This window comes from Podarcis liolepis (genome assembly GCF_965112155.1).
Source record: "Podarcis liolepis genome assembly, chromosome: 18".
Lineage (NCBI taxonomy): Eukaryota > Metazoa > Chordata > Lepidosauria > Squamata > Lacertidae > Podarcis > Podarcis liolepis.
The window spans coordinates 6,571,673-6,695,463 of record NC_139572.1 but is presented as its reverse complement, the minus strand read 5'-3'; the positions used below and the strand labels follow the sequence as shown (position 1 = coordinate 6,695,463).

Here is a 123,791-nt window from a genome sequence, read left to right as displayed (position 1 = left end):
TGAACAGCAGCATATATTTACAACAACAACAAAAAAATCAATAACCAGAATAAAATAAATAAATAAAGATTGTTAAATTTATATCCTACCCTCCCTCCCTTCCCAAATGTTTTTTTTTTTCCAGGAGGGAAGTCTCCATACTTAATTATGCAACGTTACTTTATTCCCAACAATCCAGTATTTCTTTTGCGTACATTTCTGATGGAGAAAGAGAACCGCGATGCGTTTTAAAAACCAATAAAGATTAAAACGCAAAAGAAACTGGGGGGGGGGGGACACACCACAAAATGTTTTTAAGAGACGCAGAACTACACTTCCCAGAGTGGTTTAACAACAAACCCCCTCTTCCCAGGGAAACCTGGGGAATTGTAGCTCCGGGAGAGGAATAAAGGGGGGTCGGGCACGATTCCCTAACAACTCTCTGCGCTCTTAAGGAAACCTACCCTTGCCAGGATTTTGAATGCTATTTCAAGCGGGATTGTAGTACTTTGAACTGTCTGGGGTTTTGAACTGTCTGGGAATTGGTCCTTTCGGTGCCAATTGCCTTGGCGTCTTTTGCGCACACAAATGGGGCCAGGGCCCTCGCCCCCCCCTCCTCCTCCAATTTGTCACCATCTGCTTTGGCAAACCTTCTTGGGTGACAGATTGCATCTCTCCCTCCCGCCCCCCGGAGGCGTCCCTATCCGGGCTCCTTAGCCTGCTGTGAGCGCCGGCATTAGCAGAGTCTCGCAGGTTATAATCCGCGCAAAAGACAGATTAGAAGCCAGCCCGTGTGTCTCCAATCCAGCATCAAGTTGCGCTAACTTCGCGCCACCGTGGCCAAGCGGCTTAGTGTGACGAGCGCCAGGAAAGCTCCTTTAAGACCTGGGGTGGGTGAGTGCAAAGATATTGGCCCTGGCATGACGCCCAGCCCAATAATAAATGCAAAACGCAGGTTTTGCAAGTTCTGATCTATATATATAAGATGCATATAGAACGCAGGAAGATGCTTCCTGAATATGGCGAAGGACCCATATAGTCCAGCAGTTCTCTCCTTCTCCGGTTTATTTATATACATAAAGGTAAAGGGACCCCTGACCGTTAGGTCCAGTCGTGGCCGACTCTGGGGTTGCGGCGCTCATCTCGCTTTACTGGCCGAGGGAGCCGGCGTACAGCTTCCGGGTCATGTGGCCAGCAGGACTGAGCCACTTCTGGCGAACCAGAGCAGCGCACGGAAACGCCGTTTACCTTCCCGCCGGAGCGGTACCTATTTATCTACTTGCACTTTGACGTGCTTTCGAACGGCTAGGTTGGCAGCAGCAGGGACCAAGCAACGGGAGCTCACCCCATCGCAAGGATTCGAACCGCCGACCTTCTGATCGGCAAGTTCTAGGCTCAGTGGTTTAATCCACAGCGCCACCTGCGCCCCATTATTTATATATATAATTTTTATTAAATTTTCTATTTCACAATTCAAAATACAGTCATACCTCATGTTACGTTTGCTTCGTGTTACGTTTTTTCAAGTTGCTTCCCACGGCGACCCGGAAGTACGGGAAAGGGTTACTTCCGGGTTTCGCTGCTTGTTCATGCAGAGAAGTGCTAAATCGCGCTTCGCGCAGAAGCGCCAGATCGCGCCATGCACCTACGCAGATACGGCGCTTCAGGTTGCGGGCTTTTCATGTTGTGAACGGGCCTCCGGAACGGATCCTGTTCACAGACAGAGGTACCACTGTACTTGTTTAAACATCCTTAGAATATCAACGACTTCCCGTCTTCTCTTTCCGATTCATTTTGCATATCATGAATCCTTGTGTATTTTCCAAAAACTAAATAAACCATCCCGTATTCCATCATTGCATCCATCAAATCTTATTTACACTGTTGAATTTATCTTAATGCTGCCCACCTTTTCAGGTGTACGCAGTCCCCCCCCCCCCGCCCAAATATATTCAATAAACGTTTTCCAACCTTCTCTAAACGTATGTTCTTCTTGGTCTCTTATTCTGTATGTTAAGTCTGCAAGCTGCGCATATTCCATCTGTTTAAGTTGCCATTCTTCTTTGGTTGGGACCTCGCTCGTTTTCCATTTTGGGGCTAACAAAACACGGGCCGCAGTAGTGGCATACGTAAATAACCCTTTTTGACACCTGGGAATTTCCATCTTAATTATCCCCAACCAAAAGGACTCTGGTGTGTTTTTTTAAAAAGTACTTTTGAACATGTTTTTCAATTCATTATCTATCATTTTCCAATATTCTTATACCCTTTTACAGGCCCACCACATATGAAATAACGTTCCCTCAGCCTGTTTCCATCTCCAGCACTTACCTGATTCAGTCTTATACATCTTAGCAGGCCTACTCGGAGTTAAATACCATCTGTGAATAATTTTCAAGTCCTTCTCCTTCAGAGAATAACATGCTGCAAACTTCAGATGGCTCTTCCAAAGTTTCCCCAGAGATCAAAATCTATATTATGTCCTATATCAGGGGTCTGCAACCCGCGGCTCCGGAGCTGCACGTGGCTCTTTTACACCTTTGCCGCAGCTCCGGGGTGGATACTAGCGAGGGGAGGAGGCGCATTGTGCGCCCCGACACTCCCCACTGTGGCGGGCGCTGTACTGGCTGTGACGTCGCATGGGGGCGGTGCGTGCGTTAGTCACACACCGTCCCGACATCACCTTCCCCCCCGCCCGCCACATTGTAAGGGACATGTACGCTGGTCACTGCATTGAAAGGGGGCATGTACGCTGGTCACTGTTTTGAAGGGGAGTGAAGAACACACACACACAAAAAGGTAACTTGTTAATTTAACGTTTATTTCTATGAGGAGGAGTAACTCTGAGGGGTCAAACAAAGAAATAATAAAAAAGTGACAAAAAAGTTATTTTTATAATGACGAGTTTTGCGGCTCCCAGTTTTTTTCCCTTCGGAAACGGGTCCAAGTGGCTCTTTTTGTCTTAAAGGTTGCAGACCCCTGGCCTATATCTATTGCCCAACGTGTCACAGAAGCTCCGACAAGCTCGTCTTTTGTTTCCCAATATAATAACAGATTGTACATTTTAGATTTAAAAAAACGTGCCTCATTTCCAACGCTGAGGTTAAGGTGGCTTGAGTGATGCTGCTCTGTTGACGTCCCCTCCCAATCTTTCCTTTCCTTTTTATTTTATTTTTTAAATTACTCAGTTTTAGTTTACATTTATATTCAAACAGTAATCATAATCATAAAAATATAGGATTCCATGAATCCTCAGACTTCCCTCCACGGGTTCCACTGTCAATCTTCTTTTCAACTGCATCTTATTACAGTCTCCATTTCTTCTTAAAATTCCATTTTTACCATAGTTCTTCTTACAAGTGTTGATATGATCCTATCAAAGTTTTTAGTTTTTTACGGTCTTCTCCAAGGTAACTTATAATTTCCCTCCGTTCCTTATTAAAGTTTCTGTCTCCTAGGTTTCTAATCTTCCCGGTCATTTCTGCCATTTCAGCATAGTCCATCATCTTCATCAGCTATTCTTCTCTGGTCGGGACTTTATCTTCTTTCCACCTCTGGGCCAAAAGTATCCGTGCTGCTGTCGTCCCGTACATAAAGAGTATTTTCTGCTCCTTTGGTATTTCTGCACCTAAAATTCCCAATAAAAAACGCTTCTGGTTTTTTCTTCTTTTCTGGTCTTTTCTTTAATTTTTTTATTACAGTGGTACCTCAGGTTACATACGCTTCAGGTTACATACGCTTCAGGTTACAGACTCCGCTAACCCAGAAATAGTGCTTCAGGTTAAGAACTTTGCTTCAGGATGGGAACAGAAATCGTGCTCCGGCACAGCAGCAGCAGGAGGCTTCATTAGCTAAAGTGGTGCCTCAGGTTAAGAACAGTTTCAGGTTAGGTACGGACCTCCGGAACAAATTAAGTACTTAACCTGAGGTACCACTGTACACAGTTTTACAGTTTACCTCCTGAGGTTTACAGCAACGGATATTCAGAAACATTTCTGCAAAGTGAAGAGCGTAGCTGTTGTGGCTTGTAGCCGTAGATAGGCTTCTCCCGCATTTAATTTGTCCAACCCTCTTTGGAGACCATTCAAACTGGTGGCCGTTCCTGTGGGAGCGAGTTCCATAGTTCGCAGAATGATAGGGACCCCCAGGGGTCATCCGGCCTGACCCCAGCAACGCAGGTATCTCAGCTGAAAATTTCTTTGAAAGATGGCCGTCCAACCTCTGCTTTGAAACCTGCAGTGAAAGGAGAGTCCTCCAGATTTTTTTTAATATAAAGTTTTTATTTACACTTTTCAGGTCTATACATTTCATTAGCTTTACAATCATTTTAACATTTAAAATTTGGTTTCCCTCCCCCTCTTTCTGCGGTTCCTTAATTTTTTAAATATCTTCTGCATATCCAAATTAATTTAATTTGCTCGTTTAATTATCTACTTTAAATACTCTTACAAAACTGCAGGTTATTACACTAATCCTGCCAATGTTTTGATGTTTCCAATTTATCTGTAAATAGTCAATAAGCCATTTCCATTCTTTTATAAAAAAAGTTTCTTATCTTGATTTCTTATTCTTCCGGTGAGTTTCGCCATTTCTGCATATTCCCGTTAGTTTTTGTATCTATTCTTCCTTTGCTGGGACTTCTGCTTCTTTCCATTTTGGGGCGAGAAGCATTCTTGCTGCTGTAGTAGCATGCATAAATAAATTTCCATACAATTTAGGTACTTCTGTCCCTATAATTCCCAAAAGTAAAACTTCTGGCTCATATGTGCAATGTGAAGAAGTACTATTTTTTAATTCCGTGAATACACTGAACTAGTTCATTCCCAGCTTGGCTCATGACAAAGACCGTGACAGGCAGGAGAATGACCCGCTTAGAAGCACCTCCACAATTTGCCAAGGGGGACCTGGCATTCCCCATGAACCCTCCAACAGATGGAAAAAGGCACATTCCTAACCATAGCTCTCAACTTGCAGATTTGAAAATAAGGGACCAGCAGCCTTGAAAATAAGGGACCAGCAGCCAAAATAAGGAACCTGCAGCCTCACCTGTTCCAGGCACTCCAGTCTTCCTGTCCTCCTGCAGTCTGGTCAGACTCATGCTGGTAGCTTCGAGAACACTGTCCAACCAACTTTGTAACCAGATGTTCAACTGAATAGAATCTGAATCACATGCACCACAAGGCCTATGCAGTCTCAACTTAAGATGGTTCCCCGGCCTGGCTTTGCACTACAAAGTTTGCAGTTTATGGGGGACAGAGGGCGGGCAGGTGTGGAGGACTCCCTGGTCCTGAATGGGGTAACTGTGCCCCTGAAGGACCAGGTGTGTAGCCTAGGAGTCATTCTGGACTCACAGCTGTCCATGGAGGCACAGGTCAATTCTGTGTCCAGGGCAGCTGTCTATCAGCTCCATCTGGTACGCAGGATGAGACCCTCCCTGCCCGCAGACCGTCTCGCCATAGTGGTGCATGCTCTGGTTATCTCTCGCTTGTACTACTGCCATGCACTCTACGTGGGGCTACCTTTGAAGGTAACCCAGAAACTACAACTAATCCAGAATGCGGCAGCTAGACTGGGGACTGGGAGTGGCCGCCGAGACCATATAACACTGGTCCTGAAAGACCTACATTGGCTCCCAGGACGTTTCCGAGCACAATTCAAAGTGATGGTGTTGACCTTGAAAGCCCTAAATTGCCTTGGCCCAGTAGACCTGAAGGAGCGTCTCCACCCTCATTGTTCTACCCGGACACTGAGGTCCAGCGCTGAGGGGCTTCTGGCGGTTCCCTCACTGCGAGAAGCCAAGTTACAGGGAACCAGGCAGAGGGCCTTCTCGGTGGTGGTGCCCGCCCTGTGGAACGCCCTCCCTTCAGATGTCAAGGGAATAAAAACTACTACAGTAGTACCTTGGGTTAAGAACTTAATTCATTCCGGAGGTCCATTCTTAACCTAAAACTGTTCTTAACCTGAAGCACCACTTTAGCTAATGGGGCCTCCAAATGTGCCACCAGAGCACAATTTTCTGTTCTCATCCTGAAGCAAAGTTCTTAACCCGAGGTACTATTTCTGGGTTAGCGGAGCCTGTAACCTGAAGCGTCTGTAACCTGAGGTACCACTGTTCTTGACTTTTACAAGACATCTGAAGGCAGCTCTGTTTAGGGAAGTTTAGAGAATGTTTGATGTTTTAGTGTGTTTTAATATTCCGTTGGGAGCCAGCCAGAGTGGCAGGGGAAACCCAGCCAGATGGGAGAGGTATGAATGAATGAATAAAATGGCAGGGGTTTGAAGCGGGTTGGACTAGATGACCCTCGGGTCCCAAACTCTCCGATTCTATGATTCTGTAATACGTAAGCCAAGAGGGTTCTGTTCTCACCAGCTGCTGCAATTCACTGTGCATTCCGGTTCCAGGCTATGGGTGGGTGTTTGCAAGTGTGCAGCCCAGCGGGCAATACGGCCCAATGGTTAGAGACCCCCCCATACCCGTCCTTGCTCGGGCAAAACAAACCCAGACAAGTAAAAGGAGACGGAAGCCAGGATTCGAGAGAAAAGAAATCTATTAGTGCAAAAAATTAACAGTTCTCTATTACAGTACAATATATGGAAAAAGAACATACAATTGATTCAATTTTTTAGTCAACAACCAATCCTGAAGAATAGAAGAAATTCAAATGGAACTTTTTTTTGTGTGTTTTGTTTTCTGTGTGTGTAAATTCTATTTAAAACAAAAAAACAAAAACATCCAGGGAAAGAGAATCTCTCTCTCTCTCTCCCCCTCCCCCCACAAGCCTGAAATTAGTGTCGGATACGAAACCCGGGTGCCTATTAATTCTTTTAAAAATATATATATTAATATGAGAAAATGCTAAAATCTCCCTACGTAATCCTCAACCCTTCCTGAATTTATCTACCCTCATAGCAAGGGTTCGAACAGCAGCTGAGAAAGATGTGAAGAAGAAGAAGAAGAAGAAGAAGAAGAAGAAGAAGAAGAAGAAGAAGAAGAAGAAGAAGAGGAGGAGGAGGAGGAGGAGGAAGAATAAAGCTGTGGGGGAGAGACAGAGAGAGCAAAAAGCAGAAGAGACGAAAAGGAGCATTAAGAGGAGAAACTTCACAGCGAAGCAGAATCCGACCCAGGGTCCTGTATCCACAGGATTCTCAATGCCAACTTAGAAAAAAAAAATGATTTGGAGCAGGAGGGGTGGAGGGAAGCCTGCGAAATTATTGCAGGGAAGAGCGAATTCAAGAACTGAGAGGGGTAAAATTATGTCCGAAACGACTGTAGAAAAGGAAGCCAAGCACGGAAATATATGAACAAGCCGCTGAACAAGTTTCTGAGAGATGGCAAAGATGTTTTGTGTTCGTTTTTTTGCAGGGAAGAAGAGAAATCTTTCGTTTCAGGCATTCCCCCCCCCCCCCCGGAAAGAAAAGGCCAACTATAAAAGCATGTCTTAATGAACAAGACGCATTGCTGGGGCAATTGATGCATAAGTGAGATAACATGGGATTTGGGGTGGGGTGAAGGGGTCCTTTGGGCAGGGGCAGCTTCCGAAACCAGTTTCAAGCGGGTTTCAACAGCTCACAAACCAAGAGACCCTGAGAACAGCCTTTTTTAATTATTATTTTTTTTGCAAAAGAGGAAGAAAGAATCTTGGATAGCCTCTTCGTGCCTCTGCGTTCTTTTAAGGAGAATCCAGGAGTTAGCCCAACTGGACTTCATCTCACAAGGAGGACGCGGTGATTTCCCCCGAGGCCTTTTGTGACTCCCACAAATCCTGAGGAGGAAGAGATTCCACAACAGGTAAATACGGGGGTTAAGAGCCCCCCAAAATAACGTTTCAAGGCGGTGGAGCCATGAGGAAGAATGGGCCACCCCATATTGGCGTGACGGAAACCCTTTTTTGTAATATGGAGCTGCAGTCCATTTGCGAGACCTCCCATCAACCCCCCCCCCAAAAAAAACCTTTAATACGTGAAGGCACCTTTTTATCCGTTGTTTTTCTCAGCGAAGCTAAGAAAACACACCTATCCCAACGCTTCTCGCTTTGGCTGAAGTTCCTTAACTACAAACTGGAGATTTCGCTCCATCTTTCTTCCTCAGGAATTCGCCACGGGTGGAGTTTCGGCGAAGAACATGGCGCTCGTTAGGTTGCCCCCCAAACGCCCGGAGTTTTACCGGGAAAAGGAACCGAGGGGACAATAGCACTACCACGATGGGCCAGGACCGCTTGGTCTGCAAACTGGTGCAAAACCAGCAAGAACTGGTTGGAACGAAGACAGGAGGCACCGAAGAAAAATGGCTTCCTTCTTCCCTGAGCTCATCGGAGCACATCAGGAAGAATCAAATGGCTTGGTAACGCGCTAGAAGAAGAAAAGAGACTTTTCCCAAGCTCAGAAGTTGTTGTTTTTCCCAGAGACGAAAGGGGTCAAGTACAGGCTAGTCAATGTCTTCAGTCCCAATCACCCATCCCTCCTTCTGAACGCCCATCAGGTTTTACTTCCTAACTTATCTCCTATGGAGTTTGACCAGGAGAGGGGTGCCGAGGATAGTCGAAAAGGAATCGGCCGATGGCCAGAGATCGTGGGATTTGTAGTCCAGTGACAACCGGCCTCTGTTTTCTCTCCTCCCTGATTTAGGGGGACGGCTGGCCGTTGTGGCTTGGGTTGGGTTGAGACCAGGCCGCTGTTGCTGATGCAAGTATTCTTGCCCGCTGGGAAACGTGAGGGCAACTCGATGAGCAGCGGTGGTTTGCAGCTAGCTCGGGTCAAGGAAGGGAAGTCGTTCCTCAACCCATGGAAGACGACCGCGGGAGCAACAGACGCCCTGTTCTCTCATGCGATCCACGAAGCACATTTCGCAGTCCGTTTTTTGGGGAAGATCTGGAAAGAGAATCCTGAACAAGGCGACACGCCTGGAGATACTGGGCTGTAGCCAGTTCAGAGTAGACCCAATGGAATAAATGGAGCCTCCGGTTCATCAGCGAGTCTGCTCTGAGTCGGACTAACATGGACGCAACCCATTGTGCCTTGGTTTGCAATGGGAGTTGTGGGACATCGGTAGTAACGTCAACTGGAAGAGTTTAATAAACCAGTCTACGCAAACATTGACTCATCTGCCAAGGGCTGCTGAGCCACCTTGCAACCACCACTTGACACCTCGGGGAATTGCGTGTCCAGGGCAGTTTCCAAAGGATTCTGCTCCGCATCAATGGAAGCCAAGCCGATTGAGATAGCCAGATTTTTCAGACGGCACAGAGTCATTACAAGTTGACTTTGACGCAGTGAGCCACTAGCTTCGCAGGCGTTGCGTAGCCAAATCACCCTGCCAAAATCCATGCTTTAAAAAAAATTGTTTTGGAAATCATTGAAGTATACAGCTATTGGCTCTAGGGATTTTTTTAAACAGAGTGGTGAGGTCTTTCTTCTGGTCAAAAAAGCAGGTAGGAGAGACACCAGCAGCTGATATTTGCCCGGATTTTGAAAAGGAGGATGTACGGTGCACAGGTGTCCTTAAACTCCAATCGCGTCCACATGGGTAGACATTTAAAAAAAGTGGCTTCTCCCAAAGAATCCTGGGAGTTGTAGTTTCTTAAGGGAACTAGGAACGACAGCCCTGCGAGCAATGAACTACAGTTCCCAGAATTCTTGTGCTTTCAACGCAGGGTGCGGATATGACCAGAAGAGGTGGCTTTTAAAAAAAGAAAGAAGCCTTAAACATATAATTTGGAAATGTGCTTTAAGGGTCATGTCTTAAGTTTTAATTTTTACTTCTGAAGGCAAATCCATTGTGTGTTGTTGTTTTTTTGCTACCCAGACCTCCTGCCTGCAATCACAACCACGTGCCAAAAAAAGCTAAAGTCCCAATGCACACAGATCTGATCCTGAGAATGGTTTGTGTGTTTAAACACTTCCCCCGCAAAAATGTCACAACTCTGGCAACATGGCAAGGGGTGGGGAAACTCTGGCCGTTGGAGCTGAAACGAGTTGCATTTCGGCAAGATGTGCGAGGCCAAAGACATATGCAGTCGTACCTTGGCTCCCGGACACCTTGCGAGTCGAACGTTTTGGCTGCAAACCCGGAAGCGAGTCTTCCGGTTTGCGAATGTTCTTTGGAACCCAAACGTACGGCGGGGCTTCCGATTGGCTGCAGGAGTTTCCTGCAGCCAATCGGAAGCCGTGCCTTGGTTCCCAGATGTTTTGGAAGTCAAACGGACTTCCGGAATGGATTCCGTTCGACTTCCGAGGTACCGCTGTATGCGGGGGTTGTGTTCAATGTTAGTCCTACTCAAAAGTATCTTACCACTGAAATTAATAAACATGGATAACTTTCGGTCCATTCATTTCAACGAGTCTACTCTGAGCAGGAGCTAGCTGGCGACAAAGCAGGGTGCCCTGGGGGGAAATGAATGCAACCTTCCCCATCCAGATGTTGCCGAAACGTCATCTGCCACCATGGGACTGGCGGGAGTTGGGATTCTTGCAAACTGATTTTGGTTTCCAAAGCAGGTTTCTCAGTTGCAAACATTTTGGCGGGAGGACGATCACCGGTTTGGAAGGACAAACATTTCCTGGCTCAAAAGTTGGGTCTCCACAAAAGAAGCCGGCGAGCTGCGTCTATTATCCATCGGCTCTTGCGGCTGTAGTAAACGTTAGCCCTCCTCAGAGGAAACCCGCTGAAATTTATGGACGTGACTACTTCGAGTCCCTTCATTTCAATGGGCTTACTCTGAGCAATACATATGCAAGCCGAACCCCCAAGTTCCAAGGTTACTGGAAAAGTACTGAGGATTAGCCATTCAAAGAAAACTATCCGGACAAGACAAACCCCACAGGGAATGGCCAGCAAACTCTTTGCATCTTCGGTTCAGAACCGCTTTAAACTCCCAGAGCTTAAAAAAAAAAAACGACAGAAGAAAAATATATATACTTAATCAACATTGGGGTTATTATTACACGCCTCCAAACTGGGTTGTGTTTTTTAAAAATATATATACATACAAGAACGGAAGGGGGGGGAAACAGTCGCGTTGTTCTAATTATATATTTATTTTTAAGCCCCCTCCCCGCAAAAAAGTGCATTTTATATATATTATATATATTTATATCTATCTATCTATATATAGATATTTTTTTTCTGTACTCATTTTCCGTCTCCCCCACCCCCACCCCCTCCTAGCAAACCCCCTTATCAAACATACAATCTCTGGAATGTCTTTTTTTTCTGTGCTTAGCTTTGCCTCGTTCGACAACAGTTAATTAGTCATTTAAGGGTTCGTGGCGGTGTTTTTAAAATATGGATTTTATATATAGAGAGAGAGAGAGAGTGCTCTGGCGAGATCGTTCTCTGTATAGCTAACGGCGACGGCAACAGCAGCAGGAAGAAATTATTAAGCAAGTTGGGGGCCCAGCACACCTGACGTCAAGCTCTGCTTTTATCTTTCGCATCTCACAAGAGATGGAGAACCTTGCAGCCCTTCTCGAAGGACGCTGGACCACGCAGCTCCCCATCTCTTCCCTGAACATTTGCTGAAGCTCCTAGGTCCCCCAACTCCGGGTGCACCTGAAAAATTGGGTGTCTAGAAGAATGAACAAAAAACTTAGGAACCCGCTCCCAGAATGACGTCTGAACTGTCCCTTCGTTGGGTCACTCTTAAGTCCTTCCACAAGCGGAACAGCTTCCGCTTGTGCAATTACAGGTCCCTCTCTCTCTCCTCCCCGCCACCCGGTATAACCCCAAATTTGCTCTAGGGGTTCCTCTAACTATCTGGAGCGGATTGGTGGGGGGATTTGGGGGGGCACCCAGGGGGAGTAGAGAGAGAGGGGGGAAGTTCTGCTTAGCGAGCGGAAGCTGTTCCCGCTTGCGGAATGACTTCAGTTGCCGTCGTTTCTGAGCAGCTTCAGGGAAGCATCTCGCTGGTGCTTTCCAAAGGATGAGAAAAGGGAGCTTTTCAAGGGGGGTTACGGAACTAAATGCGAACAAGCTAGCAAAATGCTCTCTTGCAAAGAACATTTTAAAAAAAGAACGGCATCTCTCTCCCAGCGTCAACAAGAACATCCCGGGGCGCTCTTCTTAACTTAAAAATTTATAGACATTAAATGTTGAAAATATAAATAGATCTATAGATTTCATTTTTTAAATAGCCTGACCTGGAGAGGAGGAGGGAAAGCAGCGTGATTATAGGGTAGCACTTAGAACTTGGGGGGCGGCAAGAGGCTTTTGATATATAGTCTCGCATCGCCGAGGCGGAAGAATCGCGACGGACCTTTCCTGACGACTTCGACCGAAGCCACGGGAGAAGAAGAAGAGATGAATTAAGGCCAAATCAATTTTCGGAAGCGTGGAAGATTCTCTAACCCACCTCCCCAAACTTAGCCACTGGCGGCGAGGGGAAAAAACCCCACCCTCCATTTCCTCAGTAAACCTAAGCAACTATTCCATACAGCTCTTTATGAAATGTCTCGGGTGGACAGCAAAAACTGGGAAGAAGAATCAGGTCTAAAGTGAATAAAGCAGTAAGCCCCCCCCCCCTTTAAAGCAGAGGATAATCCCTTTCCGTACATCAACTCACACACACACACCCCAATTAAAAAAACCACACATATCTGAAGTCCCTGCCCTTTTCTTTTTTTTTTGCAAACAGTCTCCAACATATCCTCTTTTTTTAAAGTGCAACAGAACAATATTCCCCCATTGGATCCAACGGGTCAGAGCTAGTGCAAAAGAAGGAAAGTCCTTAAGACATTTTTCAAGACGCTGTATCCTTCTTTTCTGCTTAAGGCTTCTTTTTTTTTTGTGGGTTCGGGCTGAGGCGAGCGGGGAGTGGGGTGGGCACAGCTTAGCCAAACCAATGTCCTCTCCTAAAATTCAGGACCACAGGCAGAACCGTCTCTGCCGCAATTTGAGAACCTGATTTCCTTCCACACGGGAGAAAATCAGCAAGCAGAGAGGCAAAATGTCAACTGGGCCCGGGTCCTTCTCTCCATCTATCTCCTCCACCTGGACCAGGAAGTTCTCAAAAGGTCTCGCCAACTGAGGGCCTCCTTTTTGGAGACGAGGAACACTTAAGAACCAACGGGGTTTGCTAGATGGTGGACCTAACTCATGGGCAATTCAAGCGTTGGCGAGGAAGAGTTCGTGGTCAAGAGCGTAACACCCAGGGAACAACAACAACCTCCAACTTCACGATGGTAGGTTCCCACCAACTCCTGACCCTGGGGTGCAATAAATTTTAGTAGGCCAACCCAGTTGCAGAGGTTCCTTTCCAGCTGTGTCCCTGTACGAAGAACCTCACGGCCTGAGCCAAAAAGGGCAAGAATTTATTTCGGAAATTAGATCAGAATGCCCTAGAGATCTGCCCCTTCTGATCTTAACTGGGGGGGTTGCAACCTGCCCCTGCAACGCCTCTTGGCAACGCAGCTGCCCCTTCCCCACCGTCCACGAACTCACCCCTTTACATTCACACAAATGACACGGGTTTGCCAGGAACAGCCAATGCCAGCTGGCCAGCGGAAGAATTGTCAAGGAAGCAGCTTACACAGCAGGGCGGGAAGGTGCAAACAGGAAGATTGACGGCTGTCACAGGATCAATGGCAACGGGAGGGTCTGTGTGTCCCTTCCAGGTCAGCAGGAAAACTGTGGCCCCCCCCCAAGCCCTGCACACATTGCACCCCGCAGAGAGTTGCAAAAAGCTCTCGCTTCTCGGACTGAAACCCCTTCGGTCATTATCGGGCCAAATAGACTTTCAATAGAACTATTCCCCCCTATTATTATTTGCAATGGAATCCAATCATTTACAGAGGTGTCTCTGCGTGCAGGCTCCCCCCCCCCAGACATTTTGCAAGCAACTCGACTTTTCCCAGTGGCGTAGCGTGGGTTGTCAGCACCCGGGGCAAGGCAAGTAATTTGCGCCCCCTAACCTGTGGATTTGTGCCCCCTAACCCGTGGATTTGCCTAACCCCCAGATGTTGCGCCCGGCCCCCCCCCTGCACCCCCCACGCTACGCCACTGACTTTTCCCTAAAACTCCAATGGCTGGAAGTCAAAAGCACAGCAATGGAGATGGGGGAAAACAGATCGGAAGATGCCGACGTAGAAGAGACACACATACCCTGAAAAAATTACAGCTTCAACCACTTGAAATTAACATTTGATAAATTAAGTTGTGTTGTTTTTTTTTGGATCGTGAAATTCAAGAAATAAAAAACACGGAAACAGCCAAGCCAAGTAGGGAAACATTGTCTGTTATGCGTATTATCGTTATTATTATTTTTGTCGCTGATGTCATTTTAGAAGCATTTTTTCCTTCTTTTTTTCCTGAAATACGGTAATATAACCAATAGTTTCTTTGGCAACACTTTACCACAACCTGGATCTTATTTTTAAAAAATAAAATAATAATAATAAAAAATAATAATATTTTCTTTCTTTAAAAAAAAAATCGAACACCTTATATACAGTATGTGATTCGAGGAAGAGGAACCTTGCATGCGAAGAGATGTCCTTTTTGTGTGTTTGTGTGTTTGTGATCACTTGTACAAAGAAGGAATAAGAAGGTTAAGGCAAAATGTATTCAGAGGTCTAGGCCTCCCTACACAGAGAAGGTACATAATTTTCTCTCGTTTTTTTTTCTCTCTCTCTTATTTTTATTTTTAGTGCAAACGCTTCAAAGGCTTGTGTTAAAGTGTTGCCAGCACTCCTGTTCGAAGCTTAGCCCCCACACCAAGCAACGAACATCGGACCCCGTTCCGCACCCCTTACCCTTTCGAGGGCCGCGGAAGCTCATCTAACAAACAAGGTGCGGTATCTCTGCTCAGGAAAACGAAAAATAAAAACGAAATAAATGGGATCAGGACACAAGTATATACGCGGCGAAACCAGCCAACGGGTTCCGCCGCGACGGCCACGCTTTCTTTCCAAAGGGTCCTGGGAACTGTGGTCTGGGCGAGGGCGCAGAGAACTCTCCCTCGAGAGATATCCCCAACCCTCCCCTTTCTTAGCCCTTCCCCTAATGCAGAACTACGTACAGTTCGCAGGACTCCTTGGGAAAGAGGGGGTGGCGGCCGCTGGTCAAGCATCGGGGACGTGGCCTTAGGTGGTGGTGGCCCCCTCCCGGCCAAAGCTCTGCAGAGACCGAAAAGGACGAGGGGAGGGTACTCTTGAGATGGAGGAGGTGAGAGGGATAGGAAGAGGGTCATGCACAGGAAGGATTTGCACAGGGATGCTGGCCAAGCAAAAATAAAATATTGTGGCGTCTCCTCGGGCCCAAGCTTGCAATAGCGGCTTGTGCAAAGGCTAACTTGGGGGGGGGGAGCGCACAGCAAAGGGGTCCCCCGTTCTACACGGAGCCTCAGCCTTAAATGCTCACGGGGACTGGACACAGATTTTGGAATTCCACCTGGTCTTCTGCCATTTTCTGGGCAGGACAGGGCCCCGTCCGGATTAAAAAACAAGGCAGTGGGAGGGGGGGAGAGAGAGAGGGATTTGGCTGCTATTTCTCAGGTGTCCCAAAATAATAATAAAAAATAAACCCCAAAGAACAAAACCCACCCTGTTCCTACGGTTCGAAAACACCCTGACTTTGAAGAGAGAGAGAGAGAAAAATAAAGAAACTGACTGATGGAGCTCTGGAATATTGGATATTGATTGGTTGCTAGGTGGCTTGAAAAGTGGGGGGGGGGGAGATTTTGGATGGGGAGGGGGAGAGAGATGGGTTGGGGGGGGAAATACACACAAAACATAAACAGTCATGGAAACAAGGAGGTATAAAACAAACTGGTAGAGATACCACAACTTTTGATTACAATAAAGAATCTCATGTATCTATCTATTTACAAAGTCCACGCTAATTTTTGCATATGCAATCGTTTTTTAAGTCAGTGCTAAGCCGAGGTTCTCTATGGAAGAGAAATATTTTTTTTGGGGGGGTGTCGGTGATGGGGCCACAACCATCCAAGTGCCAGGACCTCCTCGAATTTGCTTTGAACGGGCCGGGGGGAAAACGATGGAAAGCTCCCAAACCGGCGTTTGTCCACCAAATTTGCCGATTTATTTTAAAGCCATTTGATTAGCAGGGTTTTGTTTTTTTGTTTTAAAGTAGAAACAGACCCTTGAAAAGTTTTTTTCCTCCCCATTTGCAAGAGTTGTTACGGAAGGCTTAAAATGAATCTACTCCCAATTCAATTTTTGATTTTTTTTGCAGACTTTGCAAAAAATAAAATAAAAACCCAGTGCCAAACAATGAAACCAAGATGGAAACTGTTCTGCACAGATTGCCTTCCGATAACCAGCTTTTGGGTATCTTTCGCCACTGTTTCCCAACCAGACTTTTCCTGCCGGCTCCTAAATTGGCTTTCCCCCTCCTGGACTGGGGATGTGGAGATCTGTTCTCTGGGTCCCGAAAACCATGCTCACCTCCACATATATACCGTGGGAAAACGGGCTTTTCCTCCCCATTTTGCATCCCTCAATTCGCTTGGGTCTTGGTCAACTTTGAAGCGTTAAACTCTGAACCCTGTTCTCCCACGGAGGGATGAGCAACGCTGACCCAAATCACTTGGGGGGGCGAGAGTTGAGGAACAGCAAATGAAACCGGACATCAAATTTGGAATCCAAAAGCTTGTTTTTAAAATAAAAATTGTTATTTATACCCTGCCCATCTGGCTGGGTTTCCCCAGCCACTCTAGGCGGCTCCCAGTCAAGTGTTAAAAACAATACAGAATATTTTCAATTTGGAGGGTTGTGTTTTTTGGGGTGTTTGTGCAAGAGACGGGGGCAAAGCGTTTGGAAGGAAAGCCGGCAGAAATACGAGCCAAGCTGTGATGTCCCCCATTGAATGGAGCCCTCAAAACCCGATTGAAAACAGATTTTGGGGCGAGAGGTCGGTGGGAACTAAGGTCTCGAAATCTCCTTTCTTGAGAGAGGTGATCCTGGGAATGATGGTTGTGGCCGGATGAGGGGAAAACCAATTAGAAAACGGACAGGCCAGCACTGGCAGTAAGACATAAAAAGGAAAAAATAAAAAATAAAAGAGGGCTGGGGTGGAGAAAACATACACAAAATAACCCAATGATTCCTGCCTAAAAATTCAAGCTTCCATTTTTGTATTTTGTGTTTTTTCCCGAAGTGCAAATCACTTCCGAGGGCTACTTTATTCCTCTAAATTTTGCTGTGTCACAGAATCTAATTAACTCCAGTCCTCCCGGTTTTATTTTATTTTTCTACGTTTCGCTTTGCTCCTGGTCTCAATCCACGAACCAAAACGGTGGATTTCATTTTAAGTCTCTCTCTCTCTCTTTCTTTCTTTCTCTCAAATATATAGATAAGATAGATAGATATATACATTTGTTTTGTTTTTTTTTTCTCTTACAAAAATAAATTCAATTTTAGGAATTATTTTAATAAAAACAACAAACAACAATAAATTTCTTTCTGTAGAAGATGGTTTCGACGTGTAAACATATTCGTTTCTTTCTTTTATATATATATATATAGATATATATATTTCTTTTAAATTAAGATAAAGTGATTTCAAAGTACCCGTTCCATTTCAAAGTGCTAAGACTTCTTAAGTTTCTAATCTTTTTTTTGTGTGTGGGGTTTTTTTTTATTGCTTTTTTTCTATATTAAATAAAACATCCACGTCTACCCACCCAACCCATTTTGTTTTTCTTTGTTCCTCCCCCTCACACTTTCCCGTCACAAACAAACAAACAAACACACTCACTCACTCCCCTGTTCGGTTACATTCGGCAAAACGGTTCACCTTTTCTCTTATATTTAAATTAAACGAAAAATCTTTAAAAGTGCTTGCAAAAAATAAAAATAAAAAGACGACTTAAAATCTCTCTTTCTCTCTTTTAGAATCATTTTTTTTTTAAACTGTGCATTTAGAAAATTCTGAAATGGATAAAAAGGTGTCCTTGGTTTCTTAGCTAGCTTAAGAGGGTCCTAACGCTTTTTCTGATAAACCTGATAGATAACTGTGTTATCAAGAACGCTTTTTTATTCTACATCAGATGGTTGGTCTGGGAAACAGGATTCGGTGGGTCACCGCAGAAAACAGCTTGGACCACAAACCTTGCTTTGGTCCAAACCAATACCCCCTTTTTCAATATTTTTTAAATGAGGCTCCGTAAAATCTCAGTAACCCAGGGGGCGTAAACTGGGAGATGGGACCCGACTTGAATAACCCACAATTTCATTTCAGTGCGTCGGCTGGTCCTGGCTTGGTTTTTTTTGTGCTAGGCATATATATTTCTATAGTACCAAAAGGGGGAGGAGGATTGGGGAGTGGAGGGTGGGAGGGGGCACATGGAACTGCACCCCACTGGATAAAAAATGGGTTAGGGGCTGCGGACACAGAGGCCGCCCGGGTCGATAGCATCGCCACCAACTCAGCTTCATGGCTGCTCCTTGCAAATCCCACCCCCCCAATGCCTATTTTGCCCTTCTGCCAACAAGACCCCCATGAGAACTCTTAGCGAGAGCCCCGTGGGGTGGGAAGGGAGGGCTCCCCCCAGCCTGAGGTGCTCAAGGAGGGCAAAAAGCAACCCCTGCAGAGAGGCTAAAGGCACCGCAAGCTCCCGCAACCCTTTTAAAAGAGTCCTGTTAAAAAGCCGGGAAGCTTTTAAGTCAAGGTGCAATAGCTCCAGGTTTTCTGCACTCAAAACAGAGCATTTCCCACGACCGCCTAGCCAAAATCCTTGCGTTACTGGAACTCAGGTTTCCCGCAAAGGGCGATTTATGATCAAGGCTGGAACCTGGTCAGCACGCAGGGGAGAGGGGGATTTTTAGAAAGTCGGACCGTGCGGGACAACTTCCTGCCTGCAAAACATAAGGTCTAGTTACAATATGCCCTTAAATATGCAATATGCAATGTGGAAGAGGCACAGTGCTGTGTTTAAGGACTGCAACAGCGAATTGCTGAACCCAAAAGGGTTGTTTCCAGCCAAATTCTACTCCGAGTAGAAATTAATAAGCCCGAGTTAGACATGACCCTCAATTTAAATGGGTTCAGCCCTGAGTAGAGGAAGCCTAACGCTTCTCTGTGTGGCGACTTACTTTATCCGCAAACAAAATCTGGTTTCATTCCGCAGGGCACACAAGACGCCGCCGGAGCAATGCTAAGAAGCAAACTTTTAATCAACAAAAGTTGTTCACAGGTTGGATAAGACCCCCCGGCACAGTCCGGCCAACTGACGACTCAAATGCTGGGGGGAGATCTTTAACAGAAGCCAAATTGAACGTGGACCAGATGAATGATTTGAAATCTGCGAGCCGATAAGGGCTGGGGATAGCCTCAAACCAGCAGATATTGGAGAAATTCCCTTCCGCTGGTTTGAGAACTGCGGTTTGCAAGCTAAGGGCTGGGACCGCACGATTCTATGCTGCCAGCAAGATAATTTCGACACCTACCAACGTAGGTGAATTCTAGACTTGACGCCCTTGGGGGGGGGGGCTGCCGGCGCAGCTGCCTCAACCCACCCCTTTTACGACCAGGGGGTTGCCGTCTGCGGCCGCCCAGCAGGAACGGCGAACGGATTATTTTAAAATCCGCGAGCCTTTTGAAAAAATAAAATTTGAATCGGCCTGAATTTGCAGCACAGGAAATCCACCTCCGTCGATCTGCAAGGACGGATTTACGGGACTCCTCAAGATCTTGCGATGGGAAAATCAGGAGCGTGACCCCCCCCCCAAAGTCTTCTAAGACTCGTATGGAGAGTCAGTGGCCCAAACGGTTTAGAGATTTGGATTTCGAACAGCGCCAGGAACCCAGAGGTCTTCCTCCAGAATTCGCCACCCCACTAGAAAACAAAACCCTTGGGAAAACTTAAAACCTCCATGGGCATTATCTGAAATGAGCACCTTCAGGATGGGGGTGGGAAGGGTGGGGGGAGGGGAGAGGAAGAGGAAGGAAGTCCCCCCCCCACCCCACCAATTCATTGATTCCTCAAGCCACCAACACAATTTATCTCCCTGCTTTTTGTTCCTTTGGAACATTACGCTTGCTAAAATAGATAAAATCTCCAATATAATATATATTTATATATACACATATATATATGTATAAGTTTTAAAACGTTTAACAAACTAAAAACTCTGGAAGCTTCGTCTCGTATTTAATAGACCCCCCTCTCTTTCCCCCTCCAACCTGGTTTCCAAAACTTTCCTCTAAACACCTCTTTCCCACCCACCCCCAAGGGCAGGGAAAAACAAAAAACCTTAAAAATTAATCTGCGGCTAACGAGAGGGGTACAACAAACTGCCTATTATTATGGGGAAGATCACAAACAAGATATATATATATATATTATAGACTTATAAGGCTATTCTTTTCCTCGCCCCCCCAAAAAAGAGCGAGGAAACCCATATTTTAAAAGAGGAACTGGAGGAAAAGTTATAACTAGATTTTGTGACACCTTTTGTTTTTTTTCTCGTTACGGGTTGTTTTTTTTTTGGTTGTTTTTTTTTTAGGAGAGTTCTTCCGTTTCGCCCTCGGACTTCACCCCCCCTACATTCAAACCCCCCGACGCCGCATTGGCGCTCGGACTCCCGTCAAAGTGCTGTTCTAAGCCGTCCTGCGGCGCAGTCGCATCCTGCGTTTCGTGGGTCTCCTCGCCGCCCGCCAGGCTCCCGTCGTCGGGGTTGGAAGCCGGGGTGGCGGGGGGCGCGGAGGCATCTCTCACGCGGGGCTTCCGCCCCCTCCGGGAAGGAATCCCGTTGCAGCCATCCTTCTTAAGGTGCCGGTGCAAGTGGTCGGAGCGGACGAAAGTCTTGAAGCAGCTCTCGCACTGGTAGGGGCGCAGGCCCGTGTGGACGCGCATGTGGTTCTTCAGGTCGTAGTTATGGGCAAACGCCGCCCCACACTGCTGACAAAGATAGGGCTTCTCGCCGGTGTGTTTCCTCATGTGAACTTTCAGCTTGTCCTGCCTGCGTCGGAAAGAGGAGCGAGGAAAAGTTACGGAGGGAAGATTTGAGACAGAAGTACTGTTGTTGTTTTATGGGACGCGGGTGGCGCTGTGGGTTAAACCACAGAGCCTAGGACTTGCTGATCAGAAGGTCGGCGGTTCGAATCCCTGTGACGGGGTGAGCTCCCGTTGCTCGGTCCCTGCTCCTGCCAACCTAGCAGTTCGAAAGCACATCAAAGTGCAAGTAGATAAATAGGTACCGCTCCAGCGGGAAGGTAAACGGCGTTTCCATGTGCTGCTCTGGTTCGCCAGGAGCGGCTTAGTCCTGCTGGCCACATGACCCGGAAGCTGTACGCCGGCTCCCTCGACCAGTAAAGCGAGATGAGCGCCGCAACCCCAGAGTTGGCCACGACTGGACTTAATGCTCAGGCGTATCTTTACCTTTTTACTGGATTTTTTTTTGGAGGGGGGGACAGGGGGCGGGCAGGTGTGGGGGACTCCCTGGTCCTGAATGGGGCAAGCGTGTGCCTGAAAGACCAGGTGCGCAGCCTGGGGGTCATTTTGGAGTAATTAATAATAAATAAATAATAATAATAATAATAATAATAATAATTTATTATTTGTACCCAGCCCATCTGGCTGGGTTTCTCCGGCCACTCTGGGGGGCTTCCAACAAAGATTAAAAATAAATTAAAATGTCAACACATTAAAAGCCTCCCTGAACAGGGCTGCCTTCAGATGTCTTCTAAATGTCAGATAGTTGTTGTTCTCTTTGACATCTGGTGGGAGGGTGTTCCACAGGGAGGGCGCCACCACCAAGAAGGCCCTCTACCTGGTTCACTGTAACTTGGCTTCTTGCAGCGAGGGAACCGCCAGAAGGCTCTTGGAGCTGGACCTTTTTAAGCCACTTATAGGTTTTCCTCCGAGTAGGACTCTGCAGCAGCCCGTTGGGCATTACTGAACTCTAGATTCCATCAACCTGAGCCAGCCAAGGGGCCAAAAATCATGCCCACGTGGAGCTAAAGATTTGGCGATGGGCTTTGTTAGAAACTCAGATATATAATCTAGGTGCCAAATGGCTCCTTCAATTTGGTATTTTAATATTTTGTTGGAAGCCGCACAGAGTGGCTGGGGAAACCCAGCCATACGGGCGGGGTATAAATAATAAATTATTATTTATTATTATTATTATAGAGGAATAATTGTCTCTTGTCAGCCAGAAAACATACTGTGAAATACACATATGAACAATCTCTTGTTGTCATTTCAAACGTAGTTAAAATGGCAACCTGGTAAGACACTGCATACAGCCGCACCTTGGAAGTTGAACGGAATCTGTTCCGGAAGTCTGTTTGACTTCCAAAACGTTCGGAAACCAAAGCGCGGCTTCTGATTGGCAACAGGAAGCTACTGCAGCCAATCAGAAGCCCCGTCGGACGTTTGGCTTCCAAAAATAGTTCGCAAGCCGGAACAGTCACTTTCAGGTTTGCGGCATTCGGGAGCCAAAACGTTCGGGAACTAAGCTGTTTGAAAACCAAGGCATGACTGTATATATAGGAGGCCCACAGTCCCAAAAAACAAAACAACGAAAGCAAAAGAGTAACAGCTCACAACAAGCCTCCCAAAGTTACTAGTCCTCAGGTATGTTGAAATCTAGCTTCCTGCCCCTGGACCAATTTTCTGGCAGTGAGTTTTGGCTTACAAAGAGCCAACTTTTAAGCACATTCTTATTTCCAAAGCTTGGACTGTTGCTTCTTTGGAAAATACCCAGGGTGTCCTATAATGATAACCAGATTGGGAGACCTGGGAGAACAGGGTTCGAAGCCTTGCTCAGCTCAGTGGGTGGGTAAAGGTAAAGGTAAAGGTAAAGGGACCCCTGACCATTAGGTCCAGTCGTGGCCGACTCTGGGGTTGCGGCGCTCATCTCGCTTTATTGGCCGAGGGAGCCGGCGTTCAGCTTCTGGGTCATGTGGCCAGCAGGACTAAGCCGCTTCTGGCGAACCAGAGCAGTGCACAGAAACACCTTTACCTTCCCGCCGGAGTGGTACCTATTTATCTACTTGCACTTAGACGTGCTTTCGAACTGCTAGGTTGGCAGGAGCAGGGACCGAGCAATGGGAGCTCACCCCGCCATTGCGGGGATTTGAACCACCGACCTCCTGATCGGCAAGCCCTAGGCTCTGTGGTTTAACCCACAGCACCACCCGCGTCCCTCATTGGTTGGGTATAAATGGAATAAGCTAATAATAATGAGGAAAATAATAACTTTTCAGAGATGCAGAGAAGATAAAGTCCCGACCAGAGAAGAATGGCTGATCAAGTTGATGGATGGATGCCGAAATGGCTAAAATGACCGCAAGAATCAGAAATCAGGAAGACCAAAATTTTTAATAATGAATGGGGGAAACTTATAACATATCTTAGAAACCATTGTAAACAGTTAAAATCGTTAGTAGGATTGGAATATTACTTGTAGTTTAATGGTGAATTTTGGACACAATAGAGAGAGTTAAAAGATGTGGGATTATCATAAAAGATGCAGGAGGGAATTATTAATTATAGGACCCACAATAATAGGAATTCCAGGAGATTATCTGGAATCTTGTTTCTATGTTGTATGTTCGGTATGTGACTGCAAAGTTTTAAACTTTACTAAATAAATAAAACATATCATAACGAGCAAGAAATAAACAAAAAACAACAAAAACTGAAGCGACAGGTTAAAAACAAACACACTTTTTTTGCAAGAAGTTTCCTACCTTGTTTTCCTGGGTGCAATTTTGTTCCTCCAGTAACTGGGGGCATTGACAGGGAAGGGCAAATTATGGGTTGTGGATCTTAGCACACCTTTCAAATTCCTCCCCAGGTGTGTTCAAAGAGATCCGCTTGCATCTTGGGAAGCTGCTGGCACACGCCTGAGCAGGCCATTGGGGGGGGGTCTTGTCCACCAAAACCCGCCTCCCCCCCGAGAGGTCGGATTAACAGAGAACGCCGTTTCAATGCTCTAAATCCACATTGTTTTCAGTGCCATCCCCCCTCCCTGGCCACATCTGTGCTTAAAATTTCATACGGCTGACCTGAAGAACTTGGAAAGTTCTTTTTTTTAAACGTTCCAATACGTCCAAAGAGAAGCGAACTAATTCAGTTCACGGTCAGTTCGCAGTTCAGTTCCAGATGACCTCTGGCAATTCCGCCCCACCTGCAGCGTTTAGATCAGGGGTCAGCAAACGTTTTCAGCAGGGGGCCGGTCCACCGTCTTTCAGACCTTGTGAGGGGCCGGACTATATTTTGAAAAAAAATATGAACAAATTCCTATGCCCCACAAATAAACCAGAGGTGCATTTTAAATAAAAGTGAGGTAGGAGAACTGTGGGGGTGGTGGGAGGTGGAATCACACATGACAAGCCTTGCGCCCCTTTGGTTTCAGCTAGTACATGGTTAGAAGACTCTGAATAGCCCGGGACACAAATTTTCACGGCCTCTAGCAGCTATGGTGGCTCACTGAAGAGGTTGTGAATTTTGTGTTAACTCTGGAAGTGTATACAGTTGAACCTTGGTTTTTGAACGCCTTGGTACTTGTACGTTTTGCCTCCCGAACGCCGAAAGCCCAGAAGTAAATGCTCTGGTTTTTGAACGTTTTTCGGAACCCAAACATCTGACGCGGCTTGAGTGCAAGAAGCTCTTGCAACCAATCGGAAGCCGCACCTCGGTTGTCAAATGTTTCGGAAGTTGAACGGTCTTCCGGAACAGATTACGTTCGACAACCAAGGTTAGACCGTACTTGATTCTTACCCAACTGAGCCTCCTAGAGGGGAATATGTATATAAAGACATCGACATCTAGCTGGGAGGCAGGAAAAGAGGTCAAAACCGCAGCACCACTCACCTCAAGAAACGTAATTCAGGCCTATCTGAAATTCACTTCCAAGCATTTAGTGTGGCGTCTCCCCTTCGGAACTCCCTGCCGATTTATTGAGAGCAAGCCTTCACCGCGCCCACTCTCCTGCTTAGATAAACCTACCCAGATGCTATTTTAGTACAGCGGTACCTCGGTTTTCAAACGTTGACGAACATTTCGGACGCCGTAAACCCAGAAGTAAACGTTTCCGTTTTCGAACGCGCCTCGGAAGTCAAAATGGCTTCCGCTGAGCGTATGTTATTTTCCTCCATTAAATTTGCAGGCCGCATTTTGCGCCTCCGTTTCCGGAACTCGGACGGTCTTCCGGAACAGGTTACGTTCGGAAACCGAGGTACCACTGTGTTCGAACCTTCGTATGTTGCAAAACACAGTTGCAATTCCACCCCTCGATTGTTTCATCTTTCGCAAATCGCCTTGTATAAGCAGTGTATAAATTTACGAAAATTTAGAAGGAACGAACGATAAATAATATTCTCACAGTAGTAAGGACTGGGATCTTCCGGAGGGGGGCAAAACTGCAGACCCGCCCCCAGCCCGCCCCCTCTCCCCGTGCTCACCTCGTAAACCGAACTTTGCAAATGTTACATTCATACGGCTTCTCTCCCGTGTGGGTCCGGATGTGGCGAGGGAGTTTGCCCGCCCCTTGGATCACCTTCTCGCAGATGGGGCACTTCTGGAATGCTTTCGCCCGGATCTTCTTCTCCGACTTGTGGGACCAGGACGGGTACTCGCCCCCCTCTTGGGAAGTGCTAAAGTATTTCAAGTAATAATCCATGACTCCGTCGTCGTCTTTGCGGTCGTCCTCAGCCAGCTGCTGCCGCTCCACGGAATTGATCATCCGTTGTAGGAGCGTGCTGGCGGCCAGGCCGTCCACTTCCCGGGGGTCCGCCTCCTCGCCCTCCCCGGGGACGAAGGCGGGGGAGCCCCCCGCCTCCTGCTGGTCCAGTTGAGCCGCCGCCTCGTCCTCCCCGGGCACGGTGGCCAGGCCGTGCCCACCGTACTGTCCGTTCTGCGAGGCGGGGAACAAGGGTCCCTGGGCGGCGGCCGCCTTGGCCTCTTCGGCGTCCAGCCACATCTTGCTGTCGGGGTCGCCGTCGTTCGCCTTTGGTCTGTCGCTGAGGGCGGCCTGAGTGTAGAAGTCCAGGCCGTTGCAGTCCGGCTCCTCCTTGACCTCCGGGCCCCGGAAGCCGAGCCGCTGAAGGTCCCTCAAGTCCGGGTTGGTCCACGGGTACGTGCCCTGTTGCCCGTTGATGGGGTTGCTCTGAAAAAACTCCAGGTATTCTTTCGCTCTGAGATGGTTCCTTTGATCAATTTGATCTACTGTGTCCATCTGGTCGTGCTTGGCCAGAATCTTCCTGTCCAGCAGATCCGTGCAAACGTCCCTGACCGCCTGGATCTCTAGCAGCGTAGCGGCGTTGAGGATCTCGCCCACGTTCGAAGTGCTGACGGTGAGGGTGGCCGTGTAGGCGAACTCCAGCAGGGACGAGAGGGCCTCGGCGCTCACAAAGTCTATCTCGTACACGTTCTGCTGGTCAACCACCAGCCCTGAGGTGAAGAGTTTCTTGAAGTACTGGCTGCAGGCCGCCAGGACCGAGCGGTGCGTGGGGAACTCTTGCCCGTCCACCAGGATCACCACGTCGCAGAGCAGGCCGTGATTCCTCTGCTCGTTCAGGCTGCTCAAGATGTCGCTGCTGTGGTCGGGGAAGGGGATTCCGATGGGGCCGTCCACACCGCCCTCCATGCTGACACCAGGGGGCTGGGGAGAGGAAAGAGAAATCATCAAGCAGTGCTGGAAACCATCAAGCGGTGCTAGAAACCGTCAAACGGTGCTAGAAACCGTCAAGCAGTGCTAGAAACTGACAAACGGTGCTGGAAACCGTCAAGCGGTGCTAGAAACCGACAAACGGTGCTAGAAACCGTCAAGCGGTGCTAGAAACCGTCAAGCGGTGCTAGAAACCGACAAACGGTGCTAGAAACCGTCAAACGGTGTTAGAAACCGTCAAACGGTGTTAGAAACCGTCAAACAGTGCTAGAACCTCCCCCCCCCCCCCGCAGGTGGCTTCTGGGAAATGATATAAAATGAGCCAGAGAACATGTTTAAGATAACTTTTGTTAAAAAAAACAAACAGAGGCCTTTTTGTTAGGTATTATAGGTGAGGAACTACCAAAATAAAATTGGGAATTTCATCAGTAAGTGTGTGGCAAATCAAACTATGTGAACATATAGACTTGGCAAGGTCAACGGAAGTCTCAAGAGGGCAATCAGATCAAAAATTAATAAAAGAATGGGACTGTGTTAAAGAGTATATGGGGTGGAGAAACATTGTTCTGGAATAAATATATCAATATGTAACGAATGAAGTTTGCAGACTTAAGGAAAAGAAAAAATAGTTAGGAAAGGTATAAAATTTGAAGTAATAAATGTACATATACATGTAACACAATGAAAAAGAAAAATGGAAAATTTGAAGTCGCTAAAGGATGGAAGGAAGTCAAAAGTTTAAAAGGCGCAAGGAGATAGGATAATAATATATCAAAGATGGAATAACAAATAAAGTGAATAACGCAACAATAACAAAAATAATAGGTGGTAAAGAACGGGTGTAAGGAAGTACTGGGCTGAGGGGAAGGAAGGCGAAGGGATTAATTGAAATTGTTAAAGACTGGTATAGTATTTAAGAGATTTAAATTTTCATAAAGCTTCTATCAGGAAAGCAGAATGCAGCAAGAAATATCAAGTAAAGGTATCAGAGAGGAGATCAGTGTAAATGAAAACACGAGACTTATGGTTTTGTTACGTATGATTTTATTTTGGAGTTGTCTGCTTATTTTGGAGTTGTTCGTTGCAAAGAATGTATATTATCTGAATTTTAAAAAATGTATGTATGTATGTTTGGCTATGTTCTGTAAGTGTTGCTGTTTCTCTTCTTTTCTCTCTGTTTTAGTTTTTTGATTATTGCTTTATTTTATATGTATCTTATGTTGTAACTTGGCATGGGAGAAAAAAGAAAGAACGAAAGAAAGAGAAAATAAAAGACTGTCGATGTATGCAATGATGCTAGGATGCTCTTAGCCCAGAGATGGAAAGAAGAAAAAGTATCGACCAGAGAAAAATGACAGACCAAGCTGATGGAATTCGCAGAAATGGCGAGGCTGACGGGAAAATTCAGAAACCAGGAAGACCAAGTATTCTTAAAAGACTGGAGTAACTTTTTAATATATCTGAAAGACAACTGTAGACAGCTGAAGTCACTGGCAGGAATACAATGACATTTGTAAAGTTCTCTCTCTTTTTTTTTGTACGAGAGAAGAAGGAAGTCTGTGGAGGTGCTATTTGAGAGAGAGAACGATCAGTTGAGGATTAAGCTACAGGGCAGTACCAAATTAAGAGAAATGAACTATATCTTTCCTGCTGCTTTATTTACCTAATACTACTCTGTACTTTAACAAAAAAAACCCACCAAAATGGTGCATTTGGAAGACAACACACTGTGCAAATTTGGTGTATTTGGTAACTAATATGCAATTACAGTGGTACCTCGGGTCTTCGGGTAACGAAATTTTGAGTTACGAATGTGGCAAACCCAGAAGCGTATACTTCCGGGTCTCGCCGCACGAGCATGTGCAGAAACGCTTTGCGCATGCGCAGAAACACTCTTATCGGCCGCGTGTGCGCGCAGAAGTGGTGCCTCCGGATACAGACTTTTCGGGATAAGTATGGACCTCCGAGACGAATATTTGGAGGGTTCACTGTATTTTGAAACCACCACCTGCTCCAAATACGGTGGACGCTCGGGTTGCGAACGTGATCTGGACAGGATGGACATTTGCAACCCGCAGCGGCTCGTCAGCGCATGCGCAGGTCTCAAATCAGCCCTTCTGTGCATGCAAAATTTATCACTTCTGAGCATGTGCGACCTCCAAAACCCAGAAGTAACCCATTCTGGTAATTCCGGGTTTTAGTGGTCCGTAACCCAGGTAGTAACCCCTTCATGGATCACTGCCTTGCCGTGGCAAAGGGGCTTGAAGAACACAGAGAAGCTATGAAGTACGCCGTGCAGGGCCACCCAAGATGGACAGGTCATAGTGGAGAGTTTTGACCAAACGTGATCCACCTGGAGTAGGAACCGGCAAGCCACTCCAGTATCCCTGCCAAGAAAACTCCATGTTAGTGATGTATGGAAGTGAGAGCTGGACCATCAAGAAGGCTGATTGCCGAAGAATTGATGCTTTTGAATTATGGTGCTGGAGGAGACTCTTGAGAGTCCCATGGACTGCAAGAAGATCAAACCTCTCCATTCTGAAGGAAATCAGCCCTGAGTGCTCACTGGAAGGACAGATCCTGAAGCTGAGGCTCCAAGACTTTGGCCACCTCAGAGAAGACTCCCTGGAAAAGACCCTGATGTTGGGAAAGATGGAGGACACAAGGAGAAGGGGACGACAGAGGACGAGATGGTGGGACAGTGTTCTTGAAGCTACCAACATGAGTTTGACCAAACTGCGGGAGGCAGTGGAAGACAGGAGGGCCTGCTGTGCTCTGGTCCAGGGGGTCACGAAGAGGCGGACACAACTAAACGACTAAACAACAACAACCCAGGTGGTGCTGTGGGTTAAACCACAGAGCCTAGGACTTGCTGATCAGAAGGTCGGCGGTTCGAATCCCCATGACGGGGTGAGCTCCTGTTGCTCAGTCCCTGCTCCTGCCAACCTAGCAGTTCGAAAGCACGTCAAAGTGCAAGTAGATAAATAGGTACCACTCCGGCAGGAAGGTAAACTGTGTTTCCGTGCGCTGCTCTGGTTCACCAGAAGCGGCTTAGTCCTGCTGGCCACATGACCCAGAAGCTGTACGCCGGCTCCCTCGGCCAATAAAGCGAGATGAGCGCCGCAACCCCAGAGTCGGCCATGACTGGATCTAATGGTCAGGGGTCCCTTTACCTTTAACCCAAAAAACGCAACCTGAAGTGTCTGTAACCCGAGGTATGACTGTACTTTGGAACGTCCAGGATTCAGAAGGGAATATACCCATTTCTGGGACAGCTCAGTGGGTTAGAGCATGGGATTCTTTAAGGCCAGGGTTCTGGGTTCGAGTCCTGTGTTGGGCCAAGGGATTCCTGCACCACGGAGGGTTGGGCGAGATCACCCCCTTACTCCTCAATTCTATGATCTATGAACATGCACCTCGTTGTACAAGAGGCATCCGGGTGCTTGTTTGCACATCGCCCTCCCGTGCCATAGTCATGATGACCAAGCAAGGCTGAGACAGGAAAGACTGGCTCCCCACCCACCAAGCGCCAACACGAAACAGAAGTAAATTCTGGTTTGCCCAACCACGCAGGGTTTCTGGAGTGCAACAGAAGAGGGTGCCAGCAACACCCACCCACAACAGGCACGCTCCTGGCTCGAGAGAAATCAGGGTGGATAAAAACCAATGATTAAAAAACACACACACCAAAAAAAGGAATTTTTATTTACTTAAATTGGATTAAAAAAAAAAATTGGATTTTAAAAATAAAATGCTTTTGGAGGAAAAATCATTCTGAAGATTTTCTCTTAAAGTTACATTCTAGTCCAAAGGCTATTCATCAGGAAATAAGGATTTGTTTTAAGTTTTTCATGTGTGCTAAAATCAGCCTAAGTTTTTTTTTTAATTGTTTAACCACATCAGTTAACGAACATGGATACATATGCTATAATGTTATTGTTTCAGCCAAACGAATTGTTTAAATTGTTACGATTATTTTTCTCCTTCCAATTAAGTACAGCAGAAAAGTTGTCCAAATATAAACAGTCAACTTATTAAACCCCAATTTCACAATTGCCTGTCTGTGTATTTCGAATAGTATAACCAAATCAGTCATTTTTGATACAACTGTAAAAAAAAAATGACTCTGAGAATTTATTATTCCAAAAATGAAACGGGTTGTAAATATTAAGATTATACCAGCAAGAACGACTCTTTCTGTACAAAATAATAATGATTTAAATCAAGTCTTACTGACTAGTGATTTAAATCGATTTGATTTAAACCAAACCCACCCTGAGAGAAACCCACCCTTCCATACCCCACCAGACCTCCTTTTGAGCAACCCAGCAAACGTTGCAGGCTTCTAGCCCTCAAGTTCCTATTCCGTGAGCACCAAGAAAAGCTGTGTGCTGGATAGAGAGATTGCGCCAAGTTAGCACGTCGACAGGATTTCCCTTTATTCTGTGCATTCAGGTATTTGGCAAAAGAATGGTTCTACAGTGGTGCCCCGCAAGACGAATGCCTCGCAAGACGGAAAACTCGCTAGACGAAAGAGTTTTCCGTTTTGGAGGTGCTTCGCAAAACGAATCTCCTATGGGCTTGCTTCGCAAGACGACAATGTCTTGCGAGTTCCTGCGGGTTTTTTCCCTCCCCCCCTTTTTCTAAGCCGCTAAGCCGCTTATCAGCTGATCCAATAAGCTGATAAGCCGCTAAAAGCCGCTAATAGCGCTAATCCGCTAATCCTTCAATGGGCTTGCTTCGCAAGACGAAAAAACCGCTCGACGAAGAGAATCACAGAACGGATTCTTTTCGTCTTGCGAGGCACCACTGTAATAGTCATGGGGGAAAGCCAGAAAGGCGCCACTGATGCCAAGACTTCTGCGATATCAGCAGGCTTGCCTTCTTGGCACTGAGGACTAGCGCCTTGGTTTCAATTTAATAAAAACCAGCATTCTCAGGGAGCAGGATCCTGTGTTCCCAGGGGTCTGCAACCTAAGGCTCATGGGCCACAAAGGGTCATTTAACCGGCCCATGGATCCCCGCTTGGTTCCCATGCGCTGCACTAAACCGGCGCAGAGCACAGCAGAGCAGGGACCGCTCTCCACGACGCTGGCCGGCTTCCCATTGGCTGCAGGAAGCTCCGCATGCCTCCTCCGCGCCGGAAATAGAGTTTGCGCATGTGTGCGCACGCGCACTCCGGCCCACCGCAGTGTCTGCAGGACCGTAAACCGGCGCAAGCCACAACTTTGTTGACATCTGCGGTCCAGTAACTACCGTATTTTTCGCACCATAGGACGCACCGGACAATAGGACGCACCTTGTTTTAGAGGGGGGAGAAAAAGAAATTCTCCCCCTCTCTGCCCAGCGCCCCTTCAGTGAAGCGGCAGGAGGCGCTGCACGGAGAGGGGGAGAACTTTCCCCCTCTTGTTTTCCCGCTCTAAAACAAGGTGCCGTGTAAGGTGCGTTCAGGCGGCTACCTTGGAAGCCTGGAGAGTGAGAGGGGTCGGTGTGCACTGACCCCTCTCGCTCTCCAGGCTTCAGGTTCCTTTCGACCTTCTCTTTGGGGCTGGCGGGGGGAAGCCCACCAACCCCAAAGAGCAGGTCGGGGAGCAGCGGAAAGGCGCAGCGGAGAGGCTCCTGCCATAGCCGGGCATCACCTCTCCAGCCGGGAGAGCGTGCGTGGGGCTAAAGCAGCCCCCTGCGACCCTCTCCTGGCTGGAGAGGTGACACGGGGCTGTAGAGGCTCCAGCCGGGAGAGGGTCGCGGGGCTACGGCGTCTTCACTCCATAGGACGCACACACATTTCCCCTTCATTTTTGAAGGGGGAAAAGTACGTCCTATAGAGCGAAAAATACGGTATGTTTTGTGCTGCTGGTGCAACCGTGGCGTTCGGATAGCTGCCTACCAAACTCCTCACGCCGCTAGTCCTCAATCTTGTTCCTGTTTTGTTGTTTTCGTCTCAGCCACCTTTTACCACCTTGCGTTTCATCCTGTGAAGCACCTTCAGATCTTGTGATGGTACATAAATCTAAACTACAACAAGCTCTGCTGAAGGAAATCTGCTCTTAAGTACGGCTCTTACATCTTATTACTGATTTCAGACCATGGTCAGCAAACTTTTTCAGCAGGGAACTGGTCCACTGTCCCTCAGACCTTGTGGGGGGCCGGACTATATTTTGAAGGGGGGAAATGAACCAATTCCTATGCCCCACAACTAACCCAGAGATGCATTTTAAATAAAAGGACACGCTCTACTCGTGTAAAAACATGCTGATTCCCGGACCGTCTGTGGGCCGGATTGAGAAGGTGATTGGGCCGGATCCGGCCCCCGGGACATAGTTTGCCTACCCATGTTTTAGAGCCTTAGGGTCCTAATATTCTCACCCCATCTCCCCAATCCAGGGTGTCTGTGTGGACACCCAATGGCAGAGATTTTTGCTGGATGCAGCAATTCCCTTTTGTGCCTGAAGGGAGCTCTGCAGGCTGGGCACAAACAGCCGCAGCGAGCCCAAGGTTCCCCGTTCAAATCCCGACATGCCTCCTCTTGTGACAAGGCGAAGGCTCGCGTTACAATTAAATTCATTAACGCTGAATTGCATTATTTGCTCTCTATTTTTTTTAAAAGGGAAACTAAACTATGCAAATCAAAACGACAATACTGCTTGCCCTCTCGAGAGCTTGGGAGTGGCTTTGCCACCGCGTCCGTGACTATAATCCCTACAAACAACCGGGCGAGGTAGGCTAGGCTGAGAAACTGGTAGATGGGAGAAGAATCATGGAATCAAGAGTTAAAGGACATGATCCGCAATGGGGGGAAAGCAAGGAAGATGCCAAGGTAGGCTAGCAAAGAGGTGTGGCCTGAGGAGAAGAGAGTCGTGAGGGCCAGAGGGGGTCATTTCACCCCTTGGCCTAAATGCATAGATCAGGGGTAGGCAACCTTGGGACGCGGGTGGCGCTGTGGGTTAAACCACAGAGCCTAGGACTCGCCGATCAGAAGGTCAACAGTTCGGATCCCTGCGACGGGGTGAGCTCCCGTTGCTCGGTTCCTGCTCCTGCCCACCTAGCAGTTCGAAAGCACGTCAAAGTGCAAGTAGATAAATAGGTACCACTCTGGCGGGAAGGTAAACGGCGTTTCCGTGCACTGCTCTGGTTGTCCAGAAGCGGCTTAGTCGTGTTGGCCACGTGACCCGGAAGCTGTACGCCGGCTCCCTCGGCCAATAAAGCGAGATGAGCGCCGCAACCCCAGAGTGGATTAAATCTTGCGGAAAGCTTTCTGAACACCTGGGGAGGCTTGTCTTCAAACAAAAACGCTTTTCGGCGGCACCAAAATGAGCACAGCAAAGGCTGCCTACCTGAGATTCAGAGTGAGGCCAGAAAGAGCCATGTCGAAATCAAGCCGGTTGTCTGTCTCAAGGCCTGCAATCCCAAATTTTGCAGCACACAGCTGCGGAGGCTGCCCACGTCTACTCAACCTGCACTCTGAAAAGTCTTGCGTTCTCCCCCCTCGCCTATTCTTACAGCTCACCGCCTGCTCGCCCCCCACCAAGAGATACTGCAGCCCGTTTGGAAACGGTGCAATCATCGCAAAGACAGGCCTGAGCAGGCAGCTCGCCTCCTTGAGGTCCATTCCCTGCAGGCTTTGCGGAGACCTCTGGAAGCGTTGCAGCCCAGAGAGAGGGAGGAAAACGGGAAGGACTAGAAGGCAAGAGAAGCAGCGCCGAATGCAGCCCCTTTCTCCAATTCCACATGCATTTTTCCTTTAAGGAAAGGAAAGACGAGTGGGAGCCAGCCACTGAACGGCCGCATCTACTCTCTGTTCCCTCGCGAAACGCAAGCACGTCCGTTCGGCGAGGAATGTGCTTGCTGGATGGTTTTCCCGCACCATGCTGAAGCTACCCGGAATTACACAGGCCCACGAAGGGCGTCGTCAAAATCCCGTCCCAGTATTTGGACCCAGGTGCTCTGAAAGGGGTTTGCCCAGGTTTGGAAACGACAGCAAGTACCAACAGTAGAAGAACGGGAGAAAGGGAGCTGGGCATGTTTAGCCTGGAGAAGAGGAGGTTAAGGGGTGATATGATAGCCATGTTCCAATATATAAAAGGATGTCACCTAGAGGAGGGAGAAAGGTTGTTTTCTGCTGCTCCAGAGAAGCGGACACGGAGCAATGGATCCAAACTACAAGAAAGAAGATTCCACCTAAACATTAGGAAGAACTTCCTGACAGTAAGAGCTGTTTGACAGTGGAACTTGCTGCCAAGGAGTGTGGTGGAGTCTCCTCTTTTGGAGGTCTTTAAGCAGAGGCTTGACAACCATATGTCAGGAGTGCTCTGATGGTGTTTCCTGCTTGGCAGGGGGTTGGACTCGATGGCCCTTGTGGTCTCTTCCAACTCTAGGATTCTATGATTCTATGATTCTATGAACGGCGACAGAAGGTAATGGAATATGCAGAAATAGCCAGATTAACGGGGGAAATTTGATAACGGGGCGATGAAACATTTCAAAAAGAATGGGGGAAATTTATGTCATCCACAGGAAGGATAAGGTGAAACAGTGAAACCTCATAATGCGAAATACAAAGAAAATTTCTGGATAAAGAAAATAATAAAAAGTAAAATGTACAATGTGATTAATGTAACCAATGGTAAGTAAAGGTAAAGGGACCCCTGAACATTAGGTCCAGTCACGGACGACTCTGGGGTTGCGGCGCTCATCTTGCTTTACTGGCCGAGGGAGCCAGTGTACAGCTTCCGGGTCATGTGGCCAGCAGGACTAAGCCACTTCTGGCGAACCAGAGCAGCGCACGGAAACGCCGTTTACTTTCCCGCCGGAGCGGTACCTATTTATCTACTTGCACTTTGAGGTGCTTTCAAACTGCTAGGTTGGCAGGAGCAGGGACCGAGCAACGGGAGCTCACTCCGTCGTCGCGGGGATTCGAACCGCCGACCTTCTGATCAGCAAGTCCTAGGCTCTGTGGTTTAACCCACAGCGCCACCCGCGTCCCAACCAAGGGTAGTTGTAAATAAATACAGACAGACAATAAGAATTGTACATAGAGCAGGATTTATTTGACTACATATTGGACAAATATGAAAGAAGAACAATAATAATATACAAAACGGAAAACCCACCCACATTTCTGTGCAAATTTCTCCTGTACACACACATCGCCACTATGCATTTCTGCAACGTCCCCCGATAAAATGTGCTTGTGGTTTTCGCTAACGTGAACATTACTCTGCGCCCAGAGCGTCGCCTCCCCCCCCACCCCAGTTCGAGAATTGCACCTTGCAAAATTCCGGTGAATTTCGGAGGGCGGTTGCGTTTCGGCTTGCGAATTGCTCCAGAAAGGTTTGCCTTTTGAAACGCAAGCCGAATCCGGTTTCTCCCCCCTTCCCAGCTATAGGTGGCAAAGCATCCCAAAGAGTCGAGGGGCCTAGCTGAGAAGCAGGCGTCGCAGTCCGCCCCCACCCCGTTTCCCGGCAGAGACCACGTGCCTCATTCTTCCACACCCAGCGCAGAAATGCAGTGGGACGGCTAGAACGCTAATCCGTCGAAATTGGAAGAAATCCCAAAAACCACCTTCTACAGACGCACGGCTTTCTAAGGTGCGGGGAACAGTTTGCAGGATTCGGCCGACCACAGGCGAATTGGCAAGGTGGATGGGGAGGAAAAATTTGCGGAGAAACAAGAGCTTGTTTTCTCTTGTTACCGGAATGACAATGTGCAAGAAAAAATTGATCCTTATGTATTACAGTCATACCTCATGTTAAGTTTGCTTCATGTTATGTTTTTTTCAGGCTGTGTCCCGCGGCGACCTGGAAAGGGTTACTTCCGGGTTTCGCAGCTCGTGCATGCGCAGTAGCGCTAAATTGTGCTTTGCGCATAAGCGCCAAATCACGCCGCGCACCTGCGCAGATACAGCACTTTAGGTTGTGGGTTTTCATGTTGCGAACGGGCCTCCGGAACGGATCCTGTTTGCAACCAGAGGTACCATTGTATTAGGGATATATAGGATAGGAAAATGCCCCCTTCAGATTTGTTCACCTAGCTCAGGACTGTCACGACTGAAATCCCAGTGACTCCATGCCGTTTAGATTGGTTTCTCCTAGCCCTAGATGGAGGTAACCCTAATAATAAGGTAAAGGTAAAGGTACCCCTGCCCGTACGGGCCAGTCTTGCCAGACTCTAGGGTTGTGCGCTCATCTCACTCTATAGGCCGGGAGCCAGCGCTGTCCGCAGACACTTCCGGGTCACGTGGCCAGCGTGACAAGCTGCATCTGGCGAGCCAGCGCAGCACACGGATACGCCGTTTACCTTCCCGCTAGTAAGCGGTCCCTATTTATCTACTTGCACTTAGGGGTGCTTTCGAACTGCTAGGTTGGCAGGCGCTGGGACCGAACGACGGGAGCGCACCCCGCCGCGGGGATTCGAACCGCCGACCATGCGATTGGCAAGTCCTAGGCACTGAGGTTTTACCCACAGCGCCACCCACGTCCCACTAAACCCTAATCCTAGCTAGGGACAAAAACTTTCATTTATGTGATTACACACACGCACACACACACATGCTTGTGCGTGCATATTTTACGTGACACGTGTAAAGATATATCTTTAAATACATATATATTATTAATTCTAATTAACTGAAAGTAGGGGAAAGGAATAATGCTTCCATTTGCGCAACTTGTTCCCCAACCCATAAAGAAGGCTGATCGCCAAAGAACTGATGCTTTTGAATTCTGGTGCTGGAGGAGACTCTTGAGAGTCCCATGGACTGCAAGAAGATCAAACCTCTCCATTCTGAAGGAAACCAGCCCTGAGTGCTCACGGGAAGGACAGATCCTGAAGCTGAGGCTCCAAGACTTTGGCCACCTCAGGAGAAGAGAAGACTCCCTGGAAAAGACCCTGATGTTGGGAAAGCATGGCAACAGCAGAAATGGCACAAAATTCCACAGGCCTTTGCAAGCGCAATCCCATGAGCCTTTGCACCGAGTTTTGGAGAGCTGGATTCTGATCAAAGTCTGGAGGGAGAAGCTGTGGTGGCGTTTGATGGGCGCTGGGTTCTCTAAAGGCGTTTCCGATAGTTTTTAGAGGGTGTTTTCAAGCCTTTTTCAAAGGTGTTCCTGGTATAAGTGATTTCACTTACACGCGTGGTGCCTATAATAATAATAATTATTATTATTATTATTATTTTTACTCCGCCCACCTGGCTGGGTTTCCCCAGCCACTCTGGGCGGCTTCCAACAAAACACTAAAATACAATAACCTATTAAACATTAAAAGCTTCCCTGAACAGGGCTGCCTTCAGATGTCTTCTAAAAGTTTGGTAGTTATTTTTCTCTTTGACATTTGGTGGGAGGGTGGGTGCCACTACCGAGAAGGCCCCCTGCCTGGTTCCCTGTAACTTGGCTTCTCGCAGCGAGGGAACCGCCAGAAGGCCCTTGGAGCTGGACCTTAGTGTCTGGGCAGAACGATGGAGGTTAAGGCTAGAGAATAAGACAAATTCTTCCAATTATCTCAAGTGTCGTTTCACACACGGAAGACAGGAGGGGAACAGATTTCAGCTAAACGCCAGGAGAAACTTGTCACGGCTGTTCAGGCTGCCTCAAGGTGGTGCTGGGCTCCTTTTTTGCTGGAGGTACCGTATTTTTTGCTCTATAAGACTCACTTTTTCCTTCCTAAAAAGTAAGGGGAAATGTGTGTGAATCTTATGGAGCGAATGCAGGCTGCGCAGCTATCCCAGAAACCAGGACAGCAAGAGGGATTGCTGCTTTCGCTGCGCAGCGATCCCTCTTGCTGTTCCAGCTTCTGAGATTCAGAATATTTTTTTTCTTGTTTTCCTCCTCCAAAAACTAGGTGCGTCTTGTGGTCTGGTGCGTCTTATAGAGCGAAAAATGCGGTACTTAAGCCACCTGCCATGGCTGCTGTAGACCATGCGCCCAGCCGGGGGCCATATTGGACGACGACAGAGATCCCTGTCCAGCCACATGGTCCCAAGAGCTCCAGAACGGGAGCCAAATGGGCTCTCTGCCCAAAAGCTCGCCAAGCCCAGACCGGCTGGGCTCTACCTAGCTGAGCAACTGCAGGTGTTCCCCGAACCGGTGGGGCAAGTCCTCAGTGCAGAAGGCCGCATTGGAGGAGCATCAGCCAACGCAGAAGGCAGGGAGGGCAGAGTCCTGAAGGAATTCCGGCAGAGCATGCTTTTCCAGTTACAGAGGGCAATCGGGACGAGGCGGCACGTCCCACGAGCCAGAAACGCAAGCAGCCTTTCTCGGCTGACGTTTCAGAAGTAGGGCAAGTCGCAATGGGATGTTGCAACGGGAGGCAGACTTAACAACAGGTTGCTCCACCCAAGGGAGTCCTTGCCAGGTCTCTCCTCTGTGACACCAGCGGACTGCGCTCAAAACCCATCAAAACTCATGGTCTCTGTGTGTGGTTTGGGAGCTGCACGGTCAGGGGAAAAACAATGCTGTCCAGGGTTGTAAAGACTGTGGAGAGAATAACTGGGCGCACTCTTCCCACCTTGGATCAAATCTATGCTTCCAGGTGCCATAAGAAAGCTGCAGAGATAGCGCAGGATAGTGCGCACCCCGGAAATGATCTCTTTCAGCTTCTGCCTTCTGGAAGAAGGTACAGGGTTATAAAGACTAGGACTAGCCGCCTGAGAAAGTCTCTATCCAAATGTGATTTGGGTTTTAACACACTGTAAGGTAGTCTCTAGGGGACGCGGGTGGTGCTGTGGGTTAAACCACAGAGCCTAGGGCTTGCCAATCAGAAAGTTGGCGGTTCGAATCCCTGCAACAGGGTGAGCTCCCGTTGCTCGGTCCCTGCTCCGACCTAGCAATTCGAAAGCACGTCAAAAGTGCAAGTAGATAAATAGGCACCCCTCCGGCGGGAAGGTAAACGGCGTTCCCGTGCGCTGCTCTGGTTCGCCAGAAGCGGCTTAGTCATGCTGGCCACATGACCCGGAAGCTGTACGCTGGCTCCCTCGGCCAATAAAGCGAGATGAGCGCTGCAACCCCAGAGTCAGCCACGACTGGACCTAATGGTCAGAGGTCCCTTTACCTTTATTATTATTATTATTAGTGGTGCAGATGCAACCTTAAACCTGCGGGAAACCGCCGGGGGTCTGCATGCAGGGATGAGGGTGCGAGACAGGACGCGGCAAGTGACAGTTCTGCAGCTCAAGGCATCTCCCCGCCGCCAGCGTTGCTTTGTACAAATATCTGCATGGTACTTTTACACCAAGGGATTAACAGAAGCTCTTCAGATAGCAGAGACAAAACGTGCATCTATCTGGCCTGGCCCGGAAGCTGCTGCAGGAAGCGGAGGACAGCCAGCCATCAGCAGGAAAACCCCTTGGCTAAAACATCTTCACTGGTACCGCTATTTATTATTTACTTTTCCATAATATTCTCTATTGGTTTTCATTTACACATATTGTGTTACATTTACACCTTCTCCCCAGAGCTGACTTCCCTCCTTCCCTCTTCTGGCCTCTGATATCACATCTAACTTTTTCACATCGTCTTCATTCGTTTTGTATATTATTGTTCTTCTTTCGTATTTGTCCATAGAGTGTCTATAGTCAAATAAATCCTCCTGTACGTACAATTCTCATTATGTGTCTATATTCATTTACAACCACCATTGAACACATTGCACATTTTACTTTTTGTTATTTTCTTTATGCAGAAATTTTCTTTGTATTTCACATTGTGAGGTTTATTTCAGTTCTCCTGGTTTCACGATTTCACCTTATCCTTCCTGTGGATGACATAAATTCCCCCCATTCTTTTTGAAATGTTTCATCGCACTGTTGTTGAATTTTCCCCGTTAATCTAGCTATTTCTGCATATTCCATTACCTTCTGTCGCCATTCTTCTACAGTTGGTAAAGGTAAAGGTAAAGGGACCTCTGACCATTAGCTCAAGTCGTGGCCAACTCTGGGGTTGCGGCGCTCATCTCGCTTTATTGGCTGAGGGAGCTGGCGTACAGCTTCCGGGTCACGTGGCCAGCAGGACTAAGCCGCTTCTGGCGAACCAGAGCAGCGCATGGAAACACCATTTACCTTCCCGCCGGAGCGGTACCTATTTATCTACTTGCGCTGGTGTGCTTTCGAACTGCTAGGTTGGCAGGAGCAGGGACCAAGCAACGAGGGCTCACCCCGTCGCGGGGATTCGAACCGCCGACCTTCTGATCGGCAAGTCCTAGGCTGTGTGGTTTAACCCACAGCGCCACCCACGTCCCTCTACAGTTGGTAGTTGCTGCTATTTTTACACCGCAAATGTAATGTACATCTGTGTCTACTAAAGAAAGAACCAGCACTCTGCTTACGCTCAGAGAAACTCCTTGAGCTGTAACATGGCGTAAGACTAAGCAAGCCCTGACGTAAAGGTCGCAGGGCTGATTCATCGCTCATCTTATCATCATCATCATCAATTTTATTTATACCCCGCCCTCCCTGGCCAGACCTGGGCTCAGAGAAGCTAACATCAATAAAATCACAGTAAAAACATAATAGGGGGAAAAGAAAAGGAAAAAACAATTTAAAATACAGGTTAAAATGCAATTTAAAATGCAGCCTCATTTTAAAAGTAGTCCATTGATCAAAACCATAAGGGGAGGGAAACAGAAGGGTCAGACTGAGTCTAAACCAAAGCCCAGGCAGCACAGCTCTGTCTTGCAGGCCCTGCGGAAAGATGTCAAGTCCCGCAGGGCCCTGGTCTCTTGTGACAGAGCGTTCCACCAAGTCGGGGCCAGTACTGAAAAGGCCCTGGCCCTAGTTGAGACCAATCTAACCACCTTGAGACCTGGGACCTCGAAAATATTGTCGTTTGTGGACCTTAAGGTCCTCCGCGGGGCATATCATCACCATCAACTTTATTGCACTAGCCAAAGACTACGGCATCATTCACAAAGGGAACAAAGAGAAAAGCAACAATAACCATAAAAACCACAAAAAACATCAGGCGCTGAAGATACAGTGAGCCACGATCACGTCTCCTAAAAATTATTTGTTGCACATGATAGAATAGCAAGGGGTTCTCAGGTAGAATGTGCTGGCTTAAATGTCCGAATCACCTTTGCAATTGACCACAATTTTATCTAGTTCTTTTTGTGTGATCTTCTTAGCTGCCAATGCATATAAAGGTAAAGGGACCCCTGACCGTTAGGTCCAGTTGTGGCCGACTCTGGGGTTGCGGTGCTCATCTCGCTTTATTGGCTGAGAGAGCCGGCGTACAGTTTCTGGGTCATGTGGCCAGCAGGACTAAGCCGCTTCTGGCGAACCAGAGCAGCACACGGAAACGCCATTTACCTTCCCGCTGGAGCGGTACCTATTTATCTACTTGCACTTTGATGTGCTTTCGAAATGCTAGGTTGGCAGGAGCAGGGACCGAGCAACGGGAGCTCACCCCGTCATTGCGGGGATTCGAACTGCCAACTTTCTGATCGGCAAGTCCTAGGCTCTGTGGTTTAACCCACAGCGCCACCCGCGTCCCCTGCCATCCCATATAGTGCTGTTTTATAAGTTACGAAGTCATCAGTATAACTCGGCAGCCATTTCACCCTTTCCGCCCTGTCCGAGTGTGTTCCATTCGTGAGCAGGGCTTTTATAAATCGGCCTCTTGGTTCTATATATAGCGGGCATTGCAATAAATAGTGGCACACAGGCAAAATCTCTCCTTGTACTGTACTTTGCCGTATCGACCATCCACCACCGCCGAGGGCATCGATTGAATCGCAATTCTGTAAAAGCGATTCTTAATACGGCAAGTGGGAGCTTTGTCAAATAACTAGCTCGGATGTACTCCGTTTTGATAAGTGGGAACCATGGTGAACGTTCCGTAGAGGCAACCGTGGTTAAATCCCTTTCTGCATCGGACCTGAAGAGACAAATCTCTTAAGTGCCTCTTATCCATCTTCATGATCACCTGAAGATCTTGTAACTGATACAGTGGGACCTCGGGTTACATACGCTTCGGGTTACAGACTCCGCTAACCCAGAAATAGTGCTTCAGGTTAAGAACTTTGCTTCTTCAGGATGAGAACAGAAATTGTGCTCCGGCAGCCCGGCGGCAGCGGGAGGCCCCCATTAGCTAAAGTGGTGCTTCAGGTTAAGAACAGTTTCAGGTTAAGTACGGACCTCTGGAACGAATTAAGTACTTAACCCGAGGTACTACTGTATTTGGTCAATCAAACTTTTTCAACAGGGGGCCGGTCCACTGTCCCTCAGACCTTGTGGGGGGCCGGACTATATTTTGGAAAAAAATATATATAACAAATTCCAATGCCCCACAAATAACCCAGAGATGCATTTGAAATAAAAGGACACATTCTAAAAACACGCTGATTCCTGGACCGTCCGTGAGCTGGATTTAGAAGGCGATTGGGATGGATCCGGCCCCTGGGCCTTAGTTTGCCTACCCATGGTGAAGAGGCTCATCTTATCCAGGTATTGCAAAAGGAAATGAGGGTTTTTAGAAGCGCTCAGGAAGAGGGGAGATTCAGCTCTGTGAGGGGAAACAGGGCTGCATCAATAGGAGTATAGCATCTAGATCAAGGGAAGTAATAGTGCCACTGTATTCTGCTCTGGTCAGACCTCACCTGGAGTACTGTGTCCAGTTCTGGGCACCACAGTTCAAGAAGGACACTGACAAACTGGAACGTGTCCAGAGGAGGGCAACCAAAATGGTCAAAGGCCTGGAAACGATGCCTTATGAGGAACGGCTAAGGGAGCTGGGCATGTTTAGCCTGGAGAAGAGGAGGTTAAGGGGTGATATGATAGCCATGTTCAAATATATAAAAGGATGTCACCTAGAGGAGGGAGAAAGGTTGTTTTCTGCTGCTCCAGAGAAGCGGACACGGAGCAATGGATCCAAACTACAAGAAAGAAGATTCCACCTAAACATTAGGAAGAACTTCCTGACAGTAAGAGCTGTTTGACAGTGGAATTTGCTGCCAAGGAGTGTGGTGGAGTCTCCTTCTTTGGAGGTCTTTAAGCAGAGGCTTGACAACCATATGTCAGGAGTGCTCTGATGGTGTTTCCTGCTTGGCAGGGGGTTGGACTCGATGGCCCTTGGGGTCTCTTCCAACTCTATGATTCTATGATATCTCCTAATGACTCTCAGCATCCTTTAAAAACTATGGGATTCTCTGGGGGGAACAGGCTGTGATTCTTACGATTCCTGCATTGAAGGGAGTTGGACTAGATGACCGCTGGAGGTCCCCGTCCAACTCCATAATTCCATTCTTCTAACTAGACAGCATCTTAAAAAGCAGGGACATCACCTTGCCGACAAAGGTCCGTATAGTTAAAGCTCTGGTTTTCCCAGTAGTGATGTAAGGAAGTGAGAGCTGGACCATAAAGAAGGCTGATCGCCAAAGAATGGATGCTTTTGAATTCTGGCGCTGGAGGAGACTCTTGAGAGTCCCATGGACTGCAAGAAGATCAAACCTCTCCATTCTGAAGGAAGTCAGCCCTGAGTGCTCACTGGAAGGACAGATCCTGAAGCTGAGGCTCTAAGACTTTGGCCACCTCAGGAGAAGAGAAGACTCCCTGGAAAAGACCCTGATGTTGGGAAAGATGGAGGGCACCAGGAGAAGGGGACGACAGATGACGAGATGGTGGGACAGTGTTCTCGAAGCTACCAGCATGAGTTTGACCCAACTGCGGGAGGCAGTGGAAGACAGGAGGGCCTGGTGTGCTCTGGTCCAGGGGGTCACGAAGAGTCAGACACGACTAAACGACAACAACATTGCTGTTAAAAGTGGCATAACTGTGCTCGAATGCCAAAGAGCAGTTTTTGACTCTAAAAACTGGACTCCAGTCACCTTTCGAGAATCTGCAAGCATCTCTCACCAAAATAACACACACAAAAAGCATTCAAAAGCTCCAATTTTAAGCCGCTGCCTAGGAAAATTGCAAAGAGAAAATAAAACAGTGAATTTCCAGAACTTGGCTGGGGTGTGGATCTCAAAAGGTGGGCTGGGGTTTTTTTTTTTATATTTCATTTCGTTTCCAATCTCTTGGGCACAGAAGGGAATAAGCAAACTTTAAATCTCCTCCTACACGTCGCCTGGGCGGAAGGAACGCAGAACGCGGCCCTAACTAAACCACAATCTCTCCTCCTTCACAGGTTGCTCCAAAACAAAAACCCAAACACCTACGATCCCCTTTCCTCTGGCAAATCCTCAAAATCCAGAAATTTGTGCAACACCCGATCTGCTCTCGGAATTCTGCGTGGGGTTCTGGTCGCCTCGGTCCTGAAAGGAGTTCGAAAAGGTTGACGGAACAGGCCAGATCAAAGGGGTCGCAGCGACTCCCCTATGAAAAAAAGGATGCAGTATTTTGGGAGGGGGGGGTCAGTTTAGAGAAAAGGTGAGTAAGGGGGAAGATGGAGGTGAAGATGGAGAGACACCAGGGAGGATTTGATTTAAAACAAACTGATTTAAATCATGGTTTAAATCACTAGTCAGTAAGACTTGATTTAAATCTTTTTCTTTCTTTTTTTCCAGAAAGACTCGTTCTTGCTGGTATAACCTTAATATTTACAACCAGATGAAGGTTTCATTTTTGGAACCTTACATTTTCAGAGTCGTTTTCACAGTTATATCAAAAAGTACTGATTTGGTTATGCTATTAGAAATACACAGACAGATAATTATCGAATTATGGTGAGGTTTAATAAGTTGACTGTTTACATTTCGACAACTTTTCTGCTGTACTCTTTTGGAAAGAGAAAAATAGTCATTTCCTTAATAACAATTTATTTAACTAAAACAGTAACATTGTAGCATATGTATCCATGTTTGTTAACTGATGTGGTCAAACAATTATGCGCTGTGTGTGTGTGTGTGTGTGTGTGTGTGTGTATATGGTAAAGGGACCCCTGACCATTAGGTCCAATCGTGGCCGACTCTGGGGTTGTGGAGCTCATCTCGCTTTATTGGCCGAGGGAGCCGGCGTACAGCTTCCGGGTCATGTGGCCAGCAGGACTAAGCCGCTTCTGGCGAACCAGAGCAGCGCACGGAAACGCCGTTTACCTTCCCGCCGGAGCGGTACCTACTTATCTACTTTGCACTTTGACATACTTTCAAACTGCTAGGTTTGCAGGAGCAGGGACCGAGCAACAGGAGCTCACCCCGTCGCAGGGATTCGAACCGCCAACCTTCTGATCGGCAAGTCCTGGGCTCTGTGGTTTAACCCACAGCACCACCCACGTCCCCTAGAGACTGCGTTTAAAACAAAAATCGCATTTGGATAGAAACTGTTTCTCAGGCAGCTAGTCCTGGCCTTTATAACCCTGTACCTTCTTCCAGAAGGCAGAAACTGAAAGAGATCATTTCCGGGGTGCGCACTATCCTGCGCTATCTCTGCAGCTTTCTTATGGCACCTGGAAGCATAGATTTGATCTAAGGTGGGAAGAGTGTACCCAATTGTTCTCTCCGCAGTCTTTACAACCCTGGACAGCATTGTTTTTTCCCCTGACCGTGCAGCTCCCAAACCACACACACAGACCATATATTTACTGAGTTTTAGCACACATGAAAAACTTAAAACTAATTCTTATCTCCTGATGAATGGCCTTTGGACTATAACGTAACTTCAACAGAAAACCATCTTTAGGGAGAGTTTTCCTCCAAAAGCATTTTGTTTTAAAAACCCAATTTAAATAATAGTAATTAAAAAATCAGATTTAATTTTTTTATAAAGGAAGGGAGGGGTTAAAGTGGAAAGAGAGGAATTTGCAATTTGCAATGATTCCCGGCGTCTGTCTTGCGCGTGTGTGGATGGGCAGAAGCGATTTCTTAGCTTGCTCCTGGCTCCCTGCGAAGTGTAAAATATGCGACCGAGGAGGAAGTGAGGACGCAAGAAATTCCTAGGAACTCTGCCCTATTATTAGGAGCCCTGTGTCCCCTCCTCCCCAGTCTTCCTGCAAAACGAGATCGGGAAGTACAGCTGACGAAAGGAAGGAGGGGGAAGAGAGAATACGCCGCCTCCTTCTTGTCTAGGCACGAAGTGACAGCCAGGGGGTGGAAGGGGGAAAGGGGGAGAATTACCTGTCCCTGCAAGCCCAAGGTGAGCGCCCACATCTTCGGGGTGGAACAGAACAAGCCTCTCCCTTGCAGCCCTCCGGATTCCAAAGCGTCTCTGACCATTGGGCATGCTGACCTGCTCTGGAGGGAAATAGGTTTTCCCCCAGACAGGATGTAAGAAGAGGCACCCCCTGACTTCAAGAGGGAACAGCTCTTCCAAACTGTGACAAGAATAGGTTTTCCAACTCTACAATTCTACGAAATGCAATAAATACATAATAATCAATAATCCCTGCCTCTTTTAGATGACCTAGGCCCCATTTAGGGCAAATCTCTTGTCACCTGAAGTGACAATTCAGATGCTTTCTGGGGGAAACCACAACCACCACCACAACAATTCTATTACCGGATTTTTTGCTCTATAAGACTCACTTTTTCCCTCCTAAAAAGCAAGGGGAAATGTGTGTGCATCTTATGGAGCGAATGCAGGCTGCGCAGCTATCCCAGAAGCCAGAACAGCAAGAGGGATCGCTGCTTTCACTGCGCAGCGATCCCTCTTCTGATGCGCGTTCGAAAACGGAAGCAACTACTTCCGGGTTTTCGGCGTTCGAAAAACGAAATGTTCAGCTTCTGAGACGCTTGAAAACAGAGGTACCACTGTATTTGTTGTTGTTGTTGTTCATTTATTTTTATGCCACTTTCTATTATGAAGAAAAAGAATCTCAAAGCGGTTTGCGACACGCGAAAGCATCCGACGAAACGATCAGGAACTTGTTTTGTTCTGGAGTGTTTTGTTGCATGTTTTCACGTGTTGTGAAGCCTTTTGAGATATTTTCTTTATACAGTGGTACCTCGGGTTACATACACTTCAGGTTACAGACTCCACTAACCCAGAAATATTACCTTGGGTTAAGAACTTTGCTTCAGGATGAGAACAGAAATTGAACTTTTGGTAGAGGCAACCGTGGTTAAATCCCTTTCTGCATCGGTCCTGAAAAGACAATCTCTTAAGTGCCTCTTATCCATCTTCATGATCACCTGAAGATCTTGTAACTGATACAGTGGTACCTCGGGTTACATACGCTTCGGGTTACAGACTCCGCTAACCCAGAAATAGTGCTTCAGGTTAAGAACTTTGCTTCAGGATGAGAACAGAAATCGGGCTCCGGCGGCGGGCTGGCGGCGGGAGGCCCCATTAGCTAAAGTGGTGCTTCAGGTTAAGAACAGTTTCAGGTGAAGTACGGAGCTCCGGAACGAATTAAGTACTTAACCCGAGGTACCACTGTATTTAGAAAGAAATGAAATGTAATTTCCCTCCTCCTCAAGGGGGGAACAGCGCTGTTGTGCTGACCCTAAGCTACAGTCGGTTTAAGGTGCCATATGGCAATTAGCTGCCCCTAACCCTGGTCCCAATACTAATTTAAGAAGGGGAGGGGAAGGCTGAAGAACGGCCGGCCCCACATTCAAACACTTGCAGGAGATACAGGGAAACTGAAAGCTCGAAAGCAGGTTAAACAACTACAAGGAACATCTGGGAAACCCAAGGAAATGACCTCGCTCTGGAAGCACTGCCAAGATTGCATAAAACTCAGAAAACACGGCTGCCCCGGAAGAATGCTTTCCTGTTCGTACAGAGAAAGAGAAAGTAAACTATAGAGAGATACCTAGGTGAGCTTTCGGCACAGATACTGAAATCCATTATGCCGAAAGGGCTAAAATGACCGGGAGAACCAGAAATCAGGAAGACCAAAATTTTAACAAGGAATGGGGGGAAATAATTATAATCTATCTTAAAAACCATTGCAAACAGCTAGCGGGATTGGAATGACGCTTGTGAATTTTGGACAAAATGGAGATGTTAAAGATCAGGATTATCCTAAAAGATGCAGGAGGAAATGATTTAATAACAGGACCCAGAAAGAGGAGGAAAGTCTAGGAGACTCTTTGGAATCTTGTCTTTTATGTTGTACGTCGGATATGTGATTGTAAAATATGAAAAATTGAGTAAGTACCGTATTTTTCGCTCTATAACACGCACCCGACCATAACACGCACGTAGTTTTTAGAGGAGGAAAATCTGTAGGCATGCCACCCGTAGGCATTCCCTCCATAACACGCACAGACATTTCCCCTTACTTTTTAGGAGGAAAAAAGTGAGTGTTATGGTGCAAAAAATACGGTAATTTATTTGTTTGTTTTCCTTAAAGATACTGAAATCCATCACCATTTTAATTTATTTCCCACCCTTCACTTCAAGGTCCTGGGGTGGGTTAAAACTGTTTAAAATGGGCAACATTAAAAACGATTTCTAAAAACTTCCGATTACCACGAAAAAAACGACATTCGAATAAGAACTTCTAATAAAAAGCAGCAAAGTTCAAAACCACTGCAATTATTTATTTTTATTTGTACTCCGCCCATCTGACTGCGTTGCCACTTTGGGCAGGATTCAGATCTCCAATCTTTCTGCATTACAAATCTTCAAGGCTGTTTTCTATTTTGCAAGAGAGAGAGAGAGAGAGATTTCTTTCCCCGGGTTGCATCCAGCAGCACAACCTCTCGTACCGTTTTGAAGGTCCAAACGATGGACCAAAATTGGGCTTTTCAAAATGGCAGGAGGACCCCTTTGCCGGGATTGAGCCGAGAGGCAGGCAAGCGTTCCTCCTGATGTGAAAGGGGGAAGGGGAGCAGTTGCGTCTCACCTGGGCGTGAGCACATTGCCGATTACGCTGGAGCAGCGACGGATAATGACAGGGGAGGCAGATTTGCATATCTTGGTAATCCCGTGTTCCTGCCTGGTGGCTCCTTGCAAATGACCAGACTGCTCCTCCAGAGCCCAATGGCTCCTTGCTTTTGTCCTCCCCTGACCTGAGCCCAACAGACATGCGCTTCCTGTTGCATCTGAACGAGGGAGCGACTAACCACAACCGCTCACAAGCCCACGGTGATTGAAGCTTTGGTTTATCAAGGCGGGAGTCAGGAGTCGATCGGCAATAACTCACAAGGCGCCAGCGCAGCTACCGTATTTTTCGCTCTATAAGACGCACCAGACCACAAGACGCACTTAGTTTTTGGAGGAGGAAAACAAGAAAAAAAAATATTCTGAATCTTAGAAGCCAGAACAGCAAGAGGGATCGCTGCGCAATGAAAGCAGCGACCCCTCTTGCTGTTCTGGCTTCTGGGATAGCTGCGCAGCCTGCATTCGCTCCATGAGGCGCATATACATTTCCCCTTACTTTTTAGGAAGGAAAAAGTGAGTCTTATAGAGCAAAAAATACGGTAACTCTTCATTCAAAGAAACCAAAAGAGCTCAGTCCTAATGTGAACAGCAACCCTTCCCACTAGGTCTTACTCCCAGTTGTGAGGACTGAAGGTCCCCAGCGTCCCACTGCTAAGTCTCGGCCTTCCCAAGCACACTGAGACTTCTCCGCCTTGTCTGTCTCTGCTCTAATAATAATAATAATAAATAATAATAATTTATTTATACCCCGCCCATCTGGCTGGGCTTCCCCAGCCACTCTGGGTGGCTTCCAAAAAAACACACCAAAACATTAAAATACTGTAATACATCAAACATTAAAAGCTTCCCTAAACAGGGCTGCCTTCAGATGTCTTCTGAAAGTCTGGTAGTTGTTGTTCTGGTGGGAGGGCGTTCCATTGGGAGGGCGCCACTACTGAGAAGGCCCTCTGCCTGGTTCCCTGAAACTTGGCCTCTCGCAGGGAGGGAACCACCAGAAGGCCCTTGGTGCTGGACCTCAATGTCCGGGCTGAACGATGTGGGTGGAGACGCTCCTTCAGGTATACAGGACTGAGGCCGTTTAGGGCTTTAAAGGTCAGCACCAACACTTTGAATTGTGCTCGGAAACGTACTGGGAGCCAATGTAGGACTTTCAAGACTGGTGTTATGTGGTCTCGGCAGCCGCTCCCAGTCACCAGTCTAGCTGACGCATTTTGGATTAGTTGTAGTTTCCAGGTCACCTTCAAAGTAGCCCCACACAGAGCGCATTGCAGTAGTCCAAGCGGGAGATAACCAGAGCATGCACCACTCTGGCGAGGCAGTCTGCGGGCAGGGAGGGTCTCATCTTGCGTACCAGATGGAGGTGGTAGACAGCTGCCCTGGACACAGAACTGACCTGTGCCCCCATGGACAGCTGTGAGTCCAAAATGACTCTGCCCTCTTCACGCCTCTGTGGGCTCTGGGAGAACAGGGAGAGAGGGGAGCTGGTCGCAGCAGGAGGGGGAGACCGCCTGGCTTCTTCGGCAGCCTGCCTCTTCTCTGCCTCCTGGTTCCCCTCCTCTGCTGCCTCCGATTGTGGACTGCTCTCTGCCATGGATTCTTCCTGCTCACCAAAGCCTGTTACCTCTTCAGTTTCCGACACCTCCTCTTCCCAGACTTCTCCTTCTGACCACTCATCGTTGTGCCGCAACCACTCCCCAGGCTCTGAGCTGACTTCCCCTGGGGGTTCCCTTGCTGGTGCCTCCCACCGCTCCTCTCGAGTTCAACCAGTCCGCGACAAAATCTATGGTGTGCAACTGCGCACAGAACGCTGCCTTTAAGAGGGGCTACTGGGCTCTCGTCTGGCCAGGACAGCCTTGCTGCTATTTTGGAAGCCTTAGCAATAGTGGCGGCAGAGTTGCGTTGCCACACTCTTGCACCAATTCCACTCCTCCCCTGGTGTGAATGGGATAAGCAAACCTTGTCTGAACCAGGCACCATGCTTTGTTTGCTTGTTCCACCTTCCTTGTGGGCAGCACTTCAGGTATCTGAACACAGCTGTCACGTCCTCTTCTCCAGGCGAAACATCCCTAGCTCCTTCAACCGTTCCTCATAAGGCTCAGCTTCCAGACACTCAAGATCATCGTTCTCTCCTATGCACACCTTCCAGCTTGTCAATACCCTTCTTGGTACTGGGGCCCAGAACCAGAAGCTACCGTTAATAATCTTTAAAGGATGAATACATTTAACAACTACAGTGGTGCCCCGCAAGACAAATGCCTCGCAAGACGGAAAACTCGCTAGACGAAAGAGTTTTCCGTTTTGGAGGTGCTTCGCAAAACGAATTTCCTATGGGCTTGCTTCGCAAGACGACAACGTCTTGCGAGTTCCTGCTGGGTTTTTTTCCTTCCCCCCTTTTTCTAAGCCGCTTATCAGCTGATCCGATCAGCAGATAAGCCGCTAAAAGCCGCTAAAAGCGCTAACCCTCTAATCCGTCAATGGGCTTGCTTCGCAAGACGAAAAAACCGCTAGACGAAGAGAATCACAGAACGGATTCTTTTCGTCTTGTGAGGCACCACTGTACAGCGGTACCTCGGTTTAAGAAAGCTCTCTTCACAAACTATTCGGCTTACAAACTCCACTAAACCGGACATACTGTCCCGGTTTGCGAACTTTACCTCGGTCTAAGAACGGAATCCGAACGGTGGAAGGGCACCAGCGGCAGGAGGCCTCGTTAGGGGAAGCGCGCCTCGGTTTATGAGCGGTTTCGGTTTAAGAACGAACTTCTGGAATGGATTAAGTTCGTAAACCGAGGTACCACTGTACAATCTAAAATGACCTTCCAGCGCAAAGGTCCTATGACCCTTTTTAGAACTGTTTTGAATTTGTAACGTCTCTGCTGTTTTTATTCATCAGCTCTCCTGCAACACACCTTCCTTCCTTCCTTCCTTCCATCCCTCTTTCTTTCTTTCTTTCTTTCTTTCTTTCTTTCTTTCTTTCTTTCTCATGGGTATGATAACAGAGAACCCAGAAGACCTGCGCTACTTCCTTAAATCAGTTACAGACGGATCTCCTTATCAGGTCACAGACTATCACGACTTCTTGGAAGTACCGTATTTTTTGCACCATAACACTCACATTTTTCCTCCTAAAAAGTAAGGGGAAATGTCTGTGCGTGTTATGGAGGGAATGCCTACGGGTGGCATGCCTACAGATATTCCTCCTCTAAAAACTACGTGCGTGTTGTGGTCGGGTGCGTGTTATAGAGCGAAAAATACGGTACATCTGAAAAGTGGCAGCTTCCGAGTACAACCTGCGTCTTGCAGAGGGGCGGCAATTCTCAACCCACCCAGTAAGTTTCTGAGGAAATGGACACCACGAGGCAAGGTCTGGTTTCTTTTAAGGACTCAAATTGCTTTCCAGACCCAGATCAAGCAAGCAAACTTGCATCCTCCTCGGCCCAGCAAAATCCACTCGGAGTTAAGCGAAGCCCTCGGCCGAACAGTGAGCAAACAACACACCACATCCCACCATCTTAAGATCATTTGGGTGGTGTCTCTCCACTCCCACTTTTCCCAGAACAGGCTTGAGCGGCAGCCAAAACAATTATTAAAACGGGAATCCTCCGCTCCATCGGGGCTTTGGTTTTTATTTTTCAAGCCAATTCCACGCGGGAACGGACGCTCCTGATCAAAATTGATGGTAAACTCTCAAGATCAGCGTTGCCTCTTCTCCTGCAGTTCTTCCCCACTTTAACTGTGTATAGATGATGCTTCGGGATGCGGGTGGCGCTGTGGGTTAAACCAGAGAGCCTAGGGCTTGCCGATCAGAAGGTCAGTGGTTCGAATCCCCACAACGGGGTGAGCTCCCGTTGCTCGGTCCCTGCTCCTGCCAACCTAGCAGTTCGAAAGCACGTCAAAGTGCAAGTAGATAAATAGGTACCGCTCCGGCGGGAAGGTAAACGGTGTTTCCGTGTGCTGCTCTGGTTCGCCAGAAGCGGCTTAGTCCTGCTGGCCACATGACCCGGAAGCTGTACGCTGGCTCCCTCGGCCAGTAAAGCGAGATGAGCGCCGCAACCCCAGAGTCGGCCACGACTGGACCTAATGGTCAGGGGTCCCTTTACCTTTTTATAGATGATGCTTCAGAAAAAATACATCAAGGAGGCAGCAATCTGTCACCCTCTTGCAATGAACTGTTTTGCTTTTATATCGTACTGAGGAATCCTTCGCCTTAATCTCAACGACCCTGAGATTAAGAGTCTCACGAGGTTCTTCTTCTCTGGCGATCCCTCGTAGCCGAGTAAGATTGTCTTCTATAAACACGATTTTAACAGTGAGTTCATAAGTGACTGTGGAGGCCAATTCTGGATCCACACATCCTTCCACAGTGGGGACATTAGTTACCGGGCCGGAGTTGACCACGGTGAGGGTTTGCCAAGTTTGCCTTCCTCCTAGCACGTTTCTCCCTAGCGTCCTGAATTCAAGTGTCTTCAAAACCCATGACAACTTTGGAAAAGGCTGTTCTCAAACTGGAGCGCTCGCAGGCCAGTGTTTCCCAGCTGTCAGTGTTTATACTACATTTTTTTAGATTTGCCTTGAGACAGTCTTTAAACCTCTTTTGTTGACCACCAGCATTACGCTTTCCATTTTTTATTTCGGAATAGAGCCAAGTCTTAACCCCAGAAAGCTTGCCCTAGCCTAAAAGTTTCACGGAAATTTCACGAGCATCGCTTCTCGGCTTTCGTGGTTCTGCTAAGCTCTCCAAGAACCCCATAACCAACTAATGCTGAAGACAGATCTGTGCAGGTAAAAGTAATACTTTTAATCTCTGAGTATCGTACAAGCGACTCTCAACTTACAGCAGGGTTACGTCAAAACACAATACAGTGGTACCTTGGTTTTCGAACAGAATGTGTTCCGGGAATCCGTTCAAAAACCAAAGTGCGGCTTCCGGCTTCTGAAAATTGTTCGAAAACTGGAACATTCACTTCTGAATTTCAATCGTTCGGGAGCCAAGGCTTCCAAGGCATGACTGTAGGTTCAAAGGTGAGCAGGAAGGCCAAAGACTTTTTCCTGGATGCCATAGAATTTTAGAGTTTCTGCAATGCAGGAATCTCAGCTAAAGCACCCATGACACCCATCTCCTTTCCATTTTTTAAACATTTTCCACCCACCCCCCAATCGCGTAAAGCTGAATGTGCACAAGTTAAATGCGCCTAATTTGCGAGCTACCTGCAATCCGTTTCAAAATGTACCTCCTTAAAGCTTGCCCCGGGGGGAAGCAAGCAAACAAACGCTTCCTTCTGCCACCACCTTGTAGATTTTGGTGAATGCCGACTCCTTCGGCCGGACAACTGCGTTTGTGGAGAAGACCCAAGCCAAAAGTTGTTCCGACTCCCAACAGATCTGCAGCACAACGTTCTGCAAATATCATCACATATATTTACTCGAGTTGTCTGTCTCAGGCATATCAAGTTTTTGCACGCTTCAGAATTTCTGCACAAGGCAAGAGAGGTCGTTTGAGAAAAGGAAAAATGATGGTGGTTACGGCGAAGTTAGGGAAAACCGCCATCACACTATCAGCAAGTGTGTTTCTTTACGACGCTAGTTTCTCGGGACTTAGAATAGAATCATAGAATCATAGAGTTGGAAGAGACCACAAGGGCCATCGAGTCCAACCCCCTGCCAAGCAGGAAACCCCATCAGAGCACTCCTGACATATGGTTGTCAAGCCTCTGCTTCAAGACCTCCAAAGTAGGAGACTCCACCACACTCCTTGGCAGCAAATTCCACTGTCAAACAGCTCTTACTGTCAGGAAGTTCTTCCTAATGTTTAGGTGGAATCTTCTTTCTTGTAGTTTGGATCCATTGCTCCGTGTCCGCTTCTCTGGAGCAGCAGAAAACAACCTTTCTCCCTCCTCTATGTGACATCCTTTTATATATTGGAACATGGCTATCATATCACCCCTTAACCTCCTCTTCTCCAGGCTAAACATGCCCAGCTCCCTTAGCCGTTCCTCATAAGGCCTCGTTTCCAGGCCTTTGACCATTTTGGTTGCCCTCCTCTGGAAACGTTCCAGTTTGTCAGTGTCCTTCTTGAATTGTGGTGCCCAGAACTGGACACAGTACTCCAGGTGAGGTCTGACCAGAGCAGAATATATGTACCAGCTTTACAGAGAGCTATTTTGGCAAAGCAAAGTGAATGTTATGGTTTGAAACCAGTTAATAGGGTAACACCCCTCAGGTTCACTGTCTCCACTAGAGGTGCCACAACCTGATCTACATGCTCCCTATGCAGGTGGTCCAAGAAAGGCAGGGTGGTGTAGTGGTTAGAGCAACCCACCACTCAACAAGAGAAAAGTTGTGGAAGAGTCAAGGCCACCTCTGGATAGTTCAGTTCGTTAGAGCGTGGGGCTGAGGACGCCAAGGTTGCAGGTTCAATCCCTGTATGAGACAGCTGCAGATTCCCGCATTGCAAGGGGGTTGGTCTAGATGATTTCTGGGGTCCCTTCCAACTCTATGATTTTCTATTTGGCCCTGCATGTGATTTGTGGGTGTCAGACAATGGAAATCAAGGCGGATTGAAGCAGGGTCCGATTGTTGCACAGCCCTAAGAGGACTTTCACTTACGGCCCACAATTTTGCAGAATACGAAATCGCTTGCCCATTGCAAGGAACCTTCTCACCAAATGTTTAATTTGCAAGGAGACAAAAACAGAGAAGCCCGTTTCTTACACATATTCTGGACTTGAATTAAAGTGACAAACTGCAGAGGCCTATAAATGAAATCTTTAGTAGAAATAGAAACACAGGAAGCTACCGTATTTTTTGCTCTATAAGACTCACTTTTCTCCTCCTAAAAAGTAAGGGGAAATGTGTGTGCGTCTTATGGAGCGAATGCAGGCTGCGCAGCTATCCCAGAAGCCAGAACAGGAAGAGGGATCGCTGCTTTCACTGCGCAGCGATCCCTCTTGCTGTTCTGGCTTCTGAGATTCAGAATATTTTTTTTTCTTGTTTTCCTCCTCCAAAAACTAGGTGCGTCTTGTGGTCTGGTGCGCCTTATAGAGCGAAAAATACGGTATATTATACAGACTCAGGCCACTGCTCTATCTAAGCTCATTTACAGTGAGTGGCAGAGACTTTCCAAGGTTTGTAGCCAGGCACCCAGCTCGTCCACCAAGCTACTGAACGAGGAAGACTTGAAATTTGCAACAGCGATGATCACTGCTGCCAGACTAGTCATAGCAAGAAACTGGATAAACCAGATGACACCTTGCAGCGATATACAAACATATGGGATACAGCACTGTTGACAAAACTCACACATTATAAGATATACCGAAGGCCACGCAGCAAACAATTTCATTTCAAAACTAAGCTTGTTAAAGTCACGGGAATGTAAAATTCCAAACACCCGTTTCCACTCCTATAATTTAACACCTAAAAAGTTGTGTGAACACTTCTTTAAAGGATAATTCATTTTATTTTGTTGCTGGGGGTAGCGTGCTTCTGAATACCAGCTGGTGGAAACGGCAGGAGGGGAGCGGACGGCTCAGTTCCTGCTTGCGCCTTTCGCACTGTGAGAGCAGGACGCCTGGATGAAATGGGCCAATGGCTTCGTCTGCCGAGCTGCTCTTATGTTCTTTTGCCCTGCTGGGCGGAAAAAAGTTCGCTAAGTGGTCCAGCGAGAGGTCCCAGCAATGTTCAAGCGGTCCACACACCCAAAAAAGTTTTAGTTACAGGTAGGTAGCCGTGTTGGTCTGCCGTAGTCGAAACAAAATTTTAAAAAAATCCTTCCAGTAGCATGTTAGAGACCAACTACAGTGGTACCTCGCAAGACGAATGCCTCGCAGGACAAAAAAACTCGCTAGACGAAAGAGTTTTTTGAGCTGCTTCGCAAGACGATTTTCGCTATGGGCTTGCTTCGCAAGACGGAAATGTCTTGCAAGTTTGTTTCCTTTTTCTTAACACCGTTAATACAGTTGCGACTTGACTTCGAGGAGCAACTCATAGAACGCGGTGTGGCAGCCTTTTTTGAGGTTTTTGAAGACTTTGGTGATTTTTGAAGCTTTTCCAAAACTTTCCCAACACCGTGCTTCGCAAGACGAAAAAAAACCGCAAGACGACAAAACTCGCGGAACGAATTAATTTCGTCTTGCGAGGCACCACTGCAAGTTTGTTCTTGGGATAAGCTTTCGTGTGCATGCAGATACACTGAAGATACGTCTTCAGATACACTGTGGATCCGAAGAAGTGTGCATGCACACGAAAGCTCATCCCAAGAACAAACTTAGTTGGTCTCCAAGGTGCTACTGGAAGGAATTTTTTTTTAATTTTGTTTCGACAAAGTTTGAGAACCACTGTGGCCTCCTCTTAGGGTTTCAGACCAGGGTCTTTTCCAGCCCAACTTGGGAGACGGGAGGGACTGTTTTTGCATGCGAGGCATTTATCTGTTCCACCTAAGAACCAACACCCGCCCCCCTCCCCCTTGCAAGTTTTCCACAGGAGTTGTTCGCCTACTCGGGGAGGGAAAAAGCAGTAGTGACCTTCAGAGGCATCGCCTGACCTTCGTGGGAAAAAGCACCGTGTACAGACAGGCCAGGAGCAAAAACAAAACAAAACACCAAAAACCCACAGGACACAAAACGCACACAGAAGCAGGGGAATCCTCAAGTTTGCTGGCTCCGGGAAGTAGGCGAGGATAAGGGGATCCGGGGGCCCTGGCGATCCAGATTTCTAAGCGCTGCTGCGTTAAGCCGAATGAAAAGGGGGGGGGGGCATTTGAGAGCCCTGCATTTCCTCTGGCATGCTATCGAGGGGGGGCACAGCAGCAACCACTGTGTGATTCAGCCCTAGGGGTTAAGTACAGGCAGCGGAGAGACATGGGCATGGGGGGGGGGTGAGAGATGGAAGGGTGGGGATTGGGGGAAGAGTACTAACAATCATAGTCTTTGAGCGAGCCTCCTCCACTCTTGGCCTGGCTGCCAGAAAGGGGGGGGGGGAATCAGGGAGGGGAGACTGGAGCCAGGACAAATTTGCATACACCCCACCCTGCTTCCCTGCCAGAGCCGCTGTTTTGTTAAATCCACCAAGTGGGCAACTTCATACCTACTCTCTCAATCTGCCAGTTCTCCAGGGCTTAAGTGGGAAGAAGAAGAAGAAGAAAACAGGACCCCGCCCAAGTCCCCCCCCCCCCTCCAAGCACTGGAAGGCATGCAAGACCAAGCACATCTCGATGCGTCTCCTCCTCTCACCTGCCCCTTCCCAAATTAGCTTCCCAGGATTCCCATTTTCCTACGCTCAGGTTCCCTGCAGACCCACCTTGCTCTCTGTGTGCCCCATTCCCCACCCCCTGCGCCGTTAAACATCTCCCAGCAGCATGGAGGTTAAGGCAGGGGGATAAGCTGAATCGGTAAAGGTAAAGGTACCCCTGCCCGTAGGGGCCAGTCTTGACAGACTCTAGGGTTGTGCGCTCATCTCACTCTAGAGGCCGGGAGCCAGCGCTGTCCGCAGACACTTCCAGGTCACGTGGCCAGCGTGACGAAGCTGCTCTGGCGAGCCAGAGCCGCACACGGAAACGCCGTTTACCTTCCCGCTAGTAAGCGGTCCCTATTTATCTACTTGCACCCGAGGGTGCTTTCGAACTGCTAGGTTGGCAGGCGCTGGGACCGAGCAGCGGGAGCGCACCCCGCCGCGGGGATTCGAACCGCCGACCATGCGACCGGCAAGTCCTAGGCGCTGAGGTTTTACCCACAGCGCCACCCGCGTCCCTAAGCTGAATCGGTGGAAGATAAGAATTTTAATCTCAGGGTTCCAGCCCCACGGTGGGCAAAAGATTCCTGCGTTGCAGGGGGCTGGACTGGATGACCCCACGGGGTCTCTCCCAACTCTATGATTATGTCATTCATCTTCGTTCCGCTCTGTCGAAAAACCCATGTGGACTGATCGTTACCGTCACCATAATCATTGATTAAATTTACCGGTCGCTTGTGACCCAAAGGAATGCAAGCAACTTACAGGAATATGTACCGTATTTTTCGCTCTATAACACGCACCCGACCATAACACGCACATAGTTCTTAGTGGAGGAAAATCTGTAGGCATGCCACCCGTAGGCATTCCCTCCATAACACGCACAGGCATTTCCCCTTTCTTTTTAGGAGGAAAAAAGTGAGTGCAAAAAATACGGTATTTTATACAGTGGTACCTCGGGTGACATATGCTTCAGGTTACAGACTACGCTAACCCAGAAATATTACCTCGGGTTAAGAACTTTGCTTCAGGATGAGAACAGAAATCGTGCGGCGGCAGCAGGGCAGCGGCGGGAGGCCCCATTAGCTAAAGTGGTGCTTCAGGTTAAGAACTGTTCCAGGTTAAGAACGGACCTCCAGAACGAATTAAGTACGTAAACAGAGGTACCACTGTACTGATTCGGATTAAAGGTGACCGCCAGTTAGGGTGCGGACGCTCTTCAAGGGCGACCCACATGGAGACCAGCCTGTTGACTGTGTAGGACTCAGTAGGGAAGAGGATGGAGACAATGCTTGAATTCTGGCTCCCTGTCTTCCTCGCCAACAGATGCCACTGGGATGGTCGCACAAACACACCTGCTTTAATTCACACTTATAGATTTATATCCCACCTTTTCTGCAAGAAGCTCAAGGTGGAATACTCACTTTGCCGCCTCTCCGGAAGTTGGGCAGAAAGATATCGCTACTGACCCACGGCCACCAAGTGGGCCTTTGAACCCAGAGCCCAGTCGGACGCTCTAATCGCCACATCACGCCATAACAAGGGTATATGCACCGCCGAAGAATGGATGCTTCTGAATTCTGGTGCTGGAGGAGACTCTTGAGAGTCCCATGGACTGCAAGAAGATGAAACCTCTCCATTCTGAAGGAAATCAGCCCTGAATGCTCACTGGAAGGACAGATCCTGAAGCTGAGGCTCCAAGACTTTGGCCACCTCATGAGAAGAGAAGACTCCCTGGAAAAGACCCTGATGTTGAGAAAGAAGGAGGGCACAAGGAGAAGGGGACGACAGAGGACGAGATGGTGGGACAGTGTTCTCGAAGCTACCAGCCTGAGTTTGACCAAACTGCGGGAGGCAGTGGAAGACAGGAGTGCCTGGCGTGCTCTGGTCCAGGGGGTCACAAAGAGTTGGACACAACTAAACAACAAAATTGGACACTTGCGACCAAGTGAAAATGCCTGAAATCTGCTCCACCTGGAAACACATGCCGGGGATCATTGGATCTTGACTGTTTTCGCACACTAATGCCATATCCTCTAGGAATAGGCCGATATATATGAGGACTGTCTCTGAATCAAGCGACTTTTCTTCTTTTAAGTTCTCAGAAGTTCTTCACCAGGCTCAAGGTTGTCGTCTGAAGTAGCCAGACATTTTAAGTGAGAATCAATCACAGTCCATCCATCACTTGAAAAAAATAAAGACTTCACAGCCATCTTTCCCAAAGATGGCAAACGGGACGAGTGCAACCTTGGTTTAAGGAGCCATTTGGCACCTAGCTTCTACATCCGAGTCTTCTAACCCTGAATCTTCTAACCCTGAGTCACTGCCCTCCGCTCAAGCCCTACAAGCTGCCATCAAAACTGCCACGTGGGAAGATTTCCAAGCTTCCGCCAAACAGTCCCCGACACCTACTCAAAAGGGCCAGAGGCCCTCCACATTCCCAGCTGGCAGGAATTCAGGACTCGTGTAGGTGTTGCATCTGACGCTGCAAAAGGGAGCAAGGGAGAATCTAGGCCGGCTTTGGAAATAAAAGTGACCAGGGATATACTGTATTTTTTGCTCTATAAGACTCACTTTTCCCCTCCTAAAAAGTAAGGGGAAATGTGTGCTCGCCTTATGGAACGAATGCAGGCTGCGCAGCTATCCCAGAAGCCAGAACAGCAAGAGGGATCGCTGCTTTCGCTGCGCAGCGATCCCTCTTGCTGTTCTGGCTTCTGAGATTCAGAATATTTTTCTTCTTGTTTTCCTCCTCCAAAAACTAGGCGCATCTTGTGGTCTGGTGCGTCTTATAGAGCGAAAAATACGGTGCTTTCTAACGCCGTTAGAAAGAACCAGCTCCTTTTCCAGTTTACGGATCTCCCCTGCTAACAGAAGACTCTTTCTCCATCGCAAAGGAACGGTGCGTGGCTATTTACAAGCCCCCAGAAACCCAGGTTTGTGGTCTGCGTCTTCCGTCTCATCAGCCACCCTAGGCTAAGCCTTTGGGGCTATTGCAGTCCGCTACGCCAGCCAGCCAGCCCCACGGTTTCCTCAGCAAGCGAGGGTGAGGAGCTTGTCGGGAGCTCATCAACGCCAGGGACGATGGGAGAGACAGTCCAGAACATTTTAGACGGCACGTTGTCCACTTCTACCTTAATGCACATTTCTCGAAGAAAGAGAGACCAAAAACGCCCGATGCACATTTCTAAAATAAAAACCAAAAGCAAAGTCCACGGCTAGGGAAGTCTTCCCAAACACCAGGTCCAGGCTGCTTCTTACAGCCTGATCACCCTGCTTCCGTGGACCCCTTATAACCACAGACTGAATCCCCGGGAGAAACAGAGGCAGGTCAGAAGGCCTGGAGAGGCGCTTTCCGTCAGCGCAGACAAAACGGAGCAGGTGAACTCAGTGCAAGGCTCTTTTTCATGCATCTCTTTCGAAGACAGGCCCCTATGGAGAATGGTTTAGGGCAGGGATCTCACTTTTGTTTCTAGGGAAGATTTCTAGGCAAGAGAGCCTCTGAAGGCCTGGAGAGTGACAACAGACACATTACTAATGGCCTAACTGTGCATAATGCAATCTCCTGTGTTCTTTTCTGCACCTCTCAAGTACCATTTCCCACCTCATAATGATAAACATGGGACGGGGTGGCGCTGTGGGTTAAACCACAGAGCCTAGGACTTGCCGATCAGAAGGTCGGCGGTTCGAATCCCCATGACGGGGTGAGCTCCCGTTGCTCGGTCCCTGCTCCTGCCAACCTAGCAGTTCGAAATCACGTCAAAGTGCAAGTAGATAAATAGGTACTGCTCTGGCGGGAAGGTAAACGGCGTTTCCGTGCGCTGCTCTGGTTTGCCAGAAGCGGCTTAGTCCTGCTGGCCACATGTCCTGGAAGCTGTACGCCGGCTCCCTCGGCCAATAAAGCGAGATGAGCTCCGCAACCCCAGAGTCGGTCATGACTGGACCTAATGGTCAGGGGTCCCTTTACCTTTACCTAATGATAAACATTGCTCTGGAGGCATTAAAATCCCTCCCCTCTTCTCATTCATCATTACGAACGACCCTTTTAGGCCGGCCAGCAATATTCACCTCAAGTGAATATCGTGAAGAGAGCCGAGAGCCAATGGGTGACCTTGGAGTCAGTCGCCATCTCTTAGCCTGACCTACCTCACAGGGTGGTTGTGAGGATGAGATGGGGAGGACGACGACCATGTCCACCGCCTTGAAACCCTCTGAAGATAAAGGCGGTATATAAATGTAATAATAATATTAACAACAATAATAATAATAAAGCAGGTGTGGGTTGAACAACGCCGAAGAATTGATGCTTTTGAATTCTGGTGCTGGAGGAGACTCTTGAGAGTCCCATGGACTGCAAGAAGATCAAACCTATCCATTCTGAAGGAAATCAGCCCTGAGTGCTCACTGGAAGGACGGATCCTGAAGCTGAGGCTCCAAGACTTTGGCCACCTCATGAGAAGAGAAGACTCCCTGGAAAAGACCCTGATGCTGGGAAAGATGGAGGGCACAAGGAGAAGGGGACGACAGAGGATGAGGTGGTGGGACAGTGTTCTCGAAGCTACCAGCATGAGTTTGACCAAACTGCGGGAGGCAGTGGAAGACAGGAGTGCTTGGCATGCTCTGGTCCAGGGGGTCACGAAGAGGCGGACAGGACTAAACAACAACAACGAGCTGAACAAGGGTCTTTCACATCCACCCTCCTATAAAGCACCTTTTAAGCAATCAAAGGTTTCTGTACACATCCTTTCAGCCAACTTGACAACAGCCAGTGGCCACACTGGGATCTCTTTGTAGCTTCTGTCCTCCAAGTTCAAACTCAGGACATTGGTGATTCCTCCAAATATTCATCGAGAGATCTGTAGCCTGCCTCGGTAGGCTAATTTTTAAAAGGAAATTAAAAAAGGCCAATACAATCCTAACAGCCCAATGCAAGCAAACATGCTGTTTCCTCACCTGCTGCCCAAACAAATCCCTTTCTTTTGGGGATTCATGGGGGTAGGTACAGGGCAAACTTACTATTCCGTCCTAGCCTAATCAATGAAATTGGGCCTCGTGTTCCCATTGCGCTAGAGAAGAGCGCCAAACATCCTCAACCAGAAACCTGCTATTTAGCTTCGACAGACCCATGCTGCGTGGAGCACTCTTCCAGCAGAGATGCGCCACGCACCCCCGCTTTTGACTGAAGACCTTTCTCATTGACAACTGCGCAGCCATTTCCAAATTTTCTCAGGTAGCATCTCGCCTGTAACATCTGCACGTGCAGTTTTAATGTGTCTTTTAATGCTTTTATACGACCGTAAAAACCGCCCCACTTATGGGAGAACGGCATATCGGATCATTAAACCGCAGAGTTGGAAGGGACCCCGGGAGGCATCTAGTCCAACCCCCTGCAGATTCAGGAATCTTTTGCCCCGTGCGGCGACCCTGAGATTAAGAGTCTCTTGCTCTACCAACTGAGCCAAATAATAATAATGAACCTATTTAATTGATAAAGCCTCCCCCATCAGTAGTTTGGTTGTTGTTCTGGAAACCTTTACAGACAAATCCCACCATTTAAAATACTTGTGTAGGAACAATTTAAACCCCTATAACACAGGACCGCCGTCCCCCCATGCACTTAAGCAAGTCAATAGGCCAAAAGTAGAAATCCGAACTCGAGGCTCCATTGACTCGCAAGCTCCGTAGGAGCCAAACCTTCCTGCGGCTGTTGTTGTGTATATGCATATATAGGAAATAGATAGATAGATAGATAGATAGATAGATAGATAGAATGGTAGGTGATTTTGGCATGACTTTCTTTAATTTTAAGAAAAGTTATGTGTCTTATTTTGAACAGGTTGCGAGTCACCTGAAGGCCTTTGAGCAGCAAGCAACCAGCAAGTCTAATTAAAATAAATAATAATAATAATAATAATAATAATAATAATAATATATTAATATGCTACAACTATTTGGAACTATTTTCATGCTCCCACCCCCAGTTTTTGAACCTTAAAATCATTCAAAACCCTGAAACCCATCACCACATTCACCCCTCAAAATATCAGAAGCTCCCCCCCAAAAAAATTTGCCCCCAGTTTCCATATACCCCGCCTTCAACAGCAGCCCCCTCCTCAAATTCCCCCTCAGAAGAGTGAGGAGGGGGCCAGCGCCTCAGCTGCCCCCTCTGTACCCTTCACAGCCCCCATTGGGGAAGCTGGGAAAGCAAGCGAGCCCCGCCCGGGGCCTTGTGCTAGGCCTCAAATCCCCGGCCTTTCCTGGTCGCCGCGCCCGCGGACCCCACCTCTCCCCCCCGGGGCCAGGGCTGGCTCGAGCCCTTAGCCGCTTTCCCTTCCCTTCCCTTCCCTTCCCTTCCCCCTCCTTCCCTCCCTCCCTCGGTCCGCCATTGGCCGCGGCGGCGGCTGGTAGGGAGCGGAAGCGGCAGGCGGGCCGGCCATTGGCCGCCGCGGCCGCCCGTCAGCCAGCCTCACGCGGAAGGCCCAGGCAAGGCCCCGGCGCGGAGCACCTCGGGAGACGTAGTCCCCGCCTCCATTGCACCTGCAGGCCGGAGCGCGGGGGAAAGACTACAATTCCCAGGGAGCCAAAGGCACTTGTCCTCCCTGGGGCTTGCAAAAGCCCCCTCCCTTAAAAACACACACACACATATATCCTGCCTTAAGAGTACAACGTATGCAACGCAGCACAGAATAGGGTCTTTGGCAGGAAGGAGGAGGAGGAGGAAAGGAGGGGGAAAGTTATTTCCAGCTTCCCCTTTGCACTTAATTGCAACCTTCCCCCCCCCACCCAGAAACCACCCCCTGCAGTTCCCCAATGCAAAGGGGCAATTAATATATAATCACACAGAAAATGCAAATATTTCCAGATTGCAACGTGCCCTAGACAGCTTGCATCTCGTGCAATTGCACTTGCGCCCCCCCATGCAAAAGAAACACAGCCCCCCCCACCAGCAGCAGCACCCTTGACTTCAGGCTCTCCTTTCACCTTCAAGGCTGCTTTCCCTCCCCCCCCCCCACGCACTTCAAACACCCCCCACTCCAGCTTCCTCCCACCCCACTGAACATCTCTCCCCTCCCATAAAAAACACACACACACAAACCCCCCCCACCCAAAAAAAACCCTCCCCTCCCCCAGCAACCTCCTCTCACTTAAGGCAAAGTTGTTGACCCCCCCCCCCCGCTCCAAGATCCCCTGGGTGAAAGTTGCAAAAGGCAAGAGGAAGCAGGAAAAGATGACAGGCGGGGAGATCTCTCTTTTTAAAGGGGATCAGATCCCTTGACCAGCAATAAAATAAACCCCCCCCCCAAAAAAAGAGAAAGATCCAGAGGTCTTACCTTGTTGGTCCTGAAGGTGTGTGGGGGGGGCCAGGAAGAGGAGGAGGAAAGGGGGGGGCGCCTGGAGTTTGTGGAGTCAATTCCTGAGCAGCTTCTGCCCGTCCGGCCTGCCTGCCTCCCTCCTTTTCTCGCTCTTTTCCTCTCCCTCTCTCTCCTCTCCTCTCCTCTCCTCTCTGCTGTTCCTGCCCCTACTGTAACAGTAGATGCAAAGCCCCGTATGATGCCGTGAACTCCCTTCCTGGTTTGCTCTCAGGGTAGAAAAAAAAAGAGAGAGAGAAGCAGAAAAAGGACAGGGGTCCCTCCCTTTTCTTAAAGGTGCAGCAACTGCGCTGGGGGGGGGGACACACGACTTGCTTTCTCTTTGGCAAGCTTTCCCCTTTTTGCAAACTGACATGAGGCTTTTGCAAACTGGCTGGGCGAGTCCTGGTTGCTTTTTGCAAGGGAGACTTTATTATTATTATTATTATTTGCAAAGGAGGAGGAGGAGGAACCAGAAGGGAGATTGCAACTGGCAAAGGCACAGGGGGGGTGGGAGGGTGGAGGAAAAAAAAATAAAAGAGAGAGGGAGAATTCAAGGCAACCCCCCCCCCCCCAATCCTAGCCTTGCTTGCTCGCTTGCTGCCACGTCTCACCCTTGGCTTGCTTGCATCTTGCCAAGGGCACGCTCCGGCTGCAAGCGGGCAATGGCCGTGTGGTTTTTCGCTATATTTTTATTTTTTGGCAGCCTGCAATTGCTGCCTTCTCCGACCCCACCCAGGCGACGGAGCGACCCTTCTCCTCCCAGCTAAGCCCATGTTATCTAACCCAGCAACGCGGCCAGGAAAGCGTTTGCAAGCCGGGGAGGTGCAAAGGGGACCCTGCAATGCAAAGCAGCCAGCCCGGAGAAGACAGGTGCGTTTCCTAGTTTAAAAAGGGAGGAAAAAAATAAAATCTTTTTGGAAAGAGTTGGTGGGGAGAGTCGGGACTTTTTATTTTATTTTTATTTTATTGCTTTGCAAATGATGTTGATGATAACGGTGCAAGCTTTAGGACCGCACAGCACGCCGGAGATGGAAAGAGTTGGTTGGGGAGAGTCGGGACTTTTTAATTTTTTGCTTTGCGAATGATGTTGATGATAATGGTGCAAGCTTTAGGACCGCACAGCACGCCGGAGATGCAAGCTGGAATCGCTAGTCAGCTGCGAGGAAAGCGTTTGCAAGCCGGGGAGGTGCAAAGGGAACCCTGCAATGAAATGAAATACAAAGCAAAGCAGCCAGCCTGGAGAAGACAGGTGCGTTTCCTTATTTAAAAAGGGAGGGGGGAAATAAAATCTTTTTGGAAAGAGTTGGTTGGGGAGAGTCGGGACTTTTTAATTTTTTTGCTTTGCGAATGATGTTGATGATAATGATGCAAGCTTTAGGACCTCACAGCACTCCGGATTCTCGGCAGAGGGATTCCCTCCTGTTTGACTAGTGCCCAATTTGATTTCTTTTTAAAATATTTTTTTATTTTATTAACATATAAAACACATACAGTGGTACCTCAGGTTAAGTACTTAATTCGTTCCGGAGGTCCGTACTTAGCCCGAAACTGTTCTTAACCTGAAGCACCACTTTAGCTAATGGGGCCTCCTGCTGCCGCCGCGCGATTTCTGTTCTCATCCTGAAGCAAAGTTCTTAACCCAAGGTACTCTTTCTGGGTTAACGGAGTCTGTAACCTGAAGCGTATGTAACCTGAGGTACCACTGTACATATACATTTACACAATACATGTACACAACACACTACCTTATTTTCATAATATAAAAACATATATCACTCTATATAATACCTACCTATACTATACATATCAACATACCTACACACCTACCCCACACGAACACCCACCAACTTGACTTCCAGCCGTTCTTGTTACGCTACATTATTTTTCCAATTAGCTTCTTTATTTCTTTAATCTCTTCTTCTATCTTGACTTTACTCTCCTTTCACTCTAATCATTTTCTGGATTCACACAATATCTGTCAGAAATTCTACTTTTCCCACATAAATTTTGATGTATTCCTTAAAGATAGACCCCTCCTTATTCACTTTTTGTACCAGATCTCCTCTTCTCCTCCCTGTTAGTTCGGCAATATGGAAGTATTCCATCGTTTTATTTTTTAAATTTTTTTTTTTTTTGTATTCCATCATTTTAGATAACCAGTCTGTTTTAGCTGGGACGCTGCTGCTTTTCCAATTTTTGGCAATCAATAACCTTGCCGTCGTAGTTGCATACATAAATATTGGTCTGACCGTTCTAGTGTACAATTTGATTTCACCAGCAAGACGCCCATAGCTGAGCTCAGCCTTGGGTTCATGCTGCTGGTGGGCCAAGGAGCCAGGGACATTTATGATCGTAGTGGTGCAAGCTTTAGCACGGGTGGCACTGTTGGTTAAACCACAGAGCCTAGGCCTTGCCGATCAGAAGGTCGGTGGTTCGAATCCCCATGATGGGGTGAGCTCCCGTTGCTCGGTCCCTGCTCCTGCCAACCTAGCAGTTCGAAAGCATGTCAAAGTGCAAGTAGATAAATAGGTACCGCTCTGGCGGGAAGGTAGACGGCGTTTCCGTGCGCTGCTCTGGTTTGCCAGAAGCGGCTTAGTCCTGCTGGCCACATGACCCGGAAGCTGTACACCAGCTCCCTCGGCCAATAAAGCGAGATGAACGCCGCAACCCCAGAGTCGGCCACGACTGGACCGAATGGTCAGGGGTCCCTTTACCTTTACCTATGATGGTAGTGGTGCAAGCTTTAGGACCTCACAGCACACCAGAGATGCAAGCTTAAATCCCTAGTCAGCTGTGGGAAACCCTCCTCCTGCTCCAGTGCTTTTTAATGTCATCTTGGGCAACATCAGCCACTGGGCTGGGTATTAAGTTTAGACTGTAATCAGTCTAGGTTGTGTGTTTTTTAAAATAATAATAATAATAATAATAATAATAATAATAATAATAATACTAATAATGATGATGATATTTTGTGTTATCTATATCATCCAAAGGTCTGTGTTGGTAGGCAGCCAGCATAAATACTGTTACTGCTAAATAAATGGTTATAACAAAATAAACTATTATTATGACTGTTGCCAGAGGGTGACCAATGCATTTTTCCCAACAGTTTTTTTTTTTTTTTTTTAGTTTCGTGTTAAGCGCATTTTCATGTTCGGCGTATTTTTTGGTATTGACCTATAATAAATTATATTATATAAATTATGCTGCTTTACTATATTTTATTCATACTATCATAAGGTAAAGGGACCCCTGGCCATTAGGTCCAGTCGTGGCCGACTCTGGGGTTGCGGCGCTCATCTTGCTTTATTGGCCAAGGGAGCCAGCGTACAGCTTCCGGGTCATGTGGCCAGCATGACGAAGCTGCTTCTGGCAAACCGGAGCAGCGCACAGAAATGCCGTTTACCTTCCTGCTGGAGCGGTACCTATTTATCTACTTGCACTTTGACGTGCTTTCGAACTGCTAGGTTGGCAGGAGCTGGGACTGAGCAATGGGAGCTCATCCCGTCTCAGGGATTCGAACCGCCGACCTTCCGATCGGCAAGTTCTAGGCTCTGTGGCTTAACCCACAGCGCCACCCGCATCCCACTGTACTATTTATTTAGGTATTAAATTTGCATACCAGCCTGTTCCCGTAGGTCTCAAAGCAGCTCCCAAACTCCTTCAGTTGTTTTCTGAAACGTTCAGGCGACGGACGCCTGTCTTTATCTCATGAGGAACGCTGTGTGCATCCAAAAAGGGGCCACCACGCTGAAGGCCCTGTTCTTTTCAGACCGCACAGGGGAAACTTGCACAGAGCAAACTTGTTTTCGAGGATCAGGCCTAAACCTGTGACTTCAAGTTGCAAGGAAGGAGATTCTGACAGAACATTGGGAAGAACTTTCAGGCGGTAAGAGCTGTTTGACCGCGGGATGGAAGGTGGTGGCCTCTCCTTCCTTGGTTTTTAAGCAGAGGTTGGGCAGCCCTCTGCCCTGGATGCCTGAGCTGAGATTCCTGCAGTGCAGGGGGTTCATAGAATCATAGAGTTGGAAGAGACCACAAGGGCCATCGAGTCCAACCCCCTGCCAAGCAGGAAACACCATCAGAGCACTCCTGACATATGGTTGTCAAGCCTCTGCTTAAAGACCTCCAAAGGAGGAGACTCCACCACACTCCTTGGCAGCAAATTCCACTGTCGAACAGCTCTTACTGTCAGGAAGTTCTTCCTAATGTTTAGGTGGACTCTTCTTTCTTGTAGTTTGGATCCATTGCTCCGTGTCCGCTTCTCTGGAGCAGCAGAAAACAACCTTTCTCCCTCCTCTATGTGACATCCTTTTATATATTTGAACATGGCTATCATATCACCCCTTAACCTCCTCTTCTCCAGGCTAAACATGCCCAGCTCCCTTAGCCCTTCCTCATAAGGCATCGTTTCCAGGCCTTTGACCATTTTGGTTGCCCTCCTCTGGACACGTTCCAGTTGGTCAGTGTCCTTCTTGAACTGTGGTGCCCAGAACTGGACACAGTACTCCAGGTGAGGTCTGACCAGAGCAGAATACAGTGGCACTATTACTTCCCTTGATCTAGATGCTATACTCCTATTGATGCAGCCCAGAATTGCATTGGCTTTTTTAGCTGCCGCGTCACACTGTTGGCTCATGTCAAGGTTGTGGTCAACCAAGACTCCTAGATTGACCACAAACGTGACATGAGCCAACAGTGTGGGTTGGACTAGATGACCCTTAGGGTCCCTTCTCACCGATTCTATGATTCTGCTAAAATCTCGCATAGACTGCGGTGACCTGCTAGGTATATCAAGGTTAAGGTGGTCTCTCAAGTATTGCAAATGGGGAGAGCTCCGAGGCAGGTACGGAGGCAGCTTTTATTTAAAGCCTCACCACCTTTTAATGGATTTTTAAATAAATTGTGTTTATTTGTTCATGAAACTTATTGGTCACCCAAAGGTCTCCAGTATATGTCGGCAGAAAAAACCCCAAGTGCTGCACCAGCAAGTACAAAATCACCCCTCTGCGGCGCCACAAATCCAGCTCAGTGGTGTAACGTTGGAAAATGTCAATCACTTCTCCTACCTAGGCAGTTATCTTTCCACAAGGGCCGACATTGATGCCGAAATCCAGCATCTCCTGAGCTCTGCGACTGCGGCTTTCTCCCGATTGAAATGCAGAGTGTTTGAGGACTGGGACAACCGCAGGGAAACCAGAATGCTTGTTTGCAAAGCTATTGTACTACCAACCTTACTGTACGCTTGTGAAGCGTGGACCACTTAATATGAATATAAAGAATATTAAATTAATTAAATAATGCCAAGCACGGGTGGAGGGAAGTCACAGGGTTGTAAAGGGGGGGGTACAGTGATATATGGTCATATAATTACAGAATGTAAGTAAGAAACGTTAAAAGATGTTCTTTTCTTTTTTTTGAATGTAATTGTGTGAGAAACCAATAAAAATTAACAAAATGCAAACAAACAACCATACTTAGAAGGGAACCCGAGGGCCATAATAATAATAATAATAATAATAATAATAATAATAATAATAATAATAATTTATTTATACCCCACCCTACCCGGTTCAAAAACCGGGCTCAGGGCGGCTAACAACAAATTTAAAACACTTTAAAACACTTAATTATAAAAGCAGCATAAAATACAGTATAAAAACATGATAAAAAAATTCCTTCCAGTAGCACCTTAAAGACCAACTAAGTCAGTTCTTGGTATGAGCTTTCGTGTGCATGCACACTTCTTCAGATACATGAATAACAATAAAATTCAAAAATCAATTAGATAATCCCCAGGGCTAGCTGGCTGAATTGGTCCTCCTTGGGCCAGCGAGGAGGCCAGGGGAGAATTATCTGTGGGGTCTCAGAGCGGGTGATCTTCATAAAAGGGGAGGGGGAAGGAAGAGAAGGGAAATAAAAGATCAGGCTGAATTCAAATTAAAGGCCAGGCAGAATAGCTCTGTCTTACAGGCCCGATGGAAGGAGGTTAAATCCTGCAGGGCCCTGGTCTCCTGGGACAGAGCATTCCACCAGGTTGGAGCCACCACTGAAAAGGCCCTGGCCCTGGGGGAGGATAGTCTAACTTCCTTAGGGCTTGGGACTTCTAAAACTATGGTTATTCATGGACCTTAAGGTCCTCTGCGGGGCAGACCAGGAGCGGCGGTCCCGTAAATTGTTGCTGTTGTTTAGTCATGTCTGCCTCTTTGTGATCCCCTGGACCAGAGTATTTACAGTAAATTATAAATTATAATTCCCCCCCTCCATTCTTTATTGAAGTGAGGAATTTTCCATTTGTCAAAAGAAAGGCGAATATATAATCATCTGTGCTCATGAAGAATCCGTCAGCTGCAGCGTCTTCATCTTGCCTGGATTGAGGCTAGTCCAGGGGTCAGCAAAGTTTTTCAGCAGGGGGCCGGTCCCCTACCCTTCAGGCCTTGTGGGGGGCCGGACTATATTTTGAAGAAGACAAAAGAACGAATTCCTATGCCCCACAAATAACCCAGAGATGCATTTTAAATAAAAGGACACATTCTACTCATGTAAAAACACGCTGATTCCTGGACCATCTGCGGGCCGGATTTAGAAGGCGATTGGGCTGGATCCAGCCCCCGGGCCTTAGTTTGCCTACCCACGCTCTAGATCAGCCTTTCTCAACCTGTGGGTCCCCAGATGTTGTTGGACTACAACTCCCATCATCCCTGAGCTCTGGCCTTGGTAGCTAGGGGTGATGGGAGTTGTAGTTCAACAACATCTGGGGACCCACAGGTTGAGAAAGGCTGATCTAGGCTTACTGGACCTCATCCAGTCCATTGCCACACCTAAGCACTGGTTCGGAACATCCCCTGATGGAGAGGAGAGGGACACTTGAGTCCACATCTTTGGATTATCTCCCCCTGGCAAGGGTCAGGCAGATATTGAGTACCACAGGAGGTAAAATATAGTATAATCCCTTAGCATCGCTGCCAAAGGGCAGGGAAGTACCGTATTTTTCGCCCTATAGGACGCACTTTTTCCCCCTCCAAAAATGAAGGGGAAATGTGTGTGCATCCTATGGGGCGAATGCAGGCTTTTGCTGAAGCCTGGAGAGGGAGAGGGGTCAGTGCGCACCGACCCCTCTCGCTCTCCAGGCTTCAGGAAGCTCTGCGCAACCCTCGGGAGACCGGCTCCGAGGGTTGCGCAGAGCTGCCTGCAGTCCCCGGCTCAGTGCAGCTCTGCGCGGCCACTGGGAGCCGGGTGCGAAGTCCCGCCCCGTTCCCGATGGCCGCGCAGAGCTGCCTGCAGTCCCGGGATCAGCGCACTGCTCCCCATAGCCAGCCCCACAAGCTCGGGGGACAGCGGGGAGGCAGAGCGCGCCTTGCCGCTGTTCCCCGACCTAGTTCTTTCAGCCCTGCACCTGGGGGGGAAATAATTTTTTTTCCTTTATTTCCCCCCCCAAAAAACTAGGTGCGTCCTATGGGCCGGAGCGTCCTATGGGGTGCAAAATACAGTAATCCCTTGTGGGGCACAGTTTAAGCAGAGCTTAAGAAGCCCATCTCAAAGAGGAACTGCGGTGATTCCAGTCAATCTTCGTTGCTTTACAAAACACGCTAGTTTGGTTTGTGTTTGGTTCAAGTCGTCCAAACGATTGGGATGTGGAAATACAAATTCGGAATGTGAACTACCTGAAAATGATTCACAGGTGTTATCTAACTCCGAGCAGGCTTGCCAAGATGTATAAGACTGAATCAGATACTGTATTTTTCCATGTATAAGACTAGGTTTCCCCCCTAAAAAAATAATGTCCAAAATTAGGGGATGCCTTATACATGGATAGTGTCCCCCCCCATTATCTTAAATCTTGAGTCCCACAAAATAGGGGGTGTCTTATACATGGGGGCATCTTATAGACAGAAAAATACGGTTAAGTGTTGGAGATTCAAGGAGTTGGAGGGAATGTTCTTTCATGTGTGGTGGACTTGCAAAAGAAGCTTCCTGCAGCCAACCGGAAGCCGCGCTTTGGTTTCCGAACGCTTTGGAAGTCGAACGGACTTCTGGAACAAATTCTGTTTGACATCCAAGGAACGATTGTGCTGAGCTAGTTTGACTTATTACAGGGAAGCTTCCTTACGATCCACTCTGCCTAACTCTTGCATGCTGATTTCTGTATGCTGGTGTTACGGTCTTAATGTTCGTTGCTATCTAAGGAAGTCAGACTATCCTCCCCCAGGGCCAGGGCCTTCTCAGTGGTGGCTCCGACCTGGTGGAATGCTCTGTCCCAGGAGACCAGGGCCCTGCAGGATTTAACTTCTTTCCGCAGGGCCTGTAAGACAGAACTATTTCGCCAGGTTTCAATTTGAACTTAGCCTGATCTTTTATTCCCCTTCCTTCCCTTCCACTCCCCTTTTTATGAAGATTGCCCTCTCTGAGACCCCACAGCTCATTCTCCCCTGGTCTCCTCGCTGGCCCAAGTGGGACTAATTTAGCCAGCTAGTCCTGGTGATCATCTAATGTTTATTGGATGGATTTCCCCCCTAAATTGATTTTTGATTTTATTGTTATTTACGCTTTATATCGTATTTTATGTTTTTTTTTTTGTAGCATCAATTAAGTGTTTTAAATTTGTTGTTAGCCACCCTGAGTCCGGTTTCCTGAACTGGGAAGGGCAGAGTATAAATAAAAAAATATTATTAACAATGGTGGGTTGGTTTTGCTGTGCTAATAGGCGATAAACTAAGAAAAACTTTGCAAAACAAAGCATAACTGAGGCCTTTGGATGGCTCTTCCTTGGCCTCTCGGATCACACACTGCGAACAAAAATCCACAGGAAACCAGGCTTCTTAATGTAAAGTGCCATTTATTTCATCTCCCCATGGTGAAAATAGTTTCTTAAAAAAAAAAAAAAGCACCGTCAAAACACTCAGCACATTCTTAAACACCCCTTCCCCAAGAAACCGAAGCCGTAAAAGGAAACATAACCAAAAAAATCTTTTTGAACCGTAAAATGCACCCCCCCACACACACCCAGCAAAAGCCTCACTGTTCAGATATATATAAGCATTATGAAAAAAAAAGTACAGTAATTAGATCACATGATCCCACTAAGTTCATTGACAACTTTTAACTCAAACACTGAATATTATACATTCAGATCCTCAGGAGTTACCCCATTTGATAAAACTAACGTTTGCACTTGGGAGTGAGGGGAGGGGGGAATTAAATCAGCTGTCAGACAGTGTCAAAGTGGAAGGGATCTGGCTGTGGGAATGGATTTCAAATTATAGTTTGAGGGGGGAAAGACTTGAGTTACAAAAAGCCTCCCCCTCCCTGACCACCCCACCCAAGAAATGTCGCCTATAGATCTGCTAAGGGGGTCTCTTCCCATTTCCTTCGGCCCGCTTAAAGAGGATTGAAAATTTGCAAGTTTCCCCCAGCTGCTCTAGGGGCAAGTTTCCCCCAGCTGCTCTTTACACACGCAGTAAATCTCCACCCCACAGGAGAATCCACCCATCTTTCTCCCTTGCCGCTTTATGAAGACGGGAACGACATGGTCAGTCTCGCTTAGAAAGCACACCAAATAAGAGCAACTGCGAGGTTAAAAGGGGTGGGGTGGAACGCCTTCCAAATGTTGTGTTTCTTTTCAAATCCACGATCGAGTCACTTACACTATTTAGAAGGGGGAATAAAATGCACAGTCCGTTTTTATTTTGCTTTCGTTCCATACCCAGTATATTCCGTATCCACAATCAGCAGCAAAACATGGATCAGTGGGGAGTGGGGAAGAACGCAGGGTCTCTCCCCTGGCCTGGGCTATCTTCCCAGCAGTCTTCGTCGGCTTGCGGGGGTCCTGTTCGCCTCCCTTTTTAGATCGTATCAGATGCTAGCAGTCCGGGGTTGCGGAAGAGAATAAAAACTCAAGGCAGTGAAGAGACACAAATGGGCTCAGTTTCTCTCTAAGTTTCGTGCAAAGCTTGCATCTTTGCCCTGCAATTGGGTGGGAATCAATGGAAAGCACTGATACTCAAATATCCTTCACAGGCAAGCCACCGAGAAACAGAAGGAAGTTTGCACACTCTTGAAAGCAAAAATGAGTATATGAGGAGAGGATTTGGTGAGAGAAGAGTGAATTATTATTTTTTTGAGTGGGGTAGGGGATTTCTCTGAGAAGGGCTTGGGAGAGAGAAAAAGCACCTTGCCCCACTAAGTCCTGAATGCAAGAAACCAGCCCAGTTCACCAAAGTCAAGAATTGCGCCTCCGACTTGTGGTTAAATGTTGTTCTGTGTCCCTATCCCTGCAGAGTCCCAGGGATTTAAGGTCGCAGTGCCAATAGAGGGAGAGCTTTTTGCTCTTGGCAACCCAATAACCTTTGGATATTTTCGGAAGGCCTTCCAAAATCCCACCCCCAAGGGTAGGCAATCCACAAAGTTCCCCTACCCACACGGAGACGCTCTGGGAAACATCATGGTGCAGACTCCTGGAGGGAGGCATTCGGTTGTCGAACTGGGCCTTTCTCTTCCCTGAAGCACTTGGCAACCATGCCAGCCGGTCGTGCCACGCACGGATGCCAAGATACCCACCGGCTCTGCCGCCTTTCGAGAGGCAAGTGCCAAGACAGGCTGGGGAGAACTTATTCATCCCTTGCGTCGGGGAGCTCAATGCAGCTGTGTCTTTTAAAAGCAGCTTCACCTTAGATGGGTTTTTTTGCAGGGTTCCTAGCAAGGTGAGCTAACAGGAAAGCAGTGGTACCACTGCAAGCTGCCGGCTTCCGTTGTGGCCGAGTGACTTGTCTGTCAGCCCACCTGCCGCTTGCTTTGGCCGGCACCAAGTCCCGCATCCCAAGGCGCAAGGACGGAACATGGCCAGCGCCTCTTCAACATCACCCTCAGCAAGCCCCGATCTGGGGACTCCACCTCGTTCAGCCACCCAGCTGTGGCTTTCTTACCTGCTGGAATTGAAGGGGTGGGGGGTGGGCACTTTGGCCGGCCGGATGCCGGTTCCGACACTTCCCGGAATGGCAGAGGGCCCAGTATTCAAGGAGAACAAAACCTTATCGACCGCGAGGTGCTGCAGAACTTTGAAGCACCTGACCCTCCTTTTTCATGCTTTTTTTTTATAAAAAAAAGAAAGAAAATGGGCTGTAGGGCAAGTGTGTATTGGGTCTCACTCATAAACCTGGACAGCGAAAAGCCAAAAATGGTAAAGGAATTAACTGGAAATGAAAGAAAGAGGGGGGGAGTTTGAGAGAGAGATGGAAGTTTAAAGAAGGATCTGTTAAGATTGGGGATGAGGTGCAGCAGAAGGACTGGGGGGCAGGAGGGGAGAGGGGCAGCCTAACCACCACCAACAGCTTTTCTTCCAATTCACCTGCTCCAGAGGTGAGGGCTCCTCCGAGCTATGGAGGGCAGCAGCAGCAACAAGACATTGAGAAGCATCCAATTGCAGCACAGGACTCTTTCACCGTTAAATCACACACTCTCGGAAACAGAGACGTAGCAACGGCAGTACCAAGAAGACGGCACCTTTATCGGGAGAGCGATGCCTCCGCTGCAAGGCCCGAGGAATAACACACACCGAGCGTGCGCTGGAGAGGAAGAGGCGGCCTTTGCGCCCCCTCCGCCCTCAAGAATTAGCAGCTGTGATTCTTCTCCAATAAATACCCGCAGAGGACTACTGACCTCCACCCTCCACTTGACGAGTTAGTGCACATTGATTTCAGAAATAAAGCACTCGGTTAAGACTGGAAGGAGATGGCTTTAAAACCGTCACGTCTTTGGAGAAGCAGCGTGTGGACTGCTGCCCCCCCCCCCATTTTATAATGACGACACAATTTCCACGGGGCACGGGTGGGGCTGCATCCAGCGAGGCCCAACCCAGAACAGACCCACCGAAACGCAGGCACACAAAATGGGCATGTCCGCAAATTTCAGCGGGTCTACGCCAAGCACGACTAGCGCCGGATACAACCCCTCGGTGCCCGTGTTGCATTTGTACGTAAAAATTACACACTCACACACACGTGAAGACGGTTCCACGTTCGCCTTGAAGCTGTGGACGTTCCCTCTCCCACAAACACAAAGAGGGCAAGTTGAACTAAAAACGTCTCTTGTAAAGAAACTGAATGCAGAAACCGTGGGGAGGGGAAGAGGAGGAGGAGAGAATGGGAAGGAATTGACTGCTAGCTTCTCAACCACCAAACACAAACTTCCTTAAAATCGCACGGTCCTCTCGCAGGCTCTAGGAAGGACCCGAGCCCAGGCCGGCGAAGCTGCCACGCTGCTCGGCCCACTTCCGCCCAAGCTGCTCCACGTGTCTCCACCCATCTGCAGCACCCGTCTGGCAAGCCTGCCTGCACCTCTCAGGCCCCCCACCCAGGAAGCAAGTGCAGAGAAAGAAAGGAAAGAAGGCACAGCCTGTCCCTTTCCCCCAAAACTGGTGACACAAACGTAAAAGGAAAAAGCAGCTCACCGCTGCTGTACACAACCCGCCCCCCTCCCCAATCCCTTGCCCAGAGTCAGAAGCTCTGAAGAGATCCACACTCAGCTGCGGGGAGAGGGATGGAGCCGGACAACGGAACAGGAAGAGGGTGAAGCAAGCCCGCTTTCTGCTCTGTCTGGATGGTGACCGGGCAGCTTCCGAACTGCGGCGCCTTTGCTGTTCCGGAGCCAAAAATAAAGAATAAAAGGTCGCGGAGGAGAGGCTGGCCCAGAGAGGCGGGCTCTTTTCTTCTGCTGAAGGGTGGCGGACGACAGCAGACAAGCAAGATGCACAAGAGAAGGAGGAGGAGGAGTAGAGGGGAAGGCGGCGGCTTGCTTGGCGGTCACATGGCGGTGCGGGTGGGAGTGCTAGGCTGGTTCAACCGCAGCGTCTTACACAGCCAGCCGGCAAAATCCACCTCTTCCACTTCGGAGCGCTTGATAAAGGCGTGATTCTGGAAAAGGAGGAAAAAAGAGGAGGTGTAAACATCAAAACATACACTTAGAAACCTTCTCGCAAAGATCTGCCTACGTTACAAGGCATAGTATGTTTTCAGATTATTATTATTATTATTATTATTCCCTCCAGGGTGGCAACATGAGAACGGGCCTTTTCAGTGGTGGCTCCCTGCTTGTGGAATGCGCTCCCTGGGGAGGCTTGTCCGGCACCATAATTACACAGAGCAGCCCGGCAAAAGAACATTTCCTTTCCGCCAGGCCTTGGGCTCCTAGCTATCTGCGGTTTCCTTGGGTAGGTGGGTGGGACGTTTCGACCACGCCTAAACAGGATCGTCTTTTTAGACGTTTCTTTTGTTCCGGTTTCAGTGTTCATCGATTGTTAAGTTGCTTTATGTTATCCCATGGTTTAAAAAGAAGAAAAAGAAAAAAGGGGCCACCAGTGAATTTAAGTAACCCTATAGTAATGGAAGTTTATTTATTTATTTAAAATGGCACTGTTTTAACATTCTGACGTTTGCCACCCTGGGCTCCTCTGGGAGGAAAGGCCAGGGTAGAGATTTCATGAACAAATAAATAACAGCCTAGGACCCTTGTACCTATGGGACTGCCTCTCCCGATATGCCCCACAGAGGATCTTAAAGTCCATAAATAGCAACAACCTAGAGGTCGTGGGCCCTAAGGAAGTCAGATTAGCCTCAACCAGAGGCAGGGCCTTTTCAACACTGGCCCCGGCCCGGTGGAACGCTCTGTCTCATGAGACCAGGGCCCTGCGGGATCCGATTTCTTTCCGCAGGGCCTGTAAGACAGAGTTGTTCCGCCTGGCCTTTGGCTTGGAATCAGTTTGATTCCCTCCCCCTCTTTCTTTTTTCCTTTCTCCTCCTGTGAAGAGGAGCTGCATCTTAATGTTTCAATGTTGTATTTTAATCTTGTTTTTTTTAAATTGTATTTTAATCAACTTGTTTTTTATTATTGGTTGTTAGCCGCCCTGGCTGGGGAGGGCGGGGTATAAATAAAATTTATTATTATTTATTATTATTATTATAGAAATGGACAGAAGCTTATGCATATCCAGGTCTTCGCCAAATCAGCTAGCGGAGTAGGGAAGGCCTCTAGCCCTCAAGGTCTTTCTGGCGGCCCTCCGCAACATCTGACACCCTGCCCCCTTGGGCAAACAAGGTCCTGGGCTTTAGGAATGAGGCACGAGGGCTCCAACAGGTCCTAGTTCTTCCCAAAGCCCTGCACCTTGCCTAGCCCACTATGGGAAGCTACTGGGGGTGGCAGTCAAATTTTGACCTTGCTCCCCACACAGAATCATAGAATCCTAGAGTTGGAAGAGACCACGAGGGCCATCGAGTCCAACCCCCTGCCAAGCAGGAAACACCATCAGAGCACTCCTGACATATGGTTGTCAAGCCTCTGCTTGAAGACCTCCAAAGTAGGAGACTCCACCACACTCCTGGGCAGCAAATTCCACTGTCAAACAGCTCTTACTGTCAGGAAGTTCTTCCTAATGTTTAGGTGGAATCTTCTTTCTTGTAGTTTGGATCCATTGCTCCGTGTCCGCTTCTCTGGAGCAGCAGAAAACAACCTTTCTCCCTCCTCTATGTGACATCCTTTTATATATTTGAACATGGCTATCATATCACCCCTTAACCTCCTCTTCTCCAGGCTCCAGATAAGGCATTGTGTGAACTACAGACTTCAGTGTCAAGGTTTGCAGCTCACTTGGTGTGGAAAGTTGGGCTAGACTCACATCAGTTAGAAGCGAAACGCGTGGCTTGCAGTCACAGAAAGCTTCCACAAACACAGCCATCGAAACACTCCTGGCGTGGCCTGCAGAGGGAGCCATGCAGCCAGGGACCCGGCTCCGTAAGAGAGAGGAAGAACTTGCAGCTCTCAGATGCTGTTGGGACTCCCAACGCTTTCCAGCATGGCCAGAACACATAAGAACTGTTTCCCACCAATATCTGGAGGGCTACAGGTATAAGAGATACGCAGCTTGGCCCCTGTGTTCCCCGCAGGAAATTTAAGAGAATCATAGAACAGAGGTGGAAGGGACGCCGAGGGTCATCCAGACCAACCCCTTGCAATGCAAAAGTCTCGGATAAAGCATCCATGATAGATGGCTCCCCAAGCTCTGCTTAAAAACCTTCAAGGAAGGAGAGTCCATCACCTCCCGAGGGAGTCTGCTCCCTGGGTGTGTTGATGAAGCAGCACCGAGCAGAATCGAGCTCTCCACTCAACAGCTTGTGAGAAGGCCTCAATCCTGTTCTATGAAATAGCCTTAATAGGATTTAACCGCCCCCTCCCTCTCCATTTTTCTCAACTGGCTGGGACAGCCAATGCAGAACTGACCTCGCCCAGCCATCGATAGTAATAATAATAATCCACATTTTTCGCTCTATAGGACACACTTTTTCCCCTCCAAAAATTAAGGGGAAATGTGTGTGTGTCTTATGGAGCGAATGCAGGCTCCTTGGTTTCAGCGATAGCAACGCGAAGCCTCCGAAGCGCAGAGGGAGCGCTCCCTCCGTGCTCCGGAGGCTTTGCGTTGCTTTTGCTGAAGCCTGAAAAGCGAGAGGGGTCTTGCTCTCCAGGCTTCAGGGATAGCCGCCTGAAGCCTTTGGAGCGCAGCGGGAACTCGCACTGCGCTCCAAAGGCTTCGGGTTCCTTTTGCTGAAGCCGGGAGAGCAAGACTCTCCTGGCTTCAGCAGAGAGGGAGAGCTGCGCAGCGCCACTTCAGCAAAGCGGGAGGAGAAATGGAAGGGGCTTCGTTTCTCCTGCCGCTTCGCTGAAGGAGCGCTGAGCAGAGAGGGGGAGAATTTTTTTCCTGCTCTCCCGCTCTAAAACAAGGTGCGTCCTATAGAACGAAAAATATGGTGGTTGTTCAGGTGTAGGCAAATCGCAAGCATACAGGTAGGGAAAAGCTAGTGGGTATTTGCAGTACAGGCTTTTGCGTTTTTGTTTTTGGAGGGGAGGGGGTAAAGTAAACAATTAGGGGAAGTCAGGCTGATGGTGCTGGCATGAAACCTGCTCTCCCTTTTAACTGTAGCTTAGAACTGCCATCCAACGAATACACAGAGTCACGTTGCAACTCTGCTGGGGATCGGAACCACCTGAGCACGCTGTCCACTGTGGGACAATGTCACTGCACTGAAGCAAGAATCACCTGGCGCAGGGCTAGGGGACAATTGGGGAGTGATGGGAGTTGTAGTCCAGGAAACGCCCGGAGGGCCAAAGATTCCCCAGCCCCCCTGCTCTAGTGCCTTTCACAGACAACTGAGGGATCTGGTACGGATTAAGGAATTCAACATCCCCGGGAAACAGCTCCCGAGGATGCCAAGGCAATGCAAAGGCGAACTTGCGGCATCGTAAGGTGTGCGTCTAAATATTGCAAGGCGCGGAGCAACCTCGGTTTCCATTTCATGCGTTGAGTTTCTAGGCCAGACGGAGTTGAAGATAAAGCTTCAGAGCTTGTGGAGCGGTGCCTGGGTGAAGTTTGAGAGCAGCGTTGGGGGGGAGGGAACCACCTTAGGACTTGCAGATGTTGCTGAACTACAACTCCCATCATCCTCGGCCTGGCCATGCCTCCTGGGGCTAATGGGAGCAACATCTGGTGGGCTAAAGGTTGCCCACACCTGTTTCGGAGGCTGGAGGAATGGAGATTCATCTTCCATCCATCAATGCCCAGCCATTCACCATTCTGCCCTGAACAGAAATACCGTATTTCTCGCTCTATAAGACGCACCAGACCACAAGACGTATCCAGTTTTTGGAGGAGGAAAACAAGAAAAAAAATATTCTGAATCTCAGAAGTCAGAACAGCAAGAGGGATCACTGCGCAGTGAAAGCAGCGATCCCTCTTGTTGTTCTGGCTTCTGGGACAGCTGCGCAGCCTGCATTCGCTCCATAAGATGCACACACATTTCCCCTTACTTTTCAGGAGGGGAAAAGTGAGTCTTATAGAGCAAAAAATACGGTATATGAAAAGGGGTAATAATCACATGCAAAATGCTTAACTGATTCCAGTTGAAGAACTTTGCATTTGCTGGGAGCTGGACTGAGATTCTGAATTCATCTGGACGCAACATGCGTAGCAGCACCGGCCCAAGACGTTTTGGCACCTGAGGCAGGGCGATGCAGCTGCTGGTGAAGCGTTCCTTGGAGGCCGGGTCTGCTGCCCCTGCGGATCCTGCCACCTGAGGCGGTCGCACCCCCTTGCCTCAGGGGGGGGGGCCCGGCCCTGACTGTGCATATATGGAATCCTTATCGACTTACCATCAGCTTCTTCAAATCTGCCCGTTCAGCAGGGTTTTTAATTAAGCTGTGTGGGAGAAGGAGGGGAAAAAAATCAGATTTCTTTTTTAAAAAGGCAAAGTTTGCCTTTGCAAGGCCACACTCGTTAGTTTATCAGCACTGCCATACTTTGGGTGCGTCCAGAGCCAACAGCCCTGTACAGTTCCATTGGTTGCACTAACTCACCCCCACCCTCAAAATATATAGTCATACCTTGGGATAAATATGCTTCAGGATAAGTATTTGCAGGTTGCGCTCCACGGCGACCCGGAAATAACGGAGCGTGTTACTTCCGGGTTTTGCCACTCACGCATGCGCAAGCGGTCAAAATGATGTCACGTGCATGCGCAGAAGTAACGAAACGTGACCTGCGCATCTTATGTTATATTCAGGATGCGAATAGTGCTCCGGAATGGGCCTCAAACCTTAGCAGGCAATTGACTGGCGATTGCTGCACCAGGAGGACGGAGGAGGTTCTGCCATGGTGGGGGGGGGGGAATGTTGGCAGGGGGTGGGGTGGCGCCCTTAGGTTGCCGACCTCTGGTCTAGAGGACACCCCAGTCATGAAGGCTCTATCCTACACCCCTCCCTCCAAAAAATATGTACCTGGAAATAAGCTTCTCTGAGTTAAGCAGGGCTTACTCCTGAGTTTACATGGATAGAATTGCAGAGTAAAAGTTAACAAGCTGTTGCGTAAAACTGTAAAGGGGAGAAAATATCATTGCCAGAGACCGGTTCTCGCTCCCCGGAAAGCCTGGGGAACTGCGGCATTTGTGGCCGTGTGCATTTGGAAAAGACGACGCTTCCCCTCTCAGCCCACTGGGATTTGAACACCCCACACCGATGAAAGCAAACGCTTACCATTTATTTACAAACTCCTGGAACTCTTGAGTGAAAACCCCGTTTGGCAGCTTTGGAGGTGGCTGGAGATAAGAGGGGAGGAAAAGGAACACAGATGTTAAGACATGTCGGAACCCAGGAAAAGTAGGCGCCGCTGAGAAAAGCAGCTGGGGTGATGGGAGGCAATGGATGGGGCGGGAATAAAAGATGGACAGGGGTTGCAATAAAGAGGCTCCATGGGTCAAATCATTTTCAGGCGTGGGCTGGCATGCCAAATCTCCCCCCCCCGCACCAGCCACCTGAATACAGTGCTGCCCCGCAAGACGGATGCCTCGCAAGACGGAAAACCCGCTAGACGAAAGGGTTTTCCGTTTTTGAGCTGCTTCGCAAGACGATTTTCCCTATGGGCTTGCTTTGCAAGACGAAAACGTCTTGCAAGTGTTCTGAATTTTTTTCGCTCCCCCCCTTTTCTAATCCGCTAAGCGCCTTTTAGCCGCTAATCCGCTAAGCCTTTAATAGCCACTAAGCCTTTAATAGCCGCTAAACCGCAAATAGCGCTAATCCGCTAATAGGGTTGCTTCGCAAGACGAAAAAACCGCTAGACGAAGAGACTCGCGGAACGGATTAATTTCGTCTTGCGAGGCACCACTGTATTGCAGAGCGTCTTGGAGAACCACTTAATTTATTTTGCCCATTTAGCGACTGTAATGTGCTGCGTGCTGGATGCTAAAGCTTATAAATAATAAAATTATTATTATTATTATTATTATTGGACGCGGGTGGTGCTGTGGTCTAAACCACTGAGCGTCTTGGGCTTGCCGATCATAAGGTTGGCAGTTCGAATTCCCGCGATGGGGTGAGCTCCCTTTGCTTGGCCCCAGCTCCTGTCAACCTAGCAGTTCAAAAGCACGCCATAAAGTTCAAGTAGATAAATAGGTACCACTCGGGAAGGTAAACGGTGTTTCCGTGCGCTGCTTTGGTTTTGCCAGAAGCGGCTTAGTCATGCTGGCCACATGACCTAGAAAAACTGTCTGCAGACAAACACCGGCTCCCTCGGCCTGTAAAGCGAGATGAGCGCCGCAACCCCAGAGTCTGCTACTGGACTTAACTGTCAGGGGTCCTTTACCTTTACCTATTATTATTATTATTATTAAACCCAAGAGTGGCCCCGGTCTGATGCGAAAGCAGCAATCCCTGACCGGAGAACACGAACATCCCGAGAATCTTGACTTCTGCCTCAAAAAGGAAAAAGGGCCTAGTCTTCACAGATTGCAAAGATGAGCCAGAAAACGTAGGAGGCACAGCACAGCTCTGCAGGGACTCTGATGCCCAGGACTGTCTGTTCTGCAGACTGTCTCCGAAGTCCATCTGCTCTTTCCCCAGTCCACAAAGTCTTACATAACACCACACGTCTCTTCGAGATCCCGAATAACTCCTGCATTTCAGCAACTTGTGCCCTTGTGAATTGTGGATTCTCCCTGCGGTGCAGAAGGTGGACCTGGGTCCCCTAGGCTGACCCTGCTCTCTGTTCCCATGCTGCAGGGATGAGGAACTTTTCGGGCTCCATGGGCCAGCCTTCTCAGGTCAAACTAGGCAGGTAGGCAGGGCTGAAAACGGGTTTGGCTTACCGTATTTTTCGCCCTATAAGACGCACCTTTTCCCCTCCTAAAACGTAAGGGGAAATGTGCGTCTTATGGAGCGAATGCAGGATGCGCGGCTATCCCAGAAGCCAGAACAGCAAGAGGGATTGCTGCTTTCACTGCGCAGCAATCCCTTTTGCTGTTCTGGCTTCTGGGATTCAGAATATTTTTTCTTCTTGTTTTCCTCCTCCAAAAACTAGGTGCGTCTTATGGTCAGGAGCGTCTTATGGGGCGAAAAATACGGTAATCTGCAGCGTTCATGCCCTGGTTGCGGTGCTTCTTCGAAAATTTTAAAGGAAAAGAAAGGGGGGAGGGTTAGGAAGGCATACAAGCAGGCATGGGGAACCTGTGGCTCTTCAGGCGTTGATGCTTACGGCTCCCATGATCCCTGGGGCATTGGCCGTGGTGGCTGGGTCCGATAGAAGCTGGAATCCAATGTCCCTGTGGGGGCCACAGGGTCTCCTACCCATGCACATACAGCTGGGAGCAAGCAATATTATTTAGGCAGCAGTTCACACAGCTTGCTAAAGGTAAAGGGACCCCTGACCATTAGATCCAGTCGTGGCCGACTCTGGGGTTGCGGCACTCATCTCGCTTTATTGGCCGAGGGAGCCGGCGTACAGCTTCCGGGTCATGTGGCCAATCTTGGTGAATTCACAGGGAGAGTTAAGCTCTGGCGAACCGGAGAAGCGCAAGGAAACACCGTTTACCTTCCCGCCAGAGCGGTACCTATTGATCTACTTGCACTTTCGCGTGCTTTCGGACTGCTAGGTTGGCAGGAGCAGGGACCGAGCAACGGGAGCTCACCCCGTTGTGGGGATTCGAACCGCCGACCTTCTGATCGGCAAGTCCTAGGCTCTGTGGTTTAACCCACAGCGCCACCCGCGTCCCAAACACCTCAACTTTTGCCAGCCTCCCTAGACAGGCATGTGGGTTTACTTGCTCGAGAAGCCAGGTATTAAACCAGGCCCTGGATTCTGTGAGGGCGGAGATCCGAAAACAGGGATTTTCTGCCGCTGCCCCATTCTATGGAATAGCTTTCCCTTTGCCACACATCAAGGTGGCAACTGCCAGCTGCTTCAGGCGTATTGGGCAGACTTACCTTTTCGCACAGGCTTTCCCCTAACCTATAAGGCTGGACTCTGCTTTTGAGTCCTCAGAACTTCAGCTTTATTTACTTTTGTGTGTTTTGATACTGCTGTTCCATTGGTTTTGCACTGCACCTTTTAAAAAATTGATATACAGTGGTGCCCCGCAAGACGAATGCCTCGCAAGACGGAAAACTTGCTAGACGAAAGAGTTTTCCGTTTTGGAGGTGCTTCGCAAAACGAATCTCCTATGGGCTTGCTTCGCAAGACGAAAATGTATTGCGAGTTCCTGCGGGGTTTTTTTCCTCCCCCCCCTTTTTCTAAGCCGCTAAGCCGCTTATCAGCTGATCCAATAAGCCGATAAGCCACTAAAAGCGCTAATCCGTCAATGGGCTTGCTTCGCAAGACGAAAAAACCGCTAGACGAAGAGAATCACAGAACGGATTCTTTTCGTCTTGCGAGGCACCACTGTATTGCTTCTTTTAGACTGTTCGTGGCTTAAGAGAGCTTTGAAATATTAAGCTCTATGTGTCTGGGTACTGTTTCTGTCCCCACCCCCACCCCTTTTAAAACTATGTCGGCAAAGAACCCACAAAAAGTAACAGAGCCTCTTCAAGCCACCAACCTCATTAACTATGTAGTCCAGCAATTCGAAGATAGCCATCGCAGGTCGACTGTCCATCCCGTGGCCTGCATGAACAAAAAGGAACCAAGAGAGTGGAGTCAAAGCAAGCACTGGACACTGGCTGTGTGACCAACTGGCCCCACCCAAGCTGCTAGGTTTTATTCAGAGCCGGCCCACTGAAAAGAACAAACATGACTTGAGTTTACGCCCATTAATTTCAACAGGTTTGCTCGGAGTAAAACTTGGCTAAACACCACCCAAAGGTGGTGCATATGTGCAACGTATGGACACAAACCATACAGCCTTCTCCTGGGGACAGCGCACTTGGGAAAGCTGCGCTACTTAACAGCTCCCCGTCACCAAGCACTTGTCACAACGCACACAAGGCTTTTGCTGCCTGGCTGGATGAGGGTTTAGGAAGAGAGATGATGTGTACTGGGGGCTGTGGTGTAAGAAAATTGGGAGAACGCTAAATGGATACGCCACCACCGCCAGCCGTTCAGTGAATGAGGCAGGCAGCAAACCGAGGTGGCGGCTGGGGGTGGGTGAGTTGGAGGACTACTTGCCCCCCTCGCAGTGTGCATAGGAATTCAGTTTTTTAAAAAATAGTCCAGCCCTCCACAAGGTCTGAGGGACAGTGGACCAGCCCCGTGCGGAAAAAGTTTGCTGACCCCTTTTTTAGACTAATCTACCTACCCATCAAGGGACGTGGGTGGCGCTGTGGGTTAAACCACAGAGCCTAGGATCAGAAGGTTGGCGGTTCCAATCCCCGTGACGGGGTGAGCTCCTGTTGCTCAGTCCCTTCTCCTGCCAACCTAGCAGTTCAAAAGCACGTCAAAGTGCAAGTAGATAAATAGGTACCGCTCCGGCGGGAAGGTAAACGGCATTTCCATGCGCTGCTCTGGTTCGCCAGAAGCGGCTTAGTCCTGCTGGCCACATGACCCGGAAGCTGTACGTCGGCTCCCACGGCAAATAAAGCAAGATGAGCACCGCAACCCCAGAGTCGGTCACAACCGGACCTAATGGTCAGGGGTCCCTTTACCTACCCATGTGCCATCTGAAACCAAAGAGGCATATTGGTTGTCAGATATGAACCCCCCCCCCAAGCTCTCCTACTCCATGACGGTGTGGAATAAGAGGGTTGCATTGAACACGGCAGTTCTGGAACAGCGGTCTTCTGCAATTGAACTTCCCCATCCTCTCCCCTGAATGGGGGGGGGGTGCCACCTGGCACCCTCAATATCTTTTCTGAAGGGTGGGGAGAACCCCCAGATCAGATCGGAGGGCTGCACAGGGGAAAGAAGAGAAGAAGGTGGAGTCGCACTGCAGAAGCAGAACTACAGTGGTTCCTCGGGTTAAGAACTTAATTCGTTCCGGAGGTCCGTTCTTAACCTGAAACTGTTCTTAACCTGAAGCACCACTTTAGCTAATGGGGCCTCCCGCTGCCGCCGCTGCGCGATTTCTGTTCTCATCCTGAAGCAAAGTTCTTAACCCGAGGTACTATATCTGGGTTAGCGGAGTCTGTAACCTGAAGTGTCTGTAACCCGAGGTACCACTGTACAAGGCTTTGGCTGCAACCCAAATTGCGTCTGCTCTTTGTCTAATTGGAGGTGGCCCTAGCCCCTCTCTCTCTCTCTCTCTCTTTCTCTCTCTCACACACCCACCCCCTTTGGGAGGAAATCTTACAAACGATGCGCTGCTCAGGAGCCTTAAAATACTACCTTGACAGGGACATAAGATGCCCCCAGTGCTGGCAGGGAAAAGGCCAAGAGTAAACACGAGAGAGGTTTGTAGAAGAATGTGGCATATAAATAAGCCAATTAATCATGATTATGATGATGCATTATATTGCATGGGTTTGTCTCAATTGGAAACATACCCAAAGCAAGCTCTCTCCTGGCTAATCAAGCAAAGTACATTTACACTTAAAGAGCTGCCTAACTGGCAACTTTGTTTGCACAACCATTAAGGAAAGGAAATTTTTGAAGTGACTCTAGCCAGTGGTTAAGATCTGTACATGAAGGCCCGCAAAATTCCCTCCGGCACAGGTAACTGTGGTCGGCTTTTGAGTATTAAATCACTCTTGATCTTTTAAATCTGAATTTACTGACGCAAGCGGCACACATTATACCTTTTTATGATTTGTGGTCGCTATAATATTTGTGTGCAACGTCCGTTTGAGAAGCGGAGCAGACCATTAAAAAAAGCCCTCAAGGCATGTTTAAATTAGACCTGTTCCTTCTATTCATGGCTATTCAGAACAGATTCACTCAGTTTTAATGGACATGACTAATTGTCCATTAAAAAATAGTCCAGCCCTCCACAAGGTCTGAGGAACAGTGGACCAGCACCGTGCGGGGAAAAATTGCTGACCCTTTTTTTAGACTAATCTACCTACCCATGAAGGGACGCGGGTGGCGCTGTGGGTTAAACCACAGAGCCTAGGACTTGCTGATCAGAAGGTTGGCGGTTCCAATCCCCGTGACGGGGTGAGCTCCCGTTGCTCGGTCCCTGCTCCTGCCAACCTAGCAGTTCGAAAGCACGTCAAAGTGCAAGTAGATCAATAGGTACCGCTCTGGTGGGAATGTAAACGGCATTTCCGTGCGGAGGCTTGACAACCATATGTCAGGAGTGCTCTGATGGTGTTTCCTGCTTGGCAGGGGGTTGGACTCGATGGCCCTTGTGGTCTATTCCAACTCTATGATTCTAATTTAGGTCCATTAATTTCAAGAGATCGACTCTGTGTAGGAGTTAGCTGGATACAACCCCCTATGCTTGAGGGCAGGGAGTTCCTATTACCAGATATTAGGGGCGACGGGGGCAAGCTACCTCTACCATTAATACGTTTATATTTTGGCTTTCTTTCAAGGATCTCATTCTTCCTCCACTTTTATGTAGGTTAGGATAAAAGATAGTGATGGGCCAAATGTCACCCAGTGACCTTTATGGCTGACTGGAGGTTTATTGCCCTCCAGATGTTGCTGAACTACAACTTCCATCAGTCCTAGCAAGCATGACCAGGGTGGGAATAGCAATATAGATTACTGCAATGCCTCTAAAGACAGTTCAGAAACTTCAGCTGGTGCAGAATTGAGCGGCCAGGTTGCTCACCGGAGCAAGAGAGTTTGAGCATATTACATCAATCCTTGTCCGACTGCACTGGCTACCGGTTAGTTTCCGGGTCCAATTCAAAGTGCTGGTTTTGACGTATAAAGCCTGAAATGGCTCAGGACCGCAATACCTCAAAGACCGCCTCTTTCCAGATGAACCTACCCAGGTCATCTTCCGATGCTCTCCTTCAGGTGCCTCCTCCTCGAGAGGTTCAGAGGGTAGCAACACGAGAACGGGGCCTTCTCTGCAGTGGCTCCCCGTCTGTGGAATGCTCTCCCCAGGGAAGTTCGCCTGGCGCCTTCACTATACACCTTTAGGCGCCAGGCAAAAACATTCCTTTTTAACCAGGCCCTTGGTTGATCCGATTTACATCCTATGCCCCTATAAAATGTGTTTTTTGAGGGAGGGGGGTGCTATTGGGTTGTTGTTTTAATTTTTATTATTGTGGTTTTATACCTTGATTTTATTCTGCGAACCACCCTGAGACCCCTGGGTATATGGCAGTACAGTAGTACCTCAGGTTAAGTACTTAATTTGTTCTGGAGGTCCGTTCTTAACCTGAAACTGTTCTTAACCTGAAGCACCACTTTAGCTAATGGGGCCTCCTGCTGCCGCTGGAGCACGATTTCTGTTCTCATCCTGAAAAAAGTTCTTAACCTGAAGCACTATTTCTGGGTTAGCAGTCTGTAACCTGAAGCGTATGTAACCTGAGGTACCACTGTATATAAATCCAATAAATAATAATAATAATAATAATAATAATAATAATAATAATAATAATAATAATAATATAGCAATACTGGGGAGGGGCAGATGCTCCCCACACCTGCTCTAACCAATACACTGAACTGCCTCAAGACCTCTTGCGAGCATTCACAGAGGTTTTCGGGAGGCCGCTGTCAGGGCTCCTTCGTCTGGTCCAAATTAACTTGGATTTGGATTTGATATCCTGCTTTATCACTACCCGAAGGAGTCTCAAAGCGGCTCACATTCTCCTTTCCCTTCCTCCCCCACAACAAACACTCTGTGAGGTGAGTGGGGCTGAGAGGCTTCAGAAAAGTGTGACTAGCCCAAGGTCACCCAGCAGCTGCAGGTGGAGGAGCGGGGAAGCGAACCCGGTTCACCAGATTACGAGTCTACCACTCTTAACCACTACACCACACTGGCTCTCACCACACTACACCAAACTTGGCAATGCTAACCTAGAGCGAGCAGACCCAGTTTCGCTCTTGCACCCTGCACTGGGAAACAAGTCCCAGTGACTAAAACATGACCATCAACAACACCTCTCCCCCCCCCCCCGTCCTCATACAATGCCTACCGCTAACAGGGCGTCCTGGGGGCCTGGGCCGTGGTGAGATGCTGTGGGATTCCCCTTCTGCCCCATCGAACACGGGGCGGCCGAATATCGCTTCCAGTTCCTTGGCATCTGGCGGAGGGATGGGATACCTTCCAATCGACAGCTCCACCAGAGAGAGGCCCATACTCCAGATATCAGACTGGACCGAATAGTGAGTACCTTGTAAGCGCTCAGGCTGCAAACGGTCAAAACAAGAGAGGTGGGTTAGTTTGGGCTTGAACAACAACCAACCTCAAGCCTGACTTGAAATGGTACTTTGCAGCTTGTTGCCTAGTCCAGATGAAGGAGTGGGCGACCTTGAGAAATAAAGAGAATTTTGGAATTAAGGCGGCCCCGGGCTTTCAGAATTGCAATGCCTGTAAAAAGGCAGAAGAGCTCGCCACCCAAAGAAGAAAGCCATCATCATATCCAGTTGCTGAAAAGACTTCCTTTCTTCTTTTTCCTTTGCGGAAGCAAATATTAAGAATGGGAACTGCACTACAGTTTGGGATCAGCACGTTTAATTCTACCCCCTAAGTGGCCAGCGAAGAATCTCTTACTTTGCGTCGTCCATCACTAACGTTGGAGGTACTATTTGTATTCCTCAGCAGCACGCTGTTTCTGCTTATTGCAATGTAACAACCAAAGGTGGCACAACAAACATAGCAAAGGGACCTACAGACATATAGGAGCGAGTGCCCACGAAGGAATTCGCCATGGAGTCGATGAGCTGGCCGCTGACTCCAAAATCACAGAGCTTAATCTCTCCCCGGGAATTCACCAAGATGTTAGAAGGCTTCACATCTGAAAACAGATTTTTGAGAGAAAAGACTGAAAGGAGGGGAAATGTCAGAGTGTGTGCAATTCAAGCAATTGGGGGGGGGCAGCCCTTAGTGAAGGTTCTACACACCCTCAGAGCATTCAGCTTTCTGTTTTTGTTTTGAATGAAAACGAATGAATGAATGAATGAATGCAATTTCCTAGCCATCACGGCTATTCAACAATTTTCTTCAACCTGGTATTCTCTGTATATTGTCAGACTACTTCTGCCATCATCTCTGTCCACTGGGAAAGTTAGCTGGGGTTGATGGAAGTTGGAGTCTGATAACACCTGGAGGGCAGCAGCACACCTAGGAAGGCTGCGTCTGATTGAATTTTGGAAGCACTGAAGTCCTGCGAAGCAACCAGGGCCTTTTCAAAGATAAACACCCAGCAACTCAGAATGGAAAGTGGCGGGGGGGGGAGGGGGAGAGAGGCCTTTGAGAGCTGCTGCCAATCAGTATGGCCTCCTGGCAACTGTACCTCAACCCAACACTCATGGTAGTACTGGCATTGTTCGAATCACACATACAGCTGGAGCAAAACAGCTTAGCACCCACCCTTCCCAAACTCGCTCCCAGGACTCAGTTGAGGCCCCATTATTCCTGATGTCCAAATGAATGTGGAATTCAGATACCCTCCTGTCAATTGTAGAGAGCAAGTGGGATGTAACCAAGGAATCCTTGGCATGTTCTGGCACGACGGTGCTTGCTTGGTTGTTCCAAGCCTGACTCACGCCAAAATGGAGCTCCAGAAAGAGAATGGTTTGCAAAGTCAGCGTCTCGAAGCACAGTAAGCATTGAAACCAATTACAGATAGGTAGCCGTGTTGGTCTGCCATAGTCAAAATAAAAAAAATCCTTCCAGTAGCACCTTAAAGACCAACTAAGTTAGTTCTTGGTATGAGCTTTCGTGTGCATGCACACTTCTTCAGATACACTGAAACAGAAGTTGCCAGATCCTTCTATATAGTGCTGAATTGCAACTCATTACCAAACTCAAAACCATGGAGAGACCTGGTCTGAACAGAGACATTGGATTCTTATCTCATTATACATGACTAAGCCATTTCTCACCTTCTCACCCCTTGCCTTTTCCTGTAAGACCTATTGCAGTCGTTAAGAGTCGTCAACAGGCTCATCTCAGCTATCTGCCAATCTCCCATTCCCACCACCCTTCTGAGTAATACCCCTCCCCACCTTCTCACTATATAGAAGGATCTGGCAACTTCTGTTTCAGTGTATCTGAAGAAGTGTGCATGCACACGAAAGCTCATACCAAGAACTAACTTAGTTGGTCTTTAAGGTGCTACTGGAAGGAATTTTTTACGTTGAAACCAAGTCTACGTATGTCCAATGCGCTTGTGGAATCTGGATTCCCTCGGCACAAAAGACCCTCGCAGAGCTTTCCCTGTGTTCCAGTGGCTCACTCACCTCTGTGCATGATCTGGTGCTTCTCTCGTAAGTAAGCCAATCCTCGCAGAACCTGGTGATGTGGCGGGGAAGAGGAGAAGAGAGGAGAAGGAAAAGGTCAGGGCACCATGAGGATTTGGAAAGCTGAAGGCTTTGCAGGGTGGAAATCAGGCTCTTCTGGATCAAGGAAGACAAAGGCTGCCAAGTGTTGGCCAATGCAACAGATTGCAAAAGACGAAGGGAGGCTGTACCACTGTTTCCTCCTCCATGGCCTGACTGGTTCCCTCTCACCATATTGGCTGGTCCAGAAATAACCAGATCCATTTATGTTCAGGTTCCCACTCCAAAATTTTGAGTGGGGCTTGAGGGGGCAGACGTATTTGATGTTTCTGCTCCTTCTGTGTCCAGTTCTGGGCACCACAGTTCAAGAAGGACACTGACAAACTGGAACGTGTCCAGAGGAGGGCAACCAAAATGGTCCAAGGCCTGGAAACGATGCCTTATGAGGAACGGCTAAGGGAGCTGGGCATGTTTAGCCTGGAGAAGAGGAGGTTAAGGGGTGATATGATGGCCATGTTCAAATATATAAAAGGATGTCACATAGAGGAGGGAGAAAGGTTGTTTTCTGCTGCTCCAGAGAAGCGGACACGGAGCAATGGATCCAAACTACAAGAAAGAAGATTCCACCTAAACATTAGGAAGAACTTCCTGACAGTAAGAGCTGTTTGACAGTGGAATTTGCTGCCAAGGAGTGTGGTGGAGTCTCCTGCTTTGGAGGTCTTTAAGCAGAGGCTTGACAGCCATATGTCAGGAGTGCTCTGATGGTGTTTCCTGCTTGGCAGGGGGTTGGACTCGATGGCCCTTGTGGTCTCTTCCAACTCTAGGATTCTATGATTCTCCCTTCCTCCCCTCTCATTTCATTCTGTTTGTGCCAGAACCTTTCATGGGAACTTACGTTTCTCTGGGCCCCCACTATAGATCTATGCTTGGGTCTTGCTACCTCAACAGTTGCCCTGCTTTTCCATCCATCACTGCCCATTTTTTGTTCTCCTTTGACTATAACCTGCATCCGGTCACCTAATCCACTTGATTGACTGACACTCAGCATTGAAATTAATGGAGCCAAATTAGTCATGTCCATCAAAGGGGCCTAACCTTGAGCAGGACTGAAATAAAGGCAATTTCCCCGCCTCCATTTGGGGAAGTTCTCTTCCACGTTAAAGGAGGGAGCCCTCAAAACCATCACAAGAGTTTCACTTTTATTGCCTGATCAGTTTCAACAGTTTAAGGTAAGGAAGAGCAGCCGACAAACTCGATGAAACTCGATGAAAGTGGTTATTAATTATTGTTAAAATAATTCATGCAACGCCTTTCATTTAGAGAAGAAGTACAAAGGCAACTGGTTATTTTTTAGACACCCTGTAAGCAAGGGGGGAAAAGAATTGTTATCCTTCTCTACTTCATCAGAACTGGGCTGCTAATACAATTGTACTTTGGTTTTTGAACAGCTTAGTTCTCAAACATTTTGGCTCCCGAATGCCGCAAAGCTGAGCCTATTTTCTTTAAACAAGCTTTTTTTTTTAAAAAAAAAAGAGGAAGGCAACAGCATACTCACCGCTATGCTGACTTTCCCCAAGATATCCTCAGGAATTCTCTTGGCTTCTTTCAAAACCTGATCTAGGGAACCTCCATCCTAAACTCAGAGGAAAAGAGACCAGCTGACATAAAGTAAGATATTGGCCATAACCACAGTTCACACCCCGTGCAAGCCAGGCATTCTTGTATGGAGGCAGAGTGCTAACCCATCTCTTCCCCAGACACAGGCATAGTGCAAAGGTACATGGTGTACGTACTCCCCAGCCGCAGCCAGATTTTACTGCTAATTGAAACTTTTCTTCTCAAGCATTTTTATACCTCGAATCAGTAATATCATTTTTTACTTCCTCAGGAAGGGGGACCTTTGGACACTTTTTTCCGCGCAGTGACAAGGGAAAGGGCATTTCCAATTGTGACTCCCCACTTGCCACCTTTGTTGGCATCTTTTCAACAACAGGTAGAGGCTGACCTTGCTTCCCAGGTGTCTGATGGACTGACCCGAGTTAGTTCTGCAATTAGCAGGCCCCTAAAACTTCCTGTGGTTGTTAAGGGGGGGTTGTTTTTGCATGTGTGTGTGTGTGTGTGTATTCCATGAATTGTTGGTGTTCTGTATCCATCTGTTTAAAGGTAAAGGGACCCCTGACCATTAGGTCCAGTCGTGGCCGACTCTGGGGTTGCGGCGCTCATCTCGCTTTATTGGCCGACGGAGCTGGCGTACGGCTTCCGGGTCATGTGGCCAGCATGACTAAGCTGCTTCTGGCAAACCAGAGCAGCGCACGGAAACACAGTTTACCTTTCCGCAGGAGCGGTACCTATTTATCTACTTGCACTTTGACGTGCTTTCGAACTGCTAGGTTGGCAGGAGCAGGGACCGAGCAACGGGAGCTCACCCCGTGGCGGGGATTCGAACCGCCGACCTTCTGATCGGCAAGCCCTAGGCTCTGTGGTTTAACCCACAGCGCCACCCGCGTCCCTATCAATCTGTTTACTATTTAGCTAATGTTTTGCATAACTTATTAATGGTATAATGTATTTATGTTTTTATATGTGTTGTGGTTTGCTTGGAGACCTTTGGGTAACAAGCAACTGGTAAGTTTAAATCAGGCATAGGCAAACTCGGCCCTCCAGATGTTTTAGGACTACAACTCCCATCATTCCTACCTACAGGACCAGTGGTCAGGGATGATGGGAATTGTAGTCTCAAAACATCTGGAGGGCCGAGTTTGCCTATGCCTGGTCTAAATGCTGTTGCTGCTATTACTACTAATACCATTACTACTAATAACAGTTGCCCGTTGTGGCTCAGGCAGCATACTATTTCTGTGTCACTTAAATTTGGCAAAATGCAGAATTCACAGCATACCAGTGACCACCGAACAAGTCACGAAGAAGAAGAAGAAGAAGAAGAAGAAGAAGAAGAAGAAGAAGAGTTTGGATTTGATATCCCATCTTTCACTCCCCCTCAGGAGTCTCAAAGCGGCTAACAATCTCCTTTTCCCTTCCTCCTCCACAACAAACACTCTGTGAGGTGAGTGGGGCTGAGAGACTTCAGAGAAGTGTGACTGGCCCAAGGTCACCCAGCAGCTGCAGGTGGAGGAGCAGAGACGCGAACCCGGTTCCCCAGATTACGTGACTACCGCTCTTAACCACTACACCACACTGGCTCTCAAATGGCAGCAGCTACCGTAAACTATGTAAAAGGAACCAAAGCAATAGGGAGATGACCCCCCTCTCGCTGCCAGACCCTGCACTAGATCTGCACTTGCCTTACGGTTGACACAACTGGCCAACATCTCTCAATGTCTACTGCAAGAACCGGCCTATTTGCAGAGATCTGCAAGCAAGGCTCTGACCTCACCTTCAGGATAGGCAAGTGGCTGGCAGGAACAAGGGTGTTGCTTTTTTCTGCTGTGGCATTTCCGAATACAGAATATCCACCCTAAGCATATTTGCCTGGCACCCGAGTTACCTCATTACAAGCCAAATGCTTCTCTCTCCCAGTACGTTCTCTCCCAGTATGTTTCTGAGCACAATTCAAAGTGTTGGTGCTGACCTTTAAAGCCCTAAACGGCCTCGGTCCTGTATACCTGAAGGAGCGTCTCCATCCCCATCGTTCAGCCCGGACACTGAGGTCCAGCGCTGAGGGCCTTCTGGCGGTTCCCTCATGGCGAGAAGTAAGGTTACAGGGAACCAGACAGAGGGCCTTCTTGGTAGTGGCGCCTGCCCTGTGGAACGCCCTCCCAGCAGATGTCAAGGCAATAAACAACTATTTTACTTTTAAAAGACAACTGAAGGCAGCCCTCTTTAGGGAAGTTTTTAATGTCTGATGCTGTACTGTTTTTAATATTCAGTTGGAAGCCGCCCAGAGTGGCTGGGGAAACCCAGCCAGATGGGCGGGGTATAAATAATAAATTATTATTATTATTATATCTCTTTCTCTTAACAGAATGAAGGAACTAATTTTGACCTCTGTTTCATAGCTGCTCTTAGTTCTGCCTATCATTAAAAGAAACTCACTTGTGTATGCATATATGTATATGAGTAAGCCATCTTGGCCATTATTTTGATTGAGAGGTGGGACACGTGTCTTAAGAAAATAAAATAAAGCACCGGCGTCCTTTGCCATCCACTAAATCAATGCCTCACAACACTGAAGACATGTAAGCAAGCCAGGGCGATTCTCAAACATTCTATTTTATCCACTTTGCCCACAGAATACATTACTTTATACAAATCTCTGTTTGTTACGATTCTTAAAATGAAACAAAGCTAAAAATGCACAATCTGAAAGAGAGAGAGAGAGAATGAGAATGTAGCAGATGGCCCTGATCTTGCCTCACAAAAAAGTTGACAAGGTAAAGTTCGCTCTTGTCTGCAGAATGTATTGAGAGATCACAAATACAGTGGTGCCTCGCAAGACGAAAAGAATCCGTTCTGTGATTCTCTTCGTCTAGCGTTTTTTTCGTCTTGCGAAGCAAGCCCATTGACGGATTAGCGGATTAGCGGCTTTTAGCAGCTTATCTGCTGATCGGATCAGCTGATAAGCGGCTTTGCGGCTTAGAAAAAGGGGGGAAGGGAAAAAAACCAGCAGGAACTCGCAAGACATTGTCGTCTTGCGAAGCATGCCCATAGGAAATTCGTTTTGCGAAGCACCTCCAAAACGGAAAACTCTTTCGTCTAGCGAGTTTTCCGATGTGCGAGGCATTCGTCTTGCGGGGCACCACTGTACAGCCCAGAGAAGTGCATACCAAACCTCTGAAACGGCAACTTGAGAAGACACCACTTCTTGCAGAAACTGATCTGGTCTCTGAAGAAGCTGGAACTTGAATTAGGGCCTCCCCAGCTGACCTTAAGCATCAGGGAGGTTCATATGTGAACAGCCACTCCCACAAGGTTCCCAAGACCTTTACAAGAAGGGGAGAGATATGGCTTGATCAAATGGCGAAAGAACCTGGTTACAGGTATAAGCAAGAGTCAAGACTGGAAAACACACTGGCTCCTATTTTAGCCCCCCAAGGTTATTGCTGGTGTCTGCGAATCAGAGACATTCTCTTCATTCTGCGCAAGGCTTGCTTCTAGAAAAATAACATGGTGCTGGCAGCTAGGATTTTAATTCCCCCCCCCCTCCCCCAGCACTAGGAACATCTTCGGGGTTATATAATTAAGAGCGGATTTTTTAAAAAAAGACATGGAGTGCCAGGCACGCAACAAGCAGCCAATGAGGAAACCCAGAGGAAAACACAAGAATTGCTACACATTCAATGCAAGAATGTTATGCTGCTTCTGCATGTCCTAGATCAGGGGTCTGCCACCTTTAAGGCAAAAAGAGCCACTTGGACCCGTTTCCGAAGAAAAAAAAACCTGGGAGCCGCAAAACTCGCCATTATAAAAATAACTTTTTTGTCACTTTTTAATTATTTCTTTGTTTGACCCCTCAGAATTACTCCTCCTCATAGAAATAAACGTTAAATTAACAAGTTACATTTTTTTGTGTGTGTGTGTGTGTTATTCACTCCCCTTCAAAACAGTGACCAGCGTACATGCCCCTTACAATGCAGTGACCAGCGTACATGCCCCCTTTCAATGCAGTGACCAGCGTACATGCCCCCTTTCAATGCAGTGACCAGCGTACATGCCCCCTTTCAATGCAGTGACCAGCGTACATGCCCCCTTTCAATGCAGTGACCAGCGTACATGCCCCTTACAATGCAGTGACCAGCGTACATGCCCCTTACAATGCAGTGACCAGCGTACATGCCCCCTTTCAATGCAGTGACCAGCGTACATGCCCCCTTTCAATGCAGTGAGCAGCGTACATGCCCCTTACAATGCAGTGACCAGCGTACATGCCCCCTTTCAATGCAGTGACCAGCGTACATGCCCCCTTTCAATGCAGTGACCAGCGTACATGCCCCTTACAATGTAGCGGGCGGGCGGGAAGGTGACGTCGGACAGTGCGTGACTAACGCACACACCACCCCCATGCGACGTCACAGCCAGTACAGCGCCCGCCACAGTGGGGAGTGTCGGGGCGCACAATGCGCCTCCTCCCCTGGCTAGTATCCGCCCCGGAGCCGCAGCAAAGGTGTAAAAGAGCCACATGCGGCTCCGGAGCCACGGGTTGCAGACCCCTGTCCTAGATGGAAGGATTAGCTACAGTCAGAGGCTGATGCTCTGACTACTGCTGAACAGGGTATCTGTCTTGCTTAAGAAGGTGGGAGAGAAAAACAACACTTACCATATGCTCCATACAGATGCTTATCTCCCCATCGCTGTAGAAGGCGCCGTAGAAACCCACAATGTATGGAGAGTTACACTCGTGAAGCACCTGGAGCTCGCGGATTATCTGGTTTCGGATGGCAGGCTTGATCTCCAGGTGAATCAGCTGTGGGGAGAAGAGGGAGAGGGTGGGGAATGAAGGAACAAAGGGGAGAAAAGGCTGCACCAAGAACTACAGTGGTACCTCGGGTTAAGAACTTAATTCATTCCGGAGGTCCGTACTTAACCTGAAACTGTTCTTAACCTGAAGCACCACTTTAGCTAATGGGGCCCCCTGCTGCTGCTGCACCGCTGGAGCACGATTTGTGTTCTCATCCTGAAGCAAAGTTCTTAACCCGAGGTACTATTTCTGGGTTAGCGGAGTCTGTAACCTGAAGCGTATGTAACCTGAGGTACCACTGTATTTCCATATTGCCACCCAAAGGCACTTTAAAGAGAAACTCCAGCCCCCTTTTTTAGACAGCTGAACATTACCAATTGCAAACTGTGGGAAGAAGAAGGGGAAACTATAAGTTGTTTCAGGAATGGTTCACCACGGGGGGAAAGCCAACAAACTGAAGGAGGACTGATGGGGGGGGGGAGTGTATTGGCTGTATTGCACCAAACGTGTCATGGCAATTTTGAGAGGCAGGTAAATAAAAAATTGTCCAGTGGCACCTTAAGAGACCAACTAAATTTGTTCTGGGTATGAGCTTTCGCGTGCATGTTATACCCAGAACAAACTTTGTTGGTCTCTAAGGTGCTACTGGACAATTATTATTTTTTTATTTCAACTGCGTCAGACTAACACGGCTACCTACCTGAATTTAGAGACAGGTGTGTGTGTAAAAGAAAACAGGGCAAGAAGTTAAAAGTGTCAGACCAGGTCTGCATTCAAGTCCCCACCCAGCTATGAAGTGAGCCACTCACTCTTATCTCAGCCAAACATATTCCATGAGATTGCAGAGAAGGCAAACTCAAGGAGGGTGAACCACTGTATGCTATCCTGACAAGCTCATTTTTTTTGGGGGGGGGATGCAATATATATACAGGAGGCGACCATTATAGGTGCATTCAATTGACACAGAAATGCTGGCACATGGGTCCTTTTGGACCCAGAAGTAGGCAGAACAGGGGCATAACGGGGCAGGGGGGAGGCTTATATGTGCTCCACTGATGGGGGGGGCTGTACAACGAACAAACAAACTGATTAAAGACACTAGAAAGATACAAATTCAAATCTTTTTCAAGCTAGCCCAGAAGCTTTAATACAGTGGTACCTTGGTTTACGAACTTAATCCGTTCCAGAAGTCCATTCTTAAACCAAGGCGTGCTTTCCCATAGCAGCTGGAGACTCAGTTTACAAATGGAACACACTCAACGTGTTCTGCTTCCGAGGCAAAGTTCACAAACCAAAACACCTACTTCCGGGTCTGCAGCGTTCTTAATCCAAGCTGTTTATAAACGAAGCTGTTCTTAAACCAAGGTGCATTAAATGAGGTGGCTAGTGACAGCTCAGGCTACATGCCTGCTAGATTTAGCTCGCCCCCACAGAATTCTCATCATAGATTTACTGGTTATGGCTCAACTGTTTCTTGCCACCTCTGCAGATGCCCCCAAACATTTGGTCACATAGGATGAGACATCACCCTCCTCCTCCTCCTCACCTTCCGTGCCATGATTAGCCCTGAGGGTTTGTGTTGTACTTTGGTGACCACTCCACCATTGCCGGCTCCCAGCTCAGAAATCCTCTCGAAATCGTCATCTTTCAGCTCTCCAACTTTGGCCTTCTGGGTGAGAAAAGCTTCCAACCGTTTCTTCTGCTGCTCATCCAGTTCCAGTTCTTCCAGTTTCTTCTGGAGGTCAACAAGATGTGCTCTTCAAGGAAAGACGGGAGGAAACTGTTGAGTCTCCCTGGATTCCCAGTCTGTCCCGCTGCTTCTACCAAAGCCTGAGAAGTGAGACTATTTGCTGGCCACAGATTAATCCCCTGGGCCCTGCGCATAAACTGCCATGGCAAATCACTCTATGTTGTCACGACCCTCAAAACTGTGGTGCCAGAGTCTAGGGATTTTCACTATGTGAGATTGGCTTCTAACTATTCAGCGCTGACTCCTAGGAAACTGAAGCACTATCAACTTATTTGGTAGTATTCCTGAAGGGGCTTATCTAGCAAGACAACATGTAAGGAAACTCAGCGATCTCTCTCCAGCTAAGTGTGCTGAATTGCAACCCAATCTCTAACGATGGCATGAAGGTGTAAATGCACACTTATTCAGATACACTGAAACAGAAGTTGCCAGATCCTTCTATATAGTGAGAAGGTGGGGAGGGGTATTACTCAGAAGGGCGGTGGGAATGGGTGATTGGCAGATAGCTGAGATGAGCCTGTTGACGACTCTTCAACTGCAATAGGTCTTACAGGAAAACGCAAGGGGTGAGAAGGTGTAAGACCTATTGCAGTCGTTAAGAGTCGTCAACAGGCTCATCTCAGCTATCTGCCAATCTCCCATTCCCACCACCCTTTTGAGTAATACCCCTCCCCACCTTCTCACTATATAGAAGGATCTGGCAACTTCTGTTTCAGTGTATCTGAAGAAGTGTGCATGCACACGAAAGCTCATACCTAGAACTAACTTAGTTGGTCTTTAAGGTGCTACTGGAAGGAATTTTTTTATTTTGACTATGGCAGACCAACACGGCTACCTATCTGTAAATGAAGGTGTAAAGGCGATCCTACGTTACGTATTGTGGTGAAGGAAAGCTGCTTTGGAGAGAGCGCCTTTTACCCCCCTTTTCTTGCCCAACTGCCCACACCCTCCTTGTGTGTTTTGTGCATTAAGGGTGCATTCTGAAATTCCCACAGCAGCAGCAGCAGCTCTTCTGCACAGGTCGAATTTATTCTTCCTAAGAAGCAGCCCTCAACTCCATTGTCTGGGCTTCCTGATCAGATCTCACTTTCTACACCAACTGCCTCCCCCAGAAAATCTGATTCTCTGAAGTCGGAATGCAAAGCCTACATTTGGATCCCTGGAAACGATTCTCGCTCCAAGGCAACCCTCTTCAATGTACCCAGCCTCTCTGCCAAAGCTAACCCTTCGTCACACTCATGACAACTCTCTAGACAAGCATTTCCCACATAATCTTCTCTTAGGAACCTCTAAAGCTACCTTGTACTGAGTCAGACTATTGGTCTATAAGGCTCAGTATTGTCCTGACTGGTAGCAGAAGCATAGGATTTCAGCCCGACCTGAAGCCTGAACCCAGGACCTTCTACTCCAGTAAGCTTCTAAAAAAAAGGAAGAAAAAGAAACTGAAATCCTAAGAACGTACGAAGCTATCTTACACTGAGCCAGGCCACAGGTCCATCTAGCTCAGGCATAGGCAACCTCGGCCCTCTAGATGTTTTTGGGACTACAACTCCCATCATCCCTAGCTAACAGGACCAGTGGTCAGGGATGATGGGAATTGTAGCCCCAAAACATCTGGAGGGCCGAGGTTGCCTATGCCTGATCTAGCTAATACAACCCCAGGGCTGGGAACCTGTGGCCCTCCAGATCTTCTGGGCTCCAGCTTCCATCAACCTTAGTCAGCATGGCCAATGGTCAGGTATGATGGGAGCAGACCCTGTGATCACCATCTTTGTCACATGCCCCCTCCACAAAAGGGGGCTGCAGTGGCTCCCCATTTGTGGAATCATAGAATCATAGAGTTGGAACCTTCATTACGTATCTTTAGGCACTAGGCAAAGAGTCCTTTTCTCCCAGGCCTTTGATAAATTAAACCACCTATGGCCTTTTAACTGCCCTTTGCTCCTTGGATGAAGGGCGGCATAGAAATTTAAGGAATAATAAACAAATAAAATAAGGCTCTACAAGGTATTCTACATCAACTGGCAGCAGCTCTCCATAGTAATATTTCCTATTCCTACCCGGAAAGATCAGGTGTAGTACCCAGGATACTCAACATACAAAGCATGTGCTCTACCACTGAACCATGTCCTCAGAGCAAACCCCACTAAATACAGAGGGACCAGTGTCAGAAACTCAATTTAAACTCTAATCACCAAATGGCACCTTAAACCTAGGTTACGGTCGCCATAATGGAATGCCTAGTCGCTTTTTTTCCTTTTACGATCAAGTTATTTGTTGTTGTTGTTAATTTCATTTCTATACCGCTTTATAGTTTACAGAACAAATCTTAAAGTGGTTGACGACACAGTAAAACATCAAATAAAACCATCCAAAATACAACAAGCCTCAAGGAAAATATTTCAGAGCCTTCTCTAAGGCACATGTTGCTTTCCCCAGCTGCCAACCTGGCATCCATGTGGTCGCAACTGGACTCATGCCAGTCACAAAACACACCTGGCGCTTGGCTAGTTTCTAACACTGTGTGAGACACACCTCTAAGAAAGAATGTGTGAAATTACAATGTTAAGAAAGCCTTTCTGTTCCAAAAGGAAGAGCAGGGTGCAACTGTGTGTGCCTTATCTGGTTGCTCTCATCAATGCTACTCTTTTGGCTTCACTACTGCTGGCTGTTAAAACTGTAAAATAGATACAGCATTAATGCAAAATGTCTTGGTGGACTTTTAAGAGAGTAGAAAGGCAGTGAATCCATCTTAAAATTAAAATAAACTCCCTCTCCCCCTCTGCCAAAGGAAGAATGGAGAAATGAGAAAGTAGACAGTACATTTCAAGCCAGTCTCCCAGTGGATCCTAGTCATTTGCTCTTAGGTTATCTGTTCCTGTACATTTTTCATGTCCTCTTGCAACTTAACATAAAAGACTTGCTGGTTTAAGCGTTACATTACCTTAATTCTCAGCACTCCCCACTGTGTTACCTTCTAACCCCATCCCTGCAAGGTACCCATCTATCCAGCTCGCTTTTAACACCACTCCCTCTTCAATCTGAGCCACCCTTCCCAGAGGGCTATACCAGGCCTCTCACACATCTCTCTACACCTCTACTAATGAACTCCATGACACCCTTTTAACCACAACCTTTCCTAAGAAACTACCTTACAACTAGTTCATACCATTGCTCTGTTTTTGACTGCAGCCACTGACAGAGGCTCTCCAGAATTTCAGACAGGGGACATTCCCAGCCTCACTTGGGGATTGAACCGTCCTACTTGGCAGATCCTGCCCTCTCTTAGCCAACACTACCAATCCATTCTCTTCCCCACACTTTCTTCCTCGTGTGAATTGGCTCCTTCAAACGTTTAATCAGAGAACTGTAGCGTTGGACGGGACCCCCCCCCCCAGGGCCTTCCAGTCCAATGCAATGAAAGCAATCCTGTCCCTGGGTGGGCACAAACCACCAACCTTCTGGTTTAACAGCCAGATGCCCTGACCCATTGTGACCTGGGAGACCCGGATCAGAGAGGATGCTTGCCTGGAACGATAAACTCTCATAAAGAAAACCTCTTCCAGCTCCCCTCCTTCCATTCGCTGCCTTCACTTCTGCCTCAGTTCTGTTAACATGCAACCCACCCCCCAAACTATTCAGGAACACATGCCATTTCAACACCAGTGGCACTAAGAATAGGTGCCCTTTAAACGCGAATCATCATTCAACCCAAACCCTGGTCTCTTCCATATATGGATTCCTCTTTAAGGCTGCGATCCTATACACACTTACTTGGGAATAAGTCCAACTGGATATAGCACAAACGTCTCTCTCCCAGATGCCCCTCCCCGGTTCATTGCCTCAGCTGCTTCCCCCCCCCCCCATGTACAATAACACTTTAAGACCCATCTCAACCTACAGTGGATGCTTGGGGGTTGCGAACGTGATCCGTGCGGGAGGCGGGTTCTGTGCGGCTCACAATTCTGCGCATGCAGAAGCACGATTTAGCGCTTCTGGGCCAAAACCCGGAAGTAACCCATTTTGGTACTTCCAGGTTAGGCGCGGTGCGCAACCCGAAAACACACAACCTGAAGTGTCTGTAACCCGAGGTATAGAGGGGAAAATATCTATATGACTCCAACACATATAGATATTTCCCCCTCTGTCTCTTCTAGTTACACCTGCTCATTAATCGTCTCCTCTTACATTCCACAGCCATCCCAACACCACTAATAACAACAATCCCATCTCAAGCCCCTCCAATCGTTGATGTCCCTTTCCAGACCACCTGCCCACATGGACCCCCCTTGACATGTGTTAATGCCCCCACCTCCCAGCTGCTCTTCTTGCTCCATTATTCAACATCTAGCTCAGTAATAACACCCTTAACTGTAAAAAAATAAATGCTTTGTATGATTCATCTTTCTTTGTAATTTTATGTGCACTACTAAGAAGAGTTAAAGATTAAGCAGTCCCTTTGCAGTAAATGAAATTGCAACCTTTCAGTCAAAGCCCCCTTCGTCCGCTCTTGCCCAGATCTCCTTCTTCCTTTCATAAATGGAATCCCCCTTTAAAGTCACATGCTCTTAAGAGACATACTTCTCCTTTCCAGCTGCCTACCTTAATAAAGTACTTTTATTGAGTTGTATCCAGTGACAGCCCTACTCAGAGTAGACCCATTAAAAATAATAGGCATGGCTACCTTAGGTTTATTCATTTCAACGGGTCTACCCTGAGTAGGACTTAGTTGCATGCAACCCACTGATAACACTAATACTACTTATGTGGCTCAAGGCTCCAATAGCTCTTCCCATATGAACTGACCTGGACCTTGTGATTGTTATCTTAGGAAGTCTGGAGCACAACTGAATGGGGACTTTTCATTGGTGGCTCCCCACTTGTGGAACGCTCTCCCCAGGGATGCTTGCCTGGTGCCATCATGACATAGCTTTAGGTGCAAGGTGAAAAAACATTTCTTTTTTGGCAGGCGTTTGGCCTCCTTGAGTGAGCGGGATGTTTCAATCTTGCCTTTTAACAATAGGGATGGTCTTTTAGATGTTTTTGTGTTGTGCGTGTTTGTTTGCTAACATAATGTCAGTTGCTTTGAGTTGCCTCAGTAAATAAAAAATAAAATAAAATAAATACCTAGAGTTTTGGACCCAAAGGCAATTTACAACAACACTTTTAAATACATAAACACAAACACACCAGGCCATTAGTGTTTAAAGCCCTAAACTCCTCAAATACTTGAATGATCGCCTCCTTCCCTACAGACCTATTGGGCCCTAAGACTGGCAGAGGGTGCCCCCTTGATTACTCCTCTGCCCTCAGAAGCTCAAGGTGGTGGCAACAGGCAGGAGATGGCATTTTCTGGGGAAACCCCTCCCAAGTTGTGCAACTCTTGAGGGGCGTGTGGCAACTTCACTTTAGTTCTTCTTATTTTTATCTGTAAGCTGCCTTGAGTTCCCTGTCAGAGAAAAGGGTGGGGATAATAACTATTATTATTATTATTATTATTATTATTATTATTATTATTATTATTATTCTTTCCCCTCTCGATTTTAACATGATTCTCACATACAGAAATTTAATTCAATTCAATTATTTATTCATTAATCAATCTATGTGGCAGGGGACAGCAGTGGTGGTTGTCTGTTTGGTTGCAAGTCACATTGGGTTGCCCTAAGCAGCCAACAAATTCATAGAATCATAGAGTTGGAAGAGACCGCAAGGGCCACCGAGTCCAACCCCCTGCCAAGCAGGAAACACCATCAGAGCACTCCTGACATATGGTTGTCAAGCCTCTGCTTAAAGACCTCCAAAGGAGGAGACTCCACCACACTCCTTGGCAGCAAATTCCACTGTCAAACAGCTCTTACTGTCAGGAAGGTCTTCCTAATGTTTAGGTGGAATCTTCTTTCTTGTAGTTTGGATCCATTGCTCCGTGTCCGCTTCTCTGGAGCAGCAGAAAACCACCTTTCTCCCTCCTCTATGTGACATCCTTTTATATATTTGAACATGGCTATCATAGCACCCCTTAACCTCCTCTTCTCCAGGCTAAACATGCCCAGCTCCCTTAGCCGTTCCTCATAAGGCATCGTTTCCAGGCCTTTGACCATTTTGGTTGCCCTCCTCTGGACACGTTCCAGTTTGTCAGTGTCCTTCTTGAACTGTGGTGCCCAGAACTGGACACAGTACTCCAGGTGAGGTCTGACCAGAGCAGAATACAGTGGCACTATTACTTCCCTTGATCTAAATGCTATACTCCTATTGATGCAGCCCAGAATTGCATTGGCTTTTTTAGCTGCCGCGTCACACTGTTGGCTCATGTCAAGTTTGTGGTCAACCAAGACTCCTAGATCCTTTTCACATGTACTGCTCTCAAGCAAGTAATCATAACAATATAGTTTTCAGTAAATGCTGAAGCCTCACCTCTTCTGACCCAGCTTTTGGCAACTGAGCTACGTATTTATAAAGACATGCCTTCTTTCTGAGATTGCTATGTTGTTTTAAAACATTGTGCAACACTGTGCTTTTCATCTTAGTGCTGTCTTTTAGTTGCTGTAACCAGCCCCAGGACTTTAAAGGGAAGGGCGGATAATAATAATAATAATAATTATTATTCCCACAAGCGCCCACCCTTCCTCCCTCAGTCTAACACCCCCACACCCTTTATTCCCTTTTCTATACCTCCTCTTCCCCACCTCTGCATCCCCACACCCTACTTTTATATGTATTTTATATGTATTTATATGTATTTCTTCCCACGATCGCAAGCCACTTTTAAAAAAAACCCACACACAACACCTTGTGTAACGTTGTGTGTTTTCGTGGAAGTGTTATGCTTTTCAGTTGCTGCAACCTGCCCTGAGACCGTACGGGGGAAGGGTGGGCAATAATAATAATAATAATAATAATAATAATAATAATAATAATAATAATTTATTATTTATACCCCGTCCATCTGGCTGGGTTTCCCCAGCCACTATGGGCGGCTTCCAACTGAATATTAAAAACAATACAGCATTAGACATTAAAAAATTCCCTAAAGAGGGCTGCCTTCAGTTGTCTTTTAAAAGTAAAATAGGTGTTTATTGCCTTGACATCTGCTGGGAGGGCGTTCCACAGGGCAGGTGCCACCACCGAGAAGGCCCTCTGCCTGGTTCCCTGTAACCTCACTTCTCGCAGGGAGGGAACCGTCAGAAGGCCCTTGGAGCTGGACCTCAGTGTCCAGGCTGGACGATGGGGGTGGAGACGCTCCTTCAGGTATACTGGGCTGAGGCCGTTTAGGGCTTTAAAGGTCAGCACCAACACTGTGAATTGTGCTCGGAAACGTACTGGGAGCCAATGCAGATCTCTCAGAACCGGTGTTATGTGGTCCAGGTGGCCGCTCCCAGTCACCAGTCTAGCTGCCGCATTCTGGATTAATTGCAGTTTCCGGGTCACCTTCAAAGGTAGCCCCACGTAGAGCGCATTGCAGTAGTCCAAGCGGGAGATAACCAGAGCATGCACCACTCTGGTGAGACAGTCCACGGGCAGGTAGGGTCTCAGCCTGCGTACCAGATGGAGCTGGTAGACAGATGCCCTGGACACAGAATTGATCTGCGCCTCCATGGACAGCTGTGAGTCCAAAATGACTCCCAGGCTGCGCACCTGGTCCTTCAGGGGCACAGTTACCCCATTCAGGACCAGGGAATCCCCCACACTATACATTATTTCTATGCCTTCATCCTAGACCACGGGGCGCTTTGCAATATATACATATAACACATACCCTAGCAAATCACAAAAACAATTACACCCCCCCAAAAAACCCCCAACCACTTTAAAACAGATGATTTGATGAGCCAAAGGTTGTGGGAGAATCCTAGAATTGTAGAGTTGGAAGGGTCACCCAGCCTAACCCCCTGCAATGCAGGAATGAAGAGGAATGTTTTTGGCTGGCACCTAAATATATGCAAAGAGCCTCTCTGGGAAGAGCATCCCACAAGCTATTATTATTGTTATTATTACTAATAATAAGTCAGTCTTATCCCCCCTCCCCCACGCCCCCTGCCTTAATAATAATAATTCAGTCTAACACCCTCTCCCCCCACACCTTGCCATAATAATAATTCAGTATAACACCCCTCCCCCCGCCTTAATAATAATAAATCAGTATAACACCCCTCCCCCTGCTTTAATAATAATAATAACTCAGTAAAACACCCATTCCCCTGCCTTAATAATAATAAATCAGTATAACACCCCTCCCCCTGCTTTAATAATAATAATAATGATAATAATAATAGTAATTCAGTATAACACTCCTCCTCCTGCTTTAATAACAATAATAATTCAGTATAACACCCCCTCTCCCTGCCTTAATAATAATTCAGTCTTACACCCCCTCCCCCCCACACCGTGCCTTAATAATAATTATTCACTCTAACATCCCCCTGCCTTAATAATAACAAAAATTCAATATAACACCCCTTCCCCCGGCTTAATAATAATAATAATAATAATAATAATTCAGTATAACACCCCCTCCCCCTGCCTTAATAATAACTCAGTCTTACACCCCCTCCCCACACACACCGTGCCTTAATAATAATAATTCAATATAACACCCCTCCCAATGCCTTAATAATAATAATTCAGTATAACACCCCCTCCCTCTGCCTTAATAATAACTCAGTCTTACACCCCCTCCCCACACACACCGTGCCTTAATAATAATAATTCAATATAACACCCCTCCCAATGCCTTAATAATAATAATAATTCAGTATAACACCTCCTCCCCCGGCTTAATAATAATAATAATTCAGTATAACACCCCCTCCCCCAATAATAATAATTCAGTATAACACCTCCTCCCCCTGCCTTAATAATAATAATAATAATAATAATAATAATAATTCAGTATAACACCCCTCCCCCCCACACCCTGCCTTTCCTAGACCTCCCCTCGCCCCCCAGCCCCACTTCCAAAGGCCTCCGCCCCCCGGCGACCCCTCCCGCTTCCCTCCCCGCCTCCGTCCCGCACTCACTCGGAGCCGTCGCCCTCCCCGCCTGTGGGGCTGGGCCCTTCGGCGATGGTGGGGGTGATGTTGAGGGCCGGCGGCACCAGCTTCCTCTTGGCCGGCATGGCAGCGGCGGCGGCGGCGGCGGCCTTCTTCCTCAGCGAGGGCCTCGCCTCAGTCGCGGCGTCGCCGTCGTCATCCCCCGGCTCGGCGAGCTACGCGAGGCCGAGGCTGCGCGCGAGGCCTACCTGCGCTCCCAAGCCCGGCCCTTCAGGGGAACGCGGAGCTGGGGTGGGAGGGGGAGGAGGAGGAGGAGGGGCGTGGCCAAAGGGAGAGGAGGAGAAGGGACGGCCGCCCCACCAACACCACACGCCCACGCCCCATTGGGCGAGCTCCGCGAGTCCTCTTCACCGATTGGGCGGCGCCGGGGCGCGTGCCCAGCGCCCCCGGGCCCCATTGGTCGGTTCGGTTCGGCAGCGCACGCGCAGGACGGTGTCCGCCAACTGGATTGGCTGCTGCGTTTGAGGTCGCAACGCCTACCCTTTTCCTTTTTCTTTCCCCCCGCCCACAGCCTGCTTTGATTGGTTAGGCGTTTATACCCGAAGTCCTAATACGCGTGCGTGCGCGCCGCGGAGTAGTACATGGGACGTACGACAGGGTCCTGGCGGAAGACGGCATAAAGGAAATCTCGCGAGAGCCGACCGGAGAAAGATTGCTTTCGAGACGGGAAAGAGCGGCGCATGCGCGTGGGGAGGGAAGTGGTGGATGGGCGGGAAAGAAAAATGGGCGGGAAAATTATTGGCCGCAGGGGAGATTGACAGAAAGAGAATTATCTCATCTCGGTAATGGCAGGGAAGCAGCCAAAGTCCAAGCACCCAAAACACTTATCAAAGGCCCTACTATGAATAAATAAGAGCACCTCTGAGGCTGTGCAGAGTGCATTTTCCCCTCACCAATGAGTTTCACTGAGGTAACTTTAAGAGGCTGCGTCTTCCCCCAAAGGATTATGGGAACTGTAGTTTTCCCCACACAGAATGACAGTTCCCAGCAGCTTAGGCAGACTACAGTTCCCAGGATTCCTTGGGGCAGGCCTTGTTTTTTAAAAGTATGGAGGCAAATTTCAATAGGCTTGCTTCGATTATAACTAAGGTTATAAATATATTTTAAGCTCATGGCATCCCTCCTCCCCCAAAGTCTCCTGGGAAATGTATTTTATCCATCAGAGCTACAATTCCCAGCACCCGGAGCAAACCTTATTTCCCAAGGTTTTCTCCCAGGGGAAGTTATGTGCAAATGTTTGATGTATCACAATATTTTAATATTCTTTTGGAAGCCGCCCAGAGTGGCTGGAGAAACCCAGCCAGATGGGCGGGGTATAAATAATAAATTATTATTATTATTATTATTATTATTATTATTATTATTATTATAATAAATGTAAATGGTCTATTGCTCTGTTTGTGGAGCACAGCAAAACATGGATTTTCGCTGCCAAAAGCTGGAAATCTTTTGCCAAAGTTTGGAGCAAATTGGGTGATGTTGGGATTCTGGGGTGACCCTATGATACCCCTGGGTTTGAGGGTTTATAGTTCCATTTGCAGGGCGCTGCAAAATGTGCGTCTTTTGCTGCAAAAAGCTGCAAAACTTTTGCCAACCTTTGGTGCCAGTTTCGAGTGAATCGGGCAACGTTGGGTTTTGGGGTGTTAGCTATGAACCCCAGTTTGATGCATCAATGACTCCTTTTGTGGGGTGCTGCAAAATGTGGGGCTTTTGCTGCAATAAGCTGCAAAACCTTTGTCAAAGTTTGGTGCCAATTTCAAGTGAATCAGGCGATGTTGGGTTTTGGGGTGTTAGCTACGAACCCCAGTTTCATACATGAATTACTCCTTTTGTGGGGTGCTGCAAAATGTGGAGCTTTTCCTGCAAAAAGCTGCAAAACTTTTGCCAACCTTTGGTGCTGGTTTCGAGTGAATCAGGCGATGTTGGGTTTTGGGGTGTTAGCTACAAACCCCAGTTTGATGCGTCAATGACTCCTTTTGTGGGGCACTGCAAAATGTGGGGCTTTTGCTGCAAAAAGCTGCAAAACTTGTCAAAGTTTGGTGCCGATTTCAGGTGATGTTGGGTTTGGGGTGTTAGCTATGAACCCCAATTTGATGCATCAATTACTCCTTTTGTGGGGCGCTGCAAAATGTTTTGCTGCAAAAAGCTGCAAAACCTTTGTCAAAGTTCGGCGCCGATTTTGAGTGAATCAGGTGACATTGGGTTTTGGGGTGTTAGCTATGAACCCCAGTTTGATGCATCAATTACTCCTTTTGTGGGGCACTGCAAAATGTGGGTCTTTTGCTGCAAAGCGCTGCAAAACTTTGGGAGGAGTATTCAGTTATCTTCCACTGTACTTGGGTGCAGCAGGCTAGCAAAAGGGGGCACAGGTGTAATAAACGAAAATCTGCCCTTATTCCCTTATGGGGGACACAAGAGCCCTTATAGAGTCCTTTGTAGGTTCTCCATCGGTCGGAGAAAATAACAGAGGCCAACCAGAGAATACTGAAAAGCAAAGCAGCTAGTAAGCCTTATTGAACTGTTGCAACAGGGTGACCCCTTCACACGCAGGAGAAGGAGGAGGACCCAGAACGCAGGTGTGCCCGCCCTTATATAGACATTTTTAATTGCCCGCCCTGGAGTCCAAGACCACCCCCAGAAACATCATACATACATCACAGAAAGGGGTGGTCTACAACAGAAATCTGAGTGCTGTTTACCAGAAATCTGTTGCTTACCTCCTGTCTGGCAGGTTACCTGTTAATGGTCACTTGATTGGATACCCTGGGGAGCCTGGCCAGTCTTTTGTAATGATAAATACCGTATTTTTCACTCCATAAGACACACTTTTTTCCTGCTAGAAAGTAAGGGGAAATGTCTGTACGTCTTATGAAGCGAATGCGTGGTCCCTGGAGCCCAATTTCCCAGGGGTGAAAAGCAGATTGTGCTTTTTTTATTTTTTTAGAAAGAGGGAATGGGGTGTTGAAAGAAAGCCGCTTAGCAGCTGATCAGCAAGCGATCGGGAGGGGAGATAAGGGACTCTAGCGATACAGGAGGCTGCCACAGCATGAACCACAAAAATCATACATCCACTGTTTCGTTCAGAATATTTTTTTTCTTGTTTTCCTCTAAAAACTAGGTGTGTCTTATGGTCAGGTACGTCTTATGGAGCGAAAAATACGGTACTTAGTCACAGACTCACCCTATTCATACACAGACATACCCTTAAGACAGGATTTGTGAATGACCTTGCAGAGAAATCATTTGGTCAGTTTGGGGAGTCAAAATGGTTTCCGGGCTGTTTTCCTGTGCTGCTTCAGACATGTGCTGCTTCAGATATTTATGTACGTGTTTGCTTGGTACATTTATGAACATTTATTATATATATAAGACCTTAATTTTTTTATTTCACAGGGAAGGCCACATGTCAATCTGTTCCTTCCCCGCACATCAGCATCTGCCACCTGAGGCGGCTGCTTCCCTCTGCCTCATCATAGGGCCGGCTCTGGCTTCCATTCAACAGTCCTAAATTACCAACAAGGCATTCTGAGGGAAATTGCAGCGTATTTGCCATAGGAAGCATCGTGCTCACTGCATTCTGTTCTTCCCTCTTGTTTTTTACCTCCTCACCCATCTGCCAAGGCATGTGCATGGCTCCCGGTCCCCATGACAGCCAAAAACTTCTCAGCCGCCTAAAAATAGGAAGAACAGGATGAACATTTCGCACTTGTCCCCTGCAAAATGCAATACTGGGTTTGCTAACAGATTGGCTAGCTAGTGAGCATGCACAATTGTGCCCTCGGTATAAGAGAGAGACATGTTGTTGTTGTTTAGTCATGTCCGCCTCTTTGTGACCCCATGGGCCAGAGCACGCCAGGCACTCCTGTCTTCCACTGCCTCCCGCAGTTTGGTCAGACTCATGTTTGTAGCTTTGAGAACACTGTCCAACGATCTCGTCCTCTGTCGTCCCCTTCTCCTTGTGCCCTCCATCTTTCCCAACATCAGGGTCTTTTCTTATGAGTTGGCCAAAGTCTTGGAGCCTCAGCTTCAGGATCCGTCCTTCCAGTGAGCACTCAGGGCTGATTTCCTTCAGAATGGAGAGGTTTGATCTTCTTGCAGTCCATGGGACTCTCAAGAGTCTCCTCCAGCACCAGAATTCAAAAGCATCCATTCTTCAGCGATCAGCCTTCTTTATGGTCCAGCTCTCATTTTCATACATCACTGCTGGGAAAACCATAGCTTTAACTATACAGACCTTTGTTGGCAAGGTGATGTCTCTGCTTTTTAAGATGCTGTCCAGGTTTGTCATTGCTTTTCTCCCAAGAAGCAGGCGTCTCTTAATTTCGTGGCTGCTGTCACCATTTGCAGTGATCATGGAGCCCAAGAAAGTACTGATGTATGGAAGTGAAAGCTGGACCATAAAGAAGGCTGATCGCCGAAGAATGGAAGCTTTTGAATTATGGTTATGGAGGAGACTCTTGAGAGTCCCATGGACTGCATCAGGTTACAGACTCTGCTAACCCAGAAATAGTGCTTCAGGTAAGAACAGTTTCAGGTTAAGAACGGACCTGCAGAACGAATTAAGTACCGTATTTTTTGCTCTATAAGACTCACTTTTTCCCTCCTAAAAAGTAAGGGGAAATGTGTGTGCGTCTTATGGAGCGAATGCAGGCTGCGCAGCTATCCCAGAAGCCAGAACAGCAAGAGGGATTGCTGCTTTCACTGCGCAGCGATCCCTCTCGCTGTTCTGGCTTCTGAGATTCAGAATATTTTTTTCTTGTTTTCCTCCTCCAAAAACTTGGTGCGTCTTGTGGTCTGGTGCGTCTTATAGAGCGAGAAATATGGTACTTGACCCGAGGCACCACTGTAATTTGGAACATTTGGTGTGATTTGATTGGATTGTTAAAATGGGAAACTTAATAAAAATGATTTAAAAACAAAACAAAACAGGACGGGCTACTGAGCTAATCCAGGAGGGCTATTCTTACCTTCTTAACCGCAGGCACATTTTTTTAGCCAGCGCCTGTAGTCAACGAGACGTAGGTCTTTCAAAAGTTTGTTATCGCCGTGCTGTTAATATTTAAGCAATGTCAGCTTAACATGCATAAAAACCCTTCAGGCTCGGATTGCCCTTTTTCAGATCATCAGGTGCCCCTTCTCTCCCCAGCTGTTTCCCACCCATCTCACCTGCGGCCATGATCCAAGGTCAAGTCTCCCTGTAATCTCGATTCCTCTTGGAGAACGTCTGCGTAAAGCAGCTCGTGATCAGGGTGTGACAGGCAGGAGCAAGGGTGCAAGGGGCATCCGGCGTTGTCAGCGCCTGGTTATGCAACTATAATAAAAATAAAACCCACAGACTCCAGGAAGGAGACAGGCTTTTTTTTATCACTGGATTGGGCTTTTTCAATGAGCGCACAACACCAGAGGAGGTGTAAATAGCATTGGCTAGAGCCACTGAGCCTCTGAAGGGTTGCGGTGACGGTAAAAATAGTCTGTCAATATGGATTTTGTGGCAAGAGGGTAAAACACGGATGTTTAAACACTTATTTTCTTTTTTTAAATAGACACCTGATGGGACACAGCAGGACAGCGAGGCAATAACAGTCTCTTTTCTAGCTGTCTCTTTTATCAGGTCTCTCTTTGAGCCCACAAGTTTTCATTTCTCTCTCTCTCTCTCTAATTTTTATTAGGTTTTCGGTTTTACAATTTAAAGTACTAATTTTTACATCCTTAAGATATCAGTGACTTCCATTCTTCTCTTTCCACAGCTTCTCAATACAGTGGTGCCCCGCAAGACAAACGCCTCAGAAGACGAAAAACTCGCTAGACAAAGGAGTTTTTCGTTTTCTTAGCCGCTTCGCAAGACGCATTTCCCTATGGGCTTGCTTCGCAAAACGAAGCTTGCCCCGCAAGCTCCAGGGATAGCGAGGAAGCGCAGCGTGTCTTCCCCGCTGTCCCCGGACCTCTTTTGAAGCAAGGGGCGGCGGGGAGAAGATCGCTTCTCCCCGTTGCCAGCCCCGCAATCTCCGGGGACAGAGGGGAAGGCGTGCACGCCTTCCCCTCTCTCCCCAGACCCCTTTTGAACCAAGGGGCGGCAACGGGGAGAAGTGATTCTCCCCGCTGCCCCTTCCCTTGCTTTAAACAGGTCCAGGGACAGAGGGGGAAGGCACGTGGCGCTTTCCCTCTGTCCCCGGACGGTCTCCATAGGAACACATTGATTGATTTTCAATGCATTCCTATGGGAAACCGTGCTTCGCAAGACGAAAAACTTGCAAGAAGAAAAAACTTGCGGAATGAATTAATTTCGTCTTGCGAGGCACCACTGTACCTCTGGTTGGCCTTTGTTATTTTCTCCTACCAATAGGGAACCTATGTAAGGATTCTATATGGGCTCTTGGATACCCCATAAGGGAAAAGGGCAATTTTTGTTTACAACATGGCTACTATCCATTTTCTTGTCTTCCTTGGTTTTATTGTTTCTTTCCTTCTGTTTTTTTTCCCAACGAAGTGGAAAACCTGGAAAGATAGATTGCGTCTGACCGTCCTGATAGCAATAAAAAGGGCAGACCGGAGGGTTGACCCTAGAAGGCAATTATTGAACATGCTGTTCTTTTTCAGGGAAGAGGAAGCTATTCTTGAAATCTAGGTAAAAGTTCGCTGTGCAGAGAGGACTTTGCCCCTATGGACTCACTGCCCACCCCAGACTGGGAATTAGCAGGTGTGGGCGGTGGTGGTCAAAAGCTATTTAGATAACGGTTACTCAATTTGACCCAGCGACGCCAGTTCCTTCTTTTTGCCCATCAACGACCAGTCTTTGGTCCCATTGGTGGACTGGGCGAGGGGAGGGGTTTCTAGTCGCCTGACGCTGTCTTTTTTTGTTTTGTTTAGTTGGAGTTTAAACTTTGCTACACAGTGGAAGGAGGTTTCGGGGCAGAGGAACCCAAGGGAGACAGGAGGAGAGAAAAACTCAGCCGGGGACGCCGCCGTCGAGTTGGAATAAAGGCCGGTTGGCAAAAGCCACGTCGAAGGAGGCAGAAGTCACCGACACACGGCTGGGGTGAGTTGGCGCGGTTTGGTTTGTGGCAGGATTTGGTGCAAAACCCCGCACCGCGTCCGGCACCGTTTGACCCAACCTGGGCCATCTTTGGAAACCTGAGCAATGCAAACAAGAGGACGAAGGTCAGGATGGAGACGGGAGGGTGGAGGGGAGATTGGACATGGAGTGGTGTATTGAGTTAAGCCTGTTAGCCGCTTGAGCAACCAAACAACAAACAGTTTGGGTTGCGTCTGGTTCAGATCCACACCCTGCAGATCCTGCTCAGAGTAGACCCATCGAAACCAACAAACCTAGGGCTTGATTCCAATTTTAGTTCCACTTGGAACAGACCTACGTACTGGAATTATTGGACCTAAGCTAGTCACGCTTGTGAATTTCAGTGGGTTTGTGGCGAGAACAGCTCACCCTGGGCACAGCCCTGATCCGTCATGTTCATTAACTTTGCTGGATCTACTCTGCGTAAGGTGAGCATATGACACAAGCTTGCTTGGATTAACAGCCCCAGCTACAGTGGCATTTGCATTTGCTTGCAATTACCGTATTTTTTGCTCTATAAGACTCACTTTTCCCCTCCTAAAAAGTAAGGGGAAATGTGCATGCGTCTTATGGAGCGAATGCAGGCTGCGCAGCTATCCCAGAAGCCAGAACAGCAAGAGGGATCGCTGCTTTCACTGCGCAGCGATCCCTCTTGCTGTTCTGGCTTCTGAGATTCAGAATATTTTTTTTCTTGTTTTCCTCCTCCAAAAACTAGGTGCGTCTTGTGGTCTGGTGTGTCTTATAGAGCGAAAAATACGGTATCCCTTTCAAAGCGGGGGAACATGTTCAAAATTGCTGGCGAGTCATGATTTTGTGGGTAGGCATGAACTGGAAAATTGTGCATGCGTGAATTCTGCTCACAGGGCCTGAATTACTGAGCCACAGTAGCAGAATGTGTCCTTGGTATCAAAGCTCAGGCTAAAACCTGGTGGTTTAATATTGATTATTTCACGTATTTCAAATGTTTCACATCCTTTCCTTAAATGGATTTGTTTAAAGCAGCTTTGCAAAACCACACACCGTAAAACCGAACTAAGCACTAAACATGTTTGGGGTGAAAAAACAAACCCCAAATGTATGTACTGCTGGATCGTAATAAAACCTCTGAACTGTTTACCAAAAAATAAGATTTAAATAGGACATTAACATTTTCAGTCTGTTAAAAAACGGCCTTGGAAACATTTGAAAGATAATTAAAATCAATGATGGGCTAAAAAGACTTGTGCTTAATCTCAAATGCTGTATGTTTGGGTAGGTAAAGGTAGCGGGACCCCTGACCATTAGGTCCAGTCGTGGCCGACTCTGGGGTTGCGGCGCTCATCTTGCTTTACTGGCCGAGGAAGCCGGCGTACAGCTTCTGGGTCACGTGGCCAGCACGACTAAGCCGCTTCTGGAGAACCAGAGCAGCGCACGGGAACGCCGTTTACCTTCCCACTGGAGTGGTACCTATTTATCTACTTGCACTATGACGTGCTTTTGAACTGCTAGGTTGGCAGGAGCAGGGAGCTCACCCCATCACGGGGATCCGAACCGCTGACCTTCTGATCGGCAAGTCCTAGGCTCTGTGGTTTAACCCACAGCGCCACCCGTGTCCCTGCTTGCCTTAAAAAAATTTTTTTAATGTTTTAAGCAGGCACCGAAAAGAGCAAAGCAAAGACACTTGCCTGATGTCAATAGGCAGGGAGTTCCAACGTGTAGGCACTGCCACGTTAAAATGTTGGTATTTTACATGTGCAGAATAATTATTACTGGCACCTGCGCCAGTTCCTCAGATCGAAGTAGTTGACTGGACACATCTGGAAGTCAGTAAGGTGATCTTTCAGATAAACTGTCCTCAAGCGTTAAGGGGTTTTGATACTAGTACTGAGGGACGCAGGTGGCGGTGTAGTCTAAACCAGTGTTTCCCAACCACTGTTCCGCGGCACACTAGTGTGCCGCGAGATGTTGCCTGGTGTGCCGCGGGAAAAATTAAAAAATTCGAAAGATTTTTTTTTTAAGTCTAATTTTCGATTGGGGCGCCGTCACTAGATGACCCCTGGGGTTCCCTCCCTCCCGCTCTCCGCCTCCCTCCTCCTCCTCCGGGGAGGCCCTTCCTGGCTCTCGGCCAAGGCTTGGCGGCTGCCACTCACTCACTCGCTCGCCCACCCGTCCCTCCATCCCTGCACCCGGCCTCTCCCCCTCCGTCCCCGGCGCGGGGGCTGCCGGGATCCGTAGTCCCCTCGCCCTTGGGCTCCGCGCCCGCGCGGGGTGCGCAAACTACGTTTCCCAGCGTGGCCTGGCGGGCCAGGCGTTTTGTTTGAAGCGCTCTTCTCCCGGCCATGGAATGAGCGCAGCGGCGGCGGCCGGGCGGGCGGGCAGGGGCTCTTACGCGCAGACCCCGCGCAGCCTGCCTGCACCCCCGCGGAGATCGGGTGGCAGGATGGAGCCCGGGGATCCCCGCGGAGGCGGGGAGGCGGAGGCTGCCCCCCAGGGAGGGCTGCGTCGGGGGTTTTTTATTTTTGCAATGCTGCATCTGTGCCGGAGGGGACGCATCGGACCGCGGGGAGACCCCTTGGCGGGCGTGCAAGGCAATGCATGCGTGCAAGCGTTGCATGGAGTGCAGTGCAATGCAATGGCAACGTGGCGCCCTGCATGCATGCATGCAACTTCCACCGGCGCTCCGGACTTGGCAGGTGAGGGGGGTCCCCAGTGGGCGGCAGAGAGAGCCGGGAGGGCGAAGGGGAGCCGGGGGGGAGAAGCGCTGCTCCCCGAGCCGAGCCCGGGGGGAAACTTCGGCGTCGTTGCGCCGGGTGTTGGAAGCGGAGGCTGGCGGGGGCCCCTCACCTGCAAAACCTGGTCGCCTCTCATATATTTCGTGCATTGCATTCATCGCCCGCTTTCTCCTCCAAGGAGCTCCCGGGGGCGCGCGTGGTTCTCCCCGTGTTATCCTCGCAACAACAGCCCTGCGAGGTGGGTCAGGCGAGTGGCCCAAGGGAGCACCCAGGGATTGTCCTGGCCAGGTGGGGTGATTTGAACCCTGCTCTCTGCCCGGTCTTCGTCCTCATTTAGTCCCCACATGTGCATGACTGTGCATGACTGAGGTTTTCCCCCCTCGTCTTGGCTATGGTGTGAGTCTGTGCTGTTAATTAATGGGGTTCTGCCTTCGGAGAAGATGAGCCAGCCCTCAAGGAGGTGATTATGTAATTTGCTAGCAATTCATGTCCCTCCCGGCGTGATGCTGCGCGCTGACGTCACGGGGCTGTAATGGTGGTGTGCCTCGAGATTTTTTTCATGAAACAAGTGTGCCTTTGCCCAAAAAAGGTTGGGAAACACTGGTCTAAACCACTGAGCCTTGGATTTGCCAATCAGAAGGTCAGCGGTTCGAATCCCCGCGACGGAGTGAGCTCCCGTTGCTCGGTCCCTGCTCCTGCCAAGCTAGCAGTTCGAAAGCACGCCAGTGCAAGTAGATAAATAGGTACCGCTCCGGCGGGAAGGTAAACGGTGTTTCCGTGCGCTGCTCTGGTTCGCCAGAAGCGGCTTAGTCCTGCTGGCCACATGACCCGGAAGCTGTAAGCCGGCTCCCTCGGCCAATAAAGCGAGATGAGCGTCACAACCCCAGAGTTGGCAACGACTGGACCTAATGGTCAGGGGTCCCTTTACCTTTACCTCTAGGCAAACTAAGGCCCAGGGGCATAGCTGTCAAGTGTCCCTTATTTGAAGGGACAGTCCCTTATTCCAGCGCCATGTCCCGCTGCTGTCCCTTATTGATGGATGTCCCTTAAATGTCCCTTAAATTTCAAAGGAAGCAGCTCCTCTCCCTCCCTCCCTGCCGGCCAGGGAGGAGGGAGGCTCCAACTGTGTTGCTTGGCTGTGTTGCTCACCCAATAAGAAGTCTAAGAACGACTGGGGGGTGGAGCTTGCATGCCTTGTGTGTGGCTAGTTAATGCAAGCTGAGGGGTTTTTTGAATGCTGGACACCATTTTGTTGCACATGCTGCTGCAAACTTTGCAGTGCAAAGCCAGGCCGGGGAGCCAGAAGGCGCCGAGGGCCTTCTGGCAGTTCCCTCGCTGCGAGAAGTGAGGTTACAGGGAACCAGGCAGAGGGCCTTCTCGGTAGTGGCGCCCGCCCTGTGGAAAGCCCTCCCATCAGAATGTCAAAGAGGAAAACCACCACCAGACATTTAGAAGACATCTGAAGGCAGCCCTGTTTAGGGAAGCTTTTAATGTTTGATGCATTACTGTATTTTAATATTTTGTTGGAAGCTGCCAGATGGGCGGGGTATAAATAATATGTTGTTGTTGTTGTTGTTGTTATTGTTATTGTTGTTGTTGTTACACCAGTCTTGAAAGACCTACATTGGCTCCCAGTATATTTGAGCAAAATTCAAAGTGTTGGTGCTGACCTTGAAAGCCCTAAACAGACTCTGCCCTGTAGACCTGAAGGAGCGTCTCCACCCCCATCGTTCTGTCCGGACACCGAGGTCCAGCTCCGAGGGCCTTCTGGTGATTCCCTCACTGCGAGAAGCGAAGTTACAGGGAACCAGGCAGAGGGCCTTCTCGGTAGTGGCACCCTCCCATCAGATGTCAAGGAAATACAACAACTGCAGTGGCACCTCAGTTTAAGAACAGCACTGTTTATGAACTATTTGGTTTAAGAACTCTGCAAAACCGGAAATAGTGTCCCGGTTTGCGAACTTTACCTCGGTCTAAGAACAGAAGCAGAATAGTGGAAGGGCACTGGCAGCAGGAGGCCTCATTAGGGAAAACGCACCTTGGTTTAATAATGGTTTCGGTTTAAGAACGCACTTCTGGAACGGATTAAGTTTGTAAACCGAGGTACCACAGTACCTGACTTTTAGAAGACATCTGAAGGCAGCCCTGTTTAGGGAAGTTTTTAATGTCTGATGTCTTATTGTATTTTTAATATTTTGTTGGAAGCTGCCCAGAGTGGCTGGGGAAACCCAGCCAGATGGGTGGTGTAATGAGTATGGGTTGCTCGTGCGTAAGTTGCCGCCTCTCCTGGCTATGTTGCCTGGTTAAACCTTTCTGTCTGGACAGCCCTTCACTTCGTGGCTGCCTCAGTCGCTAGCAGAATCCGTCAGTGGGCGTTTCTTAAACCTTTTCCAACATAAAAGTTGTTTGACGCCAAGTCTCCTCCTACTCTCCCTGCGCGGAAGTCTTCTGCGCAGGGAGGGCGTGGGTAGCGGAGGACCCGTGCTCTCCCCGCTGGTGTCCGGTGAAGAGTCCTGGAGCCCTCTCGCCGATTCCCCCATCAGCCCCTCTATATCCCTGGTGTTGCGCTGATTTGCTTCCCCATCTGCGGAGCTGCCTCTCTCCCTGCTGGGCCCTTCTCCAGCATCATTTGAGAGCCTTCCCTCCGCCTCTAGCTCCGATGTCAGTTCCCTGACAGGTGGGGTATAAATAATAAATTATTGTTGTTGTTATTGTTATTTCTGCATGGTGATGAAAGCTGTGGATGTGGCCCACAGTTCTG

General features: G+C 48.2%; 3 protein-coding genes and 2 long non-coding RNA genes across 7 annotated transcripts in view; 3 read left to right on the top strand and 2 right to left on the bottom strand.

The window, feature by feature from the left end:
* Window positions 1-6,309: 6,309 nt before the first annotated feature.
* LOC310697599 lies at window positions 6,310-12,679 on the top strand. 2 transcript variants are annotated; one of them, XR_014521082.1, is made up of 2 exons: window positions 6,310-6,918; window positions 6,952-12,679. It is a non-coding gene; the product is annotated as an uncharacterized lncRNA (long non-coding RNA). The 2 variants fall into 2 exon arrangements; XR_014521083.1 differs by having other exon boundaries at window positions 6,949-12,679.
* A 5,900-nt stretch (window positions 12,680-18,579) lies between these two features.
* Window positions 18,580-66,400, bottom strand: ZBTB7A (zinc finger and BTB domain containing 7A). Its single transcript, XM_083483914.1, has 3 exons — window positions 65,871-66,400; window positions 25,349-26,547; window positions 18,580-20,895 (listed from the first exon to the last, which is right to left on the bottom strand). Exons 2-3 carry the CDS (start codon window positions 26,530-26,532, stop codon window positions 20,436-20,438), a joined length of 1,644 nt encoding a protein of 547 aa, XP_083340040.1. The 5' UTR covers window positions 26,533-26,547; window positions 65,871-66,400; the 3' UTR covers window positions 18,580-20,435.
* A 23-nt stretch (window positions 66,401-66,423) lies between these two features.
* Window positions 66,424-67,197, top strand: LOC310697626. Its single transcript, XR_014521112.1, has 2 exons — window positions 66,424-66,713; window positions 67,078-67,197. It is a non-coding gene; the product is annotated as an uncharacterized lncRNA (long non-coding RNA).
* Window positions 67,198-74,707: 7,510 nt separating this feature from the next.
* Window positions 74,708-111,583, bottom strand: MAP2K2 (mitogen-activated protein kinase kinase 2). Its single transcript, XM_083484040.1, has 11 exons — window positions 111,215-111,583; window positions 101,994-102,204; window positions 100,307-100,453; window positions 95,588-95,665; window positions 93,994-94,045; window positions 92,422-92,546; window positions 91,725-91,938; window positions 87,293-87,357; window positions 83,961-84,022; window positions 83,082-83,127; window positions 74,708-78,799 (listed from the first exon to the last, which is right to left on the bottom strand). Exons 1-11 carry the CDS (start codon window positions 111,310-111,312, stop codon window positions 78,689-78,691), a joined length of 1,209 nt encoding a protein of 402 aa, XP_083340166.1. The 5' UTR covers window positions 111,313-111,583; the 3' UTR covers window positions 74,708-78,688.
* Window positions 111,584-117,849: 6,266 nt separating this feature from the next.
* The window catches only part of CREB3L3 (cAMP responsive element binding protein 3 like 3), a 24,000-nt gene continuing 18,058 nt past the window's right edge, over window positions 117,850-123,791 (top strand). The window contains exons 1-2 of one of the 2 annotated variants that reach the window (XM_083483969.1): window positions 117,850-117,944; window positions 118,115-118,283. The gene's annotated coding sequence lies outside the window, so the exon portion shown is untranslated. Of the gene's footprint in view, window positions 118,284-123,791 lie in introns of both variants that reach the window. The other variant, XM_083483968.1, reaches the window with a different exon arrangement.

Excerpts from the sequence above, each read along its gene's own strand:
- ZBTB7A (XM_083483914.1), bottom strand. The coding sequence starts at position 26,532 with ATGGAGGGCGGTGTGGACGGCCCCATCGGAATCCCCTTCCCCGACCAC. Across the intron at positions 20,896-25,348 it reads TGCAAAGTTCGGTTTACGAG|GCAGGACAAGCTGAAAGTTC; the intron begins GTGAGCACGGGG and ends TTTCCGACGCAG.
- MAP2K2 (XM_083484040.1), bottom strand. The coding sequence starts at position 111,312 with ATGCCGGCCAAGAGGAAGCTGGTGCCGCCGGCCCTCAACATCACCCCC. Across the intron at positions 92,547-93,993 it reads GCACCAGATCATGCACAGAG|ATGTGAAGCCTTCTAACATC; the intron begins GTGAGTGAGCCA and ends ATCTGTTTTCAG. Across the intron at positions 84,023-87,292 it reads TGGACTACATAGTTAATGAG|CCACCTCCAAAGCTGCCAAA; the intron begins GTTGGTGGCTTG and ends TCTTATCTCCAG.